Below are 144,179 nucleotides of genomic sequence, written 5' to 3' on the forward strand. Positions count from 1 at the left end.
ACTATTCAAGCAGGATTTTTCAGCCATTAATTAATTCACTTGTTCTATTAACAAACATTCATTGAATTCCTGCTATATGCTAAAAACTAATGGTCATCAGGGCTCTGTTCTTATCTAAAAGTGGAATCAAACATGATAGAGGAATGCCAGATAGATAACTACCTTCCACAGGGAGTCCCAAATGCACAGCTCCTCAATCATGAAAGAATATGGCTGGAAAAGTAGCTTGCTTTTATTGTTCTGATTCTGTGACATTATGATCCATAGCTGTAAGGTGTGTTTGTACACGAGATTGATTGCTTCCAAGAGATAGATTTGTAGACACCTTTAATACTGCCTTGAAAATAATTGTATATTTTATATACTCAAAACCCTGTGCTTTGTAGGCCACTCAGCTGATGAATATTTAAAAGGAGGCAATATAATTTATTTCAAAAGTATTATTTTATTTTATGATATTGGTACACTGTATTCTGTGTGCTTCAAATATAAAATTATTATGAATATACACAAAGTACTTGTGATAAAACTAAAAGATGCCATTTACCATTGGATGGTTGCACTAAACTTAAGACCTTTTGAATTTTTATATGGGAAAATCTATTAAACTATTCCTTATTTTAGATTACATGATATCTGATACAAATTTGTTAGATGAAGTTTCTACAGTCCTAATGCAACTGTATTTGACACTACAATCCTAACAAAAGGGGGACATATAGGGGAAAAAAAGAAATATTAAGAATATATCCTAGGAATTTGAACACAAGGCAAAAATATCTGATTTTTGAGTCTGAGCAGAACAGTGGATAAAACCTGAAGGAAGGTATACAAAATTCTAATAAAGAAAGAGATGAGGGTGAAAGTTACCAGCAACCCCATAGCTAATTCAGTATGACCACCAGCCCATTGAGAGTCTGGCTCCACTTTCCCATTTGTTTTCAAAATGTTTTGGTTCTGTTACTAGGGAAATTTCTTTGAACACCTAACAAATTTTATGAAAAGGCCAATATGAATAAAAGGCACTTGAAAATCATTTAGAAATCATGCTTTCAGGAATTTTAGAAAGTGAGTTTTACATACAGGCTAATATAATTCTACACTAGAATGAATACCACAGTTTAGGAGAAAGAAAACTTTAAATATCCCTGTACAAACCACATATCAGTATTTCTTTAGTGGGGGATATTTGCCAATCAACTCATCATTGATTATTTTTCCATGAATTTTACTGAGAGTCTCTGGTTATTTTTATGTCACTGCTTTGAATCCAATACATCCAAGCAATAGTAGCATTGTTCTTTATGTTATCCTAGAGAGTAGAATATAACTCTGAGTTTTAATTACTCACATGCAAGAGATAAATTTTTCAGAGGTAAAAACCATCTGATAAATTCATTACACAGACCTGAGCAGAGTTGCATCTATGGCACGTGTTTGGGAGTTTACTCTCAAAGACTATTCCCCTTAACAGCATTTTTTGAAACCTGTTTTTTGTTTGTTTGTTTTCTAAGTAATACTTGTGTTAGTAAATATGCTGATATCACATTTTCTTCTAGAGATTTCAAATTCTTTAGCAACTTTTTAGAAAAATATGCTTATAGTTCATTACCGTAAATAATTAAACTTTTAATACTTCAAGTAAATCATTGAATAAAACATAATATAATTGCATTAAAAACAAAATTGCATTGTTTCTAATACACAGTTTTTTATTAAGGAGCATGTTGGTTAATGAGCAACACTACAAAAGGGAAAACAGAATAGTTAAGCAAGCTGCAGCGTGGCTCTAAAACTCATTCAGAAAGCAATTATTTCTGTTTCACTGAAAACCAGCAGGCTGTGCCTTAAGTCAGTTTTCCAAGTGAGGCAAAGCAAATGCCACTGATGTCTTGCTATGTCCTTTTAAACATAGGCAAAGTTAGCCACTCAAAATCAATGCAATTTGTGACTTTACAATATGCATGAGTTTTTAAATCAATTAAATTAAGTTTAAATAAACTTGTGAAAAGATCTTGAAGACATGCCCAGCAATTAATTAATAAAGCTTAATTTAGTCCCATCTCTTTAACAACAAAGGATATTAGAATGTAAAGGTGTATTTTATTTTCGGGATGGTTAGGGTTTATCAGTTACTCAGCTGAGAACTTTAAGTGTCTTCTCCATACAGGACATCATAATGCATTAAAATGTCTATGTGACAAAACTTCATGTAAAAATGAATTAATAGACATAATTCTACTTCCTCTGATCCTATTTCTTCTGTTTTTACAAAACAATGATGAATGATTGAGTAAAATTGGGAGCTCAGAGATATTAGAGCTCCTGTATGAACAGGTGAGGATAACATCTTTCTAGCAACAACTGAATAAATAAACATACAGCTGAACAGCTAAAGCTGTGTTTATATTCTTTGACTCCTAATGGCATCTTACTTTTATCCTCCAGTTTTATCAGTTAATAAAGTTTAGTCAGTATACTTCTTGACTCAGCCTGTCTCTCTGCAACTTTTAAGTTGACTTTATGATGTTGAAGGAAGGTGACTTAATAACATAAACAGAAGCACAGAGGATGTAGTTTCCAATTCCCCCTTAAAGAATCAGGAGGCTTCAACAAATGGGGTGATATTTAAACTAGGTCTCAAACCTAGTTAATTTTCACGTTAAAAGAAAAAAAAAATACTGAGTAGAAAACACAAAATCTTGTTTTTGCAAACTCTTATGCTCTGTTAGCTGTTGTAGTTAAAGTTAAAATTGTTTTTAATGTCTCATTAATTTTATAGTTAAACAAGTCTAATATACAGAAATTAAACCTTTCAGAGTGTACATTTTTATGAGATGTTAATCATATTGTGAAATGGTTCTTATATTTTCTTTTTCTCCCTCTCCCCTTTGTAATTTAATCAACATGAAATGTTTGAACTTCCCATATACATAGCATTCTAGAAGGCTGTGGAATTACAAATATTAACTAAACATATTGATTCCATCCTCAATCATCTAGTAAATAAATATTTAAGTACCTATTATTTGCTAGGTGCTGGGATTACAATGAGGAGGCAAAAAATCACACCAAATAATTATAAAACTGCAATTAGGACTAGTGTTAAAAAGGAAAGATATATTGAGCAATAAGAGAATATGAAGAGGCATCTGACCACGTCAAGATATTAGGAAGATCTTTCCTGAGCAAGCAACACAAGATCAAAATTCCAAAGGATGCCAATAATTAACTAGACAAAACTAGGTGTGTTCGGGGAAAGAAAGAACATTCTGGGTAAAAGGAAAATCAGATGCAAAAGCCTAGACTTACTAGAAACAGAACAAGTAAGATGAGTGAAAGAAGGCCAGATTGTCTGGAAAAGAACGATGCAGAACTTTCTGAAATTTATAGGATACATTATGGAGTTTTGATTTAGTTTCAAGCAAAGGGAAAAGCCATCTACATGTTTTAATCAAAGAGGTGAATTCAATGGATTTGTGCTTTGAAAAGAATTCGGGCTGCAAGATAATTCTGGAGAATTCATTAACAGGAAGTGTGAGTGAATGTGGGCAAAAGAGAAGTCCCCATGAAAGAAATGTCACTTTTCTTAGGATACTGGTACAGCAGGCAGAGAAAAGTGGGCATATTCGAAATATCTTTAGGAAGTAAAATCAATAGGATTTGATGATGGATGTATATGGGAATAAAGAATGATCCCAAAGTTTCTGGTTTACTTAACTAACAGAATCACTGCACCATTAATTATGATACTAAACACTGGAAAAGATCAGCTATGGACAGTGGTTTCTAGGTTGTTTATGACATTAGTTTTGGAGAAGTTAGATACAAGATGCTTTTGAAATATCCAGGGAGAGAGGTCTATTTCTCTGTTGGACATATGGGTCTAGCTTTTATAAAGGAAGTCTGAGTTAGAGATATAAAATTAGTGAGTCATCTCATAGGTGGTAATTGAAGACATGAACATAACAATATCTCAGAAAAGCAATTAGAAGAAGAAAGAGAAGAGGATTTCAAACTCAGTCTTTATTTCCTCCAAATTTTAATGGTCACAAAGAGATCATAATTCAGAAAGATGAAATACACAATAAAAATCAAAATACATTTTCTTAATGGCTATGATTTTCTAATTTCCTTCTCTGAGGTCCAGGACAAAACTTATGACTAGTGCTGCAGAGAAGTGCTGGCCAGTGGGATGGTAGGAAACACAAACAGACACCCAGGAGTATTTCATTCAAGGAATAATGAGATCATTTCTGTGGGAATGTCCTCTTTATCAATGAAAGTTTGAGGCCCCACACACTGGGGATGGAATACAAAGCCAGGTTAATCAGACATAAGGTAAAGGGAAGGATTGATAATACAAAATGCTTCAAGACACAGCCTGTCAATAAAATGTTTGCATTTCAAGCAGCTGAGAGAGATCAGAAAAGTACAGAAATATGCATATAATGCGTTGGGATAACTGGGAGCACAAAGGACATAGTTTCTAACTCCCCCTAAAGGAATCAGAGTCTCCACAGATTAGGTAGTATGTTGTATTAATTATGAGTTTTCCATTGAACAAGGGAGAAAGGAAGAACACATTTTATTTTTAATTAGAAAGTGCTTTCTGTTTAAATTATTTTAAGAAAGAGATGCAAAAGCATTGTTCCCCTCTGACCCATGGGAGGAAAAACTAAAGAGGGAAAGAATAAGTACAACACATTCTTCTGAAAAGGAATAGTGTTGATGGGGTGGGGGTAGGGGTGAGTGGTGAAAGGTTAAGAGGGAACTATTACAAAATAGAGGATTAACTATTGACAAAATTTACCACGAAACTTTCTCTGAGAGCATAGGAAGGAAAGATGGGTTCTGATCAGAAATGAATGTGGAGAACATGGAAGGATGGAAAGATATTTATGCACAATTGTGAAGAAGAAGACAATGATATTGAAAGTGAAGGTATGGATGTGTGGGTGACTTACTGGACCTGAGGAAAGTGGTGATTTGTGCTCCATGGATGTTTTCAGGCAGCAAAAAAAATGACTATTTTCCATAAACTCTACACAAATGAACAAATAGGTACACACACACATCTATCTATGTATTTACTGTTATATCTTTTGTCTAAAAATTTCAAAGACAGAAAAATAAATATTAGATTCCTCCCTTCACCCCAAGGAAGATTGGATTTTGAGGAAAATCAGTCTTTTGGCTAGTTCCTGTAATGAATGAGCTGCAAATGGAAGATCAGACTAAAAAAAAATACTACCACCTCCACCAATAGGTGTGTAATATAACATAAAGAGTCTTGAGTGTTTAAACAGTAGTTTACAATAATGTTGAAATTAGTTGACTGACCTTCTCTTATTTCCTATTTAAAAATTGACATTTACATCTGACAAAAAGAAATCTTTTGGCTCAATTAAGTACTAACTGATAGTTATTTCTTGGCATAAATACCAAAAATAGATACTCTATTATTTTAAACTCTTTATTATTTGTTTTTCAGAAAATTATATTATTCAGAATAATATATGCATAGATGCATCAGAAAAAAATTGATTCTCCAATGGGAAATTAATGAAAATAACTGGAGCCACCATTTACTGAAGCATTACTATGTTCCATATTTTCTATGGAGGATTTCATATATTTTGCAAGTTTAATCCTTAAATATCTGATTTTATCATTTTATCATTCCCATTTTGTGGATGTTGAAACTGAGTGGTTAAATAGTTTGCTCCCCATCACTGCATCCTGAATTGGAGAGCAAGGTTTCTAACTGTGGTCTATTTGATGTCAAAGGTTTTTCCCTAAACCACTCCCTAGGTTTGAGCTGAGAATAACTGATTTATTCTTTGGGAATTAAATCCAGTGTTGATTTTTTTTTTTTTTTTTTTTTTTTAATCTCTCTCTGCTTATTTTCACTTTTCCTGAATTAAGTCTTCTATAATAGAAATGCAGCCCACAAGCTTCAGGGCTTCTCAGTGATCAGTCTTAACAGGCTTTATATAACCCCTGATTGGGACACCCAGTAACTTAATGAAAACTGCATGTTTCTAACGTTTTCATGAAGCAGTGGAGGAGAAGGGTATATTGTCCTTCCCACTGCAGGACTTCTTAAAAATCCTCTTTAACTGCTAGGCTTTTACCAGATTTCCTGTCATACTTTGGCCATTTTCTGCTTGTGCTGTTTGCCCCTTTTGACAAACTGGTTTCTAGCTTCCCTCTTTCCTCCTCTTCCTAGTTATAACTATGATAGCTCATGCTTTCTCTTCCCATATCAGAGCTTTCTGGAAGGTTCTGTCTTTCCTTCTTCTCCTATACTTCAAACATATGCAAATCTTTAACCACAGAACCTAGCTAAAAGACTGATTTTCCGCAAGACCCACTCTTCCTTGGAGTGAAGGGACTGATCTAATATTAATTTTGTCAGAAATTTTTAGATATAAATATAAGGTAGTAATTAAGCTTACTTTACAACCATTTTTGAATGCTTATAAATATAATGTTTCTATATTAGAAATAGCTAGAAATATGGATGGCATTATTCTCTAAATATTAAGACTAAATTTTATTTATGAATTAAGTCCTAAATTATGAATTCAAAATTTGAAAGGAGTTTCCCAAATATGTTTTCTTCTTTTGCTTTGATAAAGCATGAATTGAGTAACTTGTGCTGCTTTATAATAAAAATCCTAAACTTTAACTTGGTGTCTTTCAGAAATTTGTACTTATGATTTCTTTAGGCTAAGAAACATATCTTGTGGATAACTCCATAGCTCCATGTTCTTATTTACCACATCTTCAGCATATTTTTTAGGAAACTACATTGATGATCTGAGTCTATAATGATTCACTATAAAAATGCAAATAAATATTTATCATAAATAAATGTGAAATATACCTGATTTGCTATATTTCATACACATAAAAAAGGCCAGGAAGAAATAAGGAAGGCTTAGCATATACAGTCATTTATTTTAATTTTTTAAAATGAGAAATCTTGGGAGAAATTAAAGTTTAAAAATTATATGCTCAACAGGTATCAGTTGGTAATTAACACCATCAATTTCAGGTATTATATTGATAAGGAAGCCAAAACAAAAATTAATTCAGCATAAACCATTTACGGGTGCTCTTACCTCTTCCTCTGCTTGATACTGAAATGAAATAATGAAACAGTATTTGGAGGCTATTCTGAACAGAGCCACAAAGCTAAACGTGCTAAAGAAAGTGGAGAATTTTTACGCAGATGGTCTGCCAAGGAACTTGCCAATTCACCCAATGCACAGAAGCTCTGGGAAAGGTTTGTCTGCCAAAAGACAAATATATAGTGCCTTTCAAATTTTGATTGCCAAAACCAAAGTATGGGGATATCATATTGTGATACTGTTATATTTTCTCTCTGTTAAAAATCATAAAAAAAGAACATTATTTTTTATAGTTATGACAGAAATGATTTGTAATCCAAGCTACCATCATCTCTCTTTTGGACTGAAAATTTAGCTTTATAGTGTCCTCCTTGCAGCTATTCTTCCCCGTCTCCAATATCTTCTCAACACTAAGGACAGAGTGTGTTTAAAATGCAAATCTCATCCCATGTCACTGTGGCACCTAAGACTGTTAAATAGCTTCCCCTTGTTTGGGGGATAAAACTCCAAATATTTGACATGCTGCAGGTCCTGCATGATCTAACCTGTGTGCTTCAGTCTTATCATGGAGCTGGCCTGTTGCTCTCTCTAACCCAGGCCTATGAAACTCATTCTGGCCCTGGACATATGCTGTTTCCTTTTTATGGAAAGTTCTTCTGAAAACATCCCCAACTAATTTCTGGCCAAATTGAGATTAGCTCAAAGGTTTTCCTTCAGGAAAAGGTTGTCACCCATCCCCCACCCTCCTCATCACTACCACTAGTTCAGTTCTATTTATGGAATATCTTATATTTTTCTTTTAAATAAGTTTCAAAGTTCAACAAAGAACTTGAAGCATAATAAGTGTCTATTAATATTTGTAGAATGACAATGAATGGAACTAAAATGTTTTAAACACTAGTTGGAGAATAACAATAAAAATGAATGAGTCATTGACACTATATTCACCAATACGTTGAAATATCCTTGTGGTATCTATTCCAAGCTCAAGAAAAGTGGGCAAAGATGTAGAAATTGTATTTACATACATTTTTAATGAAAGATTTTGAAAAGCAAATGAAACACTAGCTTACTACCTTACAGTTTATTGCTCAAAAAACAATATCCTAGTGGGGATAGTTGTGCAATAATGTGGATATACTAAAAACCACTGGATTGTACAATTTAAAAGGGTGAATTTTATGGTATATGAAGTGTATCTCAATAAAGCTATTATAAAAAATGCAATGTCCTTAGGTAGCAATTAGAGCTTAAATAGAAAGATGTTCAGCACTCAGTAGAAATAGTTTATTCCCTATAGTTATGATGTCATCAGATGAAAAAGCAAATCCAGAGTTAGATAAAGGGGAATGTCCCAACCTTAAAAGCTCTATGCATCTGAAAGCTCAGGCAGAAAAGTCTTTTCTCTTACAGGGAGGAGTAAACAAGAATAGAAAGAACCGAAAGTTGAGAGTAGATGAACTGGTGGATGATCTGAGATGTGGTGAACAGATTCTTGGGAGGGGCCCTTAAAAGGGGGTTGTTCTGTGTTCTAGTGCTTGCTTAAGCTCAAGGGTGGACCAAAGTTCAGGGCCTGGGGGAAGGAAAAACTTAACTGAAGCTTGGTCAAGTCATATTTGTGAGCATTTTGTACAGCTTGGTCAGTGGAGACAAACAGCCCAACTAATCATTTAAGAGACAAAGAATGGGAACGCGGAGGGTATGTGTGTCTGTCTTTGTCATAGGTAAACAAGGGGGCATCCACAAGTCTTATCTAAGTTGCATGGTGAAGAGTAATTTTTTCTAATAAGCTGTTTCCTGAACACAGAAAGATAAGTGGATTTCTTAACTTTCGTTGTTTTCTACAATGAGGTTCTGGTAAACTCTAGCATTGTCAATACTCTCTAATAAAAGGAATTCTTCTAAAAAATGTTTTTGATTACATTCATAAATACAGTGGTCAGTGCAGACTGTCAGGAGGAACAGATCCCAGATCACATTAAACCAGGGAATTCTCTGCACCCCATGCATAATGAGCTGTGGATATCTGTAGCAGATGGGTAGGTAGGCTGAGGAGGAGGTTCAGGTTTGTAGCACAAAAATTTTCTGTGTTTGAAATATTGTCACTGTATTGTAAAATACCGAAGTTCACAAATTTATTATTGCTATGGGAAGCATTTCTGTGGGGATCCTGATAAAAGAGGTTAGAACAGAGTTTTGGCAATAATTGCAGGCAATATTAAATATTTTATGAGAAATACATTAGTATAAATCACCATTTTTAAAAGTGAAACATAAATCACTACCCAAAGAGTTGGACTTCAGCACAAGAAATCCTGATTTATCTGCACTGTTGATACTGTATATGTAAATGCCATTTCTCAGAAGCATAAAACTCTGAGTATAATATATTGGTTAGTGTAAATGGTATAAAATATATTTTTCAGGCTGTGCTACTTTCATTAATCATATATTTTAAGAATTTTAAGCTTATTTTTTATGAGGCATTGCGTTGCATGTGGCATTGATATGCATGTGTAATTTATTACTTGGCAAGTGAATTATCCTAGACTATTTTATGTGCTTGATACATTCATTTCTAGTTGTGATAGATCATTTTAAGATTGCATAGCTGTACTCGCGGTGATTTATCTGCAGAATCGCATGAACTGTGGGGCAAGCTGATGCAGAGCTTAGAACACTTTCTATCAATTGTAAATAAGGTTGTTAACCGAAACTCTCAACCCCAGTAGAGAAACATATTTAGCAAGTTGAAAGAAATAACTTTCATCCCAGAGCTAATTAGCTGTTGAATAAGTGCTCAAAAAAGTAGTTTCAATATGTCTTTTATTTCCATATACCAATCTTGTAACCCACTTTTTATCAATGTGCAATACACTATCAGTTTGCTTAAAAGATCTGTCTTCTCTATGACTATTGATTGTCTTTTAATGTGTTAGCTCAAATACATACATATGTAGTGACTTGAATTATTATCATCCTCTTTTTTTTGTAAAAAACTTTCTTTGAACAGTTCCATGGAGCAAACATGCAGTGCCTAACACCATAAATACAACAGCCACTAGTGAAGATATTATATTCACTAACCTAAGTGAAAGACAGTATTTTTGGAACAATGTTTAGAATTTCTAGTAAAAACTATCAACCATCCTGAAAAAACATGCCATTTTGTCACTTGTCCCAAGGTTCTTAAACACAGCAGCATTTGAAGGAATATATGCTAAGAAGCTTCTTCTTTGTTCTTCTATCTTATGCCCTACCTAAATCCCTCCATCTCTTAATTGTCATCTTTTTCTTCCCTTGCTACTCTTCGTTGTTTATAAATACTGCTCTTCCTTTTGGTTTCCTGGAGATTAAGAGGGCTTGTTCTTCACTTCCATAATGTCTCTGCTTAAATACCACCTTATTAATGTGTTCCTCACATATAGAAAGATTTTTGGCACACACTAAACTCTTGATAAATATTGTTGAATAAATTAAGGAAAAAATCACTGAGTAAGTGCAGTTGGATTAGAAACTACATGTTCACAGTAACACAGTGGTCACAAACTGGGCACAGGAATCAGACAATTCTTTTGGACTTCCCAGCTATTTGATCTTAGACAAGTTGCTTAACCTTTTAAAACTAGAGTTAGCATCTGAAAATGCTGGTAAAGATAATATTTTATCTCAAAGATCTTTTTGTGAGGATTAAATCAATTTATCTGGGAGATGGTATGTCCACAATAAATAATAGCTGCTTTTTTTTCCTATTATTATTATTATTTATGTTTATAGCTTTATTCTCTTCTTCAAACTTCTTCATGCACTTTTTTTCACAAGTGTATTGGTTGCCTTTCAAATAATAGCTATAATTATAAAGATATGTTTCTTTTATATTGGTTTAAGCAAGATACCTTGTACCTAAAGTGCAATATAATATTTCAGTTCCAACATGGTGTCTGTGAAATAATGCTCAACAAATTCAAAAGAGAAGAAACTGGTTTTATGAGTAAGAAATATGATTCTATGCTTTGTATTTAGAAAGAATGTATTTAAAAGAAATGGTCAATGGAAAAAGTATGTTTGGGTAGAAAACAATACCCTAAACATTGTTTTGAGATTTGGAGCTGGACCACCATAGGCAAAAGTCATAGAAAAAGACAGTGTGATGCTTAGATCACATGGATCTACAATTGCAATAATGATTTTGGAAAAAAAGAAATTACAAATAAACAGCTCAAACTACCTGAACAGAATTGTACTTAAAACAAAGCAAATTTCTGAATAAAGTTATTAGGACTCTCAGTTGTTGTTGCAGAGTCTGCCACTAGATGTCACACAGTTCTTATTCTCTCTCCTCTTAGGAGGTCTAGATTCTGTTAAATTATGTCCCTCAGAATTTAAACTTCAGGCTTTTGATAGACATGGGTAATAAGGACTCTATTAATATGTTCGGATTTGATAAAATTAACTATCAATAAGATTGTATCTAGCTATACAACTAAGAAACTATTCCAATCAAATTGACCTGCTGATTTAGTCAAACAAATACAGATTTAATTAACTTGATAAGTCTGTTTTATGAATTTTGACAAGTCCTTGCAAGGCTTTTATCTAATTTTGCTTATATAGATTTAAAAGACAGCTATAGTCATTCTTGTACCATATATGTATGTATTCAATTTTAGCCTCTGAGGCCTATTTTTAAAATAGCATTGTGGGAGGTCAATGCATATTGGGTCTGTGCTGTGATTTTATCAGAGTCTATTGTAGAAGCAGAACCATTTGAACTTTACTCATGGAGTTTTATTACTTGGATAATAAAAAAATTTGGTCACAAACCCAGAAGAGAATAACACCTTAGTTCTTAAATAAATTTTTAATATGCTAGTTTACAATCTCAGATTAAAAACAGAATATCTAAACTTTTATTTTGAATTTGGGGTATAGTTTTTCACCAATAATATTTTGGGGAATATTACTGTAGCTAAAAGAACATGGCACTCAAAGTTAGAAAACTTGTGTTAAAATTCTTTAGCTTTCACTTACATGTTCCCGTATGTGCCATGATTTGTGTAGCCATTTAACCTCTATGAATTATAGTTTTCTAATCTGTAATTAGATTCTGTGAGACTCACATGATATAACACATATGAAAAAGCTTTGTAAATTTTAAATTATTAAAGAACTAGAAAGTTCTGATCATTCCTATAATTTACATGTCAACTGGTTGGGGGTGGGGGGTGGTCCTAGAATCTCTCCTGATATCTCCAGAGATTTTGGTGGATGTGGGAGGGACTGAAGGACAGAGGACAGATTTATATCTCTCCCAAAAATCTCTTTTTCTAGCTCTGCTTTTTAGATTTAGTTCCTTTTTTTTGGAACTCCGTTGCCCTGTAATTAAAAGCCGCCCAATTTCTTTATTCCTCAAATACCACCAATATAAGGCAGCATTTATCACAGAATTCTCCTGAGGTTTTTGGGACCAGAGAGGTGTTTATGTTGAAGCATCACAAACTTAAAATTGAACAGTAGTCTGTTGGTTACCCCATTACTAGCATTTTCTCACTGGTCACACTTACCTACAGGTTCCAGTCTTTGACCATGTTTTTTCCTCTTTCCTTCCCTTCCACACTCCCACATCTAATTTCCTTTTCTCTTCTTTTATGAACACTACACATTTCTTGGTAACTTTTGAGGTAGAGCCAATGAGATGGTCTAAACTTTCTAAGTCTTGGTGTTTTGGTTCTCTTCAGCATCAAGTTTTGAGGAGTAAAAGCATTTTCAATATTTTTTTTGTATCAGTCAACTCGGTGGACCATTTCAGGTCAGTTACACTAATGTGTGAGATTTCTAATTGTTTGGGAACTTATTGTAAAATCTGCATTTTTGTGGATATGGATTGGCAAAGGTAAAGACTATAAGTGGCATATAAAGCCCTCTCTATCAGAGTTAAAATGCTAGCCTGAAGTTCATAAATATACTCAAAATTTCTCTCAATGCATGTTCACTTATAAGATGTGTGCTTGGTCATTACAGTCAATCCAAAATGAGCTCTTGAGTGGATGTGTACTCTTTCACTCTAGATGATAAAATGGCTGACAAATTTGTAAATCTCTGGTGGCCAACCATGTTGGTCTCAGTTATTTGGGAGGGAAAAATACTAGACATTTTACTTGCCACTCAAGATGTTAACACAACCATTTTTAGAGCCAATTTTGATAATGCCCTATAAATACATAAACTTTGAACTGACTTCTGGTTTTATTCTCAGTAACTGAATGATTTCTAAGAAAAGGAGCAGAACAATGTTTTCCAAATATAAGTTGTTCAAATGTAGTATGAATATTGATTCATGTATATATTGCAGCATGTATATTGTTTCAATAAGGAAAAATTTTAGACATTAGCAAATTAGTATCTTACATTGATTGAAGAGATTTCACTTATAAAGTTGGAGGTGGTAGCTTTTTTTTTTTTTAACTCCTATTAAGCTATCAGAAGTTTTAGGCACTTTAAACACTGAAGGTTTGTTAAGAGAAACTAACAAACTACACAATAGAAGAAAATATTTGGGAACCACATACCTGATAAAGGTTTAGTGTCCAAGATATATAAAGAAATCCTTTAACTTAACACAAAAAGACAAACAACCCAATTTAAAAAAATAGGTAAAAGAATAGACATCTCTCCAAAGAAGATATACAAATGGCCAAAAAACACATGAAAAGATGCTCAACATCATTAGCCATAAGGGAAATGCAAATCAAAACCATACTGAGATACCCATTAGAATAGCTGCTCTCAAAAAAAAAAAAATAAATAAAAAAATAACAAGTACTGGAGAGGATGAGTAGAAATAGGAACACTCATCCATTGCTGGTAGGAATGTAAAATGGTGTAGCTGATGTAGAAGATAGTTTAGCAGTTCCTCAGAAAGCTAAGGATAGAACTACCATATGATCTGGCAATCCCATTACTAAGTATATACTCAAAAGAATTGAAAGCAGGGACTCAGATATTTGCACACCATGATCATGGAGTCATTATTCACAATGCCAAAAGATGGAAATAACTCAAGTGTCCATCAACTGATGAAAGGATAAATAAAATATGGTATATGCACACAATAGCATATTATTCAGCTGTAAAAAGGAATAAAGTCCTGATACATGGGACAACATGGATGAACCTTCAAGACATCATATGTAGTGAAATAAGCCAGACACAAAAGGACAAATATTATATTATCTCACTGATTTGAAACAATTAGAATAAGCAAAATCATAGAATCAGAATCTAGAAAATGGGTTACCAGGGGATGGGGTGAAGAAAGGGAATGGGAAGTTAAAAGTTAAAATGTGTGGCATTCCTGTTTGGCATGATTGAAATGCTTTGGTAATGGATGGAGGTGATGGTATCAAAATATTGTGAATGCAATTAATAGCAGTGGAGTATATACCTGAAAGGTTAATAGGAGAAATGTTAGAATGTATATACATTAACAATAAAAATTTTAAAAACCCATGGAACTATACTATACAAACAGTGACCTCCAATGGACTTCAATTAATAGTACAATTATAAAAATGTGCTATCATCAATTGTAACAAATATCCCACATCAATGCATGGTGTTGGCAGTGGGGTGGTAAATGGGAATCCTGCATTTTATGCATGATTCTTCTCTAAACCCATAACTTCTTTAATAAAGAAAGAAAAAGAATAGAAAAGCTATGAATGTAATTTTAACACTACTCCATTTTAACAAAGAGGGATTAATTAAACTCAATTCATATAATTTCAATTTCTTGTGTCAAGGCTTCAGTGGTTTAGGACTGTTAAAGAAGGAAAAATGTGCTACAGGAAAAATATTGTATGTCTTTCTTTAAATGGAAGGGAATGAAAATGAAAGTTGAGGAAATAACAGGTATCACATGGATAAAATGCTGCTTAGTTATTGGTGTGTGGGATGCTCTGTATTTTGGGGGAACAAAAGATAATGTTATCCTACTTAGGAAACCATCATTTAGCCATAGCTCAGAAATTCACCTTCCCCTCTTTTAAAACATTTTATTTGAGCCTAAGGACTGTTAGCATTTCATAATGGCTCCAAGGTTGGGCAGGTAGATAAAAAATAACTAGAAAAATCTACTTGTAAAGACTATCAGGTTGTTGCCAAGCATGGCTTAATTAAATATTGGAAATTACTGAAAGGATCAATATAATCAAAGTAATGGAGGAAGAATTTATGCATTAATACTTAAGTAAAATTCTGCACAAACTTTCATCCAATTCCCATTAACAGATTTTTTTCCTTAGAAAACCAACATCAGATAAGGTCACTGAGACTGCAGTGGAGCAAGACTAAAACAAGACCACGAGGTAATAACACAGAAAAAACAAGAACACCGTGCAAACCTCAAATATGGTGAACATCCTCCTTCCCAGCTTACATGAGTGAGTGTGGCTTCTTTGCCAATTACATGAGTCCCACTCTGCTTCCTCACACTTCTTTGATAAAAACTCCATTGACTATTGTATTCATTATTATTTTATTGTATCAAAGTTTTGAATTAAAAAGAAAAAAAGAATCCAAGAACGTAGTTTTCTACGTAGAAACTTCTCTCAAAAATGTGTCATTTGTATGTGCTTCAAGCTTTCTGGCATTTCACTCATTGTTTGAGGATCCATGATGTTCTATTGCACTTCATAGTGATTTTCTCATGAATCAAAAACATTTTAATAATAATAATGATAATAATAAGAGCCTGACAGCACAAAAATGGTGACATTTAAAAAATATTTTAAATTAAAAAAATTTAAAGATGAGAGAAAATAAAGCATATCATTATAGAAAACAAAAATAATATAAGTTTTATTAGTCTGAAAACAAAGTAATAGTATGATAATGTATGTATATTCACATTTGTGGATTAAATTTTAGTATGTCTGATATTAGCTATATAAAAGAGAGATATACCAATACCTAGATAAGAAATCTCAGACAACACTGGTAAACCATAGCAAGAAATCTCTTTTAACTATTATTTGCACAGATTGAATTTTTCCTTTTCTTCACCAGAAAATGAATTGGATTTCCTACTTTTGCATGCTTATTCATTTCACATATTTCACTCTTATATATTTTTATTGTTGCCATGCAATAATATCTGCTAAGAAATCTTTTTTAAGCATTCCCAAGGGAAGATATATACAAGGAATTTGCTTTTAACAGTCAGGTATAATTTTCCAGAAATAAAGGCCCATTAATGTTTTCCTCAAAGAAAAGTTATTTATTTTCTAATTAGTTGCATTTTTTCATTTTTCTCCATTTTCCCGAAATCAAAATATTTCATTCAAATGATGTCATTTCCCAATAAATGTATTGAAAAACAACTCAGACTCTTCCCTGATAACAGAGGGAAGCACATGGACAATCTTTGGAATCAGAGCAATTAGTGACAAAATCCCTGCTCTTCCATTTAATGGATGCATTGTCCAGGAAAACTGCTTAATCCCCTTGAATTTCAGTTTCATAATTTCTAAATTAGGGATAATAATGAACCATGTTTCACAATGTGGATAAGATTAAATAAGGCAATGTAAGTTATGTCTGTAGTACAACTCCTGGCACTTAATAATCTCTTAATAATGTTAAATACCGTTATTGCTATTATTAAAATTATTTAACCTGCTCAATTCAAAAGTAAGTACTTGCTAAATTGTAGTAGTAGTAAATGCTGATTTTACTATTTTTAGCAAAGTGATATGAAACATCACTTTTTCTTTTCATTTTCCCCTTACCACTATTCTGTTACATTCCATGATGAAAAATTCAAATATATGCAAAAATTTAGAATACAAGAATACAACATATTATACATTTCATGATAATTTGGTTGGGGAAAAATCAATCTGAAGTAGGGTAAGAAAACATTCAAAATTAAAATTCAAATAGTAACTAAGAACCAGGTCAGACCATGATTTGGGGACCAAAAAGTTTGGTTTATTGCTTAGAATTGATTACCAAATAAGGACATTTTAGTATGGAAATGAGGTAACATTTCTGAAAGGTGGGTTTTCTTATATAGGTTGTAAATGTGCATGGTGCACTTAGAGCCAAAATGACTGTTAGAATTACATGGGAGCCTTAAAACACATAAATGCCTGGATGTTGTGGAAAACATGTGATTCCAAATGAAATTTAGAACTAGAAAATATTCCTAATATTCCAGGATTTTACTTTTGTGACCTTTCTATGGAGAAGGAAAGTTTTAGAGAATCCAAGAAACAAACATTACAATTATGCAAACTAGTTTTACTATGTAAAAATACTATTGTATAGCTCTATTTCAAAACACTAATAATAAATGGATTAGAAAACAGGACTGTACTCAATATCCATTTGCAGGAGGGAAGAAAATACCCACTTCCCAATATACAAATTATGACCAGAGGAACATGTAGGATGATATGAAGAAGAATCAGCATCTCCTGATGTGTTTGCAGTTTGTTGGCAGTTTGCCTGTCTAGATTTCAATTACAAGTCTAGGGAGAGAAAAGAAAGAAAAATCAGGCAGACATCTAGTTTGCCAAATGAAAGATAAAACAGTGGGTGACTCCCTGCTTGTAACCCAGGCCAGAGTTAAGAAGCAGAAGCATGCCCTGATACTCAGCTTCAGAAAGATTAGTTAGGTCCAACTTCACCCACTACAGACTGTCTTCCCAGGATATGTTGGGAGTTTTCAGCTCTTAGCACAAGTAACTGATTGGCAGAGGGAGAAACTGACAGAGAGAGGGAACAGATCTAAACAATGACAGAGAAAATGATGTCATGGGCAGAAGGGACAAAAAGGTTTCAGATCGAGTGTCAGAAGATAAAATAACGATATTGCATCTCTTGTAACTCTAGTAAACATTCTCTAGGTAGTTACAAAAATGTTTTAAGAAATGGCCATACAAATGAATCATCCTCTTTCACTCTGGGTCTTTGTTCATCGTTCCTTTTGATATCGGTCCTCCTCCCACTTCCAGTTTTGCTAGCTAACTCTTATGTGTGCCTTGGCTATAAGCTTTCGAAGTCACTTCCTCTAGGAAGTCTTCCTTATAACTCATAAGACATGGTTGAAGCTTCATTATGTATGTGCACACTGGCTTCATTTAACACATGGCAAGATATTTCCTTGTTCAGGAAGTTATTTTTGGGAGGGCTTTCAAGTTCAACACCTGAGGGGGAAAGGAAGGAGGCCAGATTGGGCAGCAGGAAATGCTGGGCTGTGGTGGAGTCACACAAATCCACTACCAAACCCGCAGCGAAGTTCGCATGGCCTTGAGGGTTGTGCTGAGTTGGGATAAGGGGACCAGGCTTCTACATCCCTACATGGACAAGGTGTTGGATGTGGATTGGCTTGAGAAGGCCAGGTAGTTCTCTTCACCAAGGACCATTCTCAGAGAGGTTTGATGGCTCATAACTATCAACCAACAACCTTCCTAGCACCTGAAAGAATAAATTCTTCAGCCCTGAAGTGGGGGTGGGGTGATGGGGGTTGGTGGTGGTGAGGGTGGGAGTGGGTCTGGATGTCATTCTACAGTATCTATAATGCTCATTCTAGGTCAGTATATTTTCCACTCTCCAAGTAATTCAGCAAGACTGAAATATAGGTAAACTATTAATATTTACTTGTTAGGTAAAACGTTCCAGTTAAATGTGCTCTCATTAATTTATATTCAGCAGAATGTTCCAGAGATCTTATCTCTAGAATTTTATCTACCCCAGTTCTTTTTTAACTTTCAAAGTTTAGTGTTAAGGTGCAATAAAATTAGGAAAAGGGAAAAAATTAAAAATGAACATAGAAAAAAACACAAAAAAGTGAAGTAAAAACCAAAGAGAAAGAGAAAGAAAGAGAAGAAAACCAAAGCCTTAAGGGTTTTTGACAGTATAAGTAAACATACCTCATTCATACCCAAAGCCAAGTATGTCTTGCATGGCAAAAGTTTAAGAAAGGAGAACTTTCTTTTCCACATGTAACAGAATAAGCAACATTTTTTTTTTCTTCCAAATATCTATTCTGATACGTAACAGAATAAGCAACAGGTTTTTTTCTTCTTCTTCTTCTTCCTAATACCTATTCTGGCACTGCATGAGAAAAGAAGGCCACACAGCAGGCTTCTTTTGTATCAGTCAGGATAGACACGGTTTAAGCACAGAGGCTCTCAAGTTATTGATGGCCTCAAAGAGAGTTTGCTTGTGTGGGTTTTATCTATTGACATTACCATACTAAAAATTAAAACTTGGAAATTAAAAAAAAAACTAATTATTAATTTATTTTAAATAGTGATAACAAATCCATTATATGTTAACACTAAAATAAACTATACTTTCCAAAAACAATATTAAGAAGTTGGTGTTATTTTATAGTTTTATAAAGTTCTGTAATATCTGGCTTAATAGAAGACTGCTAGATTCTCACTTCTGCTTCTGCTTTCACTCTCCAGCAATATTTTGCTTTCGTTGATGAACATAAAGAAAATCCAAACTCACATAGGTTTGCTGTTGGGAAGGGAAAACATGGAATGCCCAAAAGGGTCTCAGGGACCTCCCAGCTCCTCCCTCCAGTTTGAAAACTGCTGGGGTAGATTATGCCGTCGTCCCCAAATCTCAGTTGTTTACATCCAGAACCTCTCAATTCTCAGAGACTTCCTACAACAAAGGATTGATTCTTGCTCACACTGCAATTCATTGTGAATCAGATGAAGCCTCTGCTCCATTCGTGTCCTTGCTGTCTAAGGAGCCTCTGTCTGCACATCTCCAGTCATTGAGGATAAGCATGGCGATACGTGCACTGGTTTCTAACCATTTCTCTGGGAAAAGACTCATCTCACTTCTGTTCACATTTCATTAGCCAAAGCACCTCATTCTGACATATTCAAGCCTTACCTCAAAAAGGTGGCAAGGCTGATTCTCCCCCAGGGAGGGGCACTGGATATTGGTGAACAGAATTCATTTCACCAACTTATATCTACAGATATCCAAAAGTACTTGTGAAATGTACCCGACTACCTCCTGATGAAAATGCCTTCTGATTTAATCCCTCAAAAGGAAATAATGATTACAGAGGCATTGTCATAGCTTCATATTAAGTTAGATGTGATTTGGTTTCTATGTTTCACTGCTTCATTAATGTGTATACTCTTAAGAAACATTACAGAAGGCAAAATATACTTTTTATTGTATTGATATATAATGATTTCTTTTTAAAATTGACCCTGAGCTTTTGATAAAGAATGTGGTCTTATAAGAAAATAAAATATGATGTATAATTCATCAACATCAGATGAGTTGGTTGCCATCCTCTTGAAGGCAGATGGTCAGATCGGGTGAGTTTACATTGACCTGGATTCATGGGATTTAAAAAAAAATATGATGTATAATTTTAGCTAACAATATTATAATAAAAATGACAACATTTGCAACCATTTATTCAGTGCTATATCTTGTGCTATGCTAGAGGTTTTACATTTGTGAATGGATTTTTGCATATGCTCATGTGTGGGAATTAAGATACATAGTACATTAAATATAGATAAATATTTCAAAGATAGTTAAAGTGATTTGAATAAAAGAAGAGTTGGACATAATCATGTCATGAATTAAATCTTGAAATAAATCCTATTTATTTATTAGGCTAATGATTTAAAAAAAGAAAATTATTTTTTCTTTCTTTGGAAAATAGTAACCATTTCGTGTGATGAGCTACTCTATTAATAGGCTCCTATGGCTACTATAATAAATGACTGCAAACTTAGTGTCTTAAAACAACATAAATTTATTATCTCACAGTTCTGGAGGTCAGAAGTATGAAATGGTCTTTAGGTCTTACACATAAAATCAAGCCTTTTCTAGCTTCTGTATTTCTTAGCTCTTGACCCCTTCCTCCATCTTCCATTGTCACAACCCTTTTATCCTCTCTTATAAGGGCCGTTGTGATCATATTTTTCTCACCCAAATAATCTAGGATAATCTTCCCAACTCAATAACCTTAATTTAATCATATCTGCAGAGTCATTTTTAGCCATGTAAGTCGTATTCACAGGTTCTGGAGATTAGGACACGGAAATCTTTGGGGAGCCATTATTCTATCTACCATAGCTAGTATCAGCTTTATTCTCTAAGGGTTTGGGGAGATTTAGAGATTCTTTGTGGAACTGTAGGAACTGCATGTTTACAATTTAGGTGAAAAATGTGTTCTTTACATCCAAAAAATTGCTGGGTACTGCCAAATACCCTTTCTCCCTCCCAGCTGCAGACAATTTTATCCACAAAGATTGATAAGCATTGTAGTTTTATTTTTTGAGTTTTGGGTGCTGTTTTTTATCTCCATAAAAGCCTAATCATCTCTTCAGCTCTCCTGAGTTATTTGTGTATATAGCTGGGCACCCCAGATATATTCTAGAATGAATGGAGCCAAGCAAATAAAAAAATCCAGCTAACTACCTAGTTGCTTTTTTTTTTTTTTTTTCAGTGCAGTAATTGTTAAATAGGAGTCTGCCAAGAATACCTGTCAGACTCAACAATGCTTTTCTGTTTGTCACTCTGTGTAGCACAGGCCATATTGTTGCCTCAGGAAGGTCACTTAGCTCATTCTTTAGAAGAAAGCAAGAGTTGAAATGTAAGGCTACTTTCAAAATAATTCCTTTGTTATTTTAAAAAAACTTTGGAGTCTTTTTTTATGAAAGTGATTTTCCTGATTTGATATTTCTGTTTATATTAATACTGAGCTTTGCTTCTTATTTTTGAATCTACCTTGGGAACATTTATTCAATTTCAAACAGTAGCCAGGCAACCTGTAGACACCTCACATACATATTCTCATCATACACTCTGTTACCAAACTGAATCATGTCCCACAGAAAAGACCCATTTATAAATAGGATCTTTGAAGGTGTTGTTAGTAAAGGTGAGGCCAAATTGAATTGGGGTGGAGGGGGGGGAGCTGTAATTCAGCATGACTGGAGTCCCTGTAAACAGAGGAAAAAAAATGGACATAATGGGAGACGGAAGGAGACAAATGGCTTTATGGCAGAAGTAGAACTTGAATTACACATTGCCAGCAAATGACCACCAGAACTCGGATTTTGGAGAAAGCATGATCTTACCAACACCCTTATTTTGGAATTCTAGCCTCCAAAACTGTGAGACAATAAACTGTTGTTTAAGTCAACTAGTATGTTGTATTTGCCCTGGCAAACTAAGACATGCTCCTATGATTGACGCCAATGCATATGTAATCAACATATACCTTGTCTTCTCATCTTTAGCTACTTGTATATTTCTATTCAGATAAAGTTTTGCTTGCAGCTAACCTGGATATGGACTCATAAAGTCCAGATTTCATTGGGTTATCTCCCCAAATGTACTAAAACAAACAAACAAACAAACAAACAAAAACTAGTGAGCAAATTAGACTTTAACTAAAGGCTTTATAATGGAGAGGTTTACATACCACAATCTGTACTATTCAAAGTGTGGTCTACTGACTGATGCCTGCCCATAGACTAACTGTTACCTGATGAATAATGAAGTTAGCACAGATTTTCATGTGATGGGAATAAGAAATTGCCTTAAATTTTAAAAAATATTGCTCTCAATATCTATGCTTATCTTTTTGCTGACCAATATCAAACCATTCAGGGACTGTCACACTTTGAGAAGCACTACTTTACAGCACCACAAATAACTTACAACTCACTGGATGGAAACATATTTTTTCAAATGCCTTAAAAACCATGTTTCCACTTGAGATTTTACTTTATGCAATTTCTTCTGTGCAGGGTTCAAATTTTCATTACTGTCATGCCCCTCCACAAAAGTCAAATTACTCATCATTTGTTACTTGATTAATTTCTTGGGTTACAACCCTCTACCCCAAACAACTTATTAAACACTTATCTGTAGCACTCACTAATTTTTTACTTAAATTGTGACCATAAGAAAATTCATAAACTCATGCACAAAATAACACAAAAATATAAAGTAAATCTGTCTAATTCCAAAGTCTTTGAGCAAAAGCCCTTCTCCTAAGGACATTTTATAATACTATAGATGCATATTAGGGAAACTTTACTTTTTCATTTTACATTCCCTACATTTTTATATATTGGGAAACCTTGAAAATCAAGCTGAAAATTACTCCTTGAAAATAAAGTTAAAAATATCTTTTATATATTTGGTGAGTAATCAATACCAGTTAACGCCATTTCTTCTTTAGAAATAATAACTTTGTATGGAAAAATAAAGGGAGACCTGAAATTGCCAATAGCTGCCAGAAGTGGTGCAGCAAGTAAGTGGTGCAAAAAGGAAAATAGGCTATTGTCAAACCTGAGAACTCCACATTGAACATGTGAAAAAGCAACCCTCCTTATATATATTTTAATCTAAATATACATTCTGGATTCATGGCTATTGCAAGACCTTCTTTATGACTCTTGCATACTGATTCCCAAATCCTAAGCCAAGGCCAGTGCCTATTCACCAACACATTTTCATCAATTGCTACAAAATGAGAAAATAAGTACTTTATAGTAGATTTTTCATAACATAAAAATATTCAATATAAAGGATAGATATTTATTCTGAGATTTCCAAAATAAAGTTTAAAAAATTATGCCATTATCCAAAACCTTTTTGAAATTTTTGCTTCCCTGTGAAATTCAGAAGTTGTTGTACCTCAATTTTAGTGGAAAGTGTACAGGTGAAGGAATCTGAGAATCTAATTCAGAGCTTACTTTGTCATTTTCCATGGAGACACTAAATTCCTTTTCCTGCTATAAATGTTGTGTATCCAGACACTGATTAATTGATTTACTGCATGGATACTTATGGAAAAGAGTAACCTCCATTCATTGTAACTGAAATATCTCAATGAAAAGCCCTGGTCAAATACACTTTAGTAGTTTGAAACACATGAGGAAGGATGGGGAGTTGGGGACAAGTGTTGACTGATCACGCCACAGAACTATAACAGACTATCCAAGTTTGGAAAGAAGAATTTTTTTTCTATTGATCTGTCATCCACTTGTGTCTAATTAAACTAGATTTTCATCACTGTTTAGCATTCTCATGGGTATAGGAGACTCCTACATTTTTTACTAGGAGTACCTGGCCAGTTTGCATCCCCCAAAATAAAATGTGTTTTCGCATTGAAGTGCACATTTTTTCTTTGCTTTTGTGTTTTGCAGGATAAAATTCAGGGAATTGAACAGAAAGGTATGACAGCAAGTCTCCCCAAATGAAAGAAACAGCTATGATGCATTCTAACCCCTTCTTTGTGAAGGGATAGTGGATGTTAGTATGAGAACATTACAATAGCTCATTGCTGATGCATTAACATTTAGAAGGGATGCCTTTCATCTACATAGAAATTCTCTGAGGCAAAGAGCTATTTGTGTTGGGAAAATAGCTTTAGTCCTTACTATAGAAACTGAGATCCTTGGGGCTTATTTATTGATTTAAAACAGTGCTACAAAGGAAGAGGGAATCCATTCTGATTAATTAAAAGAGTAGAATTTCAATCTCCAGAGGGGAATCCAATGGGTAGAGAGTGAGTAGGAGAGAGGAATAACAAAGAAATGGCAGAATATTTTATACTCCATAATACAAATCCCCATTAGAATCCCCATATATTCGTAATTATTTTTAAAATCTAAGGAAGCAAAACTTATGAGGAGATAGAGAAATTTGAGCCAAGTTTTTTTGAATATCTGAGAGGTATGAAGGTCCTGTTGAGATTTTGATTATACTGAAGTGGCCTTTCTGTTGTTGTTTTTCTGCTGTTGAGGATTAAGTATTTTATATTTGATTGCATGATGAGACTAGCTCATTTTATTTGGCATCAGTTAGGATTAAATTTAGATGGAGATAATATAAATCCCAAGGAATGGCTTTTTAAGCAAGTGAAAGATTTATTTGTCTCATCTCAATACAAAGAGGCAAATAACATGAAAGGCAATTAATCTCAAAAAATGTCATCAGGAGCCCCAGACACGTTCTACATTTTCTAATTTTCTGCTCCCCCATTTTTAGCATGTGGTCCTTACCCTGAAGCATGACAGCTCTTTTACAAAATGGTTGTTAAACTTCTAGACATCCTGTTCACATGCCACAGAGAGAGAGACAGAACAGAGCCTCGGCATTCTGCCAAGTCTGTCTCTTTTTTTGTTTGTTTTGTTTGTTTTTTTATTGTTAGAGAAATTGTAGGTTTACCGAAAAATCATGCATAAAATAGAGTTCCCACATACTCTCTCTTTTATAAAAGCATTCTTGGGAGCTCCAACCTTTGACTTCTGCTTATGTCTTATTGGCAGAACTGGGTCGTCAGGCTAGATCCAGTTGGGAGTTTGCTAGAGAAAAGAACAGAAGGCCTGCACGCCAAGAATTTCTGCTGTATGTTTCTTCACATCAATTAATTCTTCCTTTAGAAGATATTGGCAGTGCTCAGTTCAAATCAACACCATTTTTATAATTAAAGCTGAATTGGTGACATCATATTAACCAAGCTATTTAGCATATCATTGAGGTCCTAACTAGAATACTTTTAAAAGTACAAAAGCCTCATCCTATTTAGTAATCTCTTGTCTGTACTGATAAGTATTGAGGCACAAAGATGTTGATAAAAGTTATTAAAACAGCTATGTGGTTATGCAGAATAGAATCATTTTTTTTTAATTGTTAATGATTTGTCCAGATTGCGATAAAAATTTGGACCATTTTCAATACTGATAGAAAATAGTTATTAAGTGTTTACTGGGTACATTGTATCGCATTAGGGATTATCTTCATATTTATGTTAACTTTCAGCTAAGCTTCATCACAGAGTACTTATGGGGTTGGAGAATACTTAGTAGAGATTACTATATCCCCAGGAAATTGTTACATATCTGTTTGCCTTTCTCCCCCCTTACATACAAATATTACAGGGAGGAAAACATATTTTAATCTCCAATTCCTTTGTATTAAGGAACAAATTAAAAGACTTTGTGAGTGGAAGAAGGGACTTGGAAGTTGGCTTGTCTTCTAGTAATTTAGGATATAGGGACATAAGTCAGGAAGACATTGAAAGGAGAAAAGGAAGAATCTAAAATACGCCTGTTTTGAAATTTTAATTAAAAATGATACAAAGATGTAGCTCTAGAGTTAACAAGACCTGTTTTAAACTTTTCTAAATTTAGAATTTATTACTATGAAATCTTTATGACAGCCTTCCTTGAAATTCTATCTCTGCTTGAAGAATTTTAAAACATACCATTTGCTTCTGAATTATTTTTGTAAGAGATTTTCACATCCAACTTAGAATGTGCACCCAAATGCATGAGATAAATGATGTCCTCTCTGGTTGGCAACATGTTGAGATTTTTCATCTCTAATTCTGTTATCCTATAGCTATCATCTTTTCTGAATTATGCATATATTCTGTCAGTTAAATTAAAAACCTTCCAATAAATTATGCATAGGCTGTGGAAATAGTGAATCTATTCTGAGTTAATGTGATATTCCCTCTTCATTAACCCTTATTCATTGGAAAAAATGTGGCCTCTGAACCCTCTTCTGGCAAATAAATATGAGGGAACACTGGCTTGAAATTAGGAATTCTTTTCTACCTATCAGGAATTTCACAACTGAGCAACAAGATAACTAGTCAAATGCCTCAGGACTGGTAATTGGTTATTAATCTACAATATTCAATTGCTATACAATATGATATTGAAAAAAAATATCCTTAGGGTATATCTTTTTGCCTTGACATTTTGCTGGAAAATTCTCTTTAACATAATATCCAGGATAAGGGAGTCTATTCTGGGTTCTGCAAAAGGAAAGAAAAAGTATATAGGGAATAGCATGTATTTATACTGTACTTTTTTTGGTTTGAAATAATTTTAAATTTGCAGAAAATATTGCAACAATATTACAAAGGTCTTTTTTCCTGAACTGTGTTAGAGTAAGTTGCTACATGATGCTCTATCTTCTTCAAAAATTTTGGAGAGTATTTCTTACAAAAAAAAGGAGAATTTCCTATAAAACAACAATGCAACCATCAAATTCAGGAAATCAATATTGATACAGTACTAATTTCTAAGTCCAAGACCCATTCAAATTTATCAGTGGCCCCAAGAATGCCCTTTATGGCAAAAAAAATCCAGGTCAGGATCACACATTGCATTTAGCTGTCATGTTTTTTTCAGTCGTCTTCAACCTGAAACGGTTCTTTAGTGTTTGGCTTTCGTGAATTTGGCAGCATTGAAGTTTACAGATCAATTATTTTATAGAATGTCCCTCATTTGGGGTTTGTCCGATGCATTCTAATGATTAGATTTTGGTTATGCATGTTTGGCAGAAATGTACATAAGTGATGCTGTGTTCTGTTCATTGCGTCTTATCAGGTGGCACACATTTTTTATTTTTCCTATTACTGATAAAGATAAGTTTTATCACTTGAGAAAAATGTTGACTGCCTTTATAGTTAGTAAGTATTTTGTGGGTAGGTAGCTTGAAAGAATGTAAACATCCCATACTCCTTCTAGCTCTCACTTAATAGCTTTAGTGCATATTGAGGTCTCTTGACTGAATTACTTTTGCTATGATAATTGAGAAATGGTGATTTTTGAATTCTATTATTCCTCATATGTATATATATGGGTTGGCATTCTTCTGTAAGGAAAACTTCCACCTTTTATTCTCCTTTATTTATTTACTTATTTATTTGCTTAGACAAGGACTATCATTTTGCTCCATAAGTTATAATTTGTTATTGTTATTCATGTTGTTACTCAAATGTCCAGATTAGACCAGTGTGAGCCCTTTCAAGCTGGCTTCTAAATTTGTTTTATTTTTTTTAGAACACTTTGATACTTTCTGGCACAAGATGTTCTCAGCATATCTCATCCTTTCCATGCCCCAGGTATGAAGTCAGCCATTTCTTTAAAGAGCTCTGGTTTCTTTTACTGGAGAATGCTGTTTAAAACCCAGATTCGTGATCCTGGTGTGGTCAATGCCATTGTGACATCACTCTTTCCAAAAGGCCATCCCATTCAATAGAGCTAAGGAATATTTGTGCGTGCACATGCTACGAACAGACACACATGCAAACACGTCCTTCCTTTTACATCTATATTTATTTCTATTATCTCTATAGTTACACACCATAATAACACTCTACTACCTTGAATTCCAGTAGCTATCTATATATATTAAAAACCACGAATACACAGTAATGCCACCTATTCACACCAGTATCTCCAATTTCCATTCCAGTCTGACACTGAGAGGTTGATTTTAGCTTTTTTCCTTTTCTATATGTGTAGCTCCATCCTTAAATAGTAAGAAACATGGCTCCATTTATCCACAGTATATTTACTATTGGATCAAGGCCCTCTTTGTGTAATAACTCTCCATTGTCCTGCTGCCATTCCCTCTGCACAAGTACCCTCCTCATCCCACTTGGGCTCTCACCACCCACACCAGGATACCCTCACACCTCCTTCCCCTGGAACCCATGACTGCTTCTCCCTCTCCAAGGAATATGGACTTCTCACACCATGTAGGCTTTGGTAACACATGCAGGCTTCTGTAACACATCTTTGTCTTCCCCCAAGATGCCCTTCAGCCCATTTGGGTTTAATCACTCAGCAATGTGCCATTACCTTATACCCCATCTATCTATAACTTGTTAACCACTTAATGGTTTTACATTGCATGCTGGGAAGGAAGGAAGGAGGGAAGGAAGGAAGGAGGAAGGAAGGAGGGAGGGAGGGAAGGAAGGAAGAAAGGAAAGAAGGAAGAAAGGAAGGAAGGAAGGAAACTATACCATTTTATATACCTATCTTCTTGTTATGGAAATAAGTGTAGACACTTTCTCACATACATTTAAGGGTGCTTTTATTTTAGCTCTTGAAAAGCAAAATTTAAGTGAAGGTTTCTGAAAATAGTAATCATTCAAAAAAGTTTTATAATAAAGCACAAAGTATATGAAACAGGGGGTCTTAAATCTACTTATGATCTCTGGTGTCACTTTAGATAATATAATTACAGAATTCATAGAGAAGAAATAGATGGACATGAGTGTATTAAGACAGGTTGCAGAGAATTTTGTATTGTCAGGGACTATCTATGTGTTTGTGTTATTGTTTTGTTTTGTTTTTTGTTTGTTTCTAGAAAACAAATATAAGAGAGGAAGGAAGAAGATTAGACAGTGTAGGGTTATGATCATTTTGTTTTAGTTTATAAATTATCATAATTTGATTGCCTCAGCAGTGACTAACCTTTGATACATGGTAGAGAGTAATTCTTGAAATCAAAATGTAAACTGAGTGCATTGGCAATGATAACAAATCACATCCGTCAACCGCCTCTGAAAATCCAGAACTGAATGAGATTTTCTCGTATTTTAAATTTCAAATTGTCATGTCCTTGGATCAAAATCCTCATATTTTAGGCAAATGTGGTCAATGCTCTTACATAGTCAATATTTATGATGCTAAATCTGTGTTAAAATGACTCTAAATGATCATATTTGGCAAAATATTATGTGTAACAAGCTCAAAATTTAGTACAAATATAATTACTGCACTGAAGAAGGGAAAGCATCCAAGAATTTTTGGTTTATGCTTTTTTGTAAAATACACATATACAGACGTGCATCACAGTGATAGACAGTAATTAGTGACTTAGAATTTGGTATGCATTCTTTAAAGGCGATCTGTATTTTCCTAGGATCATTTTTATGTCTACATCTAGAAAGAGGGTTACTTCCACATGTTGATCACTTAGAATGAAGCTCCCATCATTTGGGTAATTCTAGAATAGACAAATCATATTAAGTAATCTATTAAAATTAAAATCTCCCCCTCAAGTGAATTAAAGAATGAATTGTAAGGATAATAGGGGAACAATTATTAAAGTTGAATATCAAAAATCTTCCTTCTTAAATCACACAGATACATACTTCAACTTCCATTGAAGGAGGAATGGCATAAGGCTGCTCCATATAGTTGTTCTTTAGAGAGTTATAAGTAATAGGAAATGGAAAAGAACAGTAGGGGAGTCAGGAAAGCTAAGTCAACCTACATATTAAAGACTTTAGAGAGAAGCGACAGTTATTTGTATTTAATTCTGTTTTACTTGAGTTAATGCTCATTGTGAGAACTTTTAGAGCAAAGCTTCCTTCCCCATTGAGAAAATCTTTATTTTATGAATCAAAATAAGTTTAGCTGAATAATACCTTCAGAGATTTGATATATTGTTTTATATTATAAGCTTTGAGGATTCCTTTCTGTTACCTTCAAACATAGACAAAAATATATGATATCTAATAATATAGGAGAGACATTTAAGATCAGTTTTATTTATTTGTTTTTTTTTTAAATCATTTGGAAGTGGTCTGTTTTTTCTGCCTGGATCCATGTGAGACTTTGTTCTTTTATCCTAGGAATTGAATAATGTTGCCAGGTTTGACTTTAGTGTTTGTTTAAACTTTAATTCAATTGTTTATTAACTTTTTCTGATTACCTAGAGTCCCATTTGAAATGCATATTCAGTTTTTCTCTCGTTTCAGAAACTTGTCTTTTAAAAATAATGTTATGATTAAAATTTTAATATATTTTATTATTTCTTGTTACTTTGTCTTTTGAATAAAATAAAAACCACCTTTTTATTGTTTTCATTTCATTTATTCTTTTCTCCAACCATCCAAATTATTTTAATATTTGATCTCTGTACCAGGTTTCCATACCTTTCTAATAACTTCATTCCTTTCTAATTGCTTCGTAGTTCCATAGCTCCATTGTTATTTATTGTTCCAGTTACTTTGTATTATAAGCAATTTTCACAATGTCTTCTTTACATTGCTGACTTGCTTTTCTGCGTTCTTCAACCTATTCTTCATTCCTTCTGTTAGCACTCATCCAGTTATTCTATTTTTCTTTCCCAATTTCATTCTTTATTAGCACTTTTGTTGTATACTATGTGTATAATCTTCTTTAATTACAGAATATTTGCATGATTTCTCTATTCCTTTCAATGAAGTAACTTCTTTCCAACCCTCATATTTGCCAAAAAAGATTTTGGGGTGGATTTTTCTTGACTGCTCTTCCTGTTTATTTTGTATACTTTGAATCCTCTACCTAGAGCTTGAATTGAAGGCTGTAAGCTGAAGGATGATATTCAGCAGTCTAAATTGTTTAGACAAGAAGATGGGGCTATGGACAGTTCCAGTGACATCTTTGTCTCGGTGCCCTTTCTTTATATGATTCTTAAAAGCATAGAAATTCAAGGCTAATTTCACCCAATTGAGCAAATATCCCTTACTTTTGAGTTGATGCCCTTTATATTTATAATATCCTTTCATGTTGTAGTGAACACAGAAATTTTGATAAAAAGTAAAGCTGAAGAGAAGCATTATAAATTGAAAGCCTTGAATTAAGTTTAGTTGCAAGTGTTTTCCTCCCTTTAGTCTCATTTCTATGCTGCCTTTGGCCCCAGGAGATCCATTCATTCAGTCAGTCTTTTAAAATTTTTTTATTAAAATCTACTATGTGCCAGGCACTATTTTAGACACTTGCAATACATCATTATAGAGAAATACATGAAAAATGCTTTCATGGAGTCTATAGTCTAGTTAGCAGAGACAGGCAATAAAGAAATCATATTTATGGATATGTATGTGTATCTATGTATGTATATTTATGCATATATATATATATATATATATATATATAGCATATGTTAGTAAATAAGTAAGAAGGTCATAAGTGCTATGCAAGAAAAGACAATGGAGTAAGAAAGATGAGAAATGTGGAAAGGGAACAGGTTGCAATTCAAAATAAGGTGAGATCTGAACAAACTGAGAGATGAAGAAACAAGTGATGATGATAACTGGGAGAAGAGCTTTCCAGACCCAAATATCAAACAGGGGGCCTTAAGATGCATTTGAGCCTGCATGTCTAAATAACAAGAAGAAGGCCAGTGTGCCAGGAGCTGCATTTTGGTGCAGTGGGGGAGGATGTAGTAGATGAGGTCAGAAAGCTAGTAGGGAACCAAGTTATGCAGGAACTTGCAGGTTATTGTAAGGACTTTGGCTTTTATCAAAATTAATAAAGAACCATGGTATGGTTTTGACCAGAGGAGCGGCATAATCTGGCATGGAGCTTTTTGTTTTTTGTTTTTAACATAATTTTATTGAGCTATATTCACACATCATACAATCCATCCAAAGTATATGATCAATGGTTTACAGTATCATCACATATTTGTGTATTCATCACCACGATCATTTTAAGAACATTTGCATTGCTCCAGAAAAAGAAATAAAAAGAAAAAAGACCTCAAACATGCCATATTCCTTAGCCCTCCCTCTTATTGAACACTTGTATTGCACTCTACCCAATTTTAAGACTTACAATAGACAATAGAGGTAGGCTAACTAAGACAGTGTAGAATTGTCAGCGATAGATATATAGATCAGTGGAAGAGAACAAAACATCAAGAAGTAGATCCATACAAACTTGGGCAGCTTTTTTTTTTTTTGCTATATAGTTATATATTCATTATCAAAGATCAAGGCTACTGGATTACAGCTGAACAACTTCAGATATTTCCTTCTGGCTATTCTAAAACACTAGACACCAAAAAGAAATATCTATGTAATGAGTCACTATTCACAGTCATTTGTTAAATCCCAATTTCTCATTACACCTCTCCTCTCTCATTTAATCTTTCTCTCAATCTTCAGGGATATCTGGGCAATGACCATTTTAAATTCTTTGTGCAGGAAAGAGGTGTTGGTCTTATGGGATAGAGGCATGAAACTTATTGATGTTCTTGGAGAGACTGATGTTCTCTGGGTTTCAGGGCTTATCTGGAGTAGGGTCAATCTGGAGGCCTTAAGTTTCTGAAAAAATAAACTTGCTAAGAAAAACTAGATAGAGGCCAGTGCACTCCCTAGGATTTTCAGGAATGCTCTTGGTTGGGGCTTGGCACACAGTGGTAGCTTGCAATATCTGGCAAAAACTTGCAAAAGAGTAACCTCCAGAATGACCTCCCAACTCTATTTGAACTCTCTTAGCTATTGAAACTTTATTTTGTTCCATTTCTTTCCCCACTTTTGGTCCAGAAGGCATTTTAAATCCCATGATGTCTGGGCTAGGCTCACCTGGGAGTCATATCCCATGTTGTCAGGGAGACTTATACCCCTAGGAGTCATGTCCCATGTAGGGGGGAGTGTAGTGAGTTTATTTGCAGAGTTGGCTTAAAGAGAGAGGCCACATATGAGGCTCTCTGGAGGTGACTCTCAAACAATTACATGCAGGCCTAGCTTTCCCATTGCAGAAATAAGTTTCATAAAGGCAAGCCTCAAGATCAAGGGCTTGCCTTAATCAATTGTGAGTCCCTAATACCTGAGAGAATATCAGGAATTCCCCAACTGGGGAAATTTAATAGTTCCACATTTCTCCCCAGTCCCTCAAGGAGACTTTGGCATGGAGTTTTAAAGAATCACTTTGGAGAAGAGCTGTAGTCAGACAAGAGTAGAAGCAGGGAGAACAAGAAGCTAAAGCAATAATCCAGATGAGAGTTAACAGAGATTAGGAACAGGGTGGTAGAGTGGAAATAGAGAGAAGGGGTTACATTCTGGTTATAATTTGAAGGAAGTGCTGATGGGGTTTGCTGACAGATTGTGAGCTGTTTGAGATGGGAAGGAGTCATTCTTTGGAAGGACTTTTCCAATGTTCTTCTTGATTATTAATATTTATTTTCTGATAATGTGTCAATATATTAGGGATTCTTGCCAATTATATAGCATTTCTACTAAGTTGCTGGATCAAAACGAATACATGAATGAGTGAATGAATGAAAGAATGGTTGGATGAATATGTCAGTGTATGGCCAGTCCTATGCAACTAGGAAAGGGGACTCCGTATAGGAAATGTTTCATTTTCCCAATCAGAATATATAATAAACTTCTCTCTAAAAAGAGGACTTATTTTTCCAAGTGGCTGAAGGGAGGTAAAGGTCAAATTCTCTTATTTGTTTCTTTTCCTCCTTGTTTTCTTTCTTTCCTTCCTTCTTTCTTTATGTTTCCTTTCCCTCCACCTCCTGCTCCTCCTCCTTCTTCTTCAATGCGCAATTCCTTTTACTTATATTCTACCATAGTGCCCCACTTTTGGAAAAAGTAATTTTATGTCATTTCAAAGTGTCCTCTTTCATATTTGTGTTCTTATTTATTTGATTTTGTATTTTATTTGTTTTTATATATTATATTTCCAAGGTAACCTCAATTTCTTCGGCATAATATTGGAATAATTCCTCGTTTTAGAACTTCAATGTTTCAAAAATTTTCCATTTTAATGACATATTTCCTGGACATCTTGTTTCCTTTTCTTAATTTCAGCTCTGTATTTCAACAGGGATGTTGACACTTGATAGGGGCAGGCCTAACAGTGCAATTTCTGCACTTTTCACATACCATTCCAGGTGTTCTCTCTGACAAATCATTAGATGAGGTTAGGAAACCTCTAGGTATGAGGTAGCTATTTAAATTACTCATGTTCTTACTTCATGACCATGAAGGCTGGTCTTGCCATCTTTGCTTACTTGACATAAAAGTAGGAGTACAGAAGAGAATGGAATATTCTAAAGTTAGCAGGCCAATCTGCTCTTTTCTAAGAAGACAGAATCAGTATCAGGGCTTGAGAAGCACTTTGATGAATTAACACCCACTTATTTCTACTTGTTAGAGATGACATACCAGTCAGTCTTGGGCTTTGTAAGGAATAATATCTAAAACTCTTAAGAGATCTTTTAAAAATCATCTTCCTTGTAGCCTCCATTTCATAAGGTTTCTTCTAGGAGCCTTATCTTTTGACTTTAAGAAAACTCTAAAAACTAAATCCTGTCAGCAACCGCATTAATTATGCTTGGAAGTGGATCCTTCTTCAGTCGAGTTCTGAGATCACTTCAGTTCTGACTGAAACCTTGGTTGTGGCCTGTGAGACCTTGAAGTAGGACTGGATTCCAGTCCTACAGAAACTGTGACATAATAAATATTGCTGTCTTAAAGCCACTAAATTTTGAGGGTAATTCATAATAACTAACACATTGAAGGAGAATATCTAAACTGTTCTGTAGGAGGAAGTGGTCTGCTACATACAGGACTTTCGTTTTTCTTAGTAGACAAAGAGAAGTAAACGGAGACTTCTGGGGAAGATCTCAGGGTAGGGAGCTCCGGGACTCAGTCCTCCCACCAAAACAGTTATTAAACAGACAGGAACTGAAACTCCAGAGACCAGAAGAACACTGTGCAGCATGCAGGGAAGAGCGGGAGGAAGAGGCAGATAAATTTCACTAAAGAACTGTAGATTGCTTTCTCCACATGGTGGCTACAAGCGCCAATCCCTCACTTTCCTGGAAGGTCCCTGTGAAGTCCAGTCCCTGACTAGCAGCTGGTGACAGAAAGGATGTAAAAATCCTCTTCCCAAAGAACAGGGCTGAGCATGGCCTATTGCTGACCCTGGTGTTTGATTAGTGAATTTGGATCACTGGGTCACATCTCTGAGGGTAGCTGTTGTTACAGCCCACCCTGAACAAAAGCAGCAGCAGCCATTGTTTGAACCCTGCCTGACAGGGGTAGAGGGTGTAGAGATTACTAAAGTAAACCCAAGGAGAGGAGAAGAATAGAAATAACAAAAACTAGAGCAGAGATAAACTTAATAGAAAATAAAAAAATAGAATCAACAAAACCAAAAGTTGGTTCATTGAAAAAATCAATAAAATTGATAATCCTATAGCTGACTGACAAAAAAAAATAAAAAAAAGAGGATACAAATAATGAAAATCAGAAATGAATAGAAGACATTACTTTTGAACCTGTTGAAAGAAAAAGGACTGTGAGAGGATACTATGAACAACTGTATGCCAATAAATTAGCTTACCTAGATGAAATGGACAGATTCCTGGAAACACACCAAACTTACATTGGCTCAAAAAGAAATAGAAGATCTCAACAAACCAATTACTAGTAAAGAGATTGAATCAGTAATCAAAGACCTCCCAACAAATGAAAGCCCAGGGTCAGATGGCTTCACAGGGGAACTCTACCAAACATTTCTGGAAGAATTAGCTCCAATTCTGCTCAAACTCTACCAAAACAATGAAGAGGAGGAAACACTCCCTAATTCATTCTCTAAGGTCAAAATCACCCTCATACCAAAGTATTAATTAAATTAATTTTGTACAATACTGTGAACCAAAGTACAGAACTTATTCAGATTTCACCATGTTCCCCCCAGTATCATTTTTCTATTCCAAGATCCCACATTGAAATGTTTAAAAAAAATATTGGTAGTAAGGAAACAGAAAATAGTCTATATGCTCAATTGGGGAGAAGTTGTTATATGAGAAACCTAAATCAATATTGTCTTTATTTGGGGAAGGTTTATACAGTGATAGATACCAAAAAATAAGAAAAACATTCAGGATTTTGGGGAGATATCAAGTGATACAGTTCTTCCAGGTGTTTGCTAAGAGTCTCAACTTAGAATCTTTATTCAGTTGAAAATATACGCAAAACATGAAACTCTATTGGGAGCAAACAGAAAACTTGACTTTCTTACCTGTGGGGTTACTTTCTTCATTGTCCTTAGAGGATATCTTTGACAGATGACAACCTCTAACCTTTCTATCACTCTTAGGTAGAAAATCATCTAGTAATTTCTGGATAGAATAACCATTATATTTCAATAATTTAAATTGACTGGTCTTGAGTAATAATATTTCAACAAACGTTGAGTCTCTCCCTCTCCTAGCCTAGGCCTGCTTCAAGCTTGGCAACCTCACATGTGAGAGAAAGAGGACAACTGGCTTCTCCTCTATTTTCCAACTTCTTGCTTCTGTTCCTCCCTACCAGCTGGCTGTGATTTCTGGCCCCTTCTTACTTGGAACAGAGGTGGGAAGAGTGGTGAAGCAAGGTGTTACTTCACTGGTACTCTGTCTGGCATTAGTGCTCTCTGTGCTTGGCAGATGTTGAAAGCTGGTCCTTTCTCTTTTAGAACATTTTTGTGGGTTTCTGAGGGACTATTATTATTTAGGATCTGTTACCTTCAGTTCCCTTAATTCAGATAATGTCTCCTATCTTTACAGCTTTGTTTACCTTTTAGTTTTCTAGGGTTCCATGACTCCTACAGTTACCTGTCATGAGAAAAGCTTCTCTATATCCCTCAGACCAGTTCTTTCTCCCTCCATGGTTCATTTCTTGTCTCTAACAAAGAGAGTTGGTGCAAGCTCTTCCCAGCATTGTCATCACACGCTCCTTTATTGTCAGGTTATTTAGCCAGTCACAATTTTTCCATTTAGGTCCTGCTCCTCTCTTTGTAAACCACATACTGCCATGGTCAGGGGTCATGTTATCTATTCTCATTAAAGCCCCTATGATCTACCATGTAAGAACAGGGGCATAATAAAGAGAAAAATATCACACACAATGTCAACAACTTTTTCAAAAAAACAATTTCTCATTTGTTGTTTACTAGCATTCAGTCCCTGTTTTACTTTTGGGGTAGCATTTTGAACTAAGAACTGCTAAAATATTAGATTTTTATATAGTTCTGCCTAGATGGTCTAGTACCTAATTTTGGAATATGGAGGTACTTGCCAACTTTAATCAGAATGCTTCATATTTTAACATCCTGCTGTTTATATAATTAAGGCTTGATATATGAAGAATGGGAGCAGGCCAAGGTTACAAGCTTTCAAGTTCTTGAAATAAAGAAAAAGCAGGCTATAGCTTTAAGATAGAGAGCCAAGAAATAATGAAGATTTTAAATTAAATTAAAGTAAGGATATTCCTGTTTTTAAAAATATGCCAATGGCTATCCAAGAAAAATTGTACAGTTTATAATGAAGAATCTGTGGGAAGAGGCCTGAAAGCATAAATGCTATTTATTGTAAATTGAGTCATAACTAACAGATCAGTAAATAATTTTATGTTCTGCTCTGAGGCATGGTCTTTATTTAAACCTTGTTCAAATTCTATTTTGCATCAGTATTTTAAAAGATAATTGTTTAATTAATATTCATTTGGTTGTTTTAATGTTTATTTTTTTAAAAAATAGAGTATACCATTCTAATATTGCTTTTCTTAATTAGATCTAATATAAAAGATTAATCTTAAAAATATAATTGTCTCAGGCAAGACCATGTTTTATTATTCTCGGATAGTTACAGGTTACAAAATTTCTGAGCTAGCTTTATTGTGATCTCAGAGTTTCTCTGTCTGTATATCTATCTATTCATCTATTCATCCTATCTCATCATCACCTTCTATCTAATTTCTTTTACTTCATGCTAAATTCTATGGACTATGCAATGAATTTCTTTATTGGCTATGAATGTTCTGGTATTTCAACTTAGGCTCATCTGAAGATGATGAGCACTGGAGAGGGCTGGTTTCCTTTTGGTTTCCTTTGCTGGTACCACTCATGGTACAGAAATGCAGGGTGCTTGATCAAGGAGAAACAGTGGAGTAGGATAAGAGAGCTGACTAACTTAAGTTCCATGTCTTCAAGGAAACTTTTTCTTATCTTTCTATTTCACCTTGGTGTTTCCCTTCACTGAACATTTAATAATTTTATGACATATTACTTTTAAGGCATTGTAGTATATGCTGCTTTTCTCATGCTGTGATGTCTACTATATGTATATTTTTTCTTTTCAAGTGATTTTTTAGTTCCTCAAGAGAGGGATATTTTTTACATTTGTTTGTATTCTTTAAACACAGAGGAATGCATATAATAAATTTAAAATAAATATCTTGTAATTGGTGAATACATTTATCTCCATTATCTGCAGAAACTTCATCATGTGCTATTGCTTCATAGAACTCCAGGACCACCTGATGGGAGGTCCATGGATTCTCAACTATAGACACAGCAAAACACCAGTCAACTACAGGCCATCATGTCATTAACAAACATCTCATCCTTTTACATAACACTTGTTTATATACACATAATCATAATAAAAAAAACGCTGGTAACAAAAATTTTGAGGTCATCATTTGGGCTAGGTCTTATAGTTATATACTTCTCCTTTGTTGATATGCATAAGAATAAATGAAACTTCCAGCAGAAAAGCACTATGTTATTTGTCTTTCTCAATATATATGTCACGGTTAAGAAATGAGAAATCAGTATGACTTCAGAAAATAAGCTTTTAATTAAATGATACCCATCAGTCATCCCTTCCGTTTCCTTAGAGTTTTTTTTTTTTTTTCCATGCAAAATCTAATTTGGCTTTAATGCACAAATTTAAGAATATTTTCACTGTGACTCTAAATTGCCTCATAATTTTCACCTGAACTTTTTCTACTTGTAAAACGTCCCCTCTAGCATATCTACAGTCTTTTATTAGGTACTTTATTTATTATTGCCCAGCTACAGTAAGTTTTGCAATTTAAAATGTTTATAAATAGGGAAAAGCAATATTTTAGCAAAATAATTCATGAAGAATTGCTATAGGAAAACAAACTTTATATATGAAACTTACCTAGAGCTTTCCCTGGATTTGTGGAACATTACTACTGTGCTGTGAGTGTCTGTTAAGCCTCAATTTCCATAGAGATCCAGATGCCTGTGAATATGTACTACTTAGCTGTCTATATAACCCTGAAAATAAGCTGGTGGTCAGTCAGCTTTGAAAGTAATAAAAAAAAGGTGGGAGGGGGCAATATATGAAGGGCTATATAATAGAAGAAAATATGCAATTTCTGAGCAACTACTAAATGATAGACATTACTCGACATTAATCTTCATAACAACTCCTCTATATCTCCTTTGGAGATGCTATAACTGAAAGGATTATGTAACTTGTCTATAGCTAATTATGTAGTCAGGGGTGGGACTATGGTCTCAATTTTTCTGACTCTACTAGCCCAGTGTACTATATGTTTTCCTGTGAGAATATTCTCACTGACACATCTTTAAAATTTTGTATGCAATCTATAATGAGCAGAGGCCTAAATTATCATGATAGCAGTGTAATTAGTTTACTTTTGTAATTCTTGCAATTTCTTCATTTATGAATACAATTCAGAAAAAAAAAATTGTTTTACTTTTGTTTGTATAGAGGGAAGACGTTCTGGATAGTTAAAAACTTTAGGATGAGGCTAAAAATTAAGGAAGTTTGGGTATAATCCTTGGAAGTTGATGGTCAGAGGAACGGCAGCATAATGATCCAGACACTCAGAAGACACAACTGCAAGGTGGCTTAGCAGATTGTTAGAATCTATAGCTACAGAAAAAGAAAGGGGTGAGGAGACAAAAACTATTATCATCAGAGTTTGCTGTAAATAAAAACAAATAAGAATACAGTATTTTACCAGCCCAAATAAAGAAAAGCAATTCCTATCAAGTCTGATAAGACTGATACAATATGTCTTCTGGATGTTTTCATGCCAATTAGTTTATTCAACAATAAAAATTTCTGCAACTACTAAATTGTTGATTCATTAAGCAATTGGAATTTGTTATACTTACTTATTGTAATAGCCTACTGTTCTCAAAATATATTACAAGAAAGGGTAAAATGCAGGGAGAACAAATGTGTGGAGTGGAGAATGTTCCACTGACTTGCAGCTAGGGGATGTCAGTTGTGATACTATGATAGTAAGGGTTGAAACCTCAAGTTACCTAGTAAATATATTCAAAATATACATAAATAAGTGAAATTAGATCAAGTTAGCAAGTTTCCTTTGGGTGATAAGTGATTCTTAAGCTTTAATAAGTCTTTGATGGCACTATATAAATTAGATTTTTAAATTTCATTTAGTATCATCTGAAAGATACAGAATTCTATTATAGAATCCAAGATGCTTCTTCTCATTAGCTGATGAACTTTCATAATCACAAAACAGATATCTTAGACTTCTATTTAAAAATGAGAGTCTTTTTGTACATGAAGACTCACAGAATCACATTTAGTACACATCAAGTAGGATGGCTGAACAATAAGGTGAGCAAAATCCAGGGTATGGTTCCCAGATTAAAGTACTGTGGAAACGTGAATGTTATACATATACCAGAAATGAGCATTCTATGTGAGATCAATTCCTGATATGTGAAACATATGGATCCTTAAGCAACACTTGTAAAGGACAGAGTTTTGTGAACCATAGCTGACCACTTACTTATAAATAGGTGAAACGTTTTTACAATGGGCAGAGGGTTACTTTGGAAAGGCCAGGGTATTAGTCTTATCTCCTTTTCTCAGTTTCATGTCAAATGAAAGAAACTTGGAGTTTGGGAGACACAGTAGACTGTAGTCAAAAATCTAAAATGTAAGAGGCTAACTCAAGCAACCCATGGATAAATAGAGTATGGCCATCAGGAAGTATCCTTAGTATCATTGAGAATGGATCATTCACCAAGTTTAGGCCACATTGAAGCTGGACTTGGATCTTCTCAAGTCCTAAATAAGGGGGCTACATGGAAGGATGAGGAGCCTTCATAAGAAAGAGTCTAGAAAGTATCTCTGATTGGCCATGGGCTGAAGATAGAATTGTAAATGACCAAGCAGAGGAGTCACATATACATGTGTTAAAGGCATTGAAGGCAAGAGAACCCTGGAAAAGAGGACCTCCTCCATAACCCACAAAATTTCTGTATGAAAGAATCAGCTTTCAGAAACTGGAGCCAGATTACAACAGTACCAATCAAATAAGAGTTTTCCTAATCCCTGCTCCCCTATCTTTGATTCAAGCAAGAGGGATCAGACACTCGGATTAGCAAACAGGAAAGAGAAAGAGAAGCTGGGAGAGAACATAGAGAACTTTACTCTGATCCCTTTCTCAGTGTTGGCTTCCTCAGGCACAAACTGAGAGGAAGAAACTTAATTGTGAATGAAGTTTGGAATTGTAGTTTTCATACTGCAGCTCAGACATCTTAAATTAGTATATGAGCTTGACTGTATTGAGGACTAAAGTGATCAGAGGATCTTCTATTTTCTAAGACGTAGGGACATAGGAGCTTGGGGCTGTCTAAATTTTCATTCAGGTATCAAGAGATAGCCCAAATCAAGGGTTTACAAAATTTGTCAAGAGAAAAATTAAAATTGCTTTATGATTGCAGCTTATGTGCTTATCTTTCAATATACCTGATTCAAGCACATCCTAACTATCTGGGGGTGAATAACTCATCAATGGAAGTATTCAAATCAAATTTGCATAATCATATGGTAAAACTATAGAGGTTGTATTTAATTTCAAGAAATGCATTTAAAGTTGACAGTTGCCAAATTAGGGAAAGTATACATTTAATAGAGAAAGAAACATTTTTTTTCTGAGAATAAGTAGCCCCCTAAGGAAAGTAAATGCCTACCTCTGTTGTAAATGTCAACATTAGGAGAAACAATTCAGTCATTGCTTGTCCTAGTTTGCTAATGCTGCAAAATGCAAAACACCAGAGATGGATAGGCTTTTATAAAATGGGGGTTTATTTCGCTACACAGTTACAGTCTTAAGGCCACAAAGTGTCCAAGGCAACACATCAGCAACCGGGCACCTTCACCGGAGGATGGCCAATGGCATCCGGAAAACCTCTGCTAGCTGGGAAGGCAGCCGGTGTCTTCTCCAAAGCTCCGGCCTCAAAACGGCTTTCTCCCAGGACGTTCCTCTCTAGCAAGCTTGCTCCTCTTCAAAACATCACTCCCAGCTGCACTCCTTTTCCTCCCCCTCGAGTCAGCTCATTTATATAGCTCCACTGATCAAGGCCCACCCTGAATGGGCGGGGCCACACCTCCATCGGAACATCTCATCAGAATCATTACACACAGCTGGGTGGGGCACATTCCCAGCAAATCCAACCATCACCAAAACACCTGCCCCACAAGATTACAAAGACAATGGCATTTGGGGGACACAATACATTCAAACTGACACATTGCTTTATACCCATCTCCTCCTATGATGAAGTAAATATTGTTCACAGTGAACCAGGTTGTATAGTATGACTACAATCCTTTAAGAACTTTTAGTTTTTCCTTAAGATTATAACTGCCTTGTTACTTTTCATTTCTTATCATAAATATTCTTTTATGCTTTTACAAATTGCTACTACTCTGTATTGGGCTGCATAAATGGTATTATCCACATACATTGACTTATACAAGACTGCATGTAGGATTTGTCACTTGAAGACTTGCTTCTTGAGGTTGTTTAACTCGGGGGAAGTTTTCAAGTGGAACAACCAAAATTTATCAGGACAAAATGCTAAGAGAAAATCCACACAACTTTATACTCAGATGCTGTGTATTTGTGGCAATGCTACAAGTGTATGCCCTCAAAACACAGGAATTCATAAAAATTATATTTTTTCACAATTTCCATCAAGAAAAAAATATGGGATATATTCATAATTCTGTATCCTGCATTATCTAGTATATTTCTGGCTGGAGAGAATGACCTTTTTTTTCAAGGCTTTGATGATAAGTAAGTGCTCTCCTTACGGTTTACATGACTGATGAATGGTCGACTTTTCCGCCAACTAACTTTGGCCTCTGTGAATCTCACAGCCTTTGTCTGCTTCACTACCCATGTTCTTCAGTTGCCAGTATGGAACAACACATTGTTATTGTGATAAATCTTTGTCTTTGAATTTTGATGCCAGAAATCCTGGTAAGTTGGTATAGTGAGTGGAAATAGATTAATAAAAAACTTTCTTACACTGGCACAGCTGGAAATAGTTTAATTAGATATGGCAATGACATTAGCCTCATAAAGATACACTACTAAATCCAAAAAAAATGTATCCCCAACACAGCTTCCTCTTAGCTATATCCCAAAAATGCCCACAACCAACCACTTCAGTGACAGTTTTAACCAATTGTAGTTAAGCAATCCTTTTTAAATTCAATTTTATTGAGTATATTCACATACAATACCATCATCCAAAGTGTACAATCAATTGTTCACAGTACCATTATATGGTTGTGCATTCATCACCACAATCAATTTTTGAACATTTTGCAAAAAAAGAATAAAAATTAAAGTGAAAAACACCCAAAACATCCCATCCCTCCATCCCCTCTTACTTTACATTTAATTTTTGTTCCCATTTTTCTTCTTATCTGTCCGTACACTGGATAAAGGGAGTGTGAGCTATAAGGTTTTCACAATCACACAATCATACAGTGTAAGTTAGTTACATAGTTATACAATTGTCTTCAAGAATCAAGGCTACTGGGTTACATTTTGACAGTTTCAGATATTTCCTTCTAGCTATTTCAATACACTAAAAACTAAAAGGGGATACCTATATAGCACAAAAGAATGCCTTCCAGAGTGACCTCTCTCAACTCCATTTGAAATCTCTCAGCCACTGGAACTTTATTTTGTTTCATTTCTTTTCCCCCTTTTGGTCATGAAGGCTTTCTCAATCCCTCAGTGCCAGGTCCAGGTTTTTCCCTGGGAGTCATGTACCAGGTTTCCAGGGAGATTTATACCCCTGGGAGTCATGTCCCACATAGAGGGAAGGTCAGTGAGTTTACCTGCAGAATTGGCTTAGAGAGATAGACCACATCTGAGCAACAAAAGAGGTTCTCTGAGGTGACTTTGAGGCACAATTATAAATAAGTTTAACCTCTTCTTTGCAGTAACAAGCTTCATAAGGGCAAGCCCCAAGACCAAGGTCTCGGCCTTCTAAATTGGTAGTCCCCAGTGCTTGTAAGAATAGCAGTAATTCCCCAGGTGGAGAAGTTTAATATTTCCACATTTTCCCCCAGTCCCTCAAGGGGCCTTTCTAATACATTTTTATTCTTTGCCCAAATTACTCTGGGATGTATTAGGGCCTCACACTAACCTGTACAAACCAACCAGATTTCACTCCCTATTCAAAGGTCCATCTAATTATGGTGTTTGAATAAACAGAACATACAAGTTAAATTATATAGTGTGTTACAAAAAATAAAGATTTTGCACTAAATAAACATCTCTTCCTTTGGTCTCACACAGAAGTTGAAGTTTTAAAACATTGTCAATATTTTCCTTTACCCTTAAGGCTGATGTACCTTAGTCCTAACCAAGTCCATTTCATTCATGTCTCTAATTGAAGTCTGATCTCACTTTCAGACTCTTTAACATTTGCTTTATGGGGTAATTCTGATATTCATAGCTGGTTCTGAGTCTCAGGTATCACACAGATATCCTAAGTTCCAGGGACTGACCAGGTTAGACACAAAGAGCTAAAAATTTAGAAATAGCCATTACAACTCAGGAATAGATGTAGCTGCTATAACAGTTTGCAATCTAGGGACCTTTACAATATGCTTTCCCCTGATAACCTGTGCTCTGAAATTCAATTCTCAGAGTGTGAGCATTATAGTTAGTCCATATTAGTGAGTCAATATAGTGTTTGTCTTTTCATTTCTTGTTTATTTCACTCAACATACTGTCCTCAATGTCCGTTCACCGAGTTGCACACTGTGCCAGTTTGGATATATTATGTTCCCCCAAAAACCATATTCTTTAATCTTGTGGGGCAGAGTTATTAATATTTTTGATTAGAGTGTGACCTCTTGATTTAATGTTTCCATGGAGAGTTGACCCCGCCCATTCAGAGCAGGTCTTAATTAGTTTACTGGAGTCCTTTAAAGGGAGCTCGCACAGAGAGCAGAGAGAGGAAAATGCCCTGGAATTTGCTAAGCCAGGAGACCCAGATACTTTCTGATGCTTGGAGATGCTTGGAGATGCAGATGGAAGCATGTTCGAAGATGCTAAGCCAAGGATGCACAGGAGCTGAGAGAGGAGTAGAAACAAGCCAGGATCAGCAGACACCAGCCATGTGCCTTCCCAGCTGACAGAGGTGTTCTGTATGCCATTGGACATTCTTCAGTGAAGGTATCATCTTGTTGATGCCTTAGTTTGGGTACTTTTATGGCCTTAAAACTTTAAATTTGTACCTGAATAAGCCCCTTTATAAAAGCCAATCCATTTCTTGTATTTTGCATAATGACAGCATTAGCAAACTGGAACACATACCTCACAACTTCATTCCTTCTTGCAGCCGCTCAATATTCCATTGTATGTATACACCACACTTTGCTGTTTGGTTCATCAACTGATGTACCCTTAGCCCACCTCCATCCACTGTGAATTGTGAATACTGCCACCATAAACCCTACTCTGCAAATGTCCATTCATATCCCTTTTTCAGTTCTTCCAAGTATATACCCAATAATAGGATTGCAGGACAATACGGCAGTCCCATACTTAGCTTCCTGTGGAACAACCACATTGCCCTCCAGATCAGCTGCACCATTCTACTTCCCCACCAACAGTGATTAGGTACATCCCTATCTCCATATTTTCTCCAGCACTGTATCCCTCTGCTTATTTTTTAGACGGTTTTATTCACACACCATACATTCCCTCCTAAGTAAACAATGAATGGTTCCCAGTATAATCACATAGTTATGCATTCACCACCACTATCTATATGAGGACATTTCAATTTTGTTCACAAAGAAAGAGGAAGAAAACAAAGAAAACAGAAAAATGAGAAAAAGAAAAAGAAAGAAAAAAGAAAATTAAAAAGCAACAAAAGAAAAAATAAAATTAAAATAAAATTCAATTAAAAGGTCAGACAACACAACCAACTCCAAGAATCCCATATCCCTCACTTACATCTCCCTCTTATAGACATTTACCTTTTGTATATTGCCTTTGTTACAACTAATGGAAGCATAGTACAATGTTACTGTTAACTATAGGATCTAGTTTGCTTGATTGCATTCTTTCCCTAATACCATCCCATTTTCCACACCCTGCAAAGTTGACATTCATTTGTTCTCCCTCATGTAAAAACATTCCTGTATTTGTACATTTAATCATAATCTTTGATTACTCTAGGTTTCACTAAGTTATACAGTCTCAGTGTTTATCTTCTGTCTTTCTTTCTGGTATCCTACATGCCCCAATCTTCCTCTTTCAACTGTATTCACAGTCATCTTTGTTCAGTGTACTTACAGTATTGTTCTACCATCACCCAGTACTGTGCTATCCATTTCTAGGTCTATACAATCAATCCTCTAGAACATTCTATATTCCTTCAACTTCAAATGCCCTATCTCTACCCTCTTTCTATCTCCTGCTATCTTCGTTTCCATACTTTTCTCCAAACTTCTCTCTCCTGTCTCTTTTTTTAATCTTTTTATAGCACTCCCTTTAGTATTTCTTGAAGAGGAGGTCTCCTGTTCATGAACTCTCTGTGTCTGCTAATCTGTAAATATTTTAAGCTCTCCCTCATTTTTGAAGGACAGTTTGGCTGGATATGGGATTCTTTGTTGGCAGTTTTTCTCTTTTACTATCTTGAATATATCACACCACTGCCTTCTCACCTCCATGGTTTCTACTGAGAAATATGCACTTAGTCTTACTGAGCTTCCCTTGTATGTGATGCATTGCTTTTCTCTTGCTGCTTTCAGAATTCCCTCTTTGTCTTTGACATTTGACAATCAGATTAGTAAGTGTCTTGGAATAGGTCTATTTGGATCAGTTCTGTTTGGGATACACTGCACATCTTGGTCCTGCAATTTTATGTTCTTCATAAGGGTTGGGAAATTTTCATGGATTACTTACTCTATTACTCTTTCTGCCCCTTTTCCCTTCTCTTCTCCTTCTGGACACCTATAACATGTATATTCATGCACTTCATGTTGTCATTCAGTTCCCTGAGCCCCCGCTCATATTTTTCCATTCTTTTCCCTATCTGTTCTTTGTGTGTGGGATTTCAGGTATCCTGCCCTCCAGTTTAGTAATCCTTTCTTCTTCATCTCCAAGTCTGCTGTTATATGTCTCTATTGTGTTTTTCATCTCTTCTTTTCTGTCTTTCATTCCCATAAGTTCTGCTGTTTGTTTTTTCAAGTTAAAAATTCTTCCTTATGGTCACCCAGTGTCTTCCTTATATCTTTCATGTCTTTTATCACATTTTCTTTCAACTCATTTATTAGATTTAGAAGATTTGTTTGAACATCCTTAATTAGTTGTTTCAACTCTTGAATCTCAGTTGAGATGTTAGTTTTTTCCTGTAACTAGTCTATATCTTTGTATTTCCTGGTGTGGCTCATGATTTTTTGCTCTCTAGGAATCTGATTTTCTTGATTAGTTTATTCTTGAGATTGTTTTTTCTCTTTCATCTTGGGTTTTCTTTGGTCTCTATATTTCTTTGTTTCTCTTGCTGGTCAGTTGTCAGATTGGTTCTGCCTCCCAGTTTTCCCCTAAAATCAGGCATCTACGGATGGGAGGTAGGCACTGGGCACCCCAGCAAGTTCATTGTGTGTGGTAATATAGATCTGTGGACTTCCTGTGGTGCTCTGTTTTCCACCTGTCAGGAAGACCTGGGTTTGTTTTAGAGCCCTGCTTTGAGAGTTGGGTTGTCCATATTTCTCAGACAAGACTGGTCTGGGTTTCTGTGCAGGTCATGTAGACCAGCTCCTGTGGTCCTAATAAAGGTTCTGGAGCATCTTTATAAAAGTGTTTCTATTCCCTTGCACTTTCTGGACTGTCCAGCAAATGGCACTGTTTGGTAACTTAATTGTCCTCAGCAGCTTTTTTGCCTTCAAGTGCAGGCTGCATCTACACAGGTGAGCTGAAACTGCAGTATTCATATGCTCTTATTTTGCTGACCAAAATCTGGCTCAATGTGGGTCTACACCTGTGCAGAGTACTCCCTCATCTGAGCCAGTATTCCAACCATCCCCAAGGCAAGGAAATGGCTGCCAGATGCTGCTTCCCTCAAGGGTGGGGGAAAGGCTTTCAGTCCCAGGGCTGGAAACACAGTCTCTGTCCATGTTTTCTCAATCTCTTTGTCTCTCACTGATCTTGGCCTTGAAATGTTCTCCTCTGTCCTCTGTGTCTTCAAACAGTGGGATTGTGTCTCACTATTGTGAGAGATTTTAAAATCTGTGTCCCTGGTGGGAGAGGTCCTGTCTGCTCATTCTGTACCTTTCCTGCACCGAGCCCAATTGAGGGGGTAGGAAGAGGACTAGCTGGTGTGGAATGAAAGATTCCTACTTGATATGTCTTCTCTTTCTTCAATTTGGTATCTGTAGGGTCTTCTCCAGTCTATATCCCTCTCCAGAGTTTCAACCAATTCAGAATTGTCCTTTTTTTCATTGAATCTCTGGAAAAGAGTTTTCAGTAGCTGTTTATATCACAACAGTGATGATGTCACCCCTACATCCTTCTTTTAGTCATTAAATTTAGGAGTGTTTGTTATGCAACTAGAATTACAACTTCTTAAACTGAAGTAATTATCAGTTGAGGTAGACTGGTCACTTTATTTTTACTTAAACTTTTAAAGTAAAATTTACTTTAAAAGTTTACTTAAAATTTTCACTTAATTGTCCATATAATTTCTTTGCAATGTAGAATAATTAGATCTAATTATATGTCAATGTTTAGTGGCCTGGGTTCTTTAAAAAACTGTCTAGCTGATAATGTTTTCTTGAGGAATGCAAACTCAAGGAAACAATAAGGAAAGAAAAAGGAAATAAAGCGGGAGAAGAGAAAAGCAAATGAATGCTCATGCATTGTCAAAGTGGCTAGTATCATGAGAGAACATAGCTGCTTTTTCAATCATGTAACTATCTCTGTATATACTGTATGAACCTGCTGTACTTCAGAATAATCTCTGGAGAGCAAAGAGGAGACATTTATCATATGACTCCTTACAGTCTGTTGTCTCTTTTTGGTCAAAATGTGCCCAAAGGGCATTGATCCCTCACGCTTCCAAGTTGTGTTGCTTGCACCCTCTAGACAACTGCTGGGAATCCAAAATCACACCCTTCAGTATGGCACTTCATCTGAGTCTGGAAGTTGTCGGAATAGCCAAAGCCTCTCTAGGTGGTTTCAGTAGCTACAATAGCTATTGTAGCTTCTGCTTCACTGGGCATTGATGCTCTGCAAGATACTGGCCTTCACTCTGGCAAAGGCTACCACAGCCAGGAGTCTTAAGAGATGGATTGAAAACAATGGCATCTGGATCATTCCATAGAGCAAATGCCTAAGGGATCAGGAGGAAGGTGAGGCCAAGTGAAGCAGAGGAGGTACATGAATTTGATGTGATACAATTCACTCCATGGACAACGCATATCTTCTCTCATCTTCCTGTGATACCCAGATATTTGGTTATAAAGTCAGAATAGGTTGCCCTCACTTCTTTAAGGAGGGGAGTGTGCAAGTCCCATCATACAGGTGGTAGCTATTTGCATTTTTAAAAGGACTAGAGAAGATTAGGAGACCAAGCTACAACTGATGATGGTGCCATGCTTATTTTCCATCTTCCTTTTTCCCTTCCCTGTTCTAGAGTTCTCTCACCTTTAGCAGAACTTTGGCTGGTCTATGTCATTTGTCTTTTTAATTCATCCAGAGTAGCTAGATGAACTTAGTGAGAGGAAATCCATGCTATTTAGTTCATCCATAGCCACCATTTATGCATGTGTTTCTTCTCTCATGGACCCATAATGCAATCAATGAAATGGTTGATTAGAGTATCTGACAGCCTCAGGATGGGTCATTCAGTTCATCTTCTTTGAAGTGTATCTTCTCTGGTGGTTATTAATGTAAGATATAAAGATAAACACATATGATAGATTCATATACTTCTTCTCCAACCTTCTTGCTCTAATCTTTCAGCATTGTTCCTTTGTCTTTGACCCACTAGCCAAGCTGTTACCCATAGCCCAAAAGTCATAATATATTCACATTGTAGGTTGACTTTTCTTCCATCTAAGTCTATGATCTGCCATCTGGAAGGATTCCCCTTCACCATTCTCCTTCAAACATCCTTTAAAGGCAGCAATTTATGGCTTTAACTAATGTATTACACTGTCACATCTCTTAACCAGGCCCAATTCCTTTCTTTCTATCAGTTGGTCATAGGGAACACCCATAAGGGCATAAGTGTGAGTTGAAGGAGAGGAATCAGTGCCAGAGGTAGGTGAACTGTGCATGCCTTCAGGACCCTCTTGAGCCTATTTATGATGTCATTTTCCAACATTTTCTGGATTTTTCTGCTGTGTCTCATGATTGGTGCATCTGATAACACTAGTTCATAAGGAGCTTCTTTAGTCTCAAAGTCATTTCATAATTCTGGTCAATACATAGTTATTTTCAAATAGAGAATTTTTCTCTGTCCTGAAAGACATAATCTTATTCCATAATTCTAAAGGTTCACATGATAATATGTAAATTAATCTGAAATGTGGACATTTTGTAATTTTAATTTAATTCATTTCAATTTTTCTTTCAAAATTGTGATTAAAAATTTCTATTTCCCTGATTTTTATGATTCTATTACAAGTATTTCACCAAATAAAAATAATACTTTTGTGACTTACAGTGATAACATATATGCCTGTATTCACATATATATTTTATGAAGTATTTCTATCTTTGAAGGAATTTTGTCCACAGGATCTTAGAATTTAGTCAATATTTAGTGTGTTGTAGGGAAAGGAGCATTGGCCAGAAAGTTGAAAATATGAGCACAATTTTGTTTTCTCCACTCCCTTGTTAAGTATCCATGGGCTGTATTTTACATGTATAAACCTTATTAATGTGCTAAGTGCCAGCCACAATTCTAACTTTAATTATATAATTTCTGAACATGAGAGGCCCAAATAGACATGTTTTTGGTCTGGATTTTGACCCATAATTTTAAGAACTTTCTTTTTGATCCCTGAACATGTTTCCCCAAGCTCAGATGTTTGATTAATGAATATGGGGATTGACAAGATTAAAATATTTGGCTTCAACTAGTAAGGTTATCATAAATATGCATAAATGCATAAAAAACTAATTGTTCCTGTTTATAAATTACAAGCCATTCCAGAGAACAGATGGGCATTGCTTAGCAAGATGCTTAACTTTTAATTTAAGGACATATGATCAAGTGTTGATTTTACTGCACTGTAGTTCATTAAATGCAATTTAAGAATGTTCTACATACATACATAGTTTCAAAGGTAAAAATTTAACAGTTCTAAACTCATAGAAAAAAATCTTATGTTTATAGCTATGCTTATTTATTATATTTCTTATTATCATTTTTGCCCATGGGTTGTTCCTCAGTCCCAAGAAAAATAAAAATAGCAAAATTATTTTTGTATTATGTTTATTTTTTCATAAGGCTTATCTTCTTACTTTTACTCATACTTTCATAATATGAGGTAGTTCTAGTATTTGCTTACATTAAATTAAAAAATTAATTTTGGTTTTTATTTTTTCTTTCATAAATTGAACTTCCTTAAATAAAGTGTGCTTCCAAGTTTGTTGAAATAACTTGAGTTTTGTGATATCTCATATATGGTTATTGGTTTTTTAACTTTTTATTTTGAAATAATTTCAAATTTAAAAATGTTTCAAGAATAATACAGAAAAATCAGTATATTCTATACTCAGATTTTATCCAGTTTTAGCATTTTGGCATATTTGCTTTATCACTGTGTCTCTACATATTTCTATGAATAAAAATATTCTGTTTTTTAATTACAATACATTTATAAAATTCAGGAAATTTATCATTGATACAATAATTTAATAAATAATTAAATTATATTATATATAATAGTGTACTTATGAGTGATAATTATGCTTACTGTGGCGCTCTTCAAGGTTTGCTGGGGATGGTAGTATATAGGCTGTACTGGCGAGGGGTGGTGAGGTTTACCGGGGTTTGTCGATTATAGGACAGGTTCCTCTAGGGGGATGTGAAGCACCGCCAAGTCCTTTTAAGTTTTAGGCTGTTGCTGGTACTACTCTGGTGTCACTTGTCCCAATATTTTCCTTTGTAATATTATTTTCCCCTGCTTTACAGGATCTTCTCCATGATCATGTATTGCACTTAGCTGAGATGTTCCTTTAGCCTCCTTTAATCTGGTATTATTTCTCAGTATTTTTTTTTTTTTTTCTTTCCATGACATTGACATTTGCAAAGATTATAAGCCAGATTTTTAATATTTCTTATTTGGAGGTTGCCTTCTGTTTCCTCATCAAAATCTCCCCTTAAATATGGAATTCATTGATGATTCTTGCACAAATCAATTATTATTATTACAATGTTACAAAAGGGAGGTTTTCCAACTCACCTCTTGCACAAAATGAACCATGAAATGTTCCCATAAGCCACTGAATAAAATAAAGTATTAGTTCATGTTCTTTTTTTTAAAAAAAATGTTAATTACTTAATTTCCCCTACTTATAGGTCCACCACCTAAATAGGTCAAGGACCAGTGACTTTTCTAGCTGGCATCTCCTATTTACAAAAGTTCCCAGAAACGAAGACCTGTTATTTGTGGATTCCTGTCCAAAGTTTCTGATAAAGAAAAGTTGTACTGATGTTTAACTTAGCTGCTTCCAGTGATGTCTCCTTGCAGCCAGACAGAAAACAGTATTTTTCATCAGATGGCTCCTGAATTGAACCAGTCACTCTTCCAATGAAGAGGTGAGGAACAGAGAGAGGCAAATTTATGTCTGGAAGAAAACTCTTGGCCTGCTGACACGTTACTGTAGAATCCACAGCTCCTTAGTTGTATGGGTTCAGAAAGCTGCTTTTAGCAGATCATACAATGATGTCAGATCCTGGGAAGCTAGTCAAACATCCCAAATTACAAAGGCAGACTAGAAATGTTAGAAATATATATGTCAAGTGGATTAAAATGCTAACTGTGTCCTCTTCCTACAAGATAGGAATATTTCTTTAATTATATAAGGATGCCCATTTAATCTTATAACATTGATTGAAAAAAAAATAACCTATACTATATAACTATCCTTTCACCAATGAGTTATCTGGCATTTTTGAAGAAAATCAGTTGAGCTTATGCAGATCTCTTTTTTGTCTCTTTATGCTGCTCCACTAATACATATGTTTATACTTATGCCAATAACATATTGTCTTTATGGATATAGAGTTATAAATCTTGGAATTAGGTTGTAGATCCTCCAACTTTATTATTCTTTTAAAAATAATTTTGAGTACATTATATCCTTTGCATTTCCTTATAAACTTTAGAGACAACTTTTCAATTTATGCAAAAATCCTGCTGTAATTTGGGAAAAAATCTTATTTTTATTCTTCACCCCTCCCACTTCAAAAATCTTCCCTTTAAAATACTAAATGTTCTGAATCTTGCCTTCAAAGAAACTCATGGCTGGTAAAGCTTCAGATTTTACAGATCATATTAGGGGTGGAGTTAAAATCCCCACAGACAAGAATGACACAAATTCAGTATCTTTAAGCAATACAGTAACAATTATGAGTGAACACTTCTCAAGCTGTTACCTGAATTTGGTCATTTTTTGGTGTCTGAAATGATGGTTTTAAATAATATTTTTCCCATATTTATACTTGTTTTTTGAGAGGTAATTGCAGAACTTCCCCATGTCACCATTACTGGAAGTATAGTCCTTGTGTTTCAAGTTGTGAAAATAAGCAAATATAAGCATATTTCTTATTTCTCCTTCTTTCTTAAGCAGAACATAGAAGTATATGTATATATAATCATTGAAATCACTCAATATTAACTCATGCAATTTATTTTTAAAAAATGCATATAATTCCTATATGTTCACATACTATAGTTTATTTAAGCAAGGTTCTACGTTGGGATGGTTACTGGTTTCCAAAATTGTTCAGTAACAATTAATCCTTTAATATGTAACCTTACACATATGCATTTTTGTGTTGATTGTGTATCTTCAGGGTAAATTCCTACAAGTGGAAGTTTATCAAAGAAAGATAAATAGCATATGGTTTTGTTATACATTGCCAGATTCCTCCATGAGCTTTGCATTATTTTGCATTCTCCTTAACTATATATGACAATGACTGCTTCCCTACAGTCTCACCAACAGAGTGTATTTTTAAACTTTTAAATGTTGGGCAGATTGAGAGTGAGGAATTGTATTACAGTGTCGCTTTTACTTTCATTTCCCTTATCATAAGTTAAAATTACATTACTCATATGTTTCAGAGCCATTTTGTATATTTTTAAAATTATTCATTATTCATGTTCTTGGCATATTTTTAATAATTTGAGTCAAGTTTATTGTGCTATAATTTAAATGCAACAAAACTCACTACTTGTAGTTTTTGGAGGATGAGTACTGACTAACATAAACAGTCATATAACTGTCACCATTGTCAAGAAATAGAATGTTTCCATTGCTCCAGAAAGATCACTTACGACCCTTTCAATCCTACCACAATCCCTTCCTGCCATTTAAATTTTTAATTCTTCAGCAAAGTTTTATAGCTTTTAGAATATAGGTATTTAATATCTTTTGTCATATTTATTTATTTTTCTTTTTAATTTTTGTTGGGATTGTTCAGATACCATACAATTGTGCAAAGATGCAAAGTGTACAATCAGTTGCCCCTGGTACCCTCATACAGCTGTGCATCCATCACTACACTTAATTTTTGTTCAATTTTTAGAAACTTTTCATTACTCCAAACAAGAAATATAGTGAAAGATGAAAAAAGAAAAAAGAAAAAAAAAAAAAAAGAAAAGGAAACTTGAATCCTCCATATCCCTAACCAACCCCCCTCAATTATTGACTCGTAGTATTGGTATAGTACATTTGTTACTGTTTATGAAAGAACACAGAAATACTACTAACTGTAGTATATAGTTTGCAATAGGTATATATTTCTTCCCTATATGCCCCTCTATTATTAACTTCTAATTGTATTGTCATACATTTGTTCTGGTTCATGGAAGAGATTTCTAATATTTGTACAGTTAATCATGGACATTGCCTACCATAGGATTCAGTTTTATACATTCCCATCTTTTGACCTCCAACTTTCTTTTTGGTGACATATATGACTCTGAGCTTCCCCTTTCCACCTCATTCACACACCATTCGGCACTGTTAGTTATTCTCACATCTTGCTACTGACACCTCTGTTCATTTCCAGACATTTAAGTTCATCCTAGTTGAACATTCTGCTCATACTAAGCAACCGCTCCCCATTCTTAAGCCTCATCCTATATCTTGGTACCTTATATTTCATGTCTATGAGTTTACATATTATAATTAGTTCCTATCAGTGAGAACCTGCAATATTTGTCCTTACTGTGTCTCTGGCTTATTTCACTAAGTATATTGCCCTCGAGGTTTTGTCATCAACCCCCCCTTTTTTTTTAAGATGGTTTTGTTCACACACCATACATTCCATCCTAAGTAAACAATCAATGGTTCTCTGTATGGTCACATATTTATGTGTTCTCCACCTTCACCACTATCTATATAAGGGCATCTACAATTCTTCCACAAGGCAGGAGGGAGACTCAAAGAAGGTAGAGAGGCAAAAGAAAGAGGAAAAAATAACAAAGACAGCTAGGAAACAGCAAAAGGAAAAATAACCTTAAATCAAAGTAGAGTAAAGAGTCAGATAGCACCACCAATGTCAAGTGTCTATCATGCCTCCCTTATCCCCACCTCTTACCTGCATTTACCTTGGTATATTACCTTTGTTACATTAAAGGAAGCATAATACAATGATTCTGTTAGTTACAGTCTCTAGTTTATGTTGATTGCATCCCTCCCCCAGCGCCTCCCCATTTTTAACACCTTGTAAGGTTGACATTTGCTTGTTCTCCCTTGTAAAAGAACATATTTGTACATTTTATCACATTTGTTGAACATTCTAGATTTCACCAAGTTACACAGTCCCAGTCTTTATCTTTCCTCCTTTCTTCTGGTGTCTCACATGCTCCCAACCTTCCTCTCTCAACCATATTCATCGTTATCTTTGTTCAGTGTACTTGCATTGCTGTGCTACCATCTCCCAAAATTGTGTTCCAGACCAAGCACTCCTGTCTTCTATCACTCTGTAGTGCTGCATTCAGTATTTCCCATAGGGTGGGTGTCTTGTTTACAAAGTCTCTCATTGTCTGTTTATTGGAAAATATTTTGAGCTCTCCTTCATATTTGAAGGACAGCTTTGCTGGATATAGGATTCTTGGTTGGCAGTTTTTCTCTTTGTTTCTTAAATATATCACACCACTTCCTTCTTGCCTCCATGGTTTCTGCTGAGAAATCCACACAGTCTTATTAAGCTTCCTTTGTCTGTGATGGATCACTTTTCTCTTGCTGCTTTCAGGATTCTCTCTTTGTCTTTGACATTTGATAATCTGATTATTAAGTGTCTTGGCATAGGCCTATTCAGATCTATTCTGTTTGGAGTACGCTGCACTTCTTGGATCTGTAATTTTATGTGTTTCATAAGAGATGGGAAATTTTCATTGATTATTTCCTCTATTATTGCTTCTGCCCCTTTTCCCTTTTCTTCTCCTTCTGGGACACCAATGATATGTACATTCTTGTACTTTGTTTCATCCTTAAGTTCCTGGAGATGTTGCTCATATTTTTTCATTCTTTTCTCCATCTGCTCCTTTGCATGTAGGCTTTCTGGTATTTTGTCCTCCAGTTCCTGAGTGTTTTCTTCTGCCTCTTGAGATCTGCTGTTGTATGTTTCCAATGTGTCTTTTGTCTCTTGTGTTGTGCCTTTCATTTCCATAGATTCTACCAGTTGTTTTTTTTGAACTTTTGATTTCTGCCTTATGTATGCCCAGTGTTTTCTTTATAGCCTCTATCTCTTTTGCAAAATCTTCTCTAAACTTTTTGAATTGATTTAGCATTAGTTGTTTAAATTTCTGTATCTCAGTTGAAGTGTATGTTTGTTCCTTTGACTGGGCCATAACATCATTTTTCTTAGTGTAGGTTGTAGTTTTCGGTTGTCTAGGCATCTGACCTCCTAGGCCAACCCAATCAGGTTTTCCCAGACAAGAACAGGCTCAGGTCACAGAAGGAGGAAATATTCAGTACCTGGTTTCCCTGATGGTTTTTCTTAGAGGTTTGACACACCTGTGCCTTTCTGCCCAGCAGGTGCACCTGTCAGCCTGTCACCGGCTGGTGTAAGAGGGTGTGGCCTGTGGCTCTCCTTCCCCAGGCTTTGGCATCTAGTTCCAGTAAGGCAGGCAGTAGAGCTGGGCCCCTCTCTTTCCTCTTGGGAAGCTATGTCCCCTCCAGAGATGTCATCTGCATATCAATAAGTTCTTTGTTTACTGACTCTGCTGATCAAAGTGTTTTGATTTTAAAACTGCTGAGGCTTTCTTTACTGCAAAGTGTTGCGGGCTGAAAACGGCTGAGGCTTTCTCCACAGAGGGAGAAAGGGACAGAAAGCTCCCAGATTGACCCATCAGCCAGAGATAGCACCTGATTCTCTGGGCTCCTTGTCCTGAGACAGATATGTCCTCCACCTCTCCCACAGTCAGTTGTCACCAAAAGTCTCTGTAGGCTTGTTGGGGGTTCGCTGTCTTTATTGAGCGGTTAATGTTAAAGCCCCACTTGGAACTGGGCTGAGGTACACTCGTTTGTTCAGAGAGTGCTGCTCTCTAGCACTGCAAGTTTTCCATGAGGGAGGGGCTCTCAGCTCTCCACGTGGTTCCACAGTTTTTACTTACAGATTTTATACTGCAATCTCGGGCATTCCTCCCAATTCAAGTCGGTGGATGATAAGCAGACAGTCATGTTTGTCTCCCCGCAGTTATTCCAGGTTATTTACCAGTTTTTTGGTCATTTATGAATTGTTCTGGGGGCGGGGTACTAACTGTCTTCCACTCTTCTCTAAGCTGCCATCTTCATTTCCTCCTGTCATATTTATTCTTATTTCATATTTCTAATGCTAGTAGTGTAAGTGGTATTGTATTATTTTAATTTCTAACTGTTCTTTGCTATTATACAGAAATGCAATTTAATTTTTGTATCAGTTAGTAAACATTTTTGGCTCTGTGGGCCATACAGTCTTTGGGAAAGCAGACATAAGCAATATGTAAACAAGTGGAAATGGCAAGATTTGGTCCATGAACCAGTTTGCTGAATTTTTCCATCTTTTTCTTTCTCTTCTATTTTGGAGAGTTTCTATTACCATGTCTTCAAGTTCCTTAATCTTTTCTTTTACAATGTCTAATGTACCATCAATCCCAGTCAGTGTATTTTTTAAAACTTTTTACTGTAATATAATTTACAGAACCCCACATTTCCTATTTTAACAACTTTCAAGTGTACCATTCTGTGGTAATAATTTCATTCACAATGTTGTGCTACCATCACCACCAAAATTACCAAAACTTTTTCATCACTCCAAACAGAAACTGTGTTCCCTTTAAGCAATAACTTCTCATCCTCCCCTCCCCCCCAGCTCCTGGTAACCTGCAATCTACTTTATATTTTTATGAGTTTGCATATTCTAGTATTCCATGTAAGTGGAGTCATACAATATCTGTCCTTTTGTGTCTGCCTTATTTCACTCAATGTGTCTTCAAAGTTCATCTATGTTGTATCATTTATCAGAACTTCATTCTTTTTTGCAGCTGAATAATATTCTATAATACATACATTGTTTATCCAGTCTTATCTCAGACACTTTAGTTTTCATCTCTATATGTTTGAGTTGGGTCTTTTTTTATATTTTCCATGTCTCTATTTTACATGTTCATTATATCCTCCAGCTTCATGAATATACAGAAGTTATAATAACTTTGTCAATGTCTTTCTCTTATAATTCTTTCAAATGTTTCATTTTCTGGGTTGGTTTTAGTGGATTGATTTTTGTCTATATTTTGGGTTGTATTTTCCTGATTTTTTGCATCCTGGTAATTTTTTATTAGATGCTAGATATTGTGTCTTTTATCTTCTTAGATGTAGGACAATTTTGCTATCCTGTAAATATTCTTGAGCTTTCTTTTTGGGACATAAATTACTTGGAAAGTGTTTGATAATGTGTGTTTTTGCTTTTTGTTTGGGGGAAAGAGAGCTGTGTTTATATTAGGGTTAATTTTTTCCCCATTACTGGGGCAACCCTTTTTAGAACCCTAACTGATGCCCCCTTCATCATGAGATTTTTTTCTACTCTGGATGGTGAGAAAAGGATTTTTTTTTCTGAACACCATATGATCTCTGCACTGTGTTCTTTATAATGTTTTCAGATGATTCTTTACCAGGACTTAGATAGTTTCCTCACACACCTGTGCTTATCACTACTCAACTGAATTCTCTCTGTGTGCAGCTCTTTCCTTTCCAGTACTCCATCTTGTGAAATTGTTTTGTGACACTGTAGGCTTCCCCAGGAACCCCTGCTTCATCCCCTCAACTCAGAGAGTCCTCTGCATTTGCCTATATTTCTTCTTCCTACACTATTCCCCAGTATATTTGTTCTCAATTCTAGCATATTATTTTGTATCTTAATTACTCTGTGCATTTTGTTGTGTTTACTATGTCTCTTTCTCTATTTAGCTATTTAAAGTTTCTTCTTTTTATCTATGTTAAAAAATTTTCTTGTTATATAGACACACATACATATGTGTGTATCTTTTATGGCATCCTTAATCTTTTTTCTCTTAATTAAGAGTTTACTATCTCTCTACCAGCTGTCATCATCAATGTCATGTCTCACAGGAAGTTCTCTGTTCCCAGGCATGAGTCCCTGGGCTTCTTGCCTTGGAAATGCAGCAGCCAGCACTGTGGGAAGGTGAAGAGCTTTCCCAAGGATTACTCATCCAAACCTGTCCACCTCACCACCTTCCCAGGCTACAAGACTGGCATGACCCACATTGTGTGGGATATTGATAGTCCAGGATCCAAGATGAACAAGAAGGAAGTGGTGGAGGCAGTGACCATTGTGAAGACACCACCCATGGTTGTTGTAGGCATTGTGGGCTACATGGAAACCCCTCATGGCCTCCGTATTCAAGACAGTCTTTGCTGAGCATGTCAGTGATGAGTATAAAAGGCGCTTCTGTAAGAACTGGCATAATTCTAAGAAGAAGGCCTCCACCAAGTACTTCAAGAAGTGGCAGGATTATGGTGGCAAGAAGCAGGTAGAGAAGGACTTCAGCAGCATGAAGAAGTACTGCCAGGTCATCTGTGTCATTGCACACACCCAGATGTGCCTGCTTCCTCTGCACCATCTGATGGAGATCCAGGTGAATGGAGGCACTGTGGCTGAGAAAGTGGACTGGGCCCATGAGAGGCTGGAGCAGCAGGTACCTGTGAACCAAATATTCAGGCAAGGTGAGATGATTGATGTTATTGGGGTGACAAAGGGCAAGGGCTACAAAGGTGTCACCAGCTGCTGGCACACCAAGAAGCTGCCTTGCAAGACCACTGAGGGCTGTGCAAGGTCACCTGTATTAGGGCATGGCACCCTACCCATGTGGCCTTCTCTGTGGCATGGGCTAGGCAGAAAGACTACCGCAACGTCACCGAGATCAACAAGAAGATCTACAAGATTGGCCAGGGCTACCTCATCAAGGATGGCAAACTGATCAAAAACAATGTCTCCACCAATTATGACCTGTCTGACAAAAGCATCAACCCTCTGGGTGGCTTTGTTCACTATGTTGAGGTGACCAAAGACTTTGTCATGCTGAAAGTTTGTGTGGTGGAGACCAAGAAGTGGGTGCTCACCGTCTGCAAGTCCTTGCTGGTCCAGACCAAATGCCAGGCCCTGGAGAAGATTGACCTCAAGTTCATGAACACCACCTCCAAGTTTGGCCATGGCTGCTTCCAGGCTATGGAGGAGAAGAAGGTGTTCATGGGACCACTTAAGAAAGACCGAATTGCGAAGGAAGAAGGAGCTTAATGTTAGGAACAGATTGTGCAATTGGTGGGACCTCAATAAAAAAACATCTTTTCAAAAAAGAAAAGAAAAAAGATTTTACTATCTTATTTGTCAGTTTTAGATGTATCATTTGATGATATTAATTTACTTTTCCTTCTCTGACTCCCTTCTCTTCTATTTTTAGCTGCATATTTTTAATTCTTCTCTTTTATTCATAATCACTCCCTTATTTCAAGGTTTATTCCAAAATTAAATATTTAAGTATTTTTATTGGTCTATTTGCTATTTTTTCCCAGTTATCATGATTGTCTGAATCTCTTCCACTAATGGATTTCTCAGGACTGGATTGTGAATATAGTAGTTTTTTAGTTTTGCCATTTCAAAACTGTTTGGCTAGATGTATCATCCTTGACTCTCAATTTTTTATTTGAATTTTTTTGAAGATAGCATTCTATGGCTCTCTTGTTTTGTTTGCTTGTATTGAGAATTATGTCTAATTTTTCTAGCATTATAAGTAATATATTCCTACCATTAATATATTGCTTATAATTTCTACCAATATAAGTAATAAATTTTTCCTGAGTTACCTGAGTCAGTGTTTTGTTTGTTTTTTATTTGATATTTAATATCTAATAATTTTACAAGGATATATCTCAGGGTGGATTGTTCTAGGTCAATTTTACCAGGTACATGGAAAGCCCTTTAAATGTGTAAATTTATTTGCTTATTTCTGTAAAGTTTCCCTTAGTTACACTTTTATGTATTTAAATATTATTTTTCTTCCATTGGTTTGCTTTTATTATAAGGGATTACAACTATTTATATATTAGACTGTCTTTTCCTGTCTTCAATTTCAACCCCTTTCTCTAATTTTTATTTTTTGCTATTTTTTGTTATTTTGACTGCTTTTTTGGCAATGACCCATATTAAATATTCAATTGAATCTTCTTTTCCTTAGGCAACTTGTAATTTATTCTTTAGCTTAGAGATGTTTTTCTTTTTTGCTTGTTAATTCCTTTCCTAAGGTGATTAACACCCATTGCATTTCTTCCTGATTGTGTTAATTTGTTTGCAGTTTTGAATTTCTTATTCTGTTACTTTTTGAGAATTTTTAAATTCAATTTGAAGTGTTTGTTATAGTTTTATTCCACATTATGTTATTCTTTATGGGAATATTTTTTCTTAAACTAAAAAGTTTAATTCTCTTTTTCTGTTTTCTTACAGTTTTTTTGGGCATTTGTCTCTTTATTTTTTATTTCTAGATCTTTTGTGGATAGAGTTTTTAATTTCTCTCAGAATAGTAGAGTGAAATACCTATAAGAATTTATTATTGATGGGAGTGGGGGACGAGTTGAAGTGTATTGGGATTCTTTTTCTCTACTCCAAGATTCTTAAGTTTTCCTACTAACTTCCTTCTGTTCTTCACTGCTCCATCACTGAAAAGCATTTTCTATTCTCTATGTCATTCTTTCAAGAGGGATGTGTCTCCATTCACCTCCTCTCTTTTAAGTGAGACTCTTAGACTCCTTTTTCCTGTACACACAAAGCATTGCAAATGTAGCAGTGGCTCAATTAAAATTTAGTGTTTATTTCAGTATTGTTAGACTGTATGAGGAGGTTCAGATTCAGGCCTCCACTGTTATCCTCTAGACACAAGAGCCTTTTTAAGATTATTTTTATGGAACTGACTTTGTGATTTGGGTTGGCATGTGTTTGCTTTCTTGTGTATTTGTGGGGCAATAAAGGAATTTATTTGACTAGTGGGAACATGGCCCAGTGTTTCCATACTTGGTTACTATCTCTCTTTGCTACCATCCTGTTATTTTCTCTTAGAATACAAAAGGACTAGTTACTGAAATAGGAGCCTTCTGAACAAATCTAAAGAATCTATGGCTGTGGTTATCATGTAGGTGTATTTTGTCTTGGCCGAGTACCTATAATTAGATCTTCTATTTTTTTCAAGTACTCTTCCTCTTGATCTACGTATGTTTCCACTGTCCATCTACATCAGTTACAGCAGTTATAAGGTTTTTAGGCCAAATTAATGCTTTCTTTTATCTATCAATGAAATTCCAATGTAGTATAATATTTTCTTCTTTCTTACTTAAACCCTTTAAAAAATACCTCGTTTAAAGACAGGCAAGGCAAGACTTTATTTATTTATTTTTTTTAATTGACAAAAACACAGATCACAGTCTGGTAGACTTAGAAACAAAAAGGCCCATGTGCATCTAAGAATACATTATAGTAAAATACTTTTAAAATCAGTGTAGTTCTAACAGAGTCTAAGATATAAATTACAGTTTGCAGCACAAGCTATGTTTGCTAAACCTTTTCAAACTAGTCTTTTAATGCTTTAATTTTTTTTTCTCCTAATTGCAACTAAACAATCTCTTTAGTCTGTAGTTGGCTTTTACTGTGCCTTTCATGAATAAGAAAGTAAAATATTTTATTTTATATCAATCACAGAAAAAATGTTAAGCATTCACATATAAAACAAACCACCTCTCAGTTAACCATGAGATAGCTCTGCCCTTATCAGTGTGGCTGCTCTATTAAAGCATCTATCAAACTCAAGCTTCAGGGGTAAGATTGTCTTGGTTTGCATGTGGCTAAAATGCAACAAACAAGCAAACAAGTTTATTTCAAGGAGCCCGTGCAACCTTACATTTATTTTCCCTTAAACTGATAGTAGAAATGTCTTCATCTGTGGAAAGAGGTTAAAAAAGGAGGATGTTGAATTATACTTATCTATTGAGCACATTCTTTCACCTTCTCTCTCCCTCCAGAGTCCAATTAAAATGACAGTAATGTTGCAAAAAGGCAGAGACACTCAAAGACAATCTTAACAAAACTTTGAAAATTTGAAAAAAAATGAGCGTAATTCTGTTTTCATTATGCAAGCAGGATCATCAGTGAGTAGAAGATGAAGTTGGTAAGGATGAAAGATTTTCACTGGAATGAAAAAAACAGTTAGTCTCAGAAGGAAATATTAGAGGTGGGAGAACATTTTTCAGAGAGCAGCTGTCCTCTGTGCAGAAGATGTTGGTATTGAAAAATATAAAAAGAAATGACGTTCAAATATTTTGATTGTTCAGAACATACTTGACCTATACCCACTCCCTTATCATGTTGGTATTTTCTCAAGAAACTGAGTTAAATCTGAATAAGTCCATTTTTTTTATAATGTAGAGCTGTGCAGTGGAACAAAATGGTAGTCAGCTTTCATTTTGATGATTCAACTTCCTACACATGATTTACAAAATAACCATATCCTTGTCTTTTTCAAAAATATACCAATTTTCATTTCAATTTTAAATCTAGCAGCATAAAAATGAGTTGTTTTTTCACAAAAGTTCAAGCAGAATCACAGAATGGGATGTATTATTTTGGGCAAGAGCCCAAAGACATTGGGTTTCTTAGGATTTTTGGTGTTTATTATATCTAAACATTGCTTAAATTAAATAAATATAAAAAAAATTTGGCAAGCTTATGAAGTGATTTTACATTCCTTTGTTCTGTTACAATAACAAAATAGAAGGTTTGCTTTTCCATTTTTAGAGCTTAGAATCATAGACTCTTAAAAAAATATCTTCCGTGTCATTTTTGGCAACATTTTATTTGACTCTCGTAGGAGTCCAGGAAAAAAAATAGACTTGTCTATGTTTTAGAATCTCCAGTACCAGTGTGTCAGTTTGAATATATTGTGTCCCCCAAATGCCATTATCTTTGATGTAACCTTGTGTGGGCAGACGTTTTCAGTGTTGATTAGATTGTAATTCTTTGAGTGTTTGCATGGAAATGTGCCCCACCCAACTGTAGGTGATAACTCTGATTAGATATTTCCAGGGAGGCATGGCCCCACCCATTCAGGGTGGGCTTTGATCAGTGGAGCTATATAAATGAGCTGACAGGCAGAGGGAACTCAGTGCAGCTAAGAGTGAACTTTTGAAGAGGAGCTACAGCCGAGAGGGACACTTTGAAGAAAGCACAGGAGCTGCCGATGAGAGACAGTTTGAAGACGGCCATTGAAAGCAGACTCTTGCTCCGGAGAAACTGAGAGAGGACAAATATCCCAAGTGCAACTAAGAGTGACATTTTTGAGGAACTGCATCCTAGAGAGGAATGTCCTGGGAGAAAGCTATTTTGAAACCAGAACTTTGGAGCAGACCCCAGGCACATGCCTTTCCAGCTAACAGAGGTTTTCAGGATGCCACTGGCCATCCTCCAGTGAAGGTACCCAATTGCTGATGTATTACCTTGGATGCTTTATGGCCTTAGACTGTAACTGTGTAACCAAATAAACCCCCTTTTATAAAAGCCAATCCATCTCTGGTGTTTTGCATTCCGGCAGCATAAGCAAACTACAACAACCAGGGAAATCTATACCTCCCCAAGAAGCTATTTACATTTTTTTTTATTAGAGAAGTTTTAAGTTTACAAAACAATCATGTATCAAATTCAGGATTCCCATATACTACCCCATTATTAAAACCTTGCATTAGTCCTTTACATTCTTGAACAGTTAACTTTACATAGCCATTTTAATTTTTAATGTTCTCATATTTAACTGAACACTAAATATACTGTCTATTCATTTATTAAAATTAAAGCATTTTTCAAATGATAGCCTTTCCAATATTGAATGATATTCATTTTGTGTCTTTTGAGTTTTCTTTCCTCGAGATAAAATATACCAAGTTTTGCTAACTATTCTTTATATCACATGGTTGCAAATCCACTTAGCATTTTAATTCCTCTATTCTCAACAGAAAACAGTGTGTATCTCTATTAAAATGTATTACCCAGAATTGTGTGCCATCTTCTAGGGGTGATCTAACCCCTACAGAGTACAGCCAGAAGCCCTCACATGTATCAGTTCTGTACTCACCATCTCTACCACAAAATTTGTCTTAAATTTTTCCAAATAAGTTACAATCCAGTGAGAACTCTATAATGTCAAATTTTGAGGAAATGATTTTTATTTTGATTCACTTTTCTTATTTGTTTTTTAAAAGTGATAGATCATCCATTTAATGGATATATACCCAATTAAATAAATATTTATTTAGGTAAGTGACCATTTAAAAATCTGCATATCTTCTCATTATTCTTTGCTAAACACTCTATGTCACCTCTCCTAAAATAATTATGTTCCACAAAGCAATAGTCGTGAGAAATAGTCTACAAAACAATAAGTTCCATGATCAAAAATATTGGGAAATGCTGGAAATCTTCCACTTGAGAAATCACAATGTACATTAATATATTACAGGCTCTGAGAGAGCAGCAGCATGACCACTGAGAAATTTGATCTAATCCAGCATTTTAGACTTGTAACTATTCATTAAGTTGGGGAAAATGGATTACTGTAAGAATATATTTGATGCTAACTTTATGTAATATGATCTGCCATGAACACTGCAAGTGAAATGAATGTGGCATTTAATAACATCAGCTGAACATCAAAATGCACTAAAACAGCTATATGCAAATAGTAATTATTTGTGTGCATCTAGGGTGAAATTTATTCCATTATTTGCAGATAGTTGAGTTTGTTTAAAGGGTGAATTTCATTTACCTTATTAAGAGTATAGAGAAATTGGAATTTTTTGAAAAAAAGTTTATGGAAATACCACTCTTTCTGAAATATAAAAGTGGTTTGTATATATTTACCTAAAAGTAATTTTGTTGATGCAATAATTAGGTAAATTCACCCAGATCATATATGCAATGCTATAAATCATGAATGGAAGGAACATACTAATGAAATAATAAATATACTGAGTTCTGTTTAATCCAAATAAACAGCTCCAAATGTTTGGAGCATGCTTAACATAAACTGAAAAGAATAAAAAAGGTTGTGCTTCCCAGTTATTTCCATTATATTATGAGGTCATATCATTTTTACAATCTATTTGTAAATGATCTGCTGCTTGAATTGACTCCTCAAGTAGTGATATTGTAATTCAAGGTCTATGAAATTGACTTGAATATATATTTAATTATATGGTAATATTAATAATTAAGTAATAAGTTTCAGCATTCATGTATTTATATTTTATAATATTTTAGCTTTAACATAAAAATAAATAATTTAATAGACATCTAGTAGAGATCTATTTAAATATATTGCGCCAATATTTAAAGACTAAATTAGAGGTTCAAGGCGACAATATTGTTAATTATCTGAAGAAACAAATAATATTTAAGTTATATTTAACAAAAAACCCATATAGTATGTTCACTAGCCCAACCGGTACTTATAAACAGTGTATATGTCATTTTGCGAACAAGGGACCCTTAAAACTAATCCTGTGAGTGAATAGAACTTATTTCTAGTTCAATATTTTATTTATTCTTTGAATATGTATGTTTATACAAATAAAATTTGTTTTGTGTTAAATGTCCCACTTTTGCTTTTTCTGATGTATTATTTAAAAAATGTTGATAACATGGAAACAATTCTATAATTTTGGAGAACAAAATAACCCATACCTTATTTAATTACACAGCTAGTACTAATTATAAAACTTTCTCCTAATTCTCTAGGTACGTAGCTGATAGAAGGAAAAACTGATTCACAACTAATTGAAAATTCTTATGAAAGTTAATATCAGAAAACCTGAAAGATCGGCTTTTGTTATATATATATACATATATATATATATATATATATATACATACACACACACACGTATATATATATATATATATCATTTAAATTTAAATTTTTTTTCTATGTGGTATATTTAAGTTATTATTTAAGTTATCTTTCTCATATGCACTAACATCAATAGCACAATTATCAACTTGGGGATTTTCTATATTGTATTTGCTATTGAAATGTACTATTTAGTATGTTAATTTAAGTACAAGAATATAGCAAATATGTAGCTATAGGTGCATTAGAAAAAGCAAAACTCTAGGAAAGTGCTCTCAAATCTTTTTGAAAAGGAAAGTAAAATTATGAGATAATGAGAAAAATATGAATTTTGAAGATAAGATATAGTTTAAGAGGAAAGGACATTAAGGTGGTTTAGATCTATGTACCCCCCCCAAAAAAAAACATGTTCTTAAACTTAAGCCATTCCTGTGGGTGTGAACCTGTTGCAAGTAAGATTTTTTGATGAGGTAAAGATGTAGCCCAATTCAATCCAGAAGGGTTTTAATCCTGTTACTGGAATACTGTATAAGCAGAATGAAATTCAGACAACTAGAGAAAAAGCCAGGGAAAGCAAGAAGCTGAAAGTCAGTGGATCCCAGAAGAGAAGGGAGAGGCCAGAAGAGGTCTCCATGTCCATTGCTGTATGACAGGTGAGCCAAGGACCCAGGATCACTGGCAGCCTGCCCTAGAGTGCCACAGTCTTTGGGAGTAATGCATCACCTTGATGTGCCTTGATTCAGTCTTCTCTTAGCCTCAAAACTGTGAGCCAGTAATTTGCCATTTTTTCAGCCAACCCATCGCATGGTATTTGTATTGGTATTCAGAAAACTAAAACAGAGTTTAGTTTAGTAAAAGAAGAAAAAAGATCATTTAAAGAAAATATAAAATTCTGCCCCAAGAGCAGTATAGAAAAGTACAAGATGTCATCATGATCAGAAGAAAGAAATAAGGTAGACTAGGCATTGTTTTGTTTTTCTTTTAGTGACTGGATTATGTTAAAGAAATGGCATTTCTCATCTCTATTGTGATAGGTTACTACTTTATATTCTGAAGTATAAAGAATAAAAGATAAAATCAATGAATAAATTATCCCTGCAAAACAGTTTCATTTCTCAACTCAGAGGTGTCCATAATTTAGGAGAGATCCATTTATAATATCTCATTCACCTAAAATTTAATAATTTTTGACAAGTAGATAATGGTCTCTAAAATATTACCTTACTTGCTAAGAGTAAATTTTAAGGAGTTTGATTAAATATATCACTTATCTGACTTTCAATATAGGTTTTCTTGTGTATGATGTTTATTGTCCCAGTTCTTTAGAACTTTTGCTAAAATATATTCACATTAGAATATACTAAAGTAAAACTTCTAGACTAGAATTAATTAAGATTTGTTTAATGCAAAGGAAGAGAATCTTCAGATTAAAGCTATGTGTTTAAAGTTATAAATGTTTTTTGCATTTATTGCAGCCTGATTTTGCCCTCTGACTTTTTGAAGCAACATCTTCTTTGGTCAGGTCTCAGGATATATAAGGTTATTCTGATGTTCACTCATTGTTGAGAAACACTTAAAGTTCTAGGTTCTTGCTTCTTCAAGTGTGGTCTCCAGACCAACAGCATCAGCATCATCTTGGAATTAGAAATGCAAAATCTTGTACCCCACCTCAGAACTACTGCTTCAGAATCTGCATATTAACAAGACCCTCAGGGATTCACATGCACACCAGAGCTTGAGAAACATCCACCTAGGTTTCAACTCACAACTATCTCCATTAAATATTAATTTGTAAGACATTCAAGACCATTTACTAAAAACAATGATTTACTCAATTTTGCATGAAAAGGAATTTGAAAGTTAATTCAAATCTATGTGTCATTAATTTCCTATTTCCCTTCCTTGGTATTATTGATTTTTAAATGTTCTGCTAAGTATATAGTAGATATAAAGATAAAAAGATATTATTGTCAAATGAGTGAATAAATTAATGGAAATTCTTTGAGTGAGTTTACTAGTATGTAAGTATCAGTACTGAGGTAAATATAAGTAAGGAAAAAGTACAAAACACTTTCAGAATAATTTTCAGAACAAAGCTGCATCTTCGACAACCATTTTGCTAGCACATAGCTTCTGAATCATTATATCTTGGCATTGCTAGTAAATTTCTTGGTTTCAGGCCAATATCATTATGCAGGGCTGCTTCTGCCAGAAGGAACAAAGCTGAGCTGGTAACTGCTACCTCTGCTCCTTGCTGGTGATATATGAGGGCCCTTTCCTTGCCTATGTCAAAAACCTCTTGCAGCTATTTTATTATCTAACAGCTTCTCAGAATGTTTGTTGTTGAATCATGCCATACTTCTCACCATACTAAAACCTACTAGCAAACAGACCACAGTAATCCTGAGACTGTGTATTTTCATATCACTCTCTCTTCAGTAATTGAAATGTCTTTAGATAACTTTGCCTTAATAACTTCTCAATTTTTTCTAAGTAGACAAATCCAGTCCTCTAGAAAAACAGACCATGGAAAATGACTTTTCAAATCTGATTTGATAGTATTTTTCTACCCCAGATAAGATCCAGGATTTTGTTTAAGTAGAACACAAGTTGCAACTTGCTTAATCTTTACCTGACACTAACAGTGAAAGCTAATCATCACCCAGTCATGTAGAAAAGAAATTTATTGGCTCTGGTGGCAGCCATTTGATGCTTAGTGTATCACTGGCTGCCCATTTTCATACTGGAGCCAAAGCCAACTAAGCCCAACTCAATCTCCATTTGACCAACACAGTCACGGGTTAATACATAATTAAATGGAATGTATAAGTTGATCATTTCTTTTCTTCTTTATATACTTACAGAATTAACTCCTCAACTGCATTGCCATATCCTTACTTTATTTTTGCTCTTTTAAATTGGATAAATTCAGATGAGCAAACAACTATTGCTTACTTTTACCATTAAACAATTCTGACAAATTAAAGATTACTGAGTTCATAAGGGCCAAAATTAGTAATTCTAAGGAGGCAGATAAATGAAAGTGGGGAAATAGGCCAAGTCTAGAGACCTTCCAACTCCATCTCCTCCAACACTCCCTCCATGGCTTTTCTTTTTTAAATCATTGTCCTATTGATAGAGATACAGGTTTTTCTAATTTTTTACTCTTGTAAACAGTGCTACAATGAACACCCTTAAACATGCATATCTTTTTGCACAGATTTCCTATCAATGCCACCTTCCTCTGCTTTCTAGCCCCCTGACCCCTCACCCTACAGTTCTCACTCCAGGTTTGGAGCCCCCCAAATAAGCCACCTGACAACTTTACTATCATTGCCTCCATAGGCTGATTCACACACATTTTAAAATATCAAACACCTGTGTGAGGTGTTCTTTCTTTAATTGAATGTCATCTTTCCTGGTAAAGAACTGGCTTATTATGCTCCATTTGAGAAAGTTGCTTAAAAACAGGATTGAAATTTAGGAAAATGGAAGCAATTTGAAAATATGCTGTCTTTGCTTTTGTGTAAATTACTAAATCTTCAGCTATCAAGCAATTAATGTCTGTCCTTAACATCAAAGGAAGACAAAAATTGTCAGTGGAAGAGGATTTATGAGTAAATATAGTTATTCCTTTAAAAATGCAAGGCAAATTATATTTTAAAAATGCAAGAATAAACCTGATCTAGGATATATGGGTTCACTATTTAAACTTCCTATTGGAGAGAGAAATATATCAGGAAATATAAATTTGATACTATTTAATGGTTGAGTCAGCTCATCAGTCCCCTTTGCTTTGATTCCATAGAGTAATCTTTGAATTTGGTTTATATCCCCTTGCCCATTGTGTATACAGAAGGACTTGTGCACTTGAGAGTTCTGGTCCCTGGGCACATGGAGCTTTTTGTTTGTTTGTTTTTGTCTTGTTTGTTTTTGCTTTAAATAAATAAAGTTGATTTTCTTCTTTTGAAAAACAAATGCATGGAAAAATGGAAAGCTGTTTTTTGCATAATCCATTTTGGGATTTCATTTTTAAATATTTAATTTCTAAGGGGAAACAGAAATTCATTACTTTAAATCATCTGTGTTTTTGTATAAGGGAAATCTTGTGGTGATATTCATCATCCAAGTGATGATAAAGTTCATTTTCTTTCTTTTCCTCATGTATCCCTCCAAAACATCCACATAAGATTGCAAAGAGCACATCTTACCACCTTCCCAGATATAAAAGATTCCTCTTCAGTAAAAGTGATGTGGTCTTTCTTTCTAGACTTTCCAAAGTATAAAAAGCTTCCTATCTTCATTTCCTTAATCATCTAAGATTAGTGAAGTTAATGGGGAACTTCCTCTTATAATTTACCATCACCTTTATAAATAGTAGTAGTATGTGTTATGCCTCATTATAGGTCTTTCCATAGGAACAGACTCACTTTATGTAAGCATGAGCTAATGATGTAACAGTAAAGGCAGTAAGTATTCTTCATGTATTTCACACAATACATAACTGAAAGTAGTCTTTGGTTTGTGAGGTCCAGATTCTTTTTTTGAGACCTATGTTAAAATCACAAACTCTGTTTTGACAATTTCTGACTCATTGGATCCTACTAATATTATACTGATACAAATTCAGATTCTTCTAACCTACAAATTTTTTAAGTTTCCTTTGAAGTAATTTTTGTAATTTTTATTTTCCTAATCCTCATATTCCCTAGATTTTTAGCTCCTATATCACTATCAGTCAATACTCCATTTATTAATATTATAATACAGTTAAAGAAACTGATTTAAGGTTGGTATATTTTCCTCAAGTTTTATGACCTTAAGAACAAATCATCGTAGTATTTTTTTTTAATATTGTCTTATCTTATCCATCAAATTTTATTTCTCATATAAGCTTCATATATGGAGCCAAATAATAAATGAGATATATTTTGTATTAAATGAAAGAACATAATTTGTCTGATTTCAGATATAACTAAATTTTATTCACATTTTTAATTATATACAGATATGGTAATTTGTCATTTAACATCTTACATAAACCTTTCCCAATTATTTATAATATAAAACATCTCCATTTCACCTGACATGTCATGTACCAGGTTGAAAATACAATAGTCACTCTTCTGACATTCCATTTAAATGCCAAACCTTCTCAGTCTTTCTTGAAGTCAAATCTATATGATGCATGAACAATGAGATGTAATGGGAAAATGATAAGGTTTTCATTTTGCATAAATAATATTTAACATCTGAGATTTCAAAAATATTTACATGATGGATTATTTAATTTTACATTTTTTAATATAATAGAGACTCAGTCTTAACCTAAGTCTCAACTACTTTCTTTAGTCATTGCTGGAAGTGTAAGCTTTCTCAGCCTGTTTATTTGCATTCCAACTTCAAAATCTGTCAGTAACTCTCTCTATTCTAAAGGTCTTTCAGTTCACTAAGAAAGCACCTTGCTGCTTTGATAAATCCAGCCGATAAGAGAAAGTTACACATCTTGGGATTTCCAATTTATAGTTTCCTAATTACTAATTGTTATAAATGAAAGTCACCATCTTTTATATTCAATATTTTAGTGACCATGGAATAGAGTGTCTATTAGAAATATTATTGAATTTTCTTTCCTTTATTTAGTAATATCTATATAATTATTTAAAATGGATTCATCTTTATGTTATTTGGTAGTCATGAAAATTACATATATAATTTATATACTCATGTATTATACACATAATAATGAAATTATATAATATATATATGAAACTCACGTAAGGCTAATCCAAAGTATTTTAAAACCTTGTTCTCATTGAAAATAAAGACTTCTAAAACCTTGGCACTATCATTTTAAAAATAATTTCTCCATTCTCTTGAACATATTTATCTAGTTTCTCTGTGGGCTTATCTTCACTCAATTAAATAATAATAAATTCTTTAGTCATTCCTTATGTGATTCTTTTTGGCTCATTTCCCAGTGCTTTAATCATTTTCATTGTTCTCTTCTAAATTCTTTCCAAGTTTTCTATATCTTACCTGCTCTAATATCATCTTGAACCAAATAGAATGTGCCTTACATAGTTATTAAATTATATTGCAGGGGTTATGTGAATATATAGACAATGTTGACTATATCAAGCATGTGTTTTTCCATTCTAAATTATTTTACAGTAATGTCTATATTTCATAAATTTGGGGAGGATTATCTCAACAGCTATGTTTACCTCACTCTTGGCATGTGTTTTAGTTTCATAGGCTACTCAAGCAAAAACCATGAAATGAGTTGGCTTAAACAATGGGAATTTATTAGCTTAGTTTTGAGTCTAAGAGAAAATCCAAATCAAGGCATCAGCAAGGTGATGCTTTCTTTCCCAAGAATGGCATTCTGTGGCTGACTGCTGACAGTCTTTGGTCCTAAGCTTGTCACATGGCAAGGCAGATGGTGGTGTCTCCTGGTTTTTTCTTTCTTTTCCAGATTCCATCAATGTTCAGCCTCTTGCTTCCTGTGCCTTTCTATATGAATTTCATTCTGCTTATAAAGGATTCCAGAAATAGGAGTAAGACCCCTCCTAATTAGTCTGGGCCACACCTTAACTGAAGAAACCTCATCAAAAGGTTCTACTTATAATGGCTCACCCACAGAAATGGATTAAATTTAACAGCATGCTTTTTTCTGGGGTACATACATCTTCACACCACCACAGAATGTTGTGCACATGTGTATCACTGTCCTCCTGGCCCATAATAGAAAGCACAAAATGTTTGAGCTGTTTTCACAAACCATTTTGTTCTTCCTCGTCCTTCCTCCCATTCCTGCTCTTACTTGTTTACAGCTCCATGATTCCAAACTTTTGTCTCTATATCCTAACTCTTATAGTCTGCTCTTTGGTCTGGAGAGTTTCCTCTTAAAATTGCTAAGAGCTTGACAAGATGCAATTACTTATCAGGTCAAAGGTGAAAAGAAAATGAAAATTCAAACTGGTAAATGAATACAGACTTGTTTGAACTCTCACACTGATACCTCCTGAGTAATGTCTTAAGACCCTCAAAAGACAAGAATTATAACTGCATAACTGTCCTCTATAAACTGGGACTACAGGGAGCTATAGCCACAGAAAGAGGTGAGATACAGAAGTGGGCCAGCTGTCTCAAAGAAATGCAGTTCAAGATGGACTAACCTTTGTCATCTATGGAAACTCTGGTACTGAATGTGATTTAAGATGGACTCAAAATTGTACTCCAGGCATCTGGCAGAAACAATGAGAAAAAGATATAAATTTTGAAAAACACACCATTTATAAAAGCATGAAAACATCAAATACCTATAAATAAACCTAATAAACTATTTGTAAAACCCCTGGAGAAACTTATGAAATTTTGTTGGTACATCAAAGAAGATGTTAATAAATGAACAGTTATATTATGTACATTGACTGGAAGATGCACTATTACAAGCACATTCATCTTCCTAAATTGACCTATAAAGTCATTGGAAACCTAGTAAAAATCCCCAGAGGGGTTTTTTTTTAATTCTAAAATGTATATGGAAAATAAGTTGAAAGAGTAATCAAGACACTCTAAAGCAAGGACAACAACAACAAAACCAAGATGGACGGGCATACAAAATAGCAAATTTATTATAAAATTATAGTAATTAAAATAGTTGCCTTTTGACACAGAGATTGACAAATAGACCAAAGGAATAAATAGAGGCTCTGGAAGCCATTTCATAGGTAATCAGATATTGATTTACTATACAGGAAGGACCAAAAAGCAGTGGAAAAGATAGCCCTTTCATTTAATTGTGCTGGGACAATTGGCAATTCATAAAGGAAAAAAATATGTAATTGGACTTCATCCTTACACCATAAAAAGGTCAATCAACAACATAAATCTGAAAGGCAAAACTCTAAAATTTAAGAAGATATTATAGAAGAAAATTCCATGATTGTTTGGCAGGAAGATCATTATAAATGAAAAATACTAACAATAAAAGAAAAAATGACTAAATTTAATAAGAAAAGTAAAAAGCCATTAATTAATAGATATAATGAAAATGACAGAAGAAGCAACAATTTGGTGGAAAGAATTTAGCAAACATATGCTTGAAATAGGTCTTGAACTCAGAATATAAAAACAAACTCATACAGATGATTAAGGAAAAAAAATACATACTTGCCATTTGAAAAAATCCAAATGGCAAGTAAATCTATGAATTAGTGTTCCATCTCATTAGGAATTAATGAAATGGAAATACAAATATGGCATATAAATAGGAGTATTCATTCATTCATTTTTGGTGGCAATGTAAAATGCTGCAGCCACTGTGGAAGACAGTCTGGTGATCACCCAGGTAGCCAAAGACAGAACTACCACATGACCCAGCAATCCCACTACTTGGTATATACCCAAAAGAATTGAAAGCAGGGACTCAAACATAAATTTGCACACCTGTGTTCATGGTAGCATTATTCACAATTGCCCAAAGATGAAAGCAACACAAGTGTACATCAACCATAAATGGATAAATAAAATATTGTATATGCATATTATGGAATATTATTCAGGCATAAAAAAGAATGAGGTTCTGATATACCTGCAACATGGATGAACCTTGAAGACCTCATCATGTTGATTGAAACAATTCAGACACAAAGGACAAATATTATATGACCTCACTGACTTGAAATAATTAGAATAAGCAAAGTCATACAGTTCTGACTGTATGAACATAGATTACCAGGGTATGGGGTGGGATAGGAACTGGGAAATTCAGGCTTAAAATGTACAGTGTTCCTATCAAGAATGATGGAAATGTTTTGGTAATGGATGGCAGTGATGGTAGCACAATATTGAACATAATTAACAGCACTAGAATCTATGTCTGACATTTTGAGTTTGCATGTTCTAATTATTTACCAGTGATATCTTGTGTCTGGCTTATTTTACTCAACATTATGTTTTGAGGGTTCATCCATGTTGTCACCTATGTCAGAACTTCATTCTTTTTCCAGCTGAATAATATTCCACTGTGTGCCATCTTTTGGCAATTTTGTCTAATGCCCTGTGAACACTGGTGTTTATATATCTGTGTGAGTCTGTGCTTTCAATTTTTGGGGGCTGATACCCAGAAGTGGGATTATCATGTAATATGATAATTCAATACTTAAATTTCTATGGAACTGTTAAATTATGTTCCACAGCAGCTGCACCATTTTAAATCCACCCCAACAATGAGCATTCCTTTTTTCCATATCTCCTTCAACACTTGTAATTTTGCATTTTTCACTAGTATCTATTCTAGAGGATATGAAATACTAAGTTATTGTGGTATTGATTTGCATTTCCCTAATAGCTAATGACACTGAACATCTTTTCATGTGCTTTTTGGCCACTTGTACATCTTTTTTGTAGAAATGTCTATTCAAGTCTTTTGACCATTTTTAAAATAGGGCTGCTTGTGTTTTTTTTGTTTGTTTTGTTTTTCTGTTTTTTGTTTTTTTTGTTGTTGTAGTTGTTGTTGAGTTGTAGGATTTCCTTATGTATTCAGGATATTTAACCCTTATCAGATATATAATTGTTAGATATAAACTTTGCCCCATTGTGTAGATTACTTTTTTACTTTCTTGATAAAGTCCTTTAATGCACAGAAGATTTTAAATTTGATGTGGTCCTATTTATCTAATTTTTATTTTGTTGCTTGTGCTTTGAATGTGAAGTCTAAGAAGCCATTGCCTAACACAATGTACTGAAGATGCTTCTCTAAGTTTTCTTCTAAGAGTTTTATAGTTCTTGTTCTTAAATTTAGGTTTTTGATCCATTTTGAATTGATTTATATATATGGTGTGAGCTAGAGGCCCACCTCTATACTTTTGCCTATGGATAACCAGTTTTCCAGCACAATTTGTTGAAGAGATTATTCTTTTCCAATTGATTGGTCTTCAATTCCTTGTCAAAACAGTTGATGTGCTGGTTTGAAGCTGTTATGGACTCCAGAAGAGCCATAATCTTTTAATCCTATTTTGTTGGGTGGAACCTTTTGATTGGGTGTTTCAATGAAGATGTGAGTCACCAACTGTGGGTGAGACCTTTGATTAAATTATTTCCATGGAGACGAGACCCTGACTATTCTGGGTTTTTCTTAATTAGATCACTGGAATCCTTTAAGAGAGCTCATGGAAACAAGGAGCTCAGAGAAGCCAAGAGAGACATTTTGGAAAGAAGCTAAGATGTGTAATCCAGGCTTTGCTCCTGAGAGAAGCTAAGAGCTGACACAGACCAAAACATTTGGAGATACAGACAGAAAGATGTTTGGAGATGCTAAGCTAAGAGAAGATGTCCAGAATTTGCCCTGGAGAAACTAAGAGAGGACTCCAAGACACTTAGAAATGCAAGGATGCACAGGAACTGAGAGAGAGAAGCTGAGAGACAGAAGCCCAGAGACATTTGGAGAAAGCCATTTTGAAACCAGAACCTGGGAGCAGAGGAGCAGCAGATGCCAGCCACATGCATTCCCAGCTGACAGAGGTGTTCTGGACATCATCAGTTTTTCTTCAGTGAAGGTCTCCTTCTGTTGATGCCTTTGTTTGGACATTCTTATGGCCTTAGAACTGTAAATTTGTAACCTCGTAAATCCCCTTTATAAAAGCCAATCCATTTCTGGTATTTTGCATAATGGTAGCTTTAACAAACCAGAACAGTTGGCCATAAATGTGGGTTGATTTCTGAACTCTCAATTCAGTTCTATGGGTTTATTTGTCCTTGTGCCAGTGCCATGCTACTTTGATTCCCATGGCTTTCTAATAAGTTTTAAGATCAGGAAATGTGGGTCCTATAACTTCATTCTTCTTTTTTAAGATGACTTTGGTTATTCAGGGTCCCTTACCATTACATAAAATGTGATGATTGGTTTTTCCGTTTCTGCAAAGAAAGCTGCTGGAATTTTTATTGGGATTGCATTGAATCTATAAATCACTTTGGGTAGAATTGACATCCTAGCAATATTTAGTCTCTCAATCTGTGAACACTGAGTGTCCTTCTATTTATTTAGATCTTCTTTGATTTCTATTAACAATGTCTTGCAGTTTTTTAGTTTTCTGTGTGCAAGACACTTACATCCTTGGCTAGATTTATTCCTAGATTTTTTTTCTTTTAGTTCCTATTGTAAATGAATTCATTTTCTTAATTTTTTCTTCCAATTGTTAATTACCAGTATATAGATACACTACTGATTTTTGTGTATTGATCTTGTACTGCACCACTTTGCTGAATTCATTTATTAGCTCTAGTAGCTTTCTTGCAGATTGAGATGATCATAGGGGTGTTTTTCCTCTTCCTTCTTCTGTTAATGTGGTGTATTACATTAACTTATTTTCTTATTTTGAACCACCCTTGCATACATGAGATAAATCCCACTTGATCATGGTGAATAACTCTATTGATGTGCTGTTGCTTTTGGTTACCTAGTACTTATTATAAGAGAGATATGGCAGGTATTTTATCTTACTAAAGTTATTTCTTTCTTTATGCTGCTTTGAACCCCTATCTAGTGTCCTATTCTTTCAGTCTGAAGACCTCCCTTTAATCTTGCTTATAAGACACTTCTAGTGGAAATTAATTCCCTCAATTTTCATTTATCATGGGATATCTTTATCTCCCTCTCATTTTTGAAAGAAAGTCTCACTGGATATAAAATTCTTGGTTGGCAATTTTTTTTCTCTCAGCATTTTAAGACTTTCAACCCACTGCCTTCTTGCCTCCAGATTTCTGATGAGAAATCTGCACCTGACCTAATTGGTACTCCCTTGTACATAACACATTGCTTTTCTCTTGTGGATTTTAGAACTCTCTCCTTGTCTTTTGTGTTAAACAGTTAGCCCAGTATGTATAGAGGTAGTTCTTTTAAAGTTTATCCTGTTTGGTTTTCCCTTGGGGTTTTTGGAGCTGTGTATCCATGTCTTTTGCTAGGTTTAGGAAGTTTTCTCTCATTATTTCTTTTAATATTCTTTCTGCAACTTTATCTTTTTCTTCTCCTTCTGGGACTTCCATAATGTGTATATTGGTGTGCTTGATCATAACCCCCAAGCCCATTAGGCTATTTTCACCTTTTATGATTATTTTCTTCTTTTTGCTCCTCAATCTGACTCATTTCAACCTTGTGTTCATGTTCACTGATTCTTCCTTATGCCAACTCTAATCTGCTGTCGAAACTCCTGGGAATTTTTCATTTCAGTTATTTTTGTCTTTAACTGCAATATTTTGGTTTGGTTACTTTTTAAAATTTCAGTCACTTTATATATATCCTTATATTGTTCATTCTTTTTTTCCTGATACCTTTAGTTCTTTTTCTGTATTTTCATTCATATCCTTGAGGTAATTTTTTGAAATCTTTGTTTTGTATATTAACAGTTTTGTCTTTTGTGTTGGTGCTTTCTGGATTTTTATTTTCTTCCTTTGGATAGGCCATCCTTTTCTGTTTCTTTGTTTGTCTTATAGTCTTTTGTTACACACTATACTATTTGATATTTTTAAATGTTAACTCCGTGATTTATTCCCTGAAATGTCTGTTTCTTGAGTTTGATACAGCTAGTAATATGGTAGGGTTTTTTTTTTTTTTTTTTTTTGAAGGTAAGGAGCTAAAAATAAAAGAGAAAAACTAAGCAAAAACACCTTTCAAAGTCTTTGCAAATTGGTTTTGTGTTGGCTGGTATATTTTTTCAGAATTCAGCCCTCCTACCTGCAAATTTAAGCCAATGTGAATATAAATGCAGGGTCCTCCATGTATTTTCTGGGCCTGTGTCTTGTCCTGGGTTTGTGCTAGCTAACAGCCTTAAGAGTTCTCCTATTTACAAATATTTGAATGCTCCCTCTACTCCATCAGTTAATAACCCTTCTCCCTTGCCAAGGTGATCTACGATAGAATTTAAAGCATGTAAGCCTTTGCCCAAGGCTTCCTAACTCAATTGTTTCTTACTCTGCTTTTGGTGTCTCAAGCTGCTTTTGCCTAGAATATAAATTCTGGAAGAAGGACACAGCAGAGAGGAGTTTCCAGAGTCAACCTTTCCCAGCTGCAACAAGTCCAGGGATTCAAAAAGAGAACACTGGTTGGCTTCAGATTTCCCAGGGAAGAGAATGAGGGAGGGATCAGAAAGAGAGAAGCTTCTCTCTTGGCTCCTGAATGCTGTGTTTTCTTGACTCAGAACCTGCCCAGCAAATTCAGTCTTTCTGCTGTTCTTTGCTGCTCTGAGAAAGCATAAAGTCTTTAAGTCTCCTCTGCCCTCTTGGTCTGGGATGAGTTGTAACAATGGCCACTCTTAGGACCAGGCCACCACTGATCTGAAGTACCTAGTCAAAAGTAGTGATCAGCAATCATACTGTGCATCCCCAGATCTTGGGGAACTCTGGCACCAGCACCTTGTACCAGTGGCCAGGTTTGAGCATTTCACTGCTGCCAGCCATGAGATTAGTGACTAGGCAATGGTAGCTACCATGCAGAGATTGAAATTCAGTTCTCTTTACTGCAACTTACCAGCCTCTTCCTCCCACTTTTCCCTGGATACTGCACATTGTTCCTCTGGGCTCTGACTTTCAAAAATAAATGGTTCAGACAGTCCCTGCCTGTTTAATAGTTTTGCTGGTAGAGAGACTGATTCTTGGAGCTTTTCACCCCATCACTTTCTCACAATCCTCTCCTTTATTTTTTGAAATGCATTTTCATTAGTTATAGTGAAATGAAAATACAATTCTTTTTGCTAGGCCTTTAGTGTAGGTGTTTGAATTATTCAAATGAAGAGTTGAACAGGATTTGAAATTCACTGCTATTATAGTTACCCTCAGTGCACACCAGACTTCAAATTCCTCCAGTAATACCCATGGTTTAGGATGGAGGCTAATTTGCTTGAGGGTTATTTTTGGTGGGACTGATTTACTGCTTCTTGATGTCTGCTCCACCTTCAACATTTAGTCTTCCTTTAGCACTGCACCTCTATGAAGTGTCTCTTGCTACTGTCCCAGGCAGTCCCTACCATTCCTTTTTGTCTTTATCTATCAGTCTAGTGGCAGGTAACATGGTGGGGGTGTTTGATTTTGTCCCAATCCTAGGCATTCACTGTGTCCCTGAGTCTTGGAATTGTGGTCTACACAGTGGTTCCTGCTCCTTCCTCAGCTATAGTTTTGTGCCCAATGTTTTCCTGCCCCTCTCCTTAGTATCCAGAAACTCTGTTGCAAGGGTTTTTTCCCAGGCCCAAAAGTAAACAGATTTTCTTGCCTTTACCCATACAACTTTAGACTTTTGTTCCAAAAAGGAGAAAGTTTCAGGCAGAGTTTTTTCCATACCACAGAAGCATCTGTTTCCCTATCTCAGGCCTGGAGCACTTGAGAAGCTTTCAGAACTCTCCCTTGTCTTCTCTGTGAGCAACTGGCAGAGGTCCTCCTTCAAAAGGCTATGAATTTCTTTTACATCTGTGACAACCACCTCCACCCCACCATTATCTCACACTCTCCTGTCAGCTCTCACTCAGTCTTCACAACTTTATCAACTATTATAGCTGAAATCTTTTTACTCTTCTGCTATATCTGAACTAGGAAAGCACAATTGTCCTGTCTGATCTTCCCTGTAGGTGCTTCTCTCCCAGATTTCAGGTTAGCTGATTGCCTGATTGCCTTGCAGCCTCAACTCTAACATGTCCATGACAAGTGTCAATTCATAGTTTGTCTAGTTTTTTCTTGTTGTGAAGGTGAGAATGACATTCTTTCCAACTCTCTACATCTCCCAGTGGAATACCACTACCTCATACTTTACAATGGCTTTATAGTGTTCCACTGGACAACATAAAATAATTTATTTGGGTGACGGTTGTTTAAGTTATGCCTTTTTATTGCAAATGATGCTTTTAATTATTATTTTGCTTATGTCTTGCATATTTGTAAAAAACATTCATAGATAAAAGTCTAAGAAGTACAATTGCAGGGTCAGGAAACATACTTTTAGATATGATAGATATTTCCAAACTTCCCTCCAAAGAGATGCTATAAATTTATACTCCAAATGACAATACTGCAATAGTGTCTGTTTCTCCATATTTTTGTCAGCACACTGGTTTAATAAATGTCTTGAGCTTTGCCAGTCTGGGGCAAAATGGTAATTTGCATTCTTTTATTTTATTTTATTTTTATTTTGAGAAGTTGAGAACTATTTACAGAATTCAGAGCTACATTTCTTCTCATTCTATTTAATAGTAGAAATTTCTGATTATTTTAATAAATATTTTTAATTGTAAGTGGATCCAAACATCATTTTAAAAAATATTCCAAAACTAATTATGCCCTTATGATTTCCCAGGCTAAAAGCCACAGAAAATTGGAACTTATATCACACTGCTCTCCTTCAAGAGAAAACCCTCTCTAGAGTAGCTGCTTCTATTCAATATCCAGTGTCGTCAAGTAGCATCTTTGTGCCTTATGTCCAGGTTTTATGGTTGCTTTCTGTCAGAGTGGCACCCATTATGGTCTTATTACTCCATTGCTCCCTTGCACATGGTTTTCTCTGTGCTTCTGCTGCTCTTGTTAACCTGATTCCATGTCTTTCAGGAATTCTTTACAATTTCTAGACCCATAATTTTACTTTTTTTTAATTTTATGTATGGAATAGATTTTACCATAAATATGAATATAAACATAATATTGACACAAATAGAATTAATAGAAGCATAAATGTATAATTATAAACATAAAAACAAATAAAAACAAATATCACATATAAATACCTATTTCCTGTAAGAGCTGAACTGTATCTCTATTCAGTAAGCTTTCATTTAGTCTCCTTCAATCCTTTTCTAAATCTATTACTTCATTTAAAATGGAGAAGACCTTTCATCTTGCTCCATAATCTAGGAAGATGTTTACAATTTATTGCCCATTTCCCTAGAGCCTTTTAATTTCTCCAAACCACTTTTAATTTCCAGGAAATAGAGATAAAATGCCACTTTATGAATAATTTCTGAATTCCCCTTTTGGGCAAGCTGCTACTTATCTGGCAAGCTTTAAAAGCTATTTTCAAAAAGACTTCCAAGGGACCAGTAATTAGCTTCTTTTAACTTTTAAAACATTCTAGTTAGATTTTGTTCCATATCAAGAATACTTTATAAGGTTTTGCAGAGAAAATTTATCTACCCCTCTTTTTAAAATGGACTCAAGGCAGGATGATATAATTGAGTATAATTAAACACTTTGCATTCAGTGACTATATTTTCTAAACACTATCATAAATTAATTTCTACAGGATGTTAATATTGAAGATAAAATAGATATTTCTAAACAACCAGGTATTTATTTTCCAAAAAGAGAGTTTATTCTCATTCTGTCTTTATTACCTTATATACTTCAATATTTTAATGATTCATTGTTATTACTATAAAAATTAGCACTCTTAATCCTCAGGATCCATTTTAAAGCTATACTATCCTTGTATACCATTCATATTACCATGCACCTTTTATAATTCCTTCTCTGTACCTGAAATAGTGCATGATGAATCGCTGGTTGGGCATAACAGTATATGGTAGGATTGCATAAGCCCCATGTCAGAAAGGGACAATGCAGAAAAAAAGCATAGAGTTGTCTTGTGGTGGAACAAATCCTCTATTATGTGCTTCCTGAGACACAAATGCTCTACCCAGGTACATGGGGTTTTACTAATTGATTCCAATGATTCAGATTCATTTAAACCACCTCTCTGAATAAATTGTGATGGGAAGTATACTAGGTAATAATCTACTTTAATGTAATCAAACTTAACATTAGCTGGCATACATTAGAAATAATGGTTAAAGAACTTGTGGTTCTCACATAAATTTGCCATGTTGCCTAACATGACTTTCAAACATTTGGAAAGAACTAATTGGATTTAGGATTATTAAATGCAGTCTTTAGTGCCTATTGTGACAGGCATTGAACTGGATTGCCTAAATCCTAAAACCACATCTCATATATGAAGACATGAAATAGCCTAAGAATGGTCTCATATTTTAAAATTCTTCTTTATTTCTACTATCTATACTTGAGTACAATAGCCTATGTTAAATAGAATTATTTAGAAAATGACACTGCATTTCAAAGCCACTATAGTGCAACCCAAATATTACTCAGAGATTTTCCTGGTTTTAAAATTATTTAACTTAGTAAAAGATGGGCATTCTTAAACTATTCAAAATTTTTAAAAGGACCAACCTAAAAAAAATCAAAGTACTGGTATAAAATTAATATAATCCATTACAAATGGATTAGAAAAGAAAACTCAGAATTGATGAATGACTAATAATTGGTCATGGAAAGAAAAAATAGAAGAATAAAATAACAGATCTATGGCAAGTCTAAATAATCATCATAATGGAGAAAACATACAAAAACCAACAAGACTGGAAATAAGTAAAGTGAACATACTGAAAGTTTCTACAGAAGTTTCAAATTTTTATAAACTTAGGATGTATAGTTGTATGTACAAATATATTTGAATCTTCCACTACTGTTACCTCTGATTAATTGATATTCCTTGGAGCCTGATGCTCCCTGGTTTATGAGCTGGAGATCTACTACTGAGGTTTACATTCTACAGATCTCTGCAGGTACTGACAGATATACTCAACTTTCACAGTTCTCTTATGGGAGATTAGAGAGGGAATAACTGCATACACCTTCTGGGTTAAGTTTTGTTAGAGATGTTGTTTAGGGCTTGTGCCAGTTTGTATATATTATGTCCCATAGAAAAAGCCATATTATTTAATGCAATCTTGTGGGGGCAGATTGATTAATCATTTTGATTAGGGTGTGACCCTTGATTGGATGTTTCCATGGAGATTTGACCCCACCCATTCATGGTAAGTCTTGATTAGTTTACTGGAGTCCCTTACAAAGAGCTGACACAGACCCAGATGCTTGCTGATGCTTTGAGATGCTAGCCCAGAGTTTGCTTCAGAGAAGCTAAGAGAGGACAAACACCTCAAGAGCAGCTGAGAAGGGTGTTTGGAGATGCTAAGCTAAGGACGCACAGGAGTTGAGAGAGGAGCTGAAACATAACACTGGACCAGAAGACACCAGCCATGTGCCTTCCCAGCTGACAGAATTGTTCCAGATGTCACCAGTCTTTCTTCAATGAAGCCTGGCTTCTCCATGCAGCTTACAGTAAAATGTGAGAGGAAAGAGAGAAGCTGAGAATTGAACTCTTAGGTACAATGAAAACAGAAACTGATAGTTTGGAAAATTCTGGGCTTCCAGAAGGTGAGACCCCAGAGGCTATAGCCCCATGTGAGGATTTAACCAAACATGGAAATCGACCGCCATTTCAGTACAAGCCAGGATTAGAGATGGAGTTATCCAGAAAGAATTTGTGGAAAGTCCTATTGTCTGATGGTTTTGACACCTGTCAACAAATTTTTTTGCGAGACCTGTATAAATGGAACCACTGCCAGTCTGGACTGCAGGGGACACAGGAAGAAAAATTGAAGGAAAAATTTCTTCAGAGACAGAACCAACAGGAGGTATCTATAAATATGAGAATTTTTAAAAGTGTCTCATACAACTGTGGGGAGGCATGTGTCCAAATTCTATAGGGCAGGATTCATGAGTACAAATTCTGAAGGGCAGGCTGTGAGCTGGCAACTCTGATGAAGGTCTTTGATGAACTCCCCAGGAGAGGCTGGCTGGCTGAAGAAGAGAAAGTTCTCTCTCTTCTCCCTTAAAAGTCTTCAAACGACTGGATTGAATCCAGCTGATTGAATTCTCTCATTGTGGAATACATTCCCTTTGCTGATGTAATCAGCCACAGATGCAGTCAACTGACTGATGATTTCATAAACCAGCCTTCTTGTTTATTAACTAGCCACAAATGTCCTTGCAGTCATGGTTAGGCCAGTGCTTGCTTGACCAGACAGCTGGGCACAATCACCTGGCCAAAACTAACCATCACATTCCACCCCTTGTCAACTTGGCATCTATACATATAGCATTAAACCTTATTAATCTTGAAACAGAACACAATAACAGACATATGTTTCACCTAACAATACTCAGCTGCCCTGTGTAAAACTGGAAATGCACTAAATCTCTCCAGAATAGCGTGCAAGTCCTTTGGCAACATTCACTCTTAAACTTGATACCCTATAACTTAAATACTATGAAATGAACAATACAAATTACAACATACCAAAAGGGGATAAAATAGAGAAGAAAACAAAGATATTTGCATTATAAACAAATACAAACATACTCATAACAAAACATGGAGGAAATATTCCTGCCATCATAACCCTCATTTCTGTAGCTGGTCAAGTGGTCATAGTTCATAGTTATCACCACCTTCTTCCATTACCCATTCCATGGTCCCTTTAACCTCAGCAAGCACTTCAACTGACTTTGATTCTTTGCCTGGTGGGGTGACCCAAACCTTCATTCCTGAAGTCTCTGGGTCATTGGTGGTTCTGCCTGGATTGAGTTGGTGCAGTTTTCCATTGACTTTAATCAAAGGGTATGGTAGTAATAAGAGAAGCCCTATGGGACCTCCTGTATTCCAGGACAACTCTTCTTCACCTCCACTGTGTAGTTACAGTACTATTTCCCCTTGATAGTCAGGATCAATCACCCCAGCCAGTACAGTAATCCCGTCCTTGACTATTGATTCAGAGGTATGAGACGCCCAAAGTGACCAGGTGGCATTATTAATTTCCAATTCAACAGAATTATTGTTGTGTTTCCTGGTGGAAGCATTTCTCCTTTTGGAACTAAGACTTGTAAACAAGAAGAGCTTAAGGCTGCAGGGAGAGGAAGCAAAAATTTTCCTAGTGGATCACTAGTAGTGATAATGAATTGCACCACTCCTGTTTCTACTCCATGATTCCTGGACCCATGAATCCTGGCTATGGGAGAATCAGCACCATGGACACTGATTAGAGCATACACAGCCTCCTGGAGAACACTGCCCCAGCCCTGTAAGGTGTAGTCACCTAGTTAGCACCATAGTTGAGTCTTCAGAAGGCCATTCCACCATTCCACCAACCAGCAGCCTCTGGATGATGAAGAACATGGTAAAACCAGAGAATTCCATGAGCATGTTCCCATTCCCTCACTTTATTTGCTATGAAGTGGGTTCCTTGATCAGAAGCAATGCTGTGTGGAATACCATGATGGTCAATTAGGTAATTTGTATGCCCATGGAGGGTAGTTTTGGCAGAAGCATTGCATGCAAGGAAGACAAACTCATATCCAGAGTATGTGTCTATTCCAGTTAGAACAAATTGCTGCCCCTTCCATGATGGAAGTGGTCCAATGTAATCAACCTGCCACCAGGTGGCAGGCTGATCACCTTGGGGAATGGTGCCATATCGGGGACTGAGTGTGGGTCTCTGCTGCTGGCAGATTGGGCACTCAGCAGCAGTTGTGGCCAGATCAGCTTTGATGAGTAGAAGTCCATGTTGCTGAGCCCTTGCATAACCTCCATCCCTACCACCATGACCACTTTGTTCATGAGCCCACTTGGGTAATGACAGGAGTGGCTTGGGAAAGAGGCTGACTCATATCCACAGAACAGGTCATCTTATGCATTGATTATTAAAATCTTCCTTTGATTTTAGTCACCCTCTGGTGAGAATTCACATGGGACACAAATATCTTCATGTTTTTTGCTAATTCAGAAAGGTCTATCCTCATACTTCTTCTCCAGACTTCTTTGTCACCAATTTTCCAATCATGTTCCTTCCAAGTCCCTGACCTTCCAGTCAAACCATTAGCAACAGTCCAAGAATCAGAATACAAAAACACTTCTGGCAAGTTTTCCTCCCAAATAAAATGAACGTCAGGTACACTGCTCAAAGTTCTGCCCACTGGGAGGATTTTGCCTCACTAGTGTCCTTCAGGGACATCCCAGAAAGGGGTTAGAGTGCTGTGGCTGTCCACTTTTTGGTGGTGCCTGCATATTATGCAGAACCATCTGTAAACCAGACCTGAGTTTTCTCTTCGTCAGTCAACTTATTTTAAGGACCTCCCCAGGACATAGTTCTGGTTTGGGAAAGAGAAGGTAATGGCAGGAGTGGTGGCCATAGGCATTTAAGCCACATCTTCATGTAACTTACTAGAGCCTTCAGGACCTGCTAAAAAGCCCTATCTCATATATACCATTTCTGTTTTATGATGGAGTGCTCCTGTGTATGCTCACCTTTATGGCTTAGTGGTCAGACAATATCCAGCTTGTGATAGGGAACTCAGGTTTCATGGTAACTTGGTATCCCATGTGTTCTGGTTTGCTAATGCTACCATTAAGTGAAATACCAGAAATGGATTGGTTTATATAAAGGGAGTTTATTCACTTAAAAATTTACAGGCTGAAGGCCATAAAAATGTCCAAATTAAGGCATCAACATGAGTATACCTTCACCAAAGGAAGGCCAATGGCATCTAGAAAACTTCTGTTAGCTGGGAAGGCATGTGGCTGGCATCTGTTGATCACAGATCGTGTTCTAGCTCCTCTCTCAACTTCTGTGCTTTCTTCAAAATGTTGCTCTTGTGGCATTTTGTCCTCTCTTAGTTTCTTTGGCACAAACACTGTGCTAGCATCTCCAAAGTGTCAGCAAAAATCCCCAAAATGTCACTCTCAGCTGCTCTGAGGTCCTTTTGTTTATGAGCTCTTTTATAGGACTCCAGTGATTAAAGCAAGACCCATCCTGAATGGGTGAGGTCCACATCTCCATGGAAATAATCTAATCAAGGCTGTTACTCACAATTGGGTGGGTCACACCTCCATGGAAACATCCAGTAAAGAGGTCATGTCCTAATAAAAAGATTAATCTGTCCCAAGATTGCATCAAGAATATGGCTTTTTTAAAACATTTTATTCTGAAATACTTTCAAACTTACAGGACAGTTATAAAATTATACAAACCTCAAACAGAGAGCTCCAACATATCCTTAACTCCTCTCTTCACAGATACCCAGATCCACCAATTTTTAAAATTTTTCCACATTTGCCATACCATTCTATCCGTCTATCTACCTGTCCCTCTATTTATCAATCCATTTTCTGAACACTTGGGTGTAGATTGTATAGCTCATTCTCCTTGAACGCTTAATACTGCCATGCACATTTCCTAAGAACAAAGATATTCATCTATGTAACCACCTAAAGTGCAGTTATCAAGTTTAAGAGATTTAACAATGATATAAAGCTCACAGTCTTTATGCGAATTTTTTCATGTGCCCCAATAATATTCCTTTAAACCTTTTCTCCTCCCTTGCTATATCCTATCCAGGATTATGTCTCAAATTTGATTGTCATTGTTTCTTTAGTTGCTCTTTCCTTTTTTTAATTGTGGGAACATATATACAACATAAACTTTTCCATCCCAACCCTTCTCAAACTTTGGGGGGACATAATACATCCAAACTGGCACATGAGTTAATGGTTCTTTGTCTTAAGGTGACAGCAATAGAAATGAAGATAAGTGGATGGGTAAATCATATATTTTTGAGATAGCTCTAAGCAAGACTTGCTGGTGAATTTAGCGTGAAGATTTATTGAAAAAGAGGAAATAATGATGAGTCAGGATTTGGTTGAGCATCTATGTGTATGGTGGTAGCATTTATTGATATAGGGATGACTGGGGGGAGAAATAGGCTTTCATTGGACTCGAACTCGTGGGCAAAATAAGATCCCATACCTGATGTGACAAATTTGAATGCATATTATATATTAAAGTGGGGCTATCAAGTGGTGCATGTGTGTGTATGTGTGTGTAATAATTCAGAGAGAGGTTTGGGAGCAGGACTTATTTTGAGGCTATTAACCAAAACCTGGAGATTAAAGGAGTATGGGGAAACCATAATTAAATATCATTTTGTTGAACCTTGGAAGACAAAATGACTCTTCCTTGCCAGGCACCCAGTTATTTTTAAATGGTTTCTTATGAGTTGAAATATTACCAAAAATGGAGTGTTTATGATCATGTCAAGAGGTACAGACATACCATTACCAGCCCAAAGATGTTAACTTTTTAGTACTGTAGAAATATTTTTGCCCAAAGATGATCATTTGGATATAAATATAAAATATGTGTGTGCATCTTCCTAATATGCAAAATATGTATGTGAATCTTGCAAATATTTATACAGAATATGTATATGTACACAGAATATTTATATATTCTTGATATAATCTATTTCTTGATAAGGAAAAATATTTTATTTATATGTATATATGTGTATATGTGTGCATACATCTATTAATATAACTATCTATCTAGGGTCTCTGAACAAACTCTTAAAAATATATACAGAAATATAAGGAAGAGTCTTCCTTAGGTATTCTATCCAGCAGCTTTTTTTTTAAGTTTTCTTAAATGTTCTCTGTATTAAAACAAAACAGAAATGAAGGGATCTATTAAAAGCAAAAAACAAAAAAAAAACTGATAAAAATATGAATAAAAAATTTGTGCGCTGGGCTCAGGGTTTTCCAAACTCGTCTGCACATTAGAATTAACTGGGGGTCTTTTTTAAAATTGTTGTTTTTAATTTTTGTTTGCTTTTATTGAGAAGTTGTAGGTTCAAAGAAAATTCATGTGTAAAATAAAACTTTCAAAACCTAGGTTACATGCCAACCTAAATAGACTATGAGGACCTTCTGATAGCAATTTTTCTAAAAGCATTAGAGGTTTGCCTTTCAAATTTAGGCCTTTAATTTGCCTAATATAAGGTAGGGATCCAAATTAACTCTTGGAAAAATACCAGCACTCATTAGACCCAATTTGGTTTTTGAGTTTCTTTTTAAGTGGCTCTATCTATTTGGAAGAATGGATACCACAAGAAATTTGTTCTTTCTTGAGGTCTTTCAAAGGAAAAAAAAGAAATTTACTTATTCTTTTAATAAAGAAAACTCATCCTATCCTGCAATTATTATAGGGCTATGTGGGACCCTTTTTTGGCTGTAGCAAGTTTTTCTGATAGTTTTTTTTTTTTTTTTCTTTTAGACTGAATGATTTTTTTTTTATTGAGATTGTTCACTTACCATGCAATTATCCAAAGATCCAAAGTGTACAATCAATTGCCCCCAGTATCATCATACAGCTGTTTATCCATCTCAGGTATTCTCCCAATCCAGACTGGTGCACAATGTGTGGACAGTCATGGTTGTCCCGCAGCAGTTATTTCAGATCATTTGCTAGTTGTTCCTGGTTATTTATTAGTTGCTCCGGGGGACTAACTAACTTCCACTCCTCTCTATGCCACCATCTTCTTCCATATGTGTGACCCTTTTAAATTTAACTTCCATACTGGGATCTTAGTGATTTTTATTTTTCCTGTATTTTGAAACATCTTGTTATTTTATCACAGTAGGCTTTCTTTTATCACTGTTCATCAATTATTACAAACTATGCTATAAAAACTTTGAATAATAAAAAGTAGAATAATAGTGGATTTAAATAGTGGATTTTTCTACAAAGATAATGCTGAAATGAAAAAGAAAATACTGATTGAATCATCCTACAATTTCTGTATTGTCTTTCTCAAGATATGGCATCAACAAACAAGGTATAAAAGAAGACTGATGACACCACATTTTTAGTCTTCTCTTAGTTTTCATTAAACACAGTTGGGAATTTTCTGCTCATAATGGTGAGGAGAATAAAACCGACAGAAGTTTTCATAATTACTAGATGAATCAGAAGATAATTGAGATGATGAGACATATTGCTGCACTGTAGACTCTGATAATGATGGTGAAATCTGTAGTAAAACCCAATCTCAGCTAGGAGTCTTCAGATGATATCCTAAGATGAATTATCTCAAATTATCAATAAGTGAACAATAGAGTTCAAAGTTCTCACAACTAGATTTGCATCACCACCCAAAATTTTGCAATTAAGAACCTGGACAACTTTTTTTTTTTGCTGATGATAGTCCTTCTTCTTTTATTATGTCTGTTGGCCAAACTGTTCTCAGTACAGCTTATAAATGGACAAATACTGTAGGCAGGTATTGGCAAGAATATTGGAAACAGATAATATAGACATGAAGCAAAATCTGTTCATTTCATCATTGAACATCTCACCATCTTAATTAATTTGCCTTATATTAACTCTTGATATCTGGTAGACCAACCCTTTTTCCTAGTTCTTCCTCAGGAATAACATATTTATTCTTAGCTCTTTGAGAGTTTAAATGTATTTTAAAATCTATTTGCCATATTCCATCAAACATGGAGTTTTAATTATAAACTTAAAAATATATAAATCATTTTGGGTAGTAGTCACACATCTTCATAATAGTGAGTCTTTATATCCATAAATCTAATATTGTTCTATCTGAACAACCATATTATTTTTCTAGAAATTCTCTCCCCTTCATCTTCATGGAACCTATGAAAGTAGTTCAGCATCTTTCGCCGAAGTTAGTAGTCAAAAGATGGGTTTCAGGCAAAAAGTGGAAAATGATATTTTTCTTCAAAAATTTTGGAACTTTTTTCTGAAGAGTGGAAGATTTTACCTGAAATGTGAAATAATTGGGCTGCTGCATGAGAGGAAACTGAAGAAAATTACATAGACTAAGAGTATCAATAATGATACTGAGGACAATCAACTCTCTAGTTCCAGTTTGTTCATGAGATGAAGCTACATTTTGTCTTACACTCTGTGAAATAAGCCCAAGAGAGTTCCCTGTGTCAAATTTTCCTCCTTCTTGAAGCCAAGTTCAGTTCAGCTTCTGTGGCTTGCTGTTGAGACACAATTATCAGAGTTCTTTTGCATAGATTATAATTTAATAATGATTCCTTCTTAGGCATTACTTTTCCTTATGGCTCATGACTTCACTGACAATTTTGAAATTATAGATTCAAGTACAATTTTCTCCTATTTCTTAGAAAATTCTTGAGGGTATCTATGAATTATTAGTAAGAAAGTCATGTAATAATTACTCAGAGGTTCTGGTAAAAATATTGGAATTGTTTGCAATTTTTAATTTGAAATAGTTTTGATTTAGTGGTGATATTTCTCTTCAGAAAAGCTAATACAATCATGTCAAACTGATAATAAATTTTCCCATTGACTGATGTTTCTTGCTCTTTAAGAATGAAGGCTCAATCTAATAATTTCTGGCTGGTAACTAGACACTGCTACTTTAGGTTAATAATATCTTTAACAAAGTTAGATCTAGAGTTTAGTCTCTATGATAGCAATGTTTATGAATAGAGTTAAAATAAAGTTTGTTGAACACTAAAAACCTTGAAATCTGAGCCAAACATATGAATTTATCAAATGAATATGAGTAACTGAGCTATTTTAAAATATGAAAATCATGTTTATTCACTGCTTACAGAAATTATAAATAGAAATACACTTACATTTTTCCTTATAATGAAAATGACAATTTTTAATATGGAATTAAATATTCAAGAAACCTTAAGCAATGTTGGGAAAGCTGAGAATGTTTGAACTAACTACATTTCTGGAAATATTAGTATTTTATAAATGTTTCAAAAAGTCAAGGGGATAAATAATCCCATATGCAAACTTCTCAGCTCAGAAGGACCATATTGGAGTGACCACTAGAATTTTATAGACATTGAGCAATGCTGCAAAAGCTATTTAATAGGATATTGCAATCATGAGTTGTTCAATCATGAGTTGTTCTGGTTTGTAATGCTGGTTTGCATAATGATGCAAAACACCAGAAATGGATTGGCTTATAGAAAGGGGATTTATTAGTTAGAAATTTACAGTCTGAAGGCCATAAAAATGTCCTAATTAAGGCATCAACATGAGTATACCTTCACTGAAGGAAGGCCAATGGCATCCAGAAAACCTCTGTTAGCTGGGAAGTCACATGGCTGGTGTCTGCTGATCCCGGGTTGTGTTCTAGCGCCTCTCTCTGCTCCTGAGCATTCTTCAAAATGTTGCTCTTGGGGCATTTTGCCCTCTCTTAGCTTCTCCAGAACAAACTCTGGCCTAGTATCTCCCACGTGTCAGCAAAAGTCTGTTTTCAACAGTCATCTCCAAAATGTCTCTCTAATCTGCAGCAGCAAGCTCCTTCTGTCTGAGCTCTTACAGAGCTCTATTAAACTAATCAAGACCCCTGCTGAATGGGCAGGGCCACACCTCCATGGAAATAATCTAATCAAAGTTATTATCCACAGTTGGGTGGGTCACATCTCCATGGAAACAAACTAATCGAAAGATTCCCACCTAATCAACACTAACATATCTGCCTCTACAAAATTGCATTAAAGAACATGGCATTTGGGGGGACATAATACATCCACACTGGCACATGAGTTAATGGGTCTTTGTGTTATGGTGACAGCAATAGAAATGAAGATAAGTGGATGGATAAATCATATATTTTTGAGATAGCTCTAAGCAAGACTTGCTGGTGAATTTGGTGTGAAGATTTATTGAAAAAGAGGAAATAATGATGAGTAGGGGTGGTGAGCATCTGTGGGTATGGTGGTAGCATTTATTGACACAGGAATGTCTGGGGGGAGAAATAGGTTTGCATTGGGACTGAACTGGTGGCAAAATAAGATCCAATACCTGACATGATAAATTTGAGATGCATATCATATATTAAAGTGGCGATATCAAGTGGTGCATGTGTGTGTATGTGTGTGTATATAATTCAGAGAAAGGTTTGGGAGGGGGACTTGTTTTGAGGCTATTAACCAAAACCTGGAGATTAAAGGAGTATGGGGAAATCAAGAGAGTGCTGGTTTTTTAATGCAGTCAGAAGATAAGCAATAAAAGAACAGAAAAATATTTTTGCATTTGAACACATGCAAGTTTTTGGTAAATAGGAGGTAACTGGTTTCTATGTGGAAACCTAACTGAGGTAAAGAGATAGGATTTTCAGTTAGTGTCAATTGCCCATTACAGATATTTGGTCATAGACTAATGTGAGGTCAGTAAGCTAGCATGTATGATTTTCTTCTGCATGGCTGGCTGCTAGAACAAAGGCAATCATTGTATTTTGCCAGGGCAGAAGTTTAGCCAGGTGAGTCTGATGGCGAGAAAAACAGGTAACTGAGTGATTAAAATAGTGCACCATGATATCCACCCCTTGCTACTATGATATGAGTACCAACAGAATTGGCCTCCCTGGAAGCTTGATGGAAATTAAAAATCTTAGATCCCACCTGTACCACTTTGTATCTATTATGTCCCCCACAACAGCCATGCTCTTTAGTGCAATCCTTTGGGGGACAGACTTACTAGTCTTGATTAAGGTGGAACCTTTTGATTTGAATGTTTCTATGGAGATGTGACTCACCCAACTTGGGTGATAACTTTTGATTAGATTATTTCTACAGAGTTATGGACCCCACCCATTCAGGGTGGGTATTGATTAGTTCACTGGAGTATTTAAGAGAGCTAAGAGTTGATACAGATGCTGATGCTTAGAGATCCTTGGAGATGCTAACAGAAGGACATTTGGAGATGCTAAGCTAAGAGATGAAGCCCAGAGTTTGCCCTGGAGAAGCTAAGAGAGGACTCCCAGATGCTTAGAGAGAAATGCCCTGGGAGAAAGAAGCAATGATGCATAGGAGCTGAAAGAGAGGAGCTAAGACAAAAACCCAGAGACATTTTGGAGAAAGCCATTTGAAGCACAACGCAGCAGCAAAGGACCAGCAGACACCAGCCATGTGCCTTCCCAGCTGAGAGAGTTGTTCTGGATGCCATCACCTTTCTTCAGTAAAGATATACCCTTGTTGTTGCTTTAGTATGGACACTTTTATGGCCTTAAAGCTGTAAATGTGTAACCTAATAAATCCCCTTCATTTCAATCCATTTCTGATATTTTGCATAACAGCAGCTCTAGCAAACTGGAAAACATCCCAGGATCATTGAATCAGAATCTGCATTTTTAACAAAATCCCCAGGTGCATCATCACATTACAGTTTAAGAAGCAATGAATTAGGTTACTTAAGGAGGTAAATTCAGCTCCAAGGTATATGGCGTGGGTATTGGAGAATGAAAAAGTGCATTGGATGTGTAAATTTGAAATATTTCTAGATTGTTGGTTATTGAATAAATTAGATGGAAGGATGGAATAGCCTGATCAAAGAGAGGGATGTTGGATACATAATTATTGAGTTGGCACAGTTACTGATGTTGACATGGTCAAGTTTCCATTCATAGCTGTGGTTGGCTGGTATAATCCAGGTGTTAAACTCATCAGTAAATGAGGAAGAGTGACTAAAGAGTCATTAAAGGCAATGACCATCTAAAGTAAAATATAGTGCATTAGTGTGTCAATTTTTTTTTTTTTTTTTAAAGCAGAAGACACATGGTTTAGAAGCGTCAGTAACACCCTTCTATTGTCTCCATTTATGAGGTATATGGGAAGGAAAGAAAAATCAGCTTTGTCTTAAAAGGGCTAGGTGGAGGCTGTGGTCTCACAAAAGGGCAGGATTCAACTAAGGCAGGAGTTGGCAAACTTTTTCTGTAAAGAGCAAAATAGCAAATATTTTGGATTTTGTTGGCCATATTGTCTTTGTCTTAATCACTTAACTCTGCTGTTGTAATGAGAAAGCAGTCATAGACATTATATAGATGAACAAGCATTCCAATAAAACTTGATTTACAAAAACAGGCAGTAGGCTGGATTTGGCCCATGGGCTGTATTTTGCTAACTCCTAAGTTAAGGCATAAAGGGAAAAGAGTGCTGATGATAGAGTGGAAGATGTGTGATAACTGCCTGCAAGTGTCAGAGGAATCAGTGGGAAGCACTGGGCAATTTAAGAGCTATAGAAGATCTATGTCATGTTAGAAGATATAAAACACAGTGTGACACCAACTCTGAATGAGTTTGGATCTCTGATGGCAACTTCAGTAAAAAAGCAATATGAGGCGTAGAGAACTAGCCCTGATATTCTCTAAAGATTTTTCATTGAACACTTATTTTCAATATTTCATATGTACACGAGAATATATTATAAACTATATATAAGCTATAAAAATTAAATGAACTCCACATGTCCTGCTCAAGAAATAGAACATTGCTAATATTTTGAAGCTTCCTGTGCATCCTCTCTTAGTCCTATCCCTCTCCCCTCCCCACCCCAAGGTAAGCTCTGCTGTAAATTTTGCTCTTATTTCCTTGTTTTTATCACTTACCCTAGGTTAAGAGACAAGCCTTAGAAGTTAGTTGATGGAATAGATAGTGGGAGACCTCCAGAAAGATTGAGAGATTTCTCTCTCAGAAGTGTGTGTTTACATTTCAAAGGCAGATGGAATCTGATGCCCGTCATCCGCTTACATTCTAAAGGATTATAAATTAGGGAACTTCACTTCCCAGAGAAGATTTGTTTACATTAGGGAAATAAGGTTTCTTCCTCTCTCTCAGGAAAAGAGGATGGCAGTTGTTCAGCACGTAGCCCAATTAAGCTCCCAGCTATATAATCTTGGGGTTCTTCTCCTGTGGTGCAAGAAACCTCCCTTTTGGCACATGGCAGGCTTAATTAAGCATCTGGCTCTCATTGCAGCACCCTGAATGGGGAGAATGGGACATGGTAACTGTTGTAATAACTGTCTTCCCTTGATCCATAAGTAGTCCTCAGTTGTCACCTCACCCAAAGCCACAGTCCCACCACAGGGCAATCTATAGCCAACAACCATTCAATGCAGGAGTGTAAAGGCCCTGCCCATTTGCTCCAACTTAGAGGAACTGCGAAGGGCCATGGGGTTGACTGAGGCCTTTGTTGAGCCTGTATTAGTGACCGCCTTCTCTGCCTGCCCACTCCTACTTTCTTCACCTTCCTTCCTCTCCACAGCTGCTAATCCCAAGAACATTTCCTTATAAACTTCACACATGCTAACTTCAGTCTCAGTGTCTAAGTCAGGAAAACTTAGACAATAACACATCAATTAATGAATTTTTTCTAAAATATATGTATGAATGATACAGTGTTACTTTAAGGAATAAATATTGAAGGTGCCCGTTTGTACAAGTTAAAAAGAAATATCCTTTAAATTAGAATTAAGGTGTAAATATCCAAGCTGCCAGCAGCACTCACCAATGCTGAGCAACTGATAAAGCACCTTCCCTCAAGGAGGAAGGAAAATTCAGAGCACAGTATATTAGGATCCTTGCTACTTAAAGTGTATGGCAAGAACGGCAGCACAGCAGGTCTCGGGAGCTTGTTGGAAATGCAGAATATCTGGCCACACTGCAGATCTACTGAATCAGATTCGGCGTTTTCACAAGATTCTCAGGAAATCCCTATCCATTGACCCAGATCAATGATTCTCAATCCATATCACAGGATGGAACCAACTACAGAGCTTCAAAAATAATACTTAAACCAATGCCATACACCTAATAAATTCCATTAGAATCTCTGGGATGTGGTGTCCAAGCAAAAACATCGGTATATTTTTAAAGTTCCTAAGGCCTTTTCTAATGCTTAGCCAGAACTAGGAACCATAAGGATCTCTAGGTTTCTCTACTTTTTTAATGTCTTACGTCAATCAAAAATTCCTGTAAATACCCCCTGGTTTTCCATTACTAAGGCTTTATTTTTCATTTAGTGTTTTCAAACTATTTATCTCATTTCCCTTCTTCCAACCTCAGAAAATCAAAATCTGAAACTGTACACTGATTAATTTGTTTATTGTCTGAGTCAGCCTCTAGAAATTGCAACTTTGTATCCTCTTTTCTTAAGGAACTACGGCTAAGGTGAAACTATAAATGACCGTAGAGCTCTGCTTCCAGGTACAAAATCAATGCTCATATCCATTCCCATTTAAAACGCTGTTTCAGTTTGGCTAGAAGGATTTTCAATTTCAATGTATTTTGTGGGGGGGCAGTCAATGAGCCTTGGCCCCAAGACAAATCATTCAATCCTTTGTTCTTCCCCAGAGCTTTGAGAAAGAGGACCAAAGTGAGGAGTGAATGTATATAAACAGCTGCAACAGTATCTAATTCCCAGGCCATTGATTCTTGTCCAAGCAAACAAGTACAAAAGACAGGGGAAACAAGTCCGTCACTCTCCTTTTTATACATTTTATATAGGCACTGTAAAGAATCTAGGCTGAATAATTACAGGCTTAATACTCAAAATGCACATACATAACATAGCAATTTTAAGTATGCTTGCAGTGCTGGGTGTTTCTCCACATGATATAGAGATCTACTATTGACTATAGGAAAAGGATGTGATAGTATTGAAAAGTCACTTAATGGTAATCTAAGTTAAGAAAGCCTATAAGCATGTCTAAATAGAAGCTTGCCTGTATGAATATTCCTTGTATGTTAAAGCCCATGCAAAAGCAAACATATATATTTAAAACATATATTAGAGCTAGGTATATTTCATCACTCAAGATGGAAAGACTGAAAAAGAAAATTTTGCTTATATAAGTAGAAAGTTTATCAAACATTGAAAGTTTGGAATTTGGCAATTTTTCATCATATATATATTTTGTTATCTAGGAAGCTATTAAGGAGAGAAAAACAGGAAGATTGTCATAAAGGAGATAATCAAACAAATGTCAAGAAAAGAAAGTTCCTCACATTTATAACTCATGTGGTAACCTAATTAAATATTTAGTAACTAGAAGTAATTATGCATATTTATCCAGAAGTTTCCCACACTCAAGCTTTTATTACTGACAGTTGTCTTTACACATGAATGACCAAATTACATGTTTAAGATGATGAAAGGGAGACCTGCCAGAATGCTACATTCCTTGGATTATTCTAATTCCATAATGCAACTGCTGCAACTTTTCCTTTAGACTGCGTGCAAGCTAAAACCATGGGTTTTCGATATGAACAATGGTAAAGATCATGATATTTCAAGGTATATTCAGGATTTTTTCCAAATTTAAAGAATGATAGTTTATCACATACTCTTAAGACTTTGAATTGGCTAAAGAATGCTCTTGTGCTTACTGGTTTTATTACTTATTTTCTTTCTTTCATTGGCTTTAACCTAAACCTCTGGTTTAGGCCATTGCTTTCACTGACTTCAGCCATCTAAAGTTTCTCATAATTACATATCCATGTACAGACATCCAATATATGATCATTTCCTTAATGCAATTTGATTACTTTTGTTCCTACATTCTACAATTGCTTTGGTCACAACAACAGAGTCCTATAAATCAGAAGAGAAGAATTTTGGAAAATAATTTTGAACTGGAATACTTTATTTTCTGTTTTCAAATTCTGGCAATGAAGGTATTGCCATTTTTTTGACTATCCTATACACATGCCTAAAATGACAAAAATAAGAAATGATAGTAATAATTGCACAGGTTTGCTAGTAGTCCATATATATTATATTGGGTGAACAATAAAGGCTTGAAATTTTAAGTTTACCATTATGATTAATGCATGTTAATTTGATTTTCTAGCTGATTGAGGAGGGAATCCAATTTATTAATACATGCAAAAATTCAACATGTAGAAAAAGATTTACATATTGTCCTCTAAAATCTCTTGAATGGGGTCATTGTGCCCTGCAAGACACACCAGAGCCAACCATTTTCAGAGTAAGAAGTATCTACCTCTTATTTAAAAAAGTGGAGACAGACTCTTATAAACAAAATTGTGTTTACAACTGAGAAATAAAGTATTTGTCAGTTTATAGAATAAACTTTGTCATTGTGTAATCTTTTAAAATATATTTCCTTCAGAAAATAGACATCACTAAATATCTGTGATATTTCATTTATAAGGAGAGGCTTTACATCATTGACAGGGTGTGAAATTTCAAGTATTATCATATGTGCATGATTTAATTATTGCAGCCTTTCAGAGATCCTGTCAAAGCGTCAGGTATTTCTCTCTATGCCTTTTGCCCTTAAATAACATGTTAATTAATCAAAAGTTTTGGCTACATGAGTGTTTGTTCACAGCTGTTAAATGCTATCATTTTTTCAGTTTTCAAGGTTATTGTTAGAAATCACATAATCTTTGGTGGAATCCAGCTGCACCATGGTGTGATGACAGATTTTGTGACAGCAGCATTTAGTGAAAATAACTCCCTGGATGGCCCTTCCCCAATTAAAATATGGAATCCTATTATTCATTTTTCCCTCTGCTCTTGCTTTCCTTAGCTATTTCATTTTTCTTTCTGCTGTACAGACAACAGCCTGGTAGCTTTAGTAGCTAGGTGCTTTGGCCTCATGAGAAAGTAGCTCATAAAACTTCTCAAACTTGAAAACCCATTCAGTAATGAGAAAGCCAGTAACCTCACTAACAGCTTGTGTTGTGAATCACCACAAAGAAATGAAAGAGGTCCTAGTGACAAGTGCTCCAAAGATGTTTTCTCCTTAATGCTTAATTAACTCAGATGATCAGTCTCCCATGCATAAATAAGTGAAACTTCCCCCAGAACATATTGTCAACAACCCAGGAAAACATGGTGCAATGAGCTTTAGAGTTATTTCTTTGCCTTTTTAAAGTGCATTTTGAATTAAAAACATCAGAATTCACCCCCATGCTGAAAGAGCCATAATTCCTAGAGTGAAGTTAGAATCAAAATTATTTTTATGATTTGTTTCCATAATTAGGATTAATCCATGGAAGAAATCCAAAAATAGAGATAATGCTTCAAAACCTCTACATCCTTTACTACTTCTATAAACCATAATTTAATCATATATCATTTGTTAAAGAAAGTATTGGCAGAGATTTTATCACTTCAGACATCATAAGTAAAAGTAGATAGTATTTCTCTGTGAATGAGCCTGTGTTTAGCATGATCCTACCTACATGGGAACTGTTTGAGTGATCTGATGAAAATATAGCATTGCCAATGTTTCTTTGTTTGTGTGTTCCAATTCTACATTAATTGGCATGTACTAAAAATTCCAAAAAGCAAGGCTAAAACAAAGGACAATAAAGGAAACAAGCTAACTGAGAATTTAGAAGACTCATATGCAAATAGAGAAAATATATTTTACTGAAAGCAATATAAATGGGTAGTAGTTTACTTTTGGCTAGATTTTCTTTGTAATATCATCTGTTTTATAGGTTTATAAATATAAATTAAATATAAATATAAACATATGGCCTTTGGATTTTCCAAATGCATTTTAATTTGAAAATGCCATAAGGAAACAGTGTTTATCATAAACACAGGAATGTTCAGAATTTCAGCTTCTTCTAAAATGTGTAGGTGTGCAGTGCTGGTACACACCAAATATTATATGCTGGTGTTAATTTATAAGTAACCAATTTAAGACTAACCTAATGGTTATAGGGAATTGGAGTATTTAATTCCAAAGTCATTGTCTAATATTATTTTTAAAATATAATTAGTTAACTCAGCTCTCATAGTTATGCAAATATGTCAATGACAAACAAAAATAGCAGAAAACAAGAAACCAAGGATGATATGAAAAAATGAACACTCAAATAACAAGAAAAGCCCTTGGATGTTAAAACTACTATAGTGGAAATATATTCAAAGAAGGTCTAGAATATAAAATTTAGGAAATTACTCCATCAATGGAAATAAAAGTCAGTGAGATAGAACAACATAGATGTGAGATGAGATAATTCAAGGATTTTAACCAATGATTTTAATATGAATTTCAGACAGAAAACAGAAAATGGTGGGTAGCAACTAATCAAATATTTATCAAAGAATACAAAAGTAAAATCTGGAAGGCTAAGTTGTTCCATATTAAAAGGGCTCCCATAAGAATATGAAGCACATTATGTTCAAATTTTACACCGCTGGAAATAATGAAGGACCTAAAATTATCCAGAAAAAAATCTATATAAAACAGATCACAAACATGGAACTGGATTTAGAATAACATTGAACTTCTCAATATATAGACAGGAAACTAAAGTACAATGGAGAAATACCTTCAGAGTTTAGAGGGAAAATCATTTTTCAAACTAGAATTCTACACATAGCCAGCTAATAATTAAATGTAAACCTAGACTAAATGCATTTTTAGACATTCAAGGTCTCAAGTGTAACTTTCCATGTTCCCCTTCTCAAGGAGCCACTGGTAGATATTCTTAATAAAAAGGAGGGAGAAAAGGTGGCTTTCCTGTGAAGTTAATGAACCTTCAAATGCAGAATCCCTTACTTGCACAGGACCCTTTCAATGGGTAGATGGAGTCCTACCAATGTGTTCACATGATTCAAAGATTTAGTGAAATTTTCTAAAGATTGCTTAACTAGGAGAATGATGTCATCAACATGGGACTGTAAACAGATACTAAATCTTCTCTCCAGAGATTCAATGAAAAAAAGAACAATTCTAAATTGCTTGAAACTCTGGAAGAGGACATACACTGGAGAAGGACCCTGCAAATTCCAAACTGAAGAAAGAGTAGAAATATCAGGTAGAAATCTTCCATCCCAGACCAACCAATCCTCCCCTCTCCCTTTCACATGGCTTCAGTGGGGGAAAGGCATAGAATCAACAGACAGGACCCCTCCTGCCAGGGACACAGATTATAAAATCTCTCACAGCAGTGAGACATACCCCCACCATTGGAAGACCCGGGAACAGGGAAGGACATTTCAAGGCCCAGGTCAGTGAGGTACAAAGAGACTGAGAAAATGTGGACAGAGACTGTGTTTCCAGCCCTGGGACAGAAAGCTCTTCCTCCACTCTTGAGGTAAGAAGTAGCAGTGGCCATTTCCTTGCCTTGGGGATGGCCAGAGTACTGAGTCAACTGAAGAAGTACTTTGCCATAGGTGGAGCACCACATTGAGACAGATTATGTCCAGCAAAGTGAGGGCATAGGAATTTCACAGTTTCAGCTCACCCATGTAGTTGCAGCCTGTGCTTGGAGGTAAAGCATCTTCTGAGAATGATGCTTCCAAGGACTGCTGAACAGAAGGTGTAAGGGAATTGAAACACTTAGAAAAATTTGCTCCAGACTCCTTCTTAGGACCACAGGAGCTGATCTAAATGCCCCATATGGAAACCTGGCCTGGTTTTGGCTGAGAAATACAGAAGGCCCAACTGTTAAAGCAGAGCTCTAAAACAAACCCAAGTCTTGCTGACCAGTGGAAAACAGTGCACCACAGGAAGCCAGCAGATTTGTATTACCACACACAATTAACTTTCTGGAGTGCCCAGTACCTACCTCCCATCTCTGTGGCAGACCATGGTGGGCACCTGATTATGGGGGAAGACTTGGGGGCAGAGGCAATCTGACAACTGGCCAGTGAGAGAAACAAAGAAATGATAGAGATTAAAGAAAACCAACAAAAATAACCTAGGCAATAGTCAGAAAACAACCTCTGGAATAAACAAATCAAGAAAATCAGATGCCTAGAAAGAGGGGAAAAAAAAAAATCACAAGCCACACCAGGAAACAAGATTATATGGCTCAATCAAAGGAACAAACTGACACCTCAACTGAGATACAAGAGTTGAAACAACTAATTAAAGATATTCAAACAAATCTTCTAAATCAAATCAACAAGTTGAAAGAAAATGTGACAAAAGAGATGAAGGGTATAAAGAAGACACTGGGTGACCATAAAGAAGAATTCATCAGCTTGAAAAAGCAAATGGCAGAACTTATGGGAATGAAAGCCACCACAAAAGAGATGAAAAACACAACAGAGACATACAACAGCAGACTTGGAGAGGCAGAAGAAAGTTATGAGTGAACTAGAGGACAGGACATCTGAAATCCTACACAAAAGAACAGATAGGGAAAAGAATGAAAAAAATATGAGCAAGGTCTTAGGAAACAGAATGACAACATGAAGTTCATGAATACATAGGTATCCCAGAAGGAGAAGAGAAGGGGAAAGGTGCAGAAAGAATAATAGAGAAATAATCAATGAAAATTTCCCAACTCTTATGAAAGACATAAAATTACAGGTCCAAGATGTGCAGCATACCCAAAACAGACTTGATCCAAATAGACCTACTCCAAGACACTTACTAATCAGATTTTTAGATGTCAGAGACAGAGAATTATGAGAGCAGCAAGAGAAAAGCAATCCATCACATACAAGGGAAACTTAATAAGACTAAGTGTGGAGGTGAGAAGGCAGTGGTATGATATATTAAAAGTACTGAAAAAGGAAAACAGCCAACGAAGAATCCTATATCCAGCAAAACTGTCCCTCCAAAATGAGGGAGAATTTAAAATATTTGCAGATAAACAATCACTGAGAGAGTTTGTGAACAGGGGTCCTTCTCTATAAGAAATACTAAAGGGAGTGCTACAGACATGTAGGAAAAGAGAGGAGAGAGAGGTTTGGAGAAGAGTGCAGAAAAGAAGATATCAGGAGATAAAAGAGGTAGAGATCAGGCATTTGATGCTGAAGGAGTATAGAATTTTCAAGAGTTTTGATTGTATAGAACCAGAAATGGACAGCACAATACTGTAAGTACACTGAATAAAGATGACTGTGAATACAGTTGTAAGAGGAAAGTTATGGGTAGGTACGACACCAGAAAGAAAGAAGATAAATGCTTGGACTATATAACTTAGTGAAACCTACAGTGGTCAATGATTATGATTAAATGTACAAATATAAGAATGTTTTTACATGAGGGAAAACAAATAAACATCAACTTTGCAAGGTTTTGGAAATGGGATGGTATTGGGAAAAATACAATCAATGCAATCTACAGATAATGGTTAACAGTATCACTGTAATATGCTTTCATTAATTGTAACAAAGGCAATATACCAAAGCTAAATGTTTCTAAGAGGGGAATGTAAGGGAGGCATATGGGATGCTTGGCATTGGTGTTGTTGTTGCCTGACCTTTTTATTATATTGTATTGTATTTTTATTTTACTTTTTTTTGCTCATCATTTATTTTTCTTTTTTTCCATTTTCTTGTTTTCGTCTTCCTCTTTCTTTGCAGAAGAAATGGAAATGTCCTCCTATAGATTGTGGCAGTGAATGCATGACTATGTGATTAGACCAGAAACCTTTGATTATTTATGTGGAAGGGAATGTACAGTGTATGGACAAAGCTATTTAAAAAATAAACAGAGGGATACAAGTGCTGGAGAAAATGTGTAGAGAGGGATGTACCTAATCACTGTTGGTGGGGAAGTACAATGGTGCCGCCCATCTGGAGGGCAATGTGATGGTTCAACAGGAAGCTAAGTATGGGGTTGCCATTTAGTCCTGCAACCTTGTTATTGGGAATATACTTGGAAGAACTGAGAACAGAGACATGAATGGAAATTTGCACAGTGGGATTTGTTGTGGCAGTATTCACGATTTGCAATGGATGCAGGTGGCCTAAGTGTACATCAGCTGATGAGTGGAATGGTGAACTGTGGTGTATACATACAATGGAATATTGAATGGCTACAAGACAGAATGAAGTTGTGATGGATGCAACTAGGTGAATGGACCTTGTTGAGAATATGGTGAGTGAAATAAACCAGAAATGAAAAAGACAAACATTATAATGCCTCCCTTATATGGACTATAATGTGTTAAGTCTGAGAATTCAAAATGAGAACATAGGTTATCAGGGAAAGACTTATGGAGCATTTAGTTATCATCAAAGCCTTGAAAAAAAGGTGATTCTCTCCATCCAGAAATATGCTAGATAATGCAGAATACATTTCTAGATTGTAAGGTCTTATAGCAGTTACATATATTTCTGTGTTGTAATGGCTCTTTCTAAATTCTGAGATGCTGAGCTCTTTGTGTATAACCTGGTCGATCCCTGGAACTTCGGGTATCTGTGTGACACCTGAGACTCAGAACCAAAGTTTAGCAGCTATGAATATCAGCATTACCCCATACAGCAAATGTTCAAGAGGCTGAAAAAAAGATCTGACTTCAATGAGAAATATGAATGCAGTGGACTACATTAGGACTAACGTAAAACAGACTAAAGGGTGAAGGGCAATATTGATGGCATTTTACAACTTCAACTTCTGTGTAAGACCAAAGGAAGAGATGTTTATTTGGTGCAAAATCTATATTATCTGTAGCACACTATGCAATTTATTCAAACACCATAATTACATGGAACTCTGAATACGGAGTGAAATATGGTTGGTTTGTACAGGTTAGCATGAAGCCCCGATACATCCCAGAGTAATTTTGGGCAGAAAATAAAAATTTATTTGCAAAGCCTGCTTGAGGGACTGGGATGAAATATAGAAATATTAAACTTCTCCATCTGGGGAATTCGTTATATTCTCGCAAGCATTGGGGACTACCAATTTAGAAGGCTGAGCCCTCGATCTTGAGGCTTGCCCTTATGAATCTTTTACTGCAAAGGAGAGGTTAAGCTTACTTATAATTGTGCCTAAGAGCTACCCCCAGAGAACCTTATTTGTTGCTTAGATGAGGCCTCTCTCTCTCTCTAAGCCAACTCTGCAGGTAAACTCACTGCTCTTCCCACTACATGGAACATGACTCCCAGGGGTATAAATCTCCCTGGCAACATGGGGCATGACTCCTGTGGATAAATCTGGACCTGGCATCGAGGGACCGAGAAAGCCTTCTTGACCAAAAGGGGTAAGTGAAATGAAACAAAAGAAAGTTTCAGTGGCTGAGAGATTACAAAAGAAGTCAAGAGGTCACTCTGGAAGGCATTCTTTTGCACTATATAGATATCTCTTTTTAGTTTTTAGTGTATTGGAATAGCTAGAAGGAAATACCAGAAACTGTCAAAATGCAACCCAGTGCCTTGATTGTAGAAGATGATTTTATAACTATGTAACTTACACAGTGTGACTGTGTGATTGTAAAAACCTTGTGGCTCATACTCCCTTTATCCAGTGTATGGACAGATGAGTAGAAAAATAGGGACAAAAATTAAACGAATAGTAGGAGGGGGTGGAGGGGATGGGATGTTTTGGGTGTTCTTTTTCACTTTAATTTTTATTCTTTTTTTGCAGTAATGAAAATGTTCAAAAATTGTGATGAACGCACAACTATATGATGGTACTGTGAACAATTGATTGTACAATTTGGATGATTGTATGATATGTGAGTATATCTCAATAAAATTGAATTTAAAAAACATTGCTTAACTACAGTTGGTTAAGGCTCTCACTGAAGTGGTTGGTTGCAGCCAGTTTTTGGATATAGCTAAGAGAAAGCTGTGTTGGGGATACATTATTTTGGATTTGGTAGTGTATATTTTTGAAGCTCATGTCATTTCCATATCTAATTAAATTATTGCCAGCTGTGCCAGTGTAAGAATGGTTTCTATTACTCTATTCCTACTCATTGTACCAACTTGCCTGGATTTCTGGCTTCAAAGTTCAAAGATAAAAATTTATCACTGTAACAATGTTTTGTTCCACAGTGGCAACTGAAGAACATGGGCATGAAGCAGTCAAAGGGTGTGAGATTTATAGAGGTCAAAATTAGATGGAGGAAAAGTAGACCATCCACCAGTCATGTAAACTGTAAGCAAAGCATTTAGTTATCATCAAAGCCTTGAAAAAAAGGTCATTCTCTCCATCCAGAAATATACTAGATAATGCAGAATACAGAATTATGAGTATAGCCCATATCTTTTCTTGATGGAAATTGTGAAAAAATAATTATATGAATTTCTGTGTTTTGAGGGCCTACCCTTGTAGTATTGCCACAAATATAGAGCATCTGAGAATAAAATTGTATAGATTATATCTTAGCATTTTGTCCAGATAAATTTTGGTTGTTCCACTTGAAAACTGCCCCCAAGTTAGACAACCTCAAGGAACAAGTCCTTAAGTGACAAATTGTACATGCAGTCTTGTATAAGTCAATGTATGTGGATAATACCATTTATGTAGCCCATTGCAGAATAATAGCAATTTGTAAAAGCAAATGAATATTTATGGGATGGGATAGGAAATGAAAAGTAACAAAGCAGTTATAATCTTAAGTAAAAACCAAGTTTTAAAAGAATTACTGTCATACTATACAACATAGTTCACCGTGAACAATATGTACAGCATCATAGCAATGCAAACAAAACACACTGATTTAACAAACTGTTATGGTGTAACCACGTTAGGTACTACATGGGGTTTGTAAGTGAGCCCATGTGCTTATGTGTCTTTCTGCTGGGTGTGGTGCTTTGTAAGAGAGATAAATCCTCTTCTTCCATTTAAAGAAATGAAATAACATTGTTTGAATTTAAAATGATACATAGAGCAGTATAAAAATGTTAAATATCTGAGGAAACAACTAAAGGAGTGCTAGGAGTTGCTGCTAGAGAATAAGACTGATGCTTTGGGAAGGAGAGGAAGGAAATAGTTGCATTTTGTTATAAACTTTGAAGTAATATTTGCATTTTTAAACCATGTTTATATATTTTTGAATGAAAATAAAAGTTAATTGAAAGATCAAATCTATTCTGATACTTTTGTAAAGGTGGATCCTTATCAATTCTGTATTGCTCTGTCTTTTCTAGATTATTACTAAAATTGATGCATATTTCAGCTTTGCATTATGTAATGCTAGCAGGATACACTTTGAAGGTGAAGAAATGATTAAATGAAATTAATTATTTCTCTGAAGAAAATCTGAATCCTTGATAAACCAAATGAGAATTGAGATGGAGCAGCCTATATGAATGTCATTGCTTAGAGCCAATAATTCTTTAAAGGAAAGTAGGCTTTAAATATTTATGAAATTGAGTTTTCTTTACTCTTCTTTAAAAGAAATTATTAAAATTTTACTACTGTTGTAGAATTGATTTTTTTTTCCTTTCTGTACTAGGTAGAAAACAAGTTAGGTTTTCAGTAGTAAATCAGAATACTTGAAAAATTAACTGTTCACAAAACACAATTGTATTAAACTATAGAAATAAATTAGTATATGCATTTTGGCTTCCTAAATTTGAATTTGTTATATAAAGTAAAATAAAGATTAAAAATGTATGTGATGGGGTTTCTGAAGGTAGATGCCATGCATTCATTCAGGTTTTATTACAGGAGAGGCATTGATTTTACTCTTGCATCTACATTTCACAAAGAAAAGTATCAGAGGAGAAAAGCTTGCCTCACAGGCAAGGTTGAAAGCTCAGTTTCATTTTATTTCTTATCTTAATAGCAGGGAGCAGCTACACACTGAAATATATATACTTCAGGAAGATTGAACTTACTCCTTCTTGCAGGGTAGTTCATCTTTTCTAAAGGACGGTTCTCAGCTAAGGCAAAAAGGAGGAAATTGCTATTCTGCTTGGCATATGATGCTATAAATCTGTAATCATATAGCTAGAAAAATCCAAGCATGAGAACTCAGAATTTAAATATTAAGAGGAAATTGGTAGGTGTTTACCAACATACCTCAGGGTCCCAGACCACGATCCTCAGGTGTGTGTCCAGCTGGAAGACAGCGTGCCCTAAAAGGGTGTTACTTGCTCTGAAACAACAAAGGACACATTTTTAATATGGTGGGGCCACAGCTTGGAGGGAGCCTGAACCCTTAAGTCTTCACTTGAGGAAGAGCTACCTGACCTACATCAGACAGTGAGGTAAACAATGGTATCCCTGTATTAAAATAGCATTAAAAATAATTTCCAGAGAACCTAAGATTGCGGTTAGGTGAGACAGGGCAAAAAAACACCTCTGTGAAAAATACTAGATAAAAGCCAGAAAGTGACCCAAAATACCATTTCCAGCAATGCACCACCTGTACAAGGTCTGCTAAAACCACAGGGACCGTGCACTTGGTGAAATCGGGAGATGGCATTGTGAAACAAGTTAGTAAGCTGGCTGAAAGTCCCACAGCCATGCTGCAGTGTGGGGAAACTGTGGGTTGGCATTTGGAGATGGACTAGTTCTTTAAAAAAAACAAACAAACCAGGGAGCAGCTGCAGATACAGCAGTGAGAACCATGCAGTGAAGCACTGCAGGAGCGGGCTGTAGCCAATGCCTCAGTGTCTGGCATGGAGGATAGCCCTCCCCACACCTGCTGCTGATTGTCCTAGGGCCAGAGGGCAGAGGGGAGAGCCAAAAGGAGAAAGAAACTGCACCCCTTGCAGCCAGCTTCCTGGCGTGCTGTCCACACTACTGCCCGGGGCCATACCCACAGCCCAGAGCCATGCCAGGAAACTCAGCCTGATGGGGAGTGTATCCCACACTACCCCTCACACGCCACAATATCGACCATGGACAGTGGCCTTGGGTGCAACCACAGCTAGTTGTCCTGGAGCTAGGAAGGTGAAGCTGTGCGAAAAGGGGGGGGGGTTGAGATGCCCATTCAGCCATTTTTGCATCACGCTGGGAGCACCCCTGCATGGCCTGGCAGCCCGGGGCTTCCCTTGAGGGAAGGCGTGCATTTGTGACATAGCACAGTCTTCCCTCAGCAGAGGTCCTGGAAGATCACAGCTATCAAGCAAAGCAAATGCCAAGAGGCCAAAAACAACAGAAAATCTTAAAGCATTTGCTAAAACCAGACGATATGGAGAACCCAATCCCAAACACCCAAATCAAATGATTGGAGGAGACACAGTACTTGGCACAATTAATCAAAGGACTGAGAGCATGGCACAGGATATAAAGGACATGAGAGAGAACATAGCACAGGATATAAAGGACATAAAGAAGACCCTAGAAGAGCATAAAGAAGACATTGCAAGAGTAAATACAAAAAATAGAAGATCTTATGGAAATAAAAGAAACTGTTGGCTAAATTAAAAAGACTCTGGATACTCATAATACAAGATTAGAGGAAGTTGAATAACAACTCAGAGTCCTAGAAGACCACAGAACAGAAAATGAAAGAACAAAAGAAAGAATGGAGAAAAAAATCAAAAAAATTGAAATGGATGTCAGGGATATGATAGATATTTAAGACTCGTTGGTGTCCCAGAAGGGGAAGAGAAGGATAAAGGTCTAGAAAGCGTATTCAAAGAAATTGTTGAGGAAAACTTCCCAAACCTTCTACACAATATAAATACACAAAGCATAAATGCCCAGCGAACTCCAAATAGAATAAATCCATATAAACCCACTCTAAGACATATTCTGATCAGGCTCTCAAATATTGAAGGAAAGGAGCAAGTTCTGAAAGCAACAAGAGAAAAGCAATTCACCACATACAAAGGAAACAACATAAGACTAAGTAGTGACTACTCAACGGCCACCATGGAGGCGAGAAGCCAGTGCATGACATATTTAAAATTCTGAGAGAGAAAAATATCCAACCAAGAATACTTTATCCAGCAAAACTCTCCTTCAAATTTGAGGGAGAGCTTAAATTCTTCACAGGCAAACAAATGCTGAGAGATTTTGCTAATAAAAGACCTGCCCTACTTCAGATACTAAAGGGAGCCCTACCAACAGAGAAACAAAGAAAGGAGAGAGAGATATAGAGAATTTTAACAGACATATATAGAACCTTATATCCCAAATCACCAGGACACATATTTTTCTCTAGTGATCATGGATCTTTCTCCAGAATAGACCATATGCTGGGGCATAAAACAAGTCTCAATAAATTAAAAAAAAAAAAAAAAAAACAATTGAATATATTCAAAGCACATTCTCTGACCACAGTGGAATACAAATGAAGTCAATAATTTTTGATTTGTAACTCCACTATTTACTTCACACAACATATAAAATACATAAACTCTAATGACAAATCAGTGGTTTTGGACTCAATGTAAAATATATAATTTTTGACAAGAACTATATAAAGGCAGAGGAATGGAGGAGTATAGGAACTTAGTTTATGGGTCTTATTGAAGTTAAGTTGGTATCAAAGAAAACCAAGATTGTTATGGATTTGAGAGGTAAAATTTAAGCCCCACAGTAAACACAAAGAAATTATCACAGAATATGACCATAGAGATGAAAAGTAGAATATGGGTTATGAGAAGTGGGGGAAGGGGCAATGGGGAGTTAAGAAATGAGTGTAGGGTTGCTGTTTGAGGTGAAGGGAAATTTCTAGTAATGGATGGTGGGAAGATGATAGCATTACAACATTCTAAATGTGATTAATCCCACTAATGGAGTTCTATGGAGGGGGTGGAATGGGAAGATTTAGGCTGTATATATGTTTCCACAATTGAAAACAAAAAAAAAGTCTCAATAGATGACAATTGAATGCCAAGGATGATCCTGGATGGGATCTGAGGATGAAGGACAGGAGGCTCAAAGGGACACAGTTGGGACATAAGGAAAAAAAAAGGAAATATAGACTGTAAGCTTTGTATCAATATTGAATTTCTTGAACTTCTTAGCTGTGCTTAAAGGGATTGCATAAAAGAATGTTCTTGTTCATGGGAATTGTATATGTGAATTATAGTGTTTGTTTAAGGATGTGTGCAGCTTACTCTCATATGTTCAGAAGACAGAGCAATAGATGATGGATGATAGATATGGAGGGAGGGAGGGAGGGAGGGAAAGAAAGAAATGGCGGTGTGACATGATGTTAAAGTTGATGGATCGGGGTATTGGGGGAGGGGGATCAGGGTATGCTGTGTATGGAGTTTGTATTGTTTTTGCAACTGTTCCTGTAACTTTGAATTTACTTCAAAATAAAATTAAAAAAAATAATTTCCATACTTTTGATTACTAAAAAAAAAAAAAAAAAGAGGAAATGGGTAGAGTGTTGTCATTGGGAGTATAGTTTCTGAGGTAATACATATTGCAATAGGCAGCCTCTAAGGCCGTTATTTGGGGCCTCTAAGATGGCCCCCAATAATCTCCACTTGTTAGTATTGAGGTCCTTGTGAAGTTCCTTCCCAGTGAATGTGGACAGGGTTTATTCACCTACCGCTAAAGAACAGAATATGGCAGAAGTGATGGGCTTTCACCTCCAGGATTCTGTTATAAAAAGTCTTTGGAAGCTTTGTGCTGGCTCTCACTCTCTGGGATCACTCAGTCTGAGAGAAGTCAGCTGCCACGTCCTGGGTCAGCTCTAGAGTGTGACCTATGTTTCCAAGAGAGCTTGGAAGTAGAGCTTCTGAGACCTGACAACAGACAAACACGTGAGCTGGCAAGTGTGCCCTTTCCATTTGAGCTCTGAGAGGACTACAGTCCCAGCTGCCAGCTTAATCACAGCATCTTGAGAGACCCTGAGCCAGAAACAACCAGCTAAGCCACTCCCAGATTCAGGACTCATAGAAACTAAAAGATAATAAATGTGTTTTTTCCCATAATTACTAAATTTTGTAGTAATTTATTATGGGGCAATAGGTGAGTGATGCACAGACTGTAATTCAAACCCTGGCATCACTTACTCTCTCTAAATCTCAGATTCTAGTTAAAATGTGTGTACTTCATAGAGTTGTTGTGATGATTTAATGGATAATTCATACAATTCATACAAACAACTCAGCATATGTTATTGCACATACGAAGTTATCAAACTATAACTTTATGATCTGTAAAACTTTTGGCAAGATCTCTGGGTCTCATTTAGTCCATCCCTTTTCTTAGGTTGATATATTTCCCACCACCTCAAAAGGTGAGCCATAAATAACCCATTACATAATTTGGTTTCAGTGTTCATTCTTGGCCAATGTCAACCCCCTACTGCCTTTTCATAGCCACCCGCTATGGTCCTGGCCTCAGACCCAGTCCATCCAATCTCTGAACCAATCCTGATCAAAGCAGGCCATGCCTATATTAACAGTCTCATAGCCTCCAACCAGCTGGGTTTAGAATAAAAAAAAAAAAAATAGAGTCCAATAGACTGCATTTGGGGTTTGAGGAGTAATGACTTCAAACTGCAGAATTGTCTTCTATCTCCTGTTGGGTTATCCTCTGGATTATGACTTCCGTGATTTGTACTTTTCATTTCCTTTTATTTGTAACCAGTGCTAGGTAGCTCTACATCTAAATTTAATCCCCTAGACCAGTCATGCTTTTTCCTTTATTCCTAATACCTCCACAAATTCTGACTTTCTGTTCTTCCTTAGGTGCTAACGAGTTCTCTTTGCCTATGTGGATGGTGATAGCTATTTGTTAGACAGAAGTTTGATAAATCCATGATGTGGATAAGTTTTTGTCACTTTGTAATCATTTCCTCAAAATAATAAATTATCCCAGTTCTATCGTCTCTTCCTCTTATTCCTCCATATATCCTATTTATCAACACTATTCTCACTACACCTTAATTCTACTTTTATCACAATAAGATTGAGAACACTGCACACTTCTACAAAGGCAGTAATTTATTAAAGTTTTATATGTGAGACAGTGTGCAGAGGAAACATTGCCCAGCAATTAGGATAAAGTACACCTCCTCAGTAAAAGTGAATTTATCTTCAGATAGATTTCATTAAGGCACCTTTTATCCCACCAAAATTTTTACAGTTCAACTAGTTTCTGACAACACCACTTCAAAATTGTGCAATAAAGTATACTTTTGAAAACAATGATGATTATATCTATAGGTAATGTATGAAACTGATATAAATTGTTATCTTCTTAAAAGGACTGACCTTTAGAAATGAACATGTTTTTTTTCCCCCCTAATCTAACTAAGAATGAAAGGACGGTCTTATAATTCTTTAAGAATAATACAGTCATGACTATAAATCCAGCAGATCAGAGGAAACTGAAGTGGTGATTGATTGTTGCCAATATAAAGTAAAGTATCAGGACAACTCTGTGATAAAATATTATACAAAAATCACAATCATTCTGGTCAAACTGTTAAGGAAGTTAATCATCACTAAAGCTAGAATGACCCACTTCTATAGTACTGGATTAATTTGCTTAGATAAATATCTTCACTCAAGGGACTTAGCACATTTTAGGAATGATGTGTCAGAATATGATAAAATCAGTAATATGCACTGATAGATTCCGCATTCATGTCATTTTTTTCAATTAGAATGGAGCTATAGATTACACATGATGACAATGAAGTGGGATAAATTTTACATGTAAATCCAGGTATAAATATCTGTTACTATAACACACTAGCAGATTTTCCTTCCATAGCCAATTTCTAAGGTCTCTGACTAATATCACTGTGAACTCTCCTCAAGATAAATTTGAAAGTCATTTGATCTAATATTTAAAATTGTTTGCATAAGTTGTATGGAAGATTATTACAGTCTTAGCATTTAATGGATGTTAGTCTCCTCTTAAAACTATTTTCTTTTTATTTTCCCATACAATAATTTCCACCTTGTTTTTTCAAAAACCTCAACCAGGAATTATGCTCAAGAATAACAAGAGAGAACAATTAGCAAAAAAGTGCTTTTCTTTCCCTGAGACATACAACAAAGCATAGGGAGAAAGAGAAAGAAGCACAACTGGTCACAGGGATAATTCTATACCTAAACCTTACAGGTAATCAAGAGTTTGCTAAACTGTTATCATTTAAATATCTCTAAACATGATTATATGTGAGTTGGTCCTCTTTCAAAGTATGTCAATTACAGAGAGACAATAAATTGCAGTGCAGCTTTTCCAACCCAAAGGTGTTTTGTGCTCAAAGACATTTATGAAATGCTGTGTACACTATCCCCTTTTTGGAGTTCATAATTTACATCAGCATATCAAAGATTCTGTGAAGAGCTTTATCAAAGAAATCCATTTAACTCAGGTTAGATAAACCTCCCCCCGGTCTTTATTTTTTCACTACATGCACATCATCTTCTGCTAAGGTAGTCCATGGAGGAATGCTATTGTGGTAGAATGCATGTCACTTAGAACACTAGGGATACAAAGACTTGGTAAAGTGATGTTGGTGATTTAAAAGATCCATGCTATATTTCTTGTCTGCAGAGAGCTTGCTTATTAGAATAGCTAAATATAAACGCTTAGAAAGTTCCATAAGATAAAAATATATAAATAACATTTCAAAGAAATGGAACCAAAAAAAAAGTAGCACAATGCTGAAGTAGATGAATTGTCAAGTTAGTTGTGTAGTAGTAAACACTGCAATTTAAATATAGATTAACTGATTACCATTAAGTTTTCTTTCCATCCCAAATTTGTCCTGAAAAATTGACTCAAAGGTATATACAAAGTTTGTTTTTTTTTTATCTTAAACTTCAAGGTATTTCTGAAGAAAAACAAAATAATAGGCTTAAATTCTAATTATTGTTGCCACTGATTGCTGTGTAACTCTGTTGGCTGCTGGGACTGAAGATGCCAAGATGAGAGGCTGCTAGATGAGCATGTAGAACAGAATCTGGATATTACTGCAACCCCATCTTCTTGCCCTTCAATCCCAAGATTTTGAAAAAAAAAAAAAATAAAATAAATAAATAAAAAAGAGTGAGCTGGTGTGACTATGAAGTAATTTTCCATTTGATGGAAAAGCGTTTGAAAGAATGGGCATAGGGAGGGGATTACTGTGGAAAGAGCTGTAGAGAGTATCTGGGATCTAGTCCTGGCTTCATTGTCTTCATTATATTTAGATTTATTTTTCTTATCACCTTGGAGCTTCAATTTTTATAAAATGTAAAATGCATACTTGTCCAGCTCTGGTCTCAGAAATATATGAGTTGTATTCATTAGTATTTTGTGAACCATTAAGAATATTAACAATATTAGAAGCAGTTAACATCAAAAAATATTTGTTGATTTAGATTAACAATATTGGCCACAATACCATGGATTACATATGCTATCTAATATATTTTATAATATTGGGTAAAACATAATACATAGTATGATGTGTACTAGTCCATGAAACAAGCCATTATAGTGACTCCCTACTAAAAAATATTAATTCATATAATCTTCAGTGTGAGTCATTGATTTTAGAAAGGATGCAACCATTTCTCTTTATAGTAAATGAAGTGAATTAAAAAGATGCTATTTCTTGACCAACATTAAACAGCAAATAATTGGCAAAATTGGGTTGGAGATCAGGTCCGAACCACAGCTAGTGTCCCCTTTCACACTCCATTTTGCTTCATATAAAATAATCTCTAACAGTGGAATTATTAAAAAGTCCCATTGTAGTTGGAATCTCTACATTCATTTATGTTCTTGATATTTTGAAGTATGCAAAGGAAGATGGTATGAATTACAGTATTCCTTGGTCAATCCTTACTGAGCAGGACCAGTGGGCATTTTTATCCATTTGACACATGGCATGCTTACTTCATCTGCAAATGTATAGATATAGAAAACCAGGCTGGTGGGTGACAGGATATATCTATTCTCAAGAGATGAAGTAGAAAATGTGACAAGCAAATAGAGAATGTGTTCTTTAGTTTTATACCTCATATTACATCATGAGGAAACAGAGTATACTAGTTTGGAAGAGAGAAAATGTCTTTTCAGTGAACCTAAATGAGAAAGAAAAATTAGGATTGGATGTCAGTCATTTTGGTTATTAAAGAGGGAAGCTGGCCACCTCTAAGGGGAAAAGCACTGACCAGATTGTATCTGCAGATCAGCATGCTTTGTCTTCTCTTACTAAGATTGGGGTATGGTAGAACTGAGTATCTGCTGGAAGCTTTAGAAACATTCAGGAAGAAATCTTATGGCAAAGAATGCATGCAAGCAGTATCTGTATGCCTGTATTCATTGTGTGATTACTTCTGATTAGAAAATAAAGGAGTTTTGCTGAAAAACTTTTCTGATTAATATATTTCTTAGGATTCATACATTTCTTCATCACAGAAATGTTTGCTGAGACACCACCATTTTCCAGGCACTCCTGTGCCTCGGAATATGTCAGTGAAAAAAACAGACAAAATCCTTCTCTCTGGGAATTGTATTTCACTACATACTGTATTCTTTGGTTACAAAAAAAAAAAAAAAGAACCAATTAATCAATTGATTTGTGACTGATTAAACAGAAGAGTTTCCTCTGGTCTCTGATTTAAAAGTTACCTTGTAAATATTTGATATTATACTGTTGCATTCTTCTCTATGCATGAATTGTAAACTGTGATTGTGGCAGAACAACCAAAGATTTTAGTTACATATATGGACATTGTGTATCCATAGAAACACAATAGTTATATATTAAACAACTCAGAGGCAGAATTGTGTGTTTATTGATCTAAATCTATATCAATATCTAAATCTTTATATATCTGTATCTATTGAGATATATAGACAGATATGGATTACATATAGATATAGGTATAGTGACAGAGGTAGAGATATTGGTTACATAGCCAGAACAGATAATAAAATTACTAAGATAATATTCTATTTTATTCAATAGACATTTATTTGCTCCCCAACATACACAAGGTATTAGTCAAAGCACTGTGATGGTTTAGTTAAATAAGACTATCCTGACCTCAAGAAATTTAGTCTAGCAGATGATATCAGGATATATACTAAACACTAAAAGGAAGGGGGTCAATGCATAATTTAATAAATGCTGCATAAATACTGTAGTTGAGAGGAGCACAAGGATGAAGGAATTATTGATTCTGATTCAGGGGACTGGGAAAGGCTGAATAAGTGAACAAGCTATATATTGAGCTTAAAATATCAAAACAGTTCAATCCAACAGTGTTTTATTAGATCCTTACCAGAAGGATCTAAAGTCCTTGAAAGAACTTAGCTCTAATTAAATATATCCAAATCCAGTTTCAGATTCTTTAGCTGGGCTTTGACGTTGAAAATGAATGTTAAATTGAAGGTAACTTTCAGTTCACCTTCTGAAATCAGTGCAAAAAGAAACAGGTTTTTTTCTTTTTTTCCCTAATGGTTAGTAACTTCTCTGTCTGCCTCCGAGATATTTAAAGGTTGCAGACTTTCAGCTGTCCTTCAGAGTGTTTTTATTTAATGAATCTGAGTAAATATTAAAAAAAAAGAAGCAGGATAGTTATAAAAAGGAGGATGCAAAGAAAGGAAGACGCACATTTACACCTGCTAAAATATTTTTCATGTATTTCTCTGGTATATTTTGAGGGAGCAAAGGGAGCAGGGATTATCTCCACCCTCTCCTGAGTGGATTGCTGACCAATCAGCTCAGTGGTCTACTCACATACACAGAATCATCAATCTAGTTGTCTATGGTTTTATATTTCTGGGTGCAAATAAAAATTACACACGTCTACCAAGTCATTACTACTCTCTACCATTTTCTGTTTTTCTAAAACAGGTGGCCATTTGGGGCTTGATGTTTACACATAATGGTTGAGGTAATCCATTTATTGGTGAGAATATCACAGAAGAGATGTGTCCTTTTCAGTTTATAATATCAGAGGTTACAAGTTAGATGTCTTACTATAACTAGTGGTATGTGCCAGAATTGTCCATTGTAAAGTTACTATTTATCCACTCTCTATTGATAAATATTTTCCAGAAGATACTTTGACACTACACAAATATCTTATATCCTATTTCTGCTCAAAAGTTTGTACTCTAATTTTAGTATGAAATCTTGCCATAAATAATTATTACTATGAGGTTCTTATGAAATTCTCTATTTTCTTAATTTCTTCTGCACTCATTAGTTGAACTTATTCTCTAAGGATGAACTGTCTCTTCTCCCACATTTTATTTATTCAGTTATTCATTCATGTCAGTTGGACACATGGATATTTATATTATTCCATGGGTTGCAATTTAATACTATCATTATTGATTAAGTTGGACTTGAAGTTATTTCAGGGAGTCTTCAGTACCCTTTTAATGTGGCCCCATCTTTTTATGACCATTTCCTTAACTTTGGAAACTACAATATTCTCCAGACCTATCTTGTAAACTTGCTGCCCTAGTCCTGCTATCAAATACATTTCCAAGGAGCCCCAGTTCCTCTTTTTGAGAATGCTATTTAGATGCCAAGACCTGCATGTTCCATGTACTCTTTGATACTGGGATGTCATTGTCTCTAGGACTTCCTGGAAGACTAAATATATTTAGATTAAACACATATCGATAATTATTTCTGTATCTAAATATCTGTATATATATGTGTGTGTGTGTGTGAGAGTTTTTAAAAAACCTAAGTTCTTAATATTACCTCCATTTCCATTCCAATACCACAGGATTCATTCTAACCTTTTGCCTTTAATATTAATACCTTTTTTCTCTGTCATTTAGAAATCAGGGTCTCCTGATCTAAATTTATTTATCTCTCCAACTGTATTATATATATACATGAGTTTCAGAATTTCTAACCTATATGAGGGTGTTTTAGTTTGCTAATGCTGCAGAATGCAAAACACCAGAGATGGATTGGCTTTTATAAAAAGGGGGTTTATTTGGCTATACAGTTACAGTCTTAAGGCCATAAAGTGTCCAAGGTAACACATCAGTAATCAGGTACCTTCACTGGAGGATGGCAGATGGCATCCGGAAAACCTCTGTTAGCTGGGAAGGCACGTGGCTGGCATCTGCTCCAAAGTTCTAGTTTCAAAATGGCTGTCTCCCAGGACATTCCTCTCTAGCAAGCTTGCTCCTCTTCAAACCGTCACTCACAGCTGCACTCCGTTCAGTCTCTTTGAGTCAGCATGTTTTATATGGCTCCACTGATCAAGGCCCACCCTGAATGGGTGGGGCCACGCCTCCATGGGAGTATCCCACCAGTAACCACCCACAGCTGGGTGGCGCACATTTCCATGCAAACAACCTAATTCAAACGTTCCAACTTAATCCCCACTATTCTGTCTGCCCCACAAGACTGCATCAAAGAATATGTCTTTTTCTGGGGGACATAATACATTCAAACCTTCACAGAGGGTAAGAAACAAATTTACTAGCTAGAGTACTATATTTGTCAGCTGTTCTTTTTGCCTGTAGTAGTCAAAATACTATTTTTCAAAGCAGCTAAATGTAGTTGTTTTCTTTTCCACCCCTTCAGTGTGGTTATGAAATTCATTTGTAATACACTTAGGTTTGTATGTTACAGTCTGTATTTTATTTGGGGTTCCTTCCATATCCTGGTAATTTTTTAAATTTACCTATAATAAAATTCACTAGATGGTAGGCAGTTTTATGGGTTTTGATAAATGCATGGAGTCATGTATCCAACAATGACATCTTGCTACAGCACAGTAACATCACCCCCAAAATTCTCTTGTGTTGTGCCTTGTAGTTAATCACTCCCTTCTCCAATTTCTGGCAACTATTGATCTGTTTTCTGTCCCTATAATTTTTCATTTTCTAGAATGTCAGATAAATAGAAACTTATAATTAGGTAGACCAGTGATTTTCAGTAAGGGAAAATTTTGTTCCCAAGGGGAAATTTGGCAATATCTTTGGACATTTATTGATTGTTAAGACTGGTAAGGGTTGCTACTGGCCTCTATTAAGTAGAGGTCAGAGATGATGCTAAATATCCTACAATGCACAGGACAGCCCTCCAGAACAATTACATGTCAACAGTCACCAAACAGAGACACCCTGATATTGGATCTGGCTTTTTATTTCTTTGTTATTATTATTTTTAAAATTTCTTTTGGCTCTGGCTCCTTTAACATAGCAAAATGTATTTAAGATTGTGTGAATCAATAGTCTTTTTTTTTCTTTCTTCTAAGTAGTATTCAATTGTGAGCCATATTTCATATAGTTTATTCATTCACAGAGGAAGGATATCTTGGTTGTTAGCAGTTTTGGGTACTTAGGAATAAACTATTATAATAAACATCTGCATACAGATTTTATGTGGACATAAGTTTCATTTCTCTTGAGTGGGATTTGTTGGTCATACAGTATTTAGTTAACCGTATGAGAAACTGGCTGTACCATTTTGCATTCCTACCAACAACATAGGAGAGTTCTAGTTGCTCTGCCTTCCTGGCAGCTCTTGGTGTGGTCAATTTTTTACGCATTCAGATAGGTGAGTAATGGTTTCTTGCTGTAGTTTTCATTCACATTTCCCAGTAACTAATAAATCTGAGCATCTGCTTGGGAAGTCTGAGGCATGCTCAACGGCCATCTCCCAGCCCTCTCCCACCCTCTTCCTTTCCTTGTTGTGCAGATGTTTCAATTTGCTTCCATTTCATAGCCTGGAAGAGGCGGTAGGTCTAATGGAATGGCCTGACCATACCTTCAACCCAAAACTGGGAACAAACAGCCCCAGTTGTTCGTCAGGGTGGGAACTCGGTACAAAGTTTGCTCGATACATGCTTTTTGGTCAGTGGCAGGGCCCCCTCCCCCTGGGCTATAAATACACTGCCCTTGGGCAGTACAGGGCTCTCTCCTCACAGACACACAGTGGGTGTGCAGAGCTGCCCCCACCAACCCTGACTCAAGCATCTTGGCCTTGCCCAGGAGACCAGCCACAATGAGATCTCTTTCCTTGCACTTTTGGACCCTCTGTGCTATGTAAGTAATAAAGGGGTCATTTGCCGAACGTTTCTGTTGTGCCTGAGCTGGTGTTCCTAGGATGCAAAATCTAGCAACTTGCTCCACAGCATCTTTTAATATACTTATTTGCCATCCATTTATCTTCTTTTGTGTAGTGTCTGTTTACACCTTTGGCTCACTTGTTAAACGGAGTTTTCTAATTATTGAGTTTTGTGAGTTCTTCATATATTCTGGATACATGTCCTCCATTAGAAATATGATTTTTGATGTTTCTTGCAGTCTCTGTTTTTTTCTGTTCAGTCTCATATAACACTGTCTTTCACAATGTAAAATACTTTCATTTTTATAATGTTCAATTTATTAAATTTTTCTTTTATGTGTCACCCTTCTGCTGTCAAATCTAACATACACATTGCATAAACCATGCTGGCACAGATTTTCCTTATGTTTTTGTCTAAAAGTTTTTGAGTTTTGTTTTTTACATTTGGTCTCCGGTCCATTTTGAGTCAACTTTTGTGTAAAGTTTGAGGCATGGGTCAAGTTTTATTTTTGTGCATACGGATATCCAATTTTTCGAGCTCCATTTGTTGAAAAGACTATCCTTTCTCTTTTTTTTTTATTCATTTTATTGAGATATATTCACATACCACACAGTCATACAAAACAAATCGTACATTTGATTGTTCACAGTACCATTACATAGTTGTACATTCATTACCAAAATCAATCCCCGACATCCTCATTACCACACACACAAAAATAACCAGAATAATAATTAAAGTGAAAAAGAGCAACTAAAGTAAAAAAGAACACTGGGCACCCTTGTCTGTTTGTTTGTTTGTTTGCTTCCTTCCCCCACCTTTCCACTCATCCATCCACAAACTAGACAAATGGGAGTGTGATCCCTATGGCCCCCCCCAAACCCACTGTCCCCCCTCATAAGCCACATTTTTATACAATTGTCTTCAAGATTCATGGGTTCTGGGTTGTAGTTTGATAGTTTCAGGTATCCAGCACCAGCTACCCCAATTCATTAGAACCTAAAAAGGGTTGTCTATATTGTGCATAAGAGTGCCCACCAGAGTGACCTCTCGGCTCCTTCTGGAATCTCTCTGCCACTGAAGCTTATTTCATTTCCTTTCACATCCCCCTTTTGGTCAAGAAGATGTTCTCCATCCCATGATGCCGGGTCTATTCCTCCCCGGGAGTCATATTCCACATTGCTAGGGAGATTCACTCCCCTGGGTGTCTGATCCCATGTAGGGGGGAGGGCAGTGATTACACCTGTCAAGTTGGGTTAGCTAGAGAGAGAGGGCCACATCTGAGCAACAAAGAGGCATTCGGGAGGAGGCTCTTAGGCACAGTTATAGGGAGGCCTAGCTTCTCCTTTGCAGCAACAGTCTTCCCAAGGGCAAATTCCATGGTGGAGGGCTCAATCCATCAAACCACCAGTCCCCTGTGTCTGTGGGCATGTTAGCAACCATCGAGGTAGGGCAGGCCAATACCCCTGCATTCTCCACCAGCTCAAGGGGGCTTTGCATATTTTTTTCCTTGTTTTTTTTTTAAACTTTTTTTTCTAAATCAACTTTATGAAAAATTAAAAAAATTTAAAAAAAATTAAAAAAAAACATACAATAAAAGAACATTTCAAAGAGACCATAACAAGGGAGTAAGAAAAAGACAACTAACCTAAGGTAACTACTTTACTTCCAACGTGTTCTTACTCTGCCCCAAGAAAGTAGCAACATTTCTGTGAACTTGGTCCTACTCTACCCATCAGAAATTAACAGACCATAGTCATTCCTGGGCATTCCCAGAACATTAAATTTACCCATGATAGCTTATCTGTTCTTCTTGGAGTATTGTTCCCCCTTCCTCAATTGCTCTCTATCACTAGTTCCCCTACATTCTACGTTACAAACCATTTGTTTTACATTTTTCAAAGTTCACATTAGTGGTAGCAAATAATATTTGTCTTTTTGTGCCTGGCTTATTTCGCTCAGCATTATGTCTTCAAGGTTCATCCCTGTTGTCATATGTTTCACAACATCATTCCTTCTTACTGCCCGTGTAGTATTCCATTGTGTGCGTATGCCACATTTTATTTATCCACTCATCTGTTGAAGGACATTTGGATTGTTTCCATCTCTTGGCAATTCTGAATAATGCTGCTATGAACATTGGCGTGCAGATATCTGTTCGTGTCACTGCTCTCCGATCTTCTGGGTATATACCGAGAAGTGCAATCGCTGGATTGAAGGGTATCTCTATTTCTAGATTTCTAAGGAAGTGCCAGACTGACTTCCAGAGTGGCTGAACCATTATACAGTCCCACCAACAATGAATAAGAGTTCCAATTTCTCCACATCCCCTCCAGCATTTGTAGTTTCCTGTTTGTTTAATGGCAGCCATTCTAATTGGTGTGAGATGGTATCTCATTGTGGTCTTAATTTGCATCTCTCTAATAGCTAGTGAAGCTGAACATTTTTTCATGTGTTTCTTGGCCATTTGTATTTCCTCTTCAGAGAACTGTCTTTTCATATCTTTTGCCCATTTTATAATTGGCCTGTCTGTACTATCGTCATTGAGTTGTAGGATTTCTTTCTATATGCAAGATATCAGTCTTTTGTCAGATACATGGTTTCCAAAAATTTTTTCCCATTGAGTTGGCTGCCTCTTTACCTTTTTGAGAAATTCCTTTGAGGTGCAGAAACTTCTAAGCTTGAGGAGTTCCCATTTATCTATTTTTTCTTTTGTTGCTTGTGCTTTGGGTGTAAAGTCTAGGAAGTGGCCACCTAATACAAGGTCTTGAAGATGTTTTCCTACATTATCTTCTAGGAGTTTTATGGTGCTTTCTTTTATATTGAGATCTTTGGTCCATTTTGAGTTAATTTTTGTGTAGGGTGTGAGGTAGGGGTCCTCTTTCATTCTTTTGGATATGGATATCCAACTCTCCCAGCCCCATTTGTTGAAAAGAACTTTATGACCCAGTTCAGTGACTTTGGGGGCCTTATCAAAGATCAGTCGGCCATAGATCTGGGGGTCTATCTCTGAATTCTCAATTCGATTCCATTGATCTATATGTCTATCTTTGTGCCAGTACCATGCTGTTTTGACAACAGTGGCTTTATTATAAGCTTCAAAGTCAGGGAGTGTAAGTCCTCCCACTTGGTTTTTCTTTTCTAGAATGTCTTTAGCAATTCAAGGCATCTTCGCTTTCCAAATAAATTTGATGACTAGCTATTCCAAGTCTGCAAAGTAGGTTGTTGAAATTTTGATTGGGATTGCATTGAATCTGTAGATGAGTTTGGGTAGAATTGACATCTTAATGACATTTAGCCTTCCTATCCATGAACATGGAATATTTTTCCATCTTTTAAGGCCCCCTTCTATTTCTTTTAGTAGAGTTATGTAGTTTTCTTTGTATAGGTCTTTTACATCTTTGGTTAAGTTTATTCCTAGGTACTTGATTTTTTTAGTTGCTATTGAAGATGGTATCTTTTTCTTGAGTGTCTCTTCAGTTTGTTCATTTCTAGCAAATAGAAACATTACTGACTTATGTGCATTAATCTTGTATCCCGCTGCTTTGCTAAATTTGTTTATTAGCTCTAGTAGCTGTTATCATCGATTTCTTGGGGTTTTCCAGATATAAGATCATATCATCTGCAAACAATGACAGTTTTACTTCTTCCTTTCCAATTTGGATGCCTTTTATTTCTTTGTCTTGCTGGATTGCCCTGGCTAGCACTTCTAGCACAATGTTGAATAACAGTGGTGACAGCGGGCATCATTGTCTTGCTCCTGATCTTAGGGGGAAGGCTTTCAATCTCTCACCATTGAGTACTATGCTGGCTGTGGGTTTTTCATATATGCTCTTTATCATATTGAGGAAGTTTCCTTCAATTCCTACCTTTTGAAGTGTTTTTATCAAAAAGGGATGTTGGATTTTGTCGAATGCTTTTTCAGCATCTATTGAGATGATCATTTGATTTTTCCCTTTTGATTTGTTAATGTGTTGTAATACACTGATTGATTTTCTTATGTTGAACCATCCTTGCATGCCTGGAATGAACCCCACTTGGTCATGGTGTATGATTTTTTTAATGTGTCTTTGCATTCAATTTGCAAGTATTTTGTTGAGGATTTTTGCATCTATATTCATTAGGGAGATTGGCCGGTAGTTTTCCTTTCTTTGTAGCATCTTTGCCTGGTTTTGGTATTAGATTGATGTTAGCTTCATAAAATGAGTTAGGTAGTGTTCCATTTTCTTCAATGTTTTGAAAGAGTTTAAGTAAGATTGCTGTCAATTCTTTTTGGAAAGTTTGGTAGAATTCCACTGTGAAGCCATCTGGCCCTGGGCATTTATTTGTGGGAAGCTTTTTGATGACTGAGTGGATCTCTTTGATTGCGATTGGTTGGTTGAGGTCTTCTCTTTCTTTGGTCAGTCTAGGTTGTTCATATGTTTCCAGGAAATTGTCCATTTCCTCTACATTATCCAGTTTGTTGCCATATAGTTGTTCATAGTACCCTGTTATAATTTTTTTAATTTCTTCAGGATCTGCAGTAATGTCACCTTTCTCATTCATTATTTTGTTTATATGGGTCTTCTCTCTTTTTGATTTTGTCAGTCTAGCTAGGGGCTTGTCAATCTTGTTGATCTTCTCAAAGAACCAACTTTTGGTGTTATTTATCCTCTCTATTGTTTTTTTTTGTTCTCTATGTCATTTATTTCTGCTTTAATCCTTGTTATTTCTTTTCTTCTACTTGGTTTAGGATTGGTTTGCTGTTCATTTTCTAGCTTTTTCAGTTGATACATTAGTTCTTTGATTTTGGCTCTTTCTTCCTTTTTAATATATGTGTTTAGTGCTATAAATTTCCCCCTCAGTACCGCTTTTGCTGCATCCCATAGGTTTTGGTATGTTGTGTTCTCATTTTCATTTGTCTCTATATATTTAGCAATTTCTCTTGCTATTTCTTCTTTAACCCACTGATTGTTTAGGAGTGTGTTGTTTAACTGCCAGGTATTTGTGAATTTTCTAAGTCTCTGATGGTTATTGACTTCTAATTGTATTCATTGTGGTCAGAGAATGTGCTTTGAATAATTTCAATCTTTTTAAATTTATTGAGCCTTTTTTTATGTCCCAGCATATGATCTATTCTGGAGAAAGTCCTGTGAGCACTAGAGAAGTATGTGCATCCTGGTGATTTGGGATGTAATGTTCTATATATATCTGTTAAATCCAATTCATTTATCAGATTGTTTAGGTTTTCAATTTCCTTATTGGTCTTCTTTCTGGTTGATCTATCTATAGGAGAGAGTGATGTGTTGAAGTCTCCCACAATTATTGTGGAAACATCAATTGCTTGCTTTAGTTTTGCCAGTGTTTGTCTCATGTATTTTGTGGCACCTTGATGGGGTGCATAAACATTTATGATTGTTATTTCTTCTTGTTGAATTGCCCCTTTTATTAGTATGTAGTGGCCTTCTTTGTCTCTCAAAACATCCCTGAATTTAAAGTCTATTTTATCTGAGATTAATATTGCTACACCGGCTTTCTTTTGGCTGTAGCTGGCATGAAATATTTTTTTCCATCCTTTCACTTTCAATTTCTTTATGTCCATGTCTAAGATGAGTCTCTTGTATGCAGCATATTGATGGTTCTTTTTTTTTATCCATTCTGCAAATCTATACCTTTTAATTGGTGAATTTAATCCATTTACATTCAACGTTATAACTGTGAAGGCATTGCTTGAATCAGCCATCTTATCCTTTGGTTTATGTTTGTCGTATATATTTTTCCCTCTCTCTATTAATATCCTTTAATGTACCCATACCAAATCTCTTTAGTACTGAACCTTTCTCCATGTCTCTCTCTCCTTTCTTTGTTTCTCTGTCTGTAGGGCTCCCTTTAGTATCTCCAGTAGGGCAGGTCTCTTGTTAGCAAATTCTCTCAGCATTTGTTTGTCTGTGAAAAATTTGAGCTCTCCCTCAAATTTGAAGGAGAGCTTTGCTGGATAAAGTATTCTTGGTTGGAAATTTTTCTCACTCAGAATTTTAAATATGTCATGCCACTGCCTTCTCACCTCCATGGTGGCTGCTGAGTAGTCCCTACTTAGTCTTATGCCGTCCTTTGTATGTGGTGAATTGCTTTTCTCTTGCTGCTTTCAGAACTTGCTCCTTCTCTTCAGTATTTGACAGTGTGATCAGATTATGTCTCAGAGTGGGTTTATTTGGATTTATTCTATTTGGAGTTCGCTGGGCATTTATGATTAGTGTATTTATGGTGTGTTCTAGTTTGCTAATGCTGGAGAATGCAAAACACCAGAGATGGATAGGCTTTTATAAAACGGGGGTTTATTTCACTACACAGTTACAGTCTTAAGGCCACAAAGCATTCAAGGTAACACCTCAGCAATTGGGTACCTTCACCGGAGGATGGCCAATGGCGTCCAGAAAACCTCTGCTAGCTAGGAAGGCAGCTGGCGTCTGCTCTGAAGCTCCAGCCTCAAAACGGCTTTCTCCCAGGACGTTCCTCTCTAGCAAGCTTGCTCCTCTTCAAAACATCACTCCCAGCTGCACTCTCTTTCGTCTCTCTGAGTCAGCTCATTTATATAGCTCCACTGATCAAGGCCCACCCTGAAGGGGCGGGGCCACACCTCCATGGGAACATCTCATCAAAATCATCTCCCATAGCTGGGTGGGGCACATTCCAAGCAAATCCAACCAGCACCAAAAACGTCTGCCCCACACAAGACCACAAAGATAATGGCATTTGGGGGACACAATACATTCAAACTGGCACATTCCACCCCCTGGAACCCAAAATGACATTATCTTTCCAAATACAAAATACATTCATTTCATCACAATATCTCAAATCATTTCAGTAACAAAAGTTAAGTACAAAATCCCATCAAAATCAATTTAGGCGTGGTCAGTCCTAAGGCATACTTTTCCTTTAGCTTTGGATCTGTGGATTTAGAACAAGTTATAAGCTTCCAATATACAAAGGAGGGACATTCATAGGATAAACATTCCCATGCCATAAGGAGAAACAGTAAGGAAAACAGGGTTAACAGGAGCAAAACAGTTCCTAAAACCCGCAGGACAAACTCCATTAGATTTCAAAGTCTGAGAGTCATTAACAGAACAACGTTGCATCCTTAGGGCTTGAGAGAGCGGGAGTCTAACCCTTCCCAAGGGCCTTTTTGGCAGCTGTTTCCTCTCCAAATGCTTGGGTGAGTGCTCCAACATTTCCACACATTGGGGAGACCACCTTCTTGGCCCCACCCTCCTCAAACCTCGGGGCAGCTCCCGGATTCTCTTCCATCTCCGGAGCACACGCTCAACCCCTTCAGAACAGTGGGGTGGCAGCCAGGCTCTCCCCAATTCCCTGGGAATGTGCTCCTCCCTCTTTGGGACCTGAGGTGGCAAAACTCTTCCAGAGCATCGAGGCGGAAAGCCCGCCCTCGACCTCCAGGGCAAACTCACCCTTTCCATGCATGTGGGCTGCTCCACTCTCCCAGCCCAAGACCTCCTGACTCCAGACCTCAACCTCCATGGCTCTGTCTTTAAAGAGATTTTTCCTTTAATTTTTTCCTTGTGTGTCTCCTCCAGTCCAGACCGGCAATGGCTCTGTCTATAAAGATCTCGCAAAAATTCTGTTGGCTTTGCATGAAGCATGCAGGGGTCAAAGCCATCAGACAATAGGACTTTCCACAAATCCTTTCTGCTTAACTCCTTTTCCAATCTTGGCTTGTACTGAAATGGCGGCTGGGTTCCATGTTTGGTTCCATTCTCACGTTGGGCTGTAGCTTCTGGGATTCCACCCCCTGGAAGCCTGTAATTTTCTAAGCCATCAACTTCTGGTTTCTTTGAACCCAAGAGTTCAGTTCTAAGTTTATCTCTCTCTGCTCGCATTTTACTATAAGCTGCAAGGAGAAGCCAGGATATGTCCTCCACACATAGTCTGGAGATCTCCTCAGCTAAGTATTCCAGGTTGTTGCTTCCAGATTCTTCCTTCCATCTGACACCAGGACTCAATTTTGCCAAATTCTCTGCCACTTTAAAACAAGGATCGCCTTTCTTCCAGTTCACAACAACACATTGATCATCTCTGTTCAAGGCCTCATCCAAAGTATCTTTAGAGTCCATATTTCCACAAACAGTCTCTTTAAAGCAGTTTTGGCCTTTTCTATCAAGCTCCTCACAATTCTTCCAGAATCTTCCCCTTATCCATTTGAAAAGCCGTTCCAACATGTTTGGTATTTGCAAACACAGCAGCAAAAGCACCCCACTTCTCTGGTACCAAAATCTGTCCTAGTTTGCTTGGAGTGCGCCCCACTTCTCTGGTACCAAAATCTGTCCTAGTTTGCTTGGAGTGCGCCCCACCCAGCTGTCGGTGATAATTTTGATGAGATGTTATTTATGGTGTTTAGAAGATTTGGAAAGTTTTCCTCAACAATTTCTTTGAATACTCTTCCTAGACCTTTACCCTTTTCTTCTCCTTCTGGAACACCAATGAGTCTTATATTTGGATGTTTTATATTATCTATCATATCCCTGAGGTCCGTTTCGATTTTTTCGATTTTTTTCCCCATTCTTTCTTTTGTGCTTTCATTTTCCATTCTGTCATCTTCCAGGTCACTGATTCATTGTTCAATTTCCTCTAGTCGTGTACTATGAGTATCCAGAATCTTTTTAATTTGGTCAACAGTTTCTTTAATTTCCATAAGATCATCTCTTTTTTTATTTAGTCTTGCAATGTCTTCTTTATGCTCTTCTAGGGTCTTCTTGATGTCCTTTATATCCTGTTCCATGCTCTTCTTGATGTCCTTTATATCCCATGCCATGGTCTTATCATTCATCTTTAGTTCTTTAATTAGTTGCTCTAAGTACTGTATTTCTTCTGATCTTTTGATTTGGGTGCTTGGGCTTGGGTTATCCATATCATCTGGTTTTTTCATGTGCTTTAAAATTTTCTGTTGTTTTTGGCCTCTTGGCATTTGCTTAACTTGTTAGGGTTCTTCTAGGATTTGTAGACCAATTGAAATCCTTATCTCTAATTTGTCAGGTCTACAGCTTCGTGGAGTACACTTTCTGTGACTAACCAGCAGGTGACGTCCGCGAGCCACCTGTTCCCCTCAAGCCAGTTCTCCCCTGCTTTGCCTTTGTGGTGAGTGGGGGAGTAAGTCTTGTGGGGTCCAGTTGGTGTACCAAGCTTGCGTGTGTAGTGGTGTTGCCCGCCCTGTATAAGGGGTGTGTGTCTGGGCTGTCAGGGAGGGGGGCGGCTCTAACAACCAAATCTCCCTGGTGTTCCTGGAGTTTTAAAGCTGCTGCAACAGTCTAATCCTTCAGTTCAGTCCTGCCACAGTTTGTCTCTGCCACTGACCCACAAGTCCTTGGTATTGACGTGTGGCCCCTGAGACTTGTGAGGGAGTCCCTCTTCCAGGCCTTGCACCCCCTGGTCCTCTGTTGAGGGATGACTGTGCTATGTCACAGGTGAGTGCCGTCCCCCCAGGGTGGTTCTGGGCTGCCGGTCTGTGTAGGGAGGCTCCCAGTCTGCTGAAATGATGTCTGAATGGGGCTTGTTAATTCCCACTGCTCCACCTTCCCAAGTCTGGGACAACCAGCTGAGGGTGCAGGGAAGGCTAATGTCCACGCCCAATTTTGTGGTGTATGCGTGTTATTGTAAGCACTTCTGTCACATTCGGTTGTCTGGGGCAGCTCTGGGCTATGGGGCTGGTGACGCACAGGAGTGTTTCCTGTCCACCAGGATGATGGCTGTGAGAGGACGCCCCCCTTTTCTTGGGAAGTTGTGGTGTTTAGTGAATTTTCTCAGCCACTGGATTATTGCCATTTGTCTCAGCTTTCAGTTCTGCTCTTGTCTTGACCTGCCCAAATTGCAAGTCTTTGAGGCTTTCTGTATTGGGCTTCTTAGGGTAATTGTTTTAGAAAATGAAAAAAAGATTAAAAAAACAAAGAAAAAAAAAAAGGGCCCTCCTGGCAGATCTAATGCGTTATTGAAATGCTAAGAGACAAAGCAATTAGGGCTATTAAGGAAAGATCCAGGGGGCAGAGAGATCAGTTTTACTTGGAGTTTTGCAAATGAGCCTGTTCACCAGAACAGAACTCCTGTTCACCAGAACTCCAAAAAGCATCCGCTTTTATTTTTGAGTTTGTCTTGCTGTTTTTTTGCTATGCCTATCTCCTCTCTGCTGGGCTGGCTGCTCTCAGATTCTCTGTTGTCTGGTCTCAGTCTATCTATGGTTGCAGTCTGGATCAGTAGAATGGGTTTCCCATAAGAGCTGCCACTGCAGTTCTCCCTTCTCCTTCCCGGCGCTGACAGCCCCTCCTCCAATAGGACTGAGCCTGGCAGGGAGGGGCGCGGGTCCCCTGGCCGCAAAAACTTACAGATTTCGCTGATCTCAGCAGTTCCACATTTTCATGGATGTTGTATGAAGCATGCCCAAAGTCAGATTGCTCTGCGGTGTGTAGTCCATGCAGTTCCTGGCCTTCTACCTACTTCCCTGGAGGAGTAACTAAAACATGCACCTCACCAATCCACCATTTTGCACCGCCTCCTATCCTTTCTCTTTTGAAATGACTTTGCACTCTTCTCAAAAAAAGTGAAAATCAGTTGATTTTGTTTTGTGGGATCTACTTCTAAGCTCTCTGTTCCATTCCATTGATCTATGTGTCTGTCCTTCAGTCAGTATCATACTGTCCTGATTATTGTAGCTTCATAGTAAGTCTTGACATTTAGTAGTGTGAACCATCTAAATTTTTAGTTATTTTTCAAAGTTGTGGCTTTTCTAATTCCTTTGTCTTTCCATATAAATTCTAGAATGAGCTTGTCAATATCTGTTTAAAAGTAAAAGCCCCCTTGGTGTTTTGGTTGGGATTGCATTTAATTTATAATTTAACTTGTGGAGAATTGAATTCTAAAAAATATCTAGACTTTCAATCCAAGAACACAATATATATTTCCATTTCTTTTGGTCTTTTTTTGATATTTTTCATCCATATAATTTTCAGCATCAGAAACCTGCATGCATTTCATTAAGGATATAAGTAATTATTTTTTGTCTTTTTTTTTCAGTGCTATTGTAAATGGTAGCTAGTTTTTTTCCCTCAAATTTCTATTTTTCAGTGTTAGTATATAAAAATATATTTAATATTATGCATAATAACTTTTCATCTTGATACCTTACTCAACTTACTTATTAGTCCTAGAAACTTTTTAGATTCTTTGGGACTTTCTATGGAGACAGTCATGTTTGTGAAGATAGTCATCTCTTTCTTTCCAATCTGAATACTTTTTATTTTTGCCTTATTATACTGACTAAAACTTCCACTATGATATCATCTTGTCTTTTTTCTGCCCAATCTTAGGGGGAAAACATCCAGTCATTCCCCATTAAATATGATGTCAGCTGAAAGTTTTGTATATGTCCTTTATTAAGTTAAGGGAGTCTCCTGTTTCTAGTGTGCTAAGATTTTTTCATCAACAGATATTGAATTTTGTCAAATCCCTTTTTGTCAATTAATTGATCATATTTTTTTTTCTTCTTTATACATGAAGTTAATATAGTGAATTAAATTGATTGTTCTTGAGTACTGATTCAGCTTTGTGTTCTTGGGATAACCCTCTTTGGTTACGATGTGTGTTTTTTAAAATGTATTTTTTTGGAATTGATTTGCTAAAACGTTTTGTGACATTTTTACATTTATGCTCATGAGGGATATTTGTCTGTAGTTTTCTTGTAATGAAAGTGCTGGCCTCATAAATCTATTGGGAAGTGTCTTACTGTTACCAGAGAGCAGCTGGCACCAGTGAGCTCTGGTGCAGGTTTGGATTTTCTTGCCCCAAGAAAGAATTCAGGGACAAGAGAAATAATAGCAAGCAGTAAAGTTTATTTGAAAGGTCAGCACATGCAGAAAGAAAATAGCAAAGGTTTTAAGAAGGAACGCACCCTTGAGAGGTCAGTGTGGGCATGCCCAAGAGAGGGGACGCACCTGTTTGAGCTATGTCCAGGTTTATACATTAGCCTGTTGCTATGCTTTAGGCCAGGGTTGGGGGTGGAAATTTCCACTTTTCACCCCTCCTCCCCAGATTAACCCCTCCTTTTCCCCCCACCCGGCTATCTCAGCTGATTCTGAGAAATAGGGTTTGATTCTTCTTCTGCCCAGCCCCTCCTTCTTGCTCTCCAACTGGCTGTCTTGACTATTGCCTGATGCTGACCTATCCTTCCATTTGGATCGACAGACACCTCTGGCCTGCCCAGAGTGCCCTAGTCTAGCCTGCTTCATTACCCTCTTTAATTTCCTGGAAGAGATTGTGTAGAATTGGTTTTATTTTTCCTTAAATGTTTGGTAGAGGTTACCATAAGAAGACATTTTTGTTTTACTTTTCAAAAAAATTTATCAAAGAAATTTCCATTTCTTTAATAAATATAGAAACATTCAGCTTATCTGTTTCTTCTTGAGTGAATTTAGGTAGTTTGCATCTTTCCTGAAATTAGTCTATTTCTTCTAAATTTTCTAACCATGGAAAAGAGTTGTTCATAGTATTCTTTTATTACCATTTTAATGTCTGTGGGGCCTATAGTGGCATTTTCTTTTTCATTTCTGGTGTTGATAAATTGTGCCTTATCTCTCTTTCTTACTTTCATCAGGCTGGCTACAGTTTCATCAATTTTATTGATCTTTTCAAGGAACAAGCTTCTTTTTTCATTCATACTCTGTCGTTTTTCTTTTTTGCAATTGCACTGATTTCTGCTTTTATCCTTATGATTTCTTTATTACCAATTCCTTTGTGTGTAACTGCTTGTCTTTTCTAGTTTCTTAATATGGAAGCTTGAATTATTCTTTTGAGATCTTTCCTCTTTTTTTCCAATATAATCATTTAATGCTAGATTTTCCTCAAATTACTGCTCTAACTGTATCCCACAAATTTCTATGTTTCATTTTCATTTTCATTCAGTTAAACTATTTTTAGTGCCCTTTGACACATTTTCCTTGATTCTGTATTATTTAGTGGTATTTTGTTTCATTTCATATTTGTGGCTTTTTCATATATTGCCCTATTATTTATTTCTGGTTTAATTACAATTATGATCCAAGAATATATTTTTGTATGATTTCTATACTGTTAAATTTGTTTTGTTTTATGGCCCGAATAGACCAGAGAGAAATTGCTCTATCTTACTGAAGGTTCTATGTGTACTTGAAAAAATATGTAATTGGTTGCTTTTGGATGGACTGTTCCATAAATGTCAATTAGGTCAAGTTGTTTGATAATGTTCTTCAGGTCTTCTATAACTTTACTAACTATCTGCCTGCTCATAATTACCAATGAAGAAACTACTGAAGTCTTCAATCACAAATGTGGATTTGTTGAATTCCTCTTCCTGTTCTATCAATATTTCCTTCATGGGTTTGAAGCTCTGTTAACAGTTACATATATGTTTAAGGTTTTTATGTCTTCTTGGAGAAATGACCTTTTTATCATTAGGCATGTCCTTGTATATCCCTAATGATATTCCTTGTACTGACATCTATTCTAACTGGTATTAATCTAGCCTTCACAGTGTCCTGTTGTGAGGAAATTTGTGTCCTTACCATAGTAGCTACTTTTTAAACTCTCTCAGTTCTGTCCCAAGGTGGAAGTTTTCTCAGGGCTCTCTCCAGTCTTTCTGTGAACACCTGGTGGGTTTTCTTTAGAAAAAGCCTTCAAGATGGTTCGAACTTCCCCTCAATTTTCAGTCCCCAGCCTCACCTGACAGTTCACACTCCTACCAATTTGTCAACTGTTCTTGATGAATCTTGATGTCCTATATCTGTCCCAATTAAGCTAGAGTTCACATCTTGCCTCTCCCTGCAAATGTCTGATTCTCCCTAAATTTTGGTTTACTTGATTACTCTGTGATTTTAGCTCTCTGATGTTTTTAATAAAAAGTGTGAATTTGGAGTTTTCCTGTTGTAAGGTGGTACCGACATTATTTTCAGTATTTTATATCCCTGGGTGAGTTCTGAAATTTTAGTGACTACATTGCTTAATTTCTAGAAGCTTTATCTTCTTTCTTATTCAGATATTTTAAGTATTAAATAACATTTTAAAAACTGTTCTATTATCACTGTGATTCTAATCTTCTGTTTGTTGTATTTTTGATATTCATCTCCTCCATGGTAAGTTGTTATCTTGTGTGACATACAATTTTTTAATATGACCTCATCTTCAGTTTTTTCTTTTCTTTTCTCACTTGTGTACCCTGGATTGTGGAAATAACCTGCAGAGCAATTTTCTGTTTTCCTCGGGGGGAGCTCTGAAGATTTCACTAAACAGGCTGTTATGTTGTGTTTTCAGCTTGAGATTCCTACATCATGCAGAGAGTATAAATTTAGACACCACCCTCACATTTAGTGTAAGCCTGGGATTTTTATTTCTCTTAAGTGAATTGTGCTTCTTTTTCTATTCAAATCCCTTTCCACTTCCACATGCTTCCTTAGTTTTCCTTGGCTGCTTAGCATTTTTTCTAGGCCAATCAATATTCACTGACAGAAATCTTTTGAGACTATCTGATTTATTTAGAGGGTTTGGACATTCTGCTTCTGTAAGTCATTTCTCTGCTTAAGAAGTAAAATCTTGGCACCCCAATTCCTAGGTTCTATGTTCTATGGAATGATCTGAAACACTTGTGCTGTCTGGTGTGATCTTTAGCTTCCCATGCTGGCTTCTTGGAAATTGTACTAGACCCAATTTATATACCACCCCAAATTCAGTAGGCCATGATTTTCTGCTCAATTGTAATGATGACCTTCTAAGAAAATCATCTGACAATATGAACCCTCTTGCTATGATATAGATGCAGCGACATCATAATTACTAAAGTTTTCTCTTGTGATTAATTGGAAATTAATGGATGCTGCACTTGATCAGTGTGGGAGGAAATACTAACTATAATTGTTATGATGAAGGGTGTTTGCTTTGACCCCAGGAAACACAGGCTAAGAATTTTTATAGTGTTCCAAGCATTTGTAAGTGTATATAACAGGCAAAGCAGACCTTTTCATAGCAGCTTGTCCCTCCTAGATAACTCTAGGAACCCACAAATCATCTATGTGAGAATTGGTTCAGCATTTTCTTAAGTTAAGTGTCAACCCACTTATTCAAATTCTTTACAAAATTAACCTTTTGAAATGGAAGGGAAATTGCTGGAGAATTGGGCTCTAAAGTCAAGCTGCCTGGGTTTGAATCAGTTTTATTTCTCAAAAATTGTAACTTGAATGATTATGTTTCATGACAGATTTCCTCCTCTATGAAATAGTATTTACCTCATAGGAGTGTTGAGGGGATTACATGAAATAATATATGTAAACTCTCACTTAATATTGGCTATTATTTTTAACCCTTTCCAATCTCAATCTCTTTCTCTCTTCATATATATATGTATACATATATGTGTGTGTATACATATGCAGATATATCATATATGTATATAAATACTTATATATCATAATGTATCTATGTATTTGTAATATTTATATTTATAAAGGGATAAAATGCATTTTATATATTACATATCATTGTATCTATATGAATAGATATAAACATCACCAAGAACAGACCTGTGACCACTTTAAACATGCTTTTAATGTCCTGCACAAGCTATTTGACCTTATTCATAAGAATAATAGGTCTCTTATCATCTCATCCTCAGTATTGAACTTCAGTTTTCTCCCAGCAATGTTTGTTTATCTTTCTAGGTTGATTATCATTCTTTTTGATAGAAAAACTGATACAAAAGTTGAAAAGTTTTCCTATTTACTGTGTTGTCCATTTACATCACTGACACCATCCTGGTTTTCCTTCTACCAACACTCTTTATTATGACAGCATTCCAAAGCATCCCTGTTTTTGCCAGAATTTCAGTGAAAATGATAGACAAATTTATACAAGAATGATACAAACACATATCAAATGTTTCAGTCTGAATTAATGAAAAAAGCATTATAAGAAGGATCCATGCCTCCAGATTTATTATTCTGAGTCTATCTTTTATTCCTTATGTGACCTTTGGGAAATCACTTAAGACCTGCCATACAAACATATGGAGTCAGTGTTGGAGACAAATGAGTGTTTCTCAATGTAGGCCTAGGCATTAGTTTTTGGGGAAAAAGTGGTATATTTTTCTTTTGAATTGTGTAAAAATATAGAAAAGTTTAGAGAATAATACAGGAAACAAGAATAAACTTTCTCAAAAAATTAATAAATATCAGCAACTTGTATTTTTGCTTCAAATTTAAAAAAATATTATAGATAAAATTAAATAGCCCTCTCAAAGATTCTATGTCTTTTTCACTCTCAAAAAATCAATTTCAGGCTTTTAAATTTATATATTTTACATAGAGGTATCTAAAAGAAATTTATTGCACTTCTTTGTATATTGTTTTAAATGTATATTCATACCTTTCTTTTTGTGATGTGATTTTCAGTCAGTATTAAGATTTTGAGATCTGTTTTGTTGATATTTACACTAATTTACTAGTTTTAGTTTATATATAGTATTATGTCCATGGATAGGCCATAATTTATATATCCCTTCTTCAACTGATGAAAGTAAACACTATTTTTACAATTATGCAGAATTCCTCAATAAAGAGTCTATTGTTCAAATGCCCAGAACTTAGTTACATTTATCAGTGATAATAGAAGAGAAGCAAAATGATTTCTAATGAAATATAAACCCATCATCTCCAGAACTCATCTCATAGTATTCAGTTGAATACAGCAACTGTCTCACATTGAGAGCAGAGAAGTGTCACTTTCTCTCTTCTGCCAAATATTCAGAAATATGTCAAAATATTTCACACATCTAATTTGAATGATTTAGAAGATTTCTACCAGATCACTTGTAGTAAATAATAATCTATTACTCCCCTTTTTCAATTGTGCTTCCAGGTGAATTATTTAATCCATCAACATTTATTGAATAGCTACTGTGTGCTAAAAACAAAAACAGAATATAGCACAGATGTTGTTGAGAAGTGTAGACTATTCAACCATAGAATATGAGTTGCATGATATCAGAATGCAGATGGAGGAGAGAGAACTTTCAGTTGAAATAGTTATAGACATGTTTATTGAGAAAGTGGTATTTGAATTACACCTTGATATTTTATGCTCCTAAATTTGTTGTTCTGTATGAATATCAAGTTCCCATTAAATATCTAGTGCATGCTGAAAATTTAAGATACAGCAGTATTCATTTTATTTCTGATTGGTACTCAAATGCTAGATGCAGTGGGCAATACAATATTCAGTTAGGTAGGAATAGTAGCTATAAAATAATCAGATAACAAGTAAATAGTCAAGATCCTGGTGTGCTCTTATTGGAATTTCATTATCTGTCCTTAAAATCAGGGCTCAGTCAATGTTAAAGAATGGAATCGGACAGAACAGATTCATGGGGCAGAGAAACCTTCAAGAATCAGGGGATTACAATGTTTACAGGGAGGCTTGATTTAGAAGTTAGAAGCATGGCTGTAGGTATCAGGAAGTTTGAATCCTGTTCCTTCCAACCTGTAGTTCTATAATCTTGGCAAAACATTGAACTGCTTATTTTCTCAGTGCCTAAAATGGGGATAATAATAACTATTTGATAGAGTTGCAGTGAGAGTTAAATAAATGCTCTATACATACACTTAAGACAGTTTCTGACATAGAATAAAAACCACGTAAATGGCAGGCATTTCCCACTATATTATTATTATATAAAGGAGACTAGTTTTCTAAGAAGGGATTACTGAGTAGGCAAAACTCAGAATATGAGAAATTTTGCTATGTAGGATTAGGATCTCTCTGGGTTTAAGCACAAAGTTGCAAGATCCTAGGACTGGTGGGAATGAAGGAGATTTAAGAGTGGTGTTCCAGTGGCTGGATGCCAGATCGAGGCCTTGTGATTTCCTAAGTGTCATCTGTGCTGTTTGCAGGCTGCCATACTAACCAGGATAAGTTCTTAATTCTTTTTGTTTGTTTCTTTGATTTTTTGTCTATTTTTTCCCAACCATTGGAAAAAGAGGACTCATTATATTCTATTTATAATTTTTAATAAGAATGGGGCAGGGCACTATGTTGAGGTAAAAACAAGGGGGTTATAGTAAATCATCAGTTAAGTAAAACTCAAGTAGACTTAACAGACCCTTACAGTCATCCCAATACTTCATTTCCTACTCCTAGTTTAAGTTATGGGTACAAATGGGCTCAGAGAACGGGAAAACTACTTAGTGATATGACTTGTGATGCCAATGAGGAACATATTCATTTAGGACCTTTCTTTTTAGGGACTGGATCTGAAACTACAGGTTGGGAACAATAGAGGGAAGGAAATGCCTCAAAGGTTGAAAGAGAGACAGCAATATTAGCTAAGACAGGAGGTGAGAAACTTCAGGAGAGAAAGCATATGCATTTCTTAACTACTATAACCAATTAGATAGAGTAGTGGGACTATTTGCAAGCCCCAGAGTGGGAAGGCACAAAGATTTTTCATACACCCAAAGGAGGCATTTTTGTGACTATGAAATGGCTGGGAAGCTCAAAGAGGGCTTGAGTATGGATGAGAAGGTACAGAATGCTGCGATTAACAACTGTAGAACATCTCGGAGAATCTTGGAGACAGACAGGGCATCTTGGCAGATGCCAGTTAAGAAGACAGACCGTGAGATAATGGGATGCACAGGTTAATGGGTTACAAATAACAGACACCTCCTCTCTACACCTTTTCCCTATACTGCATAGGCCCCTACAATCTGGGGGGAAAGAATGAGAAAATTGCTGGAAATTAGTGAAGTTTAAACTTCAAATTCCCAGGTTTGCTTAGAATTGACTAAGATTTTGTTTTCTGCCTTTAGGCAATACAGAACCTCTAAATGTTTAACAAATAGTGAACAAACAGAAAACTATTCTTATATTCATTGAAATCAAGACAATATATAAAAATAAAAAGAATGCATAAAGAACATGTATATTTAGAGAAATATAATGTAATGATTGTAGTTTTAATTGAAATATTTTAAAAATATAGAAAAATAAAGGTTAGATTATGTGTTGATGAAAAAAATTATATTTATGTGAGCATTCATTTTATGATCTTAAAATACACTAAGTAAAGCACATGTAAATGCGAACATGATCTTGAATCTTTGGATTTCTGAGTGGTCATGAATGGTTAGGGCAGCAATATTTGAGAAACATTGGAAGGTTAGTGAGGATTTAGGTAGTCAAAGAAGAAAAGACGAGTGGTGTCTGGTTTAGTGAGACAGATACATAGGAGCAGATATAGAAGGGTTCAAAGCATATAATTACACTGGAGCAGAGCATTTATGCAAGGAATTAGCATGAAAAAAACTGGATGGAGGTAGTTTGAAAGGCCTGAATGTAAATTGAATAGTGGGAGCCTCGATCTTCCCTATTCCCACTAAATCGGATATCCTTACATTTCTTTCCATCTCTTTCTGGAGGACATACTGAACACTCTTTTTAAAAGGATTATAACATTGGC

General features: G+C 35.7%; 1 pseudogene; it reads left to right on the forward strand.

Annotated features, from left to right (window-relative positions):
- Window positions 1-60,673: 60,673 nt before the first annotated feature.
- LOC119530805 lies at window positions 60,674-61,870 on the forward strand (annotated as a pseudogene).
- Window positions 61,871-144,179: the final 82,309 nt, after the last annotated feature.

This window comes from Choloepus didactylus, chromosome 4 (assembly GCF_015220235.1).
Source record: "Choloepus didactylus isolate mChoDid1 chromosome 4, mChoDid1.pri, whole genome shotgun sequence".
In the NCBI taxonomy this organism is placed as follows: domain Eukaryota; kingdom Metazoa; phylum Chordata; class Mammalia; order Pilosa; family Megalonychidae; genus Choloepus; species Choloepus didactylus.